The 101,967-nt window shown below is 30.2% G+C and overlaps 8 protein-coding genes across 22 annotated transcripts; 5 read left to right on the forward strand and 3 right to left on the reverse strand.

Annotated features, from left to right (window-relative positions):
• The first annotated feature begins 8,913 nt into the window (after positions 1 to 8,913).
• Positions 8,914 to 10,251, forward strand: LOC110636343 (uncharacterized). The gene has a single exon (XM_058129681.1). It carries the CDS (start codon positions 9,187 to 9,189, stop codon positions 9,814 to 9,816), a length of 630 nt encoding a protein of 209 aa, XP_057985664.1. The 5' UTR covers positions 8,914 to 9,186; the 3' UTR covers positions 9,817 to 10,251.
• Positions 10,252 to 13,216: 2,965 nt separating this feature from the next.
• LOC110636372 (golgin candidate 1) lies at positions 13,217 to 22,308 on the forward strand. 6 transcript variants are annotated; one of them, XM_058129686.1, is made up of 20 exons: positions 13,219 to 13,486; positions 14,182 to 14,262; positions 14,912 to 14,961; positions 15,080 to 15,724; positions 15,838 to 15,900; positions 16,327 to 16,404; positions 16,537 to 16,740; positions 17,230 to 17,286; positions 17,404 to 17,478; positions 17,568 to 17,639; positions 17,923 to 17,985; positions 18,973 to 19,071; positions 19,507 to 19,584; positions 19,778 to 19,846; positions 20,718 to 20,765; positions 20,860 to 20,955; positions 21,081 to 21,157; positions 21,349 to 21,493; positions 21,597 to 21,641; positions 21,828 to 22,308. In XM_058129686.1, the coding sequence occupies exons 1-20, from the start codon at positions 13,459 to 13,461 to the stop codon at positions 21,897 to 21,899; spliced, it is 2,145 nt and encodes a 714-aa protein (XP_057985669.1). In that variant the 5' UTR covers positions 13,219 to 13,458; the 3' UTR covers positions 21,900 to 22,308. The 6 variants fall into 6 exon arrangements, with proteins under 6 accessions (XP_057985667.1, XP_057985666.1, XP_057985665.1 ...); XM_058129685.1 differs by having other exon boundaries at positions 13,220 to 13,486; positions 14,909 to 14,961; XM_058129684.1 differs by having other exon boundaries at positions 13,217 to 13,486; positions 14,909 to 14,961; positions 19,522 to 19,584; positions 21,597 to 22,308.
• A 7,052-nt stretch (positions 22,309 to 29,360) lies between these two features.
• On the forward strand, positions 29,361 to 30,221 carry LOC131170619 (uncharacterized mitochondrial protein AtMg00810-like). Its single transcript, XM_058130091.1, has one exon. The coding sequence runs from the start codon at positions 29,361 to 29,363 to the stop codon at positions 30,219 to 30,221; it is 861 nt and encodes a 286-aa protein (XP_057986074.1).
• Positions 30,222 to 38,779: 8,558 nt separating this feature from the next.
• On the forward strand, positions 38,780 to 56,353 carry LOC110636355 (probable RNA-dependent RNA polymerase 5). Of its 6 annotated transcripts, XM_058129688.1 has the most exons (20): positions 38,780 to 39,295; positions 39,394 to 39,544; positions 40,719 to 40,869; positions 41,128 to 41,202; positions 41,661 to 41,853; positions 43,325 to 43,520; positions 43,628 to 43,715; positions 43,843 to 43,986; positions 44,767 to 44,841; positions 44,922 to 44,993; positions 46,180 to 46,283; positions 46,688 to 46,836; positions 47,074 to 47,296; positions 47,643 to 47,868; positions 49,643 to 49,788; positions 50,330 to 50,495; positions 55,246 to 55,390; positions 55,547 to 55,710; positions 55,802 to 56,056; positions 56,221 to 56,353. In XM_058129688.1, exons 1-19 carry the CDS (start codon positions 38,983 to 38,985, stop codon positions 56,051 to 56,053), a joined length of 3,033 nt encoding a protein of 1,010 aa, XP_057985671.1. In that variant the 5' UTR covers positions 38,780 to 38,982; the 3' UTR covers positions 56,054 to 56,056; positions 56,221 to 56,353. The 6 variants fall into 6 exon arrangements, with proteins under 6 accessions (XP_057985671.1, XP_021641704.2, XP_021641706.2 ...); XM_021786012.2 differs by having other exon boundaries at positions 55,802 to 56,353; XM_021786014.2 differs by having other exon boundaries at positions 55,550 to 55,710; positions 55,802 to 56,353.
• A 4,602-nt stretch (positions 56,354 to 60,955) lies between these two features.
• LOC110636357 (NADP-dependent malic enzyme) lies at positions 60,956 to 65,823 on the forward strand. The gene is made up of 18 exons (XM_021786017.2): positions 60,956 to 61,261; positions 61,693 to 61,888; positions 62,003 to 62,154; positions 62,239 to 62,344; positions 62,455 to 62,520; positions 62,821 to 62,916; positions 63,005 to 63,076; positions 63,165 to 63,248; positions 63,331 to 63,429; positions 63,685 to 63,732; positions 63,859 to 63,912; positions 64,029 to 64,127; positions 64,209 to 64,298; positions 64,407 to 64,484; positions 64,638 to 64,712; positions 64,805 to 64,895; positions 65,309 to 65,437; positions 65,516 to 65,823. The coding sequence occupies exons 1-18, from the start codon at positions 61,110 to 61,112 to the stop codon at positions 65,602 to 65,604; spliced, it is 1,776 nt and encodes a 591-aa protein (XP_021641709.2). The 5' UTR covers positions 60,956 to 61,109; the 3' UTR covers positions 65,605 to 65,823.
• Positions 65,824 to 68,546: 2,723 nt separating this feature from the next.
• LOC110636341 (2-oxoglutarate-Fe(II) type oxidoreductase-like) lies at positions 68,547 to 72,054 on the reverse strand. 2 transcript variants are annotated; one of them, XM_058129691.1, is made up of 6 exons: positions 71,730 to 72,054; positions 71,471 to 71,572; positions 71,301 to 71,352; positions 71,069 to 71,190; positions 68,921 to 70,950; positions 68,547 to 68,751 (listed from the first exon to the last, which is right to left on the reverse strand). In XM_058129691.1, exons 1-5 carry the CDS (start codon positions 71,962 to 71,964, stop codon positions 70,943 to 70,945), a joined length of 519 nt encoding a protein of 172 aa, XP_057985674.1. In that variant the 5' UTR covers positions 71,965 to 72,054; the 3' UTR covers positions 68,547 to 68,751; positions 68,921 to 70,942. The 2 variants fall into 2 exon arrangements, with proteins under 2 accessions (XP_057985674.1, XP_057985673.1); XM_058129690.1 differs by having other exon boundaries at positions 68,921 to 70,955; positions 71,730 to 72,053.
• A 4,253-nt stretch (positions 72,055 to 76,307) lies between these two features.
• Positions 76,308 to 79,613, reverse strand: LOC110636358 (G-type lectin S-receptor-like serine/threonine-protein kinase SD2-5). Of its 4 annotated transcripts, none has more exons than XM_058129692.1 (3): positions 79,373 to 79,613; positions 76,936 to 79,255; positions 76,308 to 76,578 (listed from the first exon to the last, which is right to left on the reverse strand). In XM_058129692.1, the coding sequence occupies exons 1-2, from the start codon at positions 79,521 to 79,523 to the stop codon at positions 76,947 to 76,949; spliced, it is 2,460 nt and encodes an 819-aa protein (XP_057985675.1). In that variant the 5' UTR covers positions 79,524 to 79,613; the 3' UTR covers positions 76,308 to 76,578; positions 76,936 to 76,946. The 4 variants fall into 4 exon arrangements, with proteins under 4 accessions (XP_057985675.1, XP_021641714.2, XP_021641712.2 ...); XM_021786022.2 differs by having other exon boundaries at positions 76,936 to 78,964; positions 79,115 to 79,613; XM_021786020.2 differs by having other exon boundaries at positions 76,936 to 79,613.
• Positions 79,614 to 84,482: 4,869 nt separating this feature from the next.
• Positions 84,483 to 84,794, reverse strand: LOC110636342 (uncharacterized). The gene has a single exon (XM_021786000.2). It carries the CDS (start codon positions 84,792 to 84,794, stop codon positions 84,483 to 84,485), a length of 312 nt encoding a protein of 103 aa, XP_021641692.2.
• Between the last annotated feature and the right edge of the window lie 17,173 nt (positions 84,795 to 101,967).

A 101,967-nucleotide genomic window follows, 5' to 3' on the forward strand; every position in this document is an offset into this window, starting at 1 on the left:
GTGGATATATGGATTGTGGATATAGAAGTGTGTTTTGAGCCCTTTTGCTGGTTGGGTAGGTCCTAGGTATAGGGAGACTGATTTTCCGACTTAGGGCGTATTGGTCTTTTACTTTATTTGTATTGAGTCAAATTTATTAAATGATTGTAATAAAAATTGTCAGTGAGCTGATGACCTTCTTCCTTCGTAGCCTCGGTGACCAAATCAAGTCTGTGAGTAGAATATTAATTTTAATTGTAATTTCGATATTATTATATGTTCAAGCATGCCCATGCATCACTTATATGCATATATTTATGTAGTTAAACTCTAGGCATGATTTATGTTGCATTCATAACTGTTGATGTGCCATGGATGTTGTTGTGGTAATTTGGAGCAGTGTGCGTGCGTTGGCGTGCGTGTGATGTGGTGTGGACTATGGATAGGACGGGGTAGTCACGGCTTGAGTAATTCGCTAGGACCCGATCCTTCGAGGGGTAGTCACGGCTTGAGTAATTGGGACCCTCGATTTGGTTATTAAGTGGAAGTCCGAGCTTGAGTAATTCGGCACGGGTTGGATTTAAGAGAGTCAGTATAGGGATCACCCCATATGTTATGATTGATACTATAGGGTGTGTGAGTGCTCCAAATTACCTTTTTGATGCTATGATGTGAAAATGTTGTTGATGTTGCATTTCACTCTACAGGGTGCATTAGTTTTAGATAGTTATAGGGATTATGGTTAAAATTGATATTTTACTCTCTCGAGTCGAACGCTCACTCTGTTCAAAAATTTTTACAGCCACGGGAGGATATTTTTGAGGTTAACTCGCTTTCTCCTCGCAGTCAATTATTACCGTTTGTATAAACTTGTTAAATCTTAGAATTTCCGCATGTGTTAGAAATGTTTATTTGATTTGGGTCGTAAACTAAATTATTATTTTGGGACAAACTTAATATGCTATGCATGTTTGATGGATTGGATGAGGAGCCGAGCTCCCATTTATTTTATGTTGATGAGTATGTGGAGGGTGGTGAGCTCCCAAATGACTATATATTGTGTTTACAGTCGGGTGAGTCAAAACTCCCGTTGGAAAGTGCATTTTTATGGCGGACTGCATGCATTTGTTTTCTTGAAATTGGGCCCAAATGGGCCTTAGAGTTGGGTTAATGAACAGTTAGGCTTACTACGGGCCTCGGGGGCTTTAGGCTGGCCCAGGTCCTAGTGCCGGTCCGGCCCATAGGTTGGGTCGTGACAAGTTTATTTAAAATTATTTTGAGTGCATTCATCGTGATATGATTTTTTAAGTTTATTGAATTTTTTCTAAATTTTTTTATTTGATTCTAATTGCTTTCATTCCATAATTCTAGTTAGTAGGAGGATTAATTAAATTAGAAATTTCTAATTAATGTGTTGAAAAATATGAAATGCAATCAGTGAAAATTAAGTCATAATTGTTAAGTCATCACATAAAAATAACTTATCTACAAATTGTTATATCAACATTCCATTAACAAATGTAAAGACAAAGTATTATATATTAATAATTAGATTGATTATAACATATAAATTTTCATAAAAATATAATAATTTCTAAAATAATACATTTTTATTTTTAATTAAAAAAATTAACGTTAAAATTAATATTTTAATTAAATTATTTTATATAAATTACTCACGTATTATATAAACCTAAGACATAAACATATAAATCCGCCTATTTTACATTTAGGACTCACTGTGTCTTGAGTTTACGATATACCAGTCTATCAAAGAATTTTTTATTTATATAATTTTAATCCTTAAATTTAAAGTGATTGGCTGAGATTTTATTAAAAATTAAACTTATTGTTTAACAAATATATAATTATATATGAGAATGTAAAATCTCAACCATTCATCTTGAATTCAGAGATGGGGATTGTACAAATACCATAAATCATGTTTGCACAAATATGAGTGGATACTTTTATGTGTATATTGATAATCATTCAATTGCATTAATTATATAATTTAAATAATTATTACTAGATGTTAAATTATAAGTAAGTGTATTATTTACTATATTTTTTAAAAAATAATAAAATTTGAATTATAGCTTCCACTCTTAAATAATTTTCCTTTTATCACAATTAAATTTACTATATCTTCTCTCCAGTAATTAGAATCTCACGGCTAATTATAGCAGGCCCGCAGGCTGCACCACATATACTAACAACCCAATACCTAACTGGGCTTGATGCCTTGATCCCTCTTTGAAGCCCATGGCTAGTTTTATTTATTATTATTTTTTTAACATACAAATAGTTTTATCTCCTTTAAATTTTTATTTGATACAATCATCGTACATACAATAATTTAATCACAGTTATTCATTATGCAGAACCCACATAATACCTACCACAATCAATAATTGTACAGTAATTTTATTATATAATTTTTCATCCTATTTATGACGGATTTACTCTAACATTCCTATAGCTATCACCCAAAACCTGATAAATTGATTTAATTGAAAAATCAAATTGAGCTACCTGAATCTTTTTTTTTTTTTTTTTATATTGATAAATTTTTTGAGTTGTGTATCATTTAATTTGTGTTGAATTATATTTTGAGCCTTTACATTTAATTTTTAAATAAATAACATTAAATTTTTAAATAAATAAATTTATTATTAATTTTATTTATATAAAATTTATATTTTTTTGTAATTTATTATTTTATATTTATATTATAAGTTTCCAATTATTCATAAATAAATTATTCATTCGTTTATTTTTAAAGTTAATAATATCTCAAATATTAATATTATATTACATTTAAAAAAAAATTAAGGTGAAATTGAAATTGAAACGGATCAAATTGTATTAAACTGAAGTCTAATCAGGACCGTAATCAGCAAAGTCCGAACCAAAATCGATTCATAACTGGATTGGAAGCAGATCGAGACCGTCAATGAACCAGAAACAGCTTGGACCCCAAACAATGCAATCAAATTATGGGTCAAACCACCAAGGGCTACTGAACCATCAGCTCAGCCCGGAACTGCGCCATTGCCAAGTCTACCAACATAACCCATCTTCAGACTTCACACAGATAGTTTCCCCTCCCTTCTCTTCTCCTCCTTTTTCTTCACTCGCTGTCCACTGTCCAGTCAGCCCAATTTCTATCAACTCCGGTAGCTAAATTTTGTATGAGTTGGTCTATTACTCGTATTCTGTTACAGCTGGGGACATAGTGCATGACGATGATTCAACTCCCAAAAAGCCTAGCTGCCTATGAGAATAACCTTATCTTTGTAGAGCTTGAATGTTGCTTTTTCTCCTCAGCCTAATCCTTGCTTTTATGATTTCTCAAATGGGTTTATTTAGTTATTACAATTTATTTATTTTTGAGAAGAAATGTTGTTGAATGTCTTAATTTGTATCTTCTGCTTGTGCTGTGTTTGTTGATGGAAATGAAACAGTAAAATCGGAGAATCAAACCGAATCGAAATTTTTAATTTGATTCGATTTAATTTTTTTTTATATTTTGATTCGATTATCATAATTTTAGATTTTACACTTGTAGTTGTAATTGGTCTCAATCATGATCATGATCGTGTTGTATAATTATATTTGAAGAAAGGATAGTGCAAGTGTATTATTGAAGTAGTGGAGATAAAAGAGTGTGCAAAGTGGCCAAGGTAGATATTATTGAAGTAGCCATTTGGAAATTGGAAAAGCCATAAAAGCAATAGTGCCCACCATGAAAAGGAAAATCAAGCTTGGAATTCCAAAAGTCTTTAAAGAGTGGCTACTTATTTATTAACCACAACAACAAGAAAATTGCCTTGCCAAGCAAAGCTTGCTAAAGAGAATACTAAGGAAAGCAAAGAAAATGACTTGAATATTGCTGCTTTAACTACATGTCTTTTAGACGGACCACCAATAATTTAGAGCTCAAATATCTCTAGTAATAATAATAATAATAATATCTGAGTTCTTTCACTTTTTAAAAATTATTTTGTTTAAAATTATTTATTGCTTTAAGAAATTAAAGAGCACTAATTTATTTTTTTAATTTTACTCTTATATCTATTAAATATAATAATTATTTTTATAACTTATATTATCACCCCCTTCTCTATTTCTTTCTTAATTAAGTGAGATAAATGATAATTTAGTTAAATTATAGAAAATTTCGTTATAACTTAAATGATTTAATTACATTTTTAATCATCATGCAGAAATTTTAAACGGCATGTAAAATTAAACGAAAGTAATAATACTAATAAATCTTTTTTTTTTCTTTTTCTACTCAAAATTCATCAAATTATGAATTTTAGATATTGAGTTGTTTTCTTATATAATTTTAATTAAAACTCAAATTAAAGATCTTATGACTATGAAAACGATTTTATTACTCATTAAATTAAAATTCATTGATATTTTGCTTTTAATTTTTTTGATTAACAATCTAAACATATTGTTAATATTGTAATTTTTTTTGAGGTTCTAATTCTACACATAATTTAGGTTGGCGTGCTGACCTCTTCAAATTGAAATAGTCTCTTATAGCTTGATATGCATAATGTCTTTTTCAATTATGGTTTCTGATCATTAATTTTGATACCCAATGTCTACGTCTATAAAGATAATTACTTATCATTAATGATCTTATTGATGAAAACCTCCTTTCAATTGTGAAGAGTTTAGTTCTCTTTGTAATTTCTAATTTTGCACTAATCATAGATTTTTTTTTTTCTCCTTTTAAATGAGCTACACGATTAAAATAACTCTTTTTTCTCGAAAAACCTTTTAATTTATATATAAAAAAATATTTTCTTTAAAATTTATTTTTTAAAAAAATATTTATATTATTTGATTACAATATCAAACCGATGATATATATTTATATAATATATATATAAATATTTTTATATTTTAATAAAATTATCAAAGATCAAAAAATTACTCATTCTTTTTTCCTCAAAGGTGCGTTGGTGCACCAAGAGATATGTGCTATGCATGGCTGGCGGCTTGGACTGAGTCAAAATCGTGAATTTCAATTTAATTATCAAAATCAATTGAGATTGGATAGAAGAATTCATTTTCATCTCCATTTTATTTGATTTAGTTTTAATTAATTTAATAATTGATTTTTTTATAAATAAAAATAATTTTAATTGAAAAACAAATTGTGCCGATTTATTTTTATCTAATTTATAATTAATTTTTTCTTAATATTTTAATTTTTAATTGCATCAATTCTATTTTAAATCGGACCGTATTCATGATATATTAATCCCACGTCCAAATTCAAGAAAATTTTTATAAGCTTTTAGGTATATACACTCATCTAATTAGAAATTAACATATAATTTAAAATAATAATGAATCATATCTAAAAATTTTAAATTTTATTATAAATATAAAATTCTAATTTTTGATTATTTATATATATAAATTAATTTATAGAGCTTATCGTAGGTAAGAAAGTTCCCCGGATTCCACTTTGGGAGAAGCAAGCTTTGTTACATGCAATAGCAAAGCCTAAAAAATTGATGCCTGTGATTTATTAAAAGAAGTAAGCATATAGTGCTCGTTTGATGTTGATGGAATTGCTTTAATTTCTTGTATTGCACTACACTTTTTCTTTTAATTTTTAAAAAGGGTATGGTTCATACAAATTTGTACACCATAGCTTCATTTCAATTTTTGTAAATAACTATAACTTAAATTAATGAAAACAATAATATTTAATTCAATTAATCATATTGATCACCACGCATAATTTAATTTCTTTTATGTATAATTAATAATTTACTTTTTTAATAATTAATTTAGAACCAATTCAATTTATCTTTTAATTTAAATTTTGTTTGGCAACAATTTTTAAGGTGACATTTAATATTTTAACTATAATCAAAATATTATTTTTTTTATTTATATTTTACAGTGACATAGTATTTATACTAATATTTAGAGGTTGAGAAAATAATTCATGAAAAATAACTTTTTTTAACTTTTAGAGGTTAAGAGAATATTTTGACTAGAGTTAACGAGATGATATTACTATTTTTTTTTAATAGCTAATTTAATAGTTATTTTTACTGAATGCTTATATTTTAAATTACTACATAAACAGCTAACTACTAATAATTAATAATCAGTAAAATAATTAACGATTGCTAAATCAACTAATAGTTATTAAAACAGTTGAATAAGAACTTAATTCACTATCATTCCTGCTCTAAGAAAAAGAAACCCTATAACTTTGCTTTATCTAGAAGAAAATTATGAACTTATTAAACCATGATATTAGCTATTAAATATATGGTTTTCTTTTTCACTTTGGATACTTCTTGTAGGACCTTGAAACAACCAAGAAGCAAAGAATCTATATGAGCTGCGAGGAATTTGACCATTTAAGCAAAGGGCTAGGGCAATTTTCATGCAAATCTTGGTATAAATTTCTTCTGAATGAAGCAACATTTTGGTTTTATAAACATATTTTTTTTTCATTATTATCACGTGGAAAACTAAGCTATTATGAAATTTGACTTTCATGCAGAGAGAACGGCAGGTTGCTGTCCATTTCTGTATGGCTAAGTAATTCATTATTTTTAGTGAATGATTATGATGTGACATTTTAATATCTATTCTTAGTTCAATTATTAGTGTATAGTTGATTTGAGTCACACGATGAAATAATTCATCGAATTTATATATTTTAAAGAGATTTGAATTTGTATAAGAGGGATATATATTATCTCAGCCGGACACGTTTTATGTATTTTTTATCAAGAAAATATAATTAATTTTATTCATTTGTTGCAAATTTTATCTTGCTCAAACCTAAATTCAATTAGTGCTCTTTTAATATTTAAAATTCAATTAAAATTTATCTTAAATTACTTGAATTCACTTTAAATTTTATTGTGATAAATTATAGAATAATGCTCGAAATCATTATATTTTATATTTAATTAATTATTTATTTATATAAATGATATTATATTTAAATATACAAAAATCTAAACTCAAAATAAATATTAATTTTTAAAATTTAAATTCATTCTAAATTTAATTAACGTCTAAAATGCCTCTAAATTTTAAAATTTTTTTAATAAAAATTTCATGTACTTATTTATAATTATAAGAAAGCAACTTAATGAGAATTAGTACTTTTCTTTAATAAGACTTAAATTTTAAATATCTTCTCTTTTTAAGTTTTATTTAAATAAAAAAATATTAATCATACTAATCCTTAATTTGTACGTACTTAATAATTTTATCAACTGGCTTGGAGTCTTAAAATTTTTGCAGGTATATATATATATATACACACTAAGGTCCCTGTGCCCTAGGATCCCTCATGGCTCACTGGCCCGCTAGAAGAAAAGATCCTTCAGGTAGAGAAATATATAAAAAATTAACACAAAATAAATAAATAAACAAACAAATCGATTCTGGGGCTAAAAACGAGAAATTATATAGTGAATAGATTATTTCATGTAGATAATCTTATATGAAATGATAAATTAATCATAGAATAATAATTAAGTTAAAATGAGTTTCATAAAATTTAATCTTATTCATATATTAAAAATCATTTCTTTTTTTTAAATGATAATTATCTTTTTATATTTAATTGTCCTTACTTGATTAGTTTATCATTTCAAATCAAATACAGGCATGAAATCACCATTTTACTATATAATATCTCCTCATAAATCTATGATTTTGTCTCGGACCTCTTGAACCTTGGGCAGAAACCACCTATTTAGGGCTGCCGATCGATTCTGGGCTGGAACCGAAAGTTTTGGTTCGCCCTTCAAGTCAAATCGGGATCAACCTTACAGGTTGAATTCCATCCAGGTTTTATCTTGAGCGAATCCGGTTTGGTTCAAAAGCCAATAATTTCAGTTTGATTTAAGATTTAAAGAATTCCAAGGGTCAGGAGTTCAATTCAGTTCATTCATTAATCGATTTTAATTAGTTCAACTTCAATTTACTTTTAATTTCAAACCGGATCAGGCCATCTCCACGTAACATATCCGTCATTTTACTCTAATAACTCGTTGCGATTTTTTTTTCTTCTTATTCCTGACTTTATAGGTTATACGGCAAGCAGAATCTCACCATCATTCTTTCCTCTTTTAAAATGAATGGTCAAGATGAGACTCCACAGAGGTGCATACCATCGTCGTATACGGCTCCAGATTCATCTATCCCCTCAGTCTGTGTTCCACGTGTCTACAGTAGGTACTGCTATTCATTCCTGTCAGCCTTGTTGGGCTGGCAAGTATATGACAGGTAAGGCGGAACAAACAAAACAATATTCACGCCCCTCTACTGCTGCGTGCAGAGTACGTAGCCGTCATTCTCCAAAATTAAATGGTAGGATTTTACAAGAGTGTGGCTGAAAAAGAAGGTATATTGGCTAATGACCAAGAAAAAGTTATAGTAATTAATCCAGATGAGCAAGATTATTATATAGCCATGTGAACGTCACTGTTGTTTCTCTGTCTATATTAATCAATATCGCAGTCTTATTAACTTCGCAATTGACTCAAGAATCATGATATTAATTTCATTAACAAAACTGTTAACTAAAGCTGCATTTCTCTTATTTCTAGTATTATTTCGATTTCAGACAGCAAAATTAAGCTTAGGCCCGACAAGTTCAAACAAGTTTAATCAAAGTAATTAGCAGCGAGCCGACAACTTAATGCAATTTGATTAAGCAAGAAGGGTGGAGAAAGGCTTTCACTTGTAGTAAATAATGTCTCTCGATAATAATTTTGGACGTACAAAAGTAGAAACAAACAAAAATATCAAAAGTAAAATGAATTTCAAACCACTATTTGATTGAAAATGCCAATTCTTTGTCCATTTGCAGAGCGTGGAAACTACATCACATTTCACTTTTAATTTGGAGTGCTACTTTACTTGCTTTGTGTACCCACACTGTCACAATTTGTCGTAACCCAAATGCACATTATTTTTCTTCATTTGTTTTCCATTCCCATTTCATTAGCTGTAATTTTTCTGCCCTTTAAATACCTCTCTCTCTCCCCTTTCTCGCACCCAAGCCAAAATCTTCTTCTCTTTAATCATCCTCCTCATCTCCCCACAAACACTCAGAATTAAAAAAATATATATATAGAAAAAGAAAAATCTCTTACGAGAACCAAAAAGAAAAAAAAAAAAAAAACTCTCATGGAGATGGAGCCAAGCACACCACAAGTGGCCAAAAAAATATGGCACATAATACGTGTGGTATTCTTCATGCTAAGAAAAGGCATATCAAAGAGCAGAATAATGGTGGATCTACATTTGATGCTCAAAAGGGGTAATAAGCTAGCAGGGAAGGCCATAGGCAACCTCATGTACCACCACCATAAGTCCTCCTTCAGTTGTCGTTCCAATGATGCTCTTTCCTTCATCTCCCCACGAGAATACGAATTCAGCTGCAGCAATAGCCCTGCAACTATCAACCCTTTCCTTGCCCACAAGCGCAAGCACCACCATCACCACTTCCATTTCGCCAAGTCTTACAAATACGACGATGTCACCACTGTGGCTGCGGTGCAGAAGATGCAGAAGATGCTTGAGATGTTGAACAGTGAGGTGGTGGAGGCTTCACCTATGGTGTTGCCTGGGTTTGGAAAGAGCCCAATGGTGAGGCAACTGAGAATAACTGATTCACCATTTCCTTTAAAGGATGAGGGAGACAGCCAAGTGGACAAGGCAGCTGAAGAGTTCATCAAGAAGTTCTATAAGGACTTAAAGCTGCAAAAGACTGGTACTGCTTTTGAGTCACCGTACCATGGCATGTGGGGTAGATGATGATGAAGATGTTATTTTTGCTACCCTTTTCGATTTCTGGCTAAGGTTGCATGCTCTCCGGCGGCCGGCAAAGAATTAATGCATCCTCCAAGGCAAGTTGGTGCAAGCTATTTGTCAAGATATTAGATGCAAGATCACATGATTAACAAAATAATAGCAATGCTTCAAGTGACATTTTTTTTGTATGACAACTAGCTTAGCTTCTGCTAGCTAAAACACTCGAGAGGATTAGGTGAAGGCGTGGTATCAAGAGATCAGCTATTTTCCGGCAATTAATAATGATCACTTTTCTTTACCATTTAATATTTACTATCTGTTTCTTTTTCTGTCTCTATCCACTTTGGTTCTTTCTCGTAAATATATCATGTAAACATGGAAGAAAATAAATAATAATGAGTAGAAAAGAAAAGTTGATACCTGGATGATATATATTAACCCCTTCTTTTAATGAAAATCTGGTATATACCTACTTCTACTCGTTGCATGGTAGAATGGCATTTTTCAGAGCTTAAATGCAGTCGTTTAAGGTTATCTTTGGATTCTGTGTGATACTGTTTGCAATCAATCACCAATTAATTACTTCTGTTTTGCCTAGCTATTTATTTCCGTACTTGTGTTCATACACTAGTTTAATTTATAAAACATGCATGGATTTTTTTTTTATTCATGGTTTAAATCAATATCTCGTAATTATTTTTATTAAAAGTTGTGTTTTTTTGTCCGTATATATATTCTTAATCAATTAAAAAAATTAATATTTTATATATTAAAAAAATAATTATTTTATTAATAAACATTTAAAATGAATAATCTGATACCCTTATCGCTTAAATAAAGTTAAATATTCAATTTTTTTGAATAAATAAAATACTTATTATAAGCGTATTAACTCTTAATAAATTGATTTAATTGCAAATAAAATTAGCCTCAATTCATTAAACTTGGACTAATAATAATCGTAAAATATATATAAAAAAAGGGGTTGTTTTGTGCTTAATCAAGAGCTGCTTGTATTTGATATATATTGCCCAACCTTCAATCATTTAATGAAATTAAAGTCTGATAATAACGACAGGTTGGTTGGGTAGGCCACATTAAAAAAAATACATATTTTTATTTATAAATTATTTAATTTTAATATAAAATTTATTTATTGAACTTAATTATAAATATAAATTTCTTAGTCCTAACGTATGTGTGTTATTGAATTGATGATGTAAATTTTGTTTTGCGTAAAAAGTGATCGGTAATTTTCTTTTAAAGTAAAATTTAGATAAAAGTAAAAGAAAATTTCCAGAGAATGAAACATGAATATAATTTTAGAGATTAAAGGAAAAAGAAAAAAGAAAAAAAAATAATTATTAACGGAACCTCTGCCACTCATCTCGTTGCAATCAGCGTTCCACAACTTAAAATTGTTATCACAATATCTTCTTAATTTCAAATTAATTAAAATTAATTAATAATTTTTCAAACTTAAATTTAAATCTTTACTCTCTTAATTGAAAATACATATATAAAAATAATATATAAATATATTTTTATTTATTTATTGATCATTTGATGTGGGATCGACCTACAAGAGTCGAACCTACTCCTTCTCCCCTATATTAAAGGAGCATGCATAAGTCCGGTTGACTCGTGCAACGCTCAAAAGGTCAAGGTGGGGGTTGTGCTGCTGCTTTTGTACAGGCTGTTGGATGGAATAGCTTGAAGAAAAATCAATGAAATTAATTATATTGTTGATATGAATGGTAAGAAATTTTATATTTTTAAAATAAAATTAAATATTTAATTTTTATAAACAAAAAAAAATCTTAATTAGGAGCATTTTAGCCTTGTAATGAACCCCATGCACAAATTTTGGTATATTTTTTTAATTATTTTCATTTATTAAAAAAGAACCTTCAAATTTTATTTAAATATCTAAAATTGATGGAAAAAAGGAAATTATTAAAATAATTATAAAGCTGTACGTTTAATAAGTTGAGTTGAGACAACAGTTGTCGGCTTTGGAATTTGAAGGCGGAAAGAGCAAGACTAGTAGGGTAAATTACATTGTGATCCTCATATTATATCAAAATTAATATATGTCCCTCGATTTTAAAAATTAATGATTTAATCTCTATATTTTAACTCCACCAAACTAAATTTTTATCCATATTTAAAAATAATTATTTATTAATTTGATATAATCAAAATATATGAACTGTATTATTGATTTTTCAAAAATCAAAAAATATGTGTTAATTTTATATAACCCAAAAATAAAAAGTAATTTATCTTTAAAGATATTTTGGTCATTTCTCATTTAATTAACGAAAATTTTGATAGAGAGGTCTTTAGTTTGATGGAGTTAAAATATATGGATTAAATTATTAATTTTTAAAAATTGAAAAACATATATTTTAATTTTAACATATATATAATTAGAATGAAAAAAAAAAAAAAAAAACTCAAACTAATATATAGAAGGAATTTCTTCAATTCTTTTTTTTTTTTTTAATTTTCTAAGAAAAAAGAATGAAGAAAGTGACTTGTAAAGGGTGGGTGATGGATTGTGATTAGTGTACTCCATAGAGAGAGGAGCCTCTCAAGCCCTCTAGAGGGACCTTTTCTACCCCTCGTACAAGGAATAAAGACATGATTGAAGCATTTCTTGGAAAAACCCTATCAATCATTAATGCCAATTCATACTGCTCTTGTTATTTTGTGACTTTCACTCTTTGTTATTACATTTTTTCATATTTCAAAATTTTAATACCTTAATTTTTTCATACTTATGACATCATATCACACAATGAGGTTTGATGTTGACATGTCTTAAAGCTAATCAAATCTTATTAATTAATTAACCCATTAAAATATCAGTTAAATTCTTGATTATAGCTTTTTTTTTATATAAAATTTAACAATATAAGTAAATATAATATATTCATAACAGAAAAAAATATAAATATAAACGAATAAATTTTTTTTTTTCAGAAATAATTTGCATATAATAAAATAATTTTCTGAGTAGTAAAAATTCAACATTTTAATAAAAATTAAAATTTGTTTATATTATTATTTTTAATTGGTGGTGACTTTGCACTTGCAGATGTATATAAACTTATGTGGATAAGCAATAATCCATTTCAATTTAAGGATTGGCTTTGCTTTTCGGAAAGCATGGGCACTCTGTGTTTGTAAGCCCAATGAGTCAAATTTTAATGGGATTTCGTGTTTATCAGAAGAAGGGGAAGGATCCATTGACTAATGGATCTTTGATTTTTGTAGCCCGTTCACGACAAGAACCTCTTGTTGGGCCAAATTGAAACTGCAAGCAAGTGCCAACCCAGAAGCCATCACTGAATTGGACCTGCTCAGGATTACAGTAACAGTCCCGCCAGCACCAGAACACGTCTCATTTTCTTCAGTTGTACTGCTGCTGATGCCTTACGTTATAAGGCATGTGGCCTTAACTAACTTCATTCTGGAAACGAATCCATTGCTTTTCTTCAAATATCCACTGATTCTAATCCATCTTGTACCAGCTAATCCAACTTATCTGATTCGCTAATAACAACGCTCATTAGTTCATTGAAGCTCCACCGATCCAAATTTAGGGCTTTATTTTATTGGAGGATTTTTTTTTTATCAATGGCTTCGTGGCTTAAAGCCGCAGAAGGTTTGGATCTCACAGACTCTAATGTGTTGTTTTCTTTCAATTTTATTTCCATGAGCATTCCTTCATGTGCTTGCATTTTTGAGGTCTAATCCAGATTTCTATTGGCATGAATGTTGTTGATGTAGCTGTGAATCGATTATTTTAGCTGGATTTGGACTGCAAGATAATCTGGTGCATTTGTTTTGTCTACCTTCTTGCATTATTATCTGATATTTACTTAGTGACTTGTACTTCAAACTTAAACATCGCTTGGACTTCGACTAGTGCTATGGGAAATGGATATAACGAATAGAATGAGGGAGTATTTATTGGGGTTGGGTTTACTCGGACTGGTTTTTGAGATGCATTTGAATGCTCAGTTGGAAAAGGAGAAATTCATTATTTTTTTTTGTGGGTTCTCAGCTTTTAATCTTGAACTAATTTACAACTATTACCAACTTGTTGCTCGAAAGAGGTGAACTGAAGGTAATATCCCAGAGGTTTATATTGGCCAATTACAATGAAACCCACATTGAAATGATGAAATCCCATACTTTCAATGTGGTATTTCAAGTTCCATGCCTTGTCTAACTAGGATCATAACACTATATTAATTTTATAGGAGCAATTGTTATTCATAAGAATACTGGTCATAATATTTTGTCCTTTCATTCTTTTAGTTCAAAAGGTATAATGTTCATTGCTTTTCTTGTCAGATTTATTTGAAGTTGTAGATCGAAGGGCAAAGTTGGTTGTCAGTGAATTGGCAGATGAGCATTCTGATTCTCAGTCACCAGGTATGGATCTTATATTGTTCATCCATCCCTTAGGTTTTTATTAATATTGAATATTTGATCTGATATTTGGATGGTTACATCACTTGATCCTATATTACTGGCTTTTATCAATTGATTGTCGGTCTCCTGAGAAGATTAGACATGATTAGTACTGGTATGCTGTCATTATTCAGCCTTAGAGGCAATTAGAATCATCGTTTCATGTTAGAGTTGTTGCTTGGTGAGAAATTCCATTTCGCCAATTTCAAATTCTTACAAGTTAGAATTGATGGGGTGTGATTTTAAATTTCTAGATCAGTTTTAATTGCAGCCAAACTTCTATTAATCTGAACTGTTCTAGCAAAATAATCTTATATTTGGCCATTTGAGTTCCTTTTTAGCCAAACTCAATATGATTAGAATGTTTCTTGAAAATGACCAAAAATGTAGTTGATTATTAACCAAGTATTTTAGTCAATCTAATCTTAATCTCTCAGAAATTGTTCTGCCCACCTTGAATTGCTAATATAAAGAAAACTTAGGTCATGACATTTAGATCAGGTATGGACAGCATTATAATATTCCTTGGAAAAGCAGATACTGTACCATTTTATGAGTGATGATATCTGTTGCTTACCATTGTGTCTTTCTTTCTTTCGTTTTTTTAAAGCTTCTAATGGGCAAGGATCTCAACCCAAGAGGGTGAAGTCTAAGACCAAGGTATGTACCAGTATACCTGTGCCCTTAGAGTGGCATTTTCATGTGTTAATTTCAAAGAAGTATATTCTTGTTACACAAAGCCATTGGATTATTTAAATTGCAAATTGTTTTTTTGCAGGCTCAAAAGAAGCTATCCACAAGTGAATCCTATCAAGCAAGTACCACTAAAGGGGAGTTGACTAGTACAGAAACTTCAAAATTAGATGTATTATCTGATAAAGATAGGGCTACTCTTTTTGTTGAAAATGTTGTTACCCCCTCTAGCAAGTTGATGCCCCAAACAATCACTGAACAGCAGCAGAATACTGACAAAGATATCTCTAGCAGTACATCATCAGAGAGAGTAGCAAATGAAGTTGTCAAAGATGATGCTAATCGTTTAGAAGTTGCTGTAACTGCTGCTGATGCAGATGCTGCAACATCAAGTTCAAATGGTGAGCTTCTCAATGAGAAGGCTTCTGATGATCCTGTAGAACATCCTCTTTCCCCATTAGCTGCCAAAGAAATAGAGGTTCTTAATGAAGACCATCAAGACCATCCAATTGGTTCTGACATCAAGCGAAGGGATGCTGATGTTCCTTCAAATATTGACCAAGAGAGATCTCTGTCAGCAATTACTGATCCTACTGTCAATGGCGAAACTTCAGTAAAAAATGCTGATCTTAGGGCTGAACCTCTGGTTGATCAACAGAACCAGCATCAGTTGCAGCAGCAGCGTAAAGCTGATACTTCACCCATGAAAATACAGGACCAACTTGATGAGGTAAATTGTTTATTATGGGGGAGAAAATCATGTACTACAATTGTTCATGAATATTGTAATCTTAAATGTTTGCTATTAAGTTTTTCTGATTAGTTCCCTTAGTTGGTTTTCAGGCTCAAGGACTGCTTAAGACTGCAATTTCCACTGGCCAGTCAAAAGAGGCAAGGTTGGCACGGGTAAGCACCTGCTGCTAGTGTGTCCTTCTATCATTTTCACTAGACAATGGTTAGGATTCATTGGCATACTACTGTTTGGTCAGCCATATGTTTAATCTTAATCCACTACCTATTATCAGTCCCTCTTTAAAAGGCCCTTGTGGAAATATTCTAAGCATGATTTTAAGTCCTAACCTGCAGTGATGTGATGTGAAATGACCTGTTTGACTAAAACAAAGTACAAGATATTCTACTATTTTGGTTTATGCAACTTCCTTCAACTAGGTCAGTCATGAGATCCATTCAAAGAAGTGTTTTTTACTGAAAAGATTTTCTTGGACTAGATAGTTTAATCTGTTCTACACAACTTTTCCCTTCCAATCATTTTCTGACCTGCCAGGTTCCTATTTTGTATGCCTTGTTAACTTTTCAGCTATCAATATTCAGGTTTGTGCTGGACTTTCAACCCGCCTTCAAGAATGCAAATCTGAAAATGCTCAGCTGGAGGAACTTCTCATTGCAGAGGTGAGATGACAACTGTTTGTTCTGTTATCCATCCTTATGTACTTCTGAGGATTTTCAAACTTATGCATATTTGCGCCTGATGTAATACTATTAAAGGGGTTATCTTTGACATTTGGGATTCTGCCTTAACAGAGAGAGCTGAGCAAATCATATGAGGCTCATATAAAGCAGCTACAACAAGATTTGTCTATATCTAAAAGTGAATTGAAAAGAGTAGAGTCAAATATGGCTGACGCTTTGGCTGCAAAAAATTCAGAAATTGAGGCCCTTGTCAATTCTATGGATGCACTCAAGAAACAGGCTGCTTTGTCTGAAGGAAATCTGGCTTCGCTGCAGGTTTGTTCCACTTTTCATGTTAGATAATGATGCATTCTTTTCTCCCCTGCCTTAAGCAATGTTTTTGTCCTATCTGTTGTAAAATGACTTTCTTCAGCCCAACCATCAACTCTCTGCACCCCTTGGAGTAGGTTTAAATAGAAATTTAACCTGTTTTTAATGTGAAAAAAATAAGCTTCAATCTATCTCTCAAGCCATTCCACATTTCCGCTATCTCATGTACAATATAGCCTGCTGCTGATAATATACCCTTACTTCTGAGCTATTGTTTCTTCCGTCATCTTTCTATCACTAAAAATTAGATACTTTAGCTTTATAGATAACGGCAAACATGTTAGGTAACTTGCTCTGTTTCTTTTAGTTTTCACAGACTCATTGGATATGTCATCATATTTAAATATCGTTCTTCCTTCTTCCCAGGGGATTGCATTTTTTCCTTGATTATATTGGTTTAATCCGAGGCTTTGCAACACATTGGTTGCTTTTCAGGCAAACATGGAGTCTATTATGAGAAACAGAGAACTAACAGAGACAAGGATGATGCAGGTAAACTGGTTGTTTCTTCCTTGCATTAAAATTCTGTTATTTTTTATTCTTTGTAAATCCTTAAAAATTCTATTTTATCATTAGATTCTCAAATAATGAAATATATACCTTTATCAGGCACTTAGGGAGGAGCTGGCCTCTGCAGAGCGAAGAGCTGAAGAAGAACGTGCAGCACATAATGCTACCAAAATGGTTTGCTACAGATCAACTCAATCATCTAAGTATTTATTTATTTATTTCTTGTTGTCTCTTGTGCTGATAATCTCCATTTGGTAAAATAGGCAGCTATGGAAAGGGAAGTGGAATTGGAACATAGAGCTGTTGAGGCATCCACAGCCCTTGCTAGAGTCCAGGTAATGCAATGGCTAGCAATAAATGTGATTTACTGCTAAAGTAACAAAGTCCTTATCTGAATTACTATGAAATGTGAGGACTGATCATGTATATAGTAACTACTATTTTTCAGCTACATATATCCTGCTGTTTATAAAATCCTAGACTTTTGTTTGATTATCAATGCATTATTTGTAACGGCCTAATTATGAGTGATGTTACTTATCTAGAGAATAGTTAGGAATTTTTTGATCTTAGTGTGTATTATTTCCATTGAATGTTGGTATTTGCCTCCATTTTCAGAGAATTGCTGATGAGAGAACAACAAAGGCTGTAGAACTTGAGCAGAAAGTGGCACTGCTTGAGGTAAATAGAGACAGCGCTAACTCTACTTGTCTTCTTCTTCTTCTTTTTTGCAATGAAAAGCTTATTTGGGGCCTATTTGATATAACTGTTAGATGCAGTTGATAGTTGTTGCTGTTAACTAATAACAAATAGCTAATTGTAGCTGATTTATATTAAGTGTTTGGTAAAACTATACCTAACCATTGCTCTTGATATTAAAATTGACTAATAAGGATATATCATATAATTTATTTTACTATTGAAATAAATATATAGTTATTAATTTATTATATCATATAATTTATTTTATTATTAAAATATACAAGCAAATAATAAATAATCTTAGAAAATTTATAATTCAATAACCTAAAAAGAAATTAAAAAAAAGTGACTCTATTTAGTATTGAGATTCTAAATTTAAAAAAAGGAAATATATATATATATATATATATATATATATATATATATATATATATTTATAAAATAATAATTTTAAAAACTGATTGATACTTTGGTGGATAATAATAATAATAATAATAATAGTAAAGACATACATATAAATGTAAAATAAAGAAGAAAAAAAAGGAAAACAAATGGGATTTCTCATATCTCGGTAGCCAATTCGTCTGCAAAGTCACTTTTACTAGAATAGTATTTTTTATTTAAGTTGTTGTGGTAGGCATGAAATTAGACCAATTGACATTTAAGGTTCTGAAGTTTCACGAGAGAGAATATAAATGTACAGTGTTGCCTCATACTATTAATATTGAAGTAATTTTTGTCAAATAATAAAAGAATGACCTAGCAATTCATGAAGAGCAGCTCTACAATTAGAGTATATCCAAAGGGCAGCTGATGAGTGTTCTATTAGCTATCAGCTGCCTTTTTAAAAGATTTTATTATTAGTAAACAAGCTGGTTCAGCTATTTGGATGCTCATTAGCTACATCTAACAGCTGAACTAAACGCTCCCTTAAAATTACTAATGTTTACCGCTATATGCAATCAGTTTGAGTGTGCATCATTAAATCAAGAGTTGCAAGATCTGGAAGCTCGCACTCGTCGTGAACAAAAGAAGTCCTCAGAAGAGGCAAATCAAGTGATTCAGGTACAATTACAAATCCAAACTGCTCAATCTCAGGACATGTTTTCAGACAACTGTTGTAGGCATCCTTTTAATTGGCCTTTCAATGAAGTAATTTCACTGATATGTATAATGTTTTGTGAAAAGACGATACTCCCCATTTATGATATGCAGAAATTTTAAACTAATATTGATCTGATGTATGCATATATATTTTATATATGTAAATTATCTAACTTTTCTTTTATCATGAGGTATGCAGTCTATTGTGGGTTGGCTGTCTCTTACCTCTAAGAGTTGTCTCAAGTTCAGAAATTAAACGTGTTTCCTGCTAATTACAAAACTTGATAAAATTTGATAATTCTGTCTTGTATTGTAGCACTACAGCAGTTAGTAATTACACCTCCTTATTAACTGTAAAATTGTCAACATAATGACTATAAATTGTAAAATGTAAAGATCCAGGCTTGGCAGGAAGAAGTGGAGCGTGCACGTCAAGGTCAGAGGGATGCTGAGAGCAAGCTTTCTTCTATGGAGGCAAGGGTTTTTTGCTCTTTGCTATAAGTATTATCATTTGTCATCTCCATTGCCAAAAAGAAAATGCTGTCAGATCGTATCTAATTTCATATAGATTTTGATGGATGAGATGAGCTTGGCTTCCTAATTATTGTAAGTTAAACAGTGCTGTTGATAATTTATTTGTATGGTATGATCTATTGTTTAATTGCAGGCTGAAGTGCAAAAGATGAGGGTTGAATTGGCTGCCATGAAGAGGGATGCTGAGCACTATTCACGGCAGGTAAATTGTGCAGTTTCTTATATTAAGGAATCCAACCTTTATTATTTTTCTTTTTTTTTTAATGAACAAATGTGTGTAGAAGTACAGCCTTAAATATGGCAGATTTAAGTACAGCCTTAACAGCTAGTGGCCATCTGACGTGGGTAGAAGTACAAAAGATTTTGTTATTTGGGATAGCAGATCTAAATCTTGCAAGAAGAATAGACAGGCTTGGTAAAACCTACTGTACAACAATTAGGGTTGTCTGAATGTACCCTTTATTGCCGTTAACTGTCAAAACACAAGCCTTTTTGTCATGTCACATAGCTTCTACTAACATTTCAGTGCAATTATTATTATTTTCTTTTGGATTTAGCAATGACTGTGTGAGATAGTGTTGCTCGAAATTATACTCCATGGTGTTGCTTGAAATTATACTCCCTAACTTGCCATCAAACTTTGATTTTAAAATGCAAGTGATTATTAAGCTAAATATTCCTGCAAGCTTTTGTTGAGGCTAATGGTTCACATGAGGCAGAGATAAGACACCAAATTAAATTATCTCATTGTAGATCTTATGTTGCTGTATTTGGAGAAATTGGTATCTGTTAAAAGAAATTTGATTGAAAGGAAATAAACTTTATGATGTGGAAATATTTTTTATCTGAAGAATATTTTGCCTTGGATAAGACACCAAGACTGCAAACTTCATGTTGCATATGATTAGTTCTATCATGGAACATGAATATTCATGCATCCTTCTATTGGCCCACATCATATGTCCCAAAAACAGTGTTGACATTGTATACCATTATTATAAATAATTGCATAATACAGCTGCACTTAGGATATACTCCGCCTGCATCTTATTTGTCAGAGCTGTCTTTTGCAGGAGCACATGGAGCTGGAGAAGCGCTACCGTGAATTAACTGATTTGTTGGTAATAAAAATGTGGAATAATTTATTCGTTTATACGCAGGTTTTTCATTGATTTGTACTGGTTTCTTATGTTATATTAATCATCAATGATGCAGTACTACAAGCAAACACAGTTAGAAGCCATGGCTAGTGAAAAAGCTGCAGCAGAGTTTCAGTTGGAGAAGGAGGTAAAGCGTCTTCAAGAAGCAGAGGTCTGTCCTCAAGTATTTAATGCTACTTGATAAATAGTATTGACTTGTACTCTTGCTGTCATTCTTCATATGATACGAAACCAGAATATCTTTATTTTGCATGTGCTACCATTGTTATTAAACAGGTTGAGGCAGAAAGGACTAGAGTCTATCGCCGTGCATCCTCATCTTGGGAAGAAGACTCCGAAATGAAGGCACTTGAGTATGTTGTTTCAATTCTGACTAATTAGATGTATTCACAATTCTGACTAATTAGATGTATTCACATGCTTCTGATGCTTTTGCATTTTATTGAGTACATTGATATAAGTTGGGTTCATTTTAGCTTCTTGTATGCAGCAAATGTTTATTTAAATGTACTAAAAATTTCTTGCAATATAATAATAATTGCAGGCCTCTTCCCTTGCATCACCGTCATATGGCAGCAGCAACCATGCAGTTGCAGAGGGCAGCAAAGCTATTGGATTCAGGGGCTGCCAGAGCCACAAGATTTTTATGGCGGTACCCAACGGCTCGGCTTATCCTTCTTTTCTATTTGGTAAGAAGAGCCATCTTGTATTGTTAAGCGTCTACTTAAAAATATGGATCACATACATGTAGATGCATTAAATTGTATGATGACCATGAGAAATCAAATGCAGGTGTTTGTACACCTCTTCTTGATGTATTTATTGCATCGGCTTCAGGTATGGATATTTGGACATGGTTCACTATTGATTTTATGTTCTCAATGTGACAATCTGCCTCGAGTAGAAAATTGTGTTGCTTTATTTAAATGGGAGTTTCTTTTTTTTCCAAACTGTGAATTGAGTACACTTGGTATTGCATTGATTTTTTTTTTAATTGTTGAAATTTTATTTTTCAATGTGAAGGAACAAGCGGATAATATTTCTGCTAGAGAAGTTGCAGAGTCCATGGGTCTTGCCAACCCAACTTTACCATGATTGAGGAAGTTGCTCCTAATCAAAAAGCAAATGCCACATTTTTGCCTGCAAAGGTTTCTTTATCATTCTTAAAGCAAACTATAGCTTGTGAATATCCAGGAAAAAACATAATCAAAAGGAAAGTGAAAACCGTCTTCAATGTTTGCTTTTTATACAAATCGTTTGAGGAAACAGTGGAAAAAGTAGCATATTACTTGATGTCAAGACAAATTCAAATGTGCATGCAAATATTCTGTCATTTCCATAGTCAGTTTGGTGTGGCTCAGGGACATTAAAATGATGTTACAGTGAGAGCTACCATGCTGTATATCCAGACGTTTCTTCATGAAATGGAATATTCTTTTATTTGTAATGGGCGACTTCCATCACTGAGATTGAGCAACAAGTTATGAATCGTGAGAAGTTTGTACGTCACAATAATGGTTTCCTTGTGTTGCATTCTTGTTCTTATCCTTTAAAGAAATTTCAATGATGACAATAGCAATGATCACTTTTTTTTTTTTGGAACAAATAACAATGATCACTTAGATTAAACTTATTTGATATAGGAGAGGGATGGGGAAAATTCCTTAGTTATATAATCTCATCCAGCTTATTATTATTATTATTAAACTCCATGATACTTAAATCTATTATCTATACATTAATGCTTTGTTTAGAACGAGGGAAATGAAGAGAAGAGAAGAGAAAAGAAATTTAATTTCTCTTCATTCTTTTGTTTGGACGTCAAGTAAAAGAAAGAAAGGAAGAAAAATAAGAAAAATGAGGAGATATAAAATTTCTCTTCTCCTTTGTAATTAACTCACATCATTTTTCTTCAAATAATGAGAAATGAAGAAAAATTTATAATAATATATTAAAATATCCTTCTATAATATAATAAGACCTAAGAAATAAAAGGATATAAAGTTATTTTCTCTTTATTCTTTTCAGAAAAAAATTACATTTCTCTTTAATTTTAATAATCTGTCCAAAGTAAGTTAATTTTTTTTTCTTTTCTTTTCTTTTTATTTCTCTTATTTAATTTCTCTTCAATTTCCTTTCACAATTAACTATCCAAACGTAAGGCAAAAGAGGACTTCTGTTAGTATAGCAGTTAACAGGTAAATTTGAGAATCTTCAAATTACAAATGTGTCCTTACTATTTGCTTACTGTATTTGGAGAGTTTGGTCTTTTAACTTTTGTCTCATCCGTTTTGAGTTTTCTTCTATTTTTCTGACGTTGCAATAGCCGTTGTGCACAAACACAATTTAAAACAATAATATACAAATATTCAATATTTATTTCAATTGAAAAATTCAAAAGCAATAGCCGTTGTGCACAAACACAATTTAAAACAATAATATACAAATAGTCAATATTTATTTCAATTGAAAATAATTCAAGAGAAATAGTTGTTGTGCACAAACACAATTTAAAACAATAATATACAAATATTCAATATTTATCTCAATTGAAAAATTCAAAAGCAATAGCCGTTGTGCACAAACACAATTTAAAACAATAATATACAAATATTTAATATTTATTTCAATTGAAAAATTCAAAAGCAATAGCTGTTGTGCACAAACCTCTGATATTTGTCTCCTGGTCTTGACTCAGTATTTCTTTCCCTTTTGCTGAGTCCTTGTTAACTGAGAAACACAATTTGAAGTGTTTCAGTACCAAATTAAACTGTCTCTATCGATGGTGTTTGGTAAATAATACACTGAACTCAATTATTCACTTAATCACCTAATATACCGACCCTCGTTGCGTTTTAGGTAAATTAGGTTTTAGTGTCGTTAATATGTCACATTTGATAGGGTTTTAGGTTTGGTACGTTTTACCAAAGTCATTTCCTTGTTTAGTGCATTTTAATGCAAATTGCTGGATCAAGTAAAACGACACGGTTTGCATTTCCTCTGTCCATGGCCTCAGAAGAACAGCGCCATTTTGCACACACACTTGAACCAAATCCATTGTCACTGTTCATAGCAACAGTGCCGAGAGGCTTTTGTTTTTCCTTTATATGTACCGTATCCAATGACACTGAGGCGTGTGTTCGTGCTAACGTAGTGCAGAAGATAAACATGGATGTAACTTGAATTTTTGTATTCCAGTTATATTATCAATTTAGGCCTATCATCATTATTTAATTTCCCTATTTATATTTGAGTTTTAAATATCAAAAACTAAAAATCAAAAGTTAATTTTTAAAATATTTAATGAAAATTTTTTACTAATTAACAAAATAAATTTCAAAATGGTAATTTAATGACAAAAAATTATCTAATATAAATACCTAAAGTTACAAAGTATATATTTTAAAAATTATCCCTTTTATAAAACATTGATTTATTTATTAAAAAAATTATGACATTTAGATTTTATGTCGACGCATTGAAAATTAACCAAGACTTTATTTTCTAATATATTATCAAGTAATAATACTATATAACAATAATAATTAATATATACTTTAAATATTATATTTAATAGAAGATGTTGAAGGTAGGGATGAATAAAAAAGAAATAAATATCAATATATGAAACATGTTTAAAAGAGAAAAAAAAAAATCTTGATAAGGATTACCAGTACAAGTAAACGTCCATGAAGAAAATTATATATATTTACATATACTATAATTAGACAATTGTTAATGTAATAATCTCAATAAAATATTTTTAAGTTATTTCTTCAATAAATAATTAAATAAATAAAACTTCAATATGAATCAAATTTTATTAAAATTATAGGGAAAAAGTTTTAATAGAAGCATTGAATAAAATTTAGTGGGCACATTAAAAAAATATACATATTTATAAAAAGTTTTAATAAAAGCTAACAATACTTTAGAAAATTTAGTGAGTTGAATTGACCTTACCAGTAAAGCCATAATTCTGCCATTGGATAAGGCTCAATCAACACTTTATTAGGTTAGGGGTTTAAGTTCTATCAATTAATTTTTTTAATAGATTATTTATAAATTTTACTATAATTTTTCAGTAATATTAGTGAATTAAAATAAAAAATTACTTTGATGTTAAATTTGAAAAATATATATATATATCCTTATTGGGTAGTGCAATCATTAACATTATTAATAAACTTTTTAAGTAATTCTCACTGATTTTAAATATTAATTTTTAAATTTTAATATATGCTATGAGATATTTATTTACTAATATTATTTATAATTAATTATGTTATTTTTTTATTTTTTATTATATTTTAGTTATATATAATTAAAATATCAATATTATTTTTATTTTAATAATTATAATATTTAATTATATATTTTTTTATAATTTTAATAAATTAAGCTTTTGTTTGGATATATGAAAAGGAGAAAGGAAAGAAAATAAGTAATAGAAAATAACGGGAGATTGTTACTTTTTTATGTTTGAAAATGGAAGGAAAATATAGAGAGTAAGGAAAATAATATTTATTTTATATTTATTATTTTTTCTTCAATTTAAAGAGAAAATAAATTAATCAAGAGAAAAAAAGGTATTTAATTAAAGAAAACTATCTATATATCCTTGTTTCTTATTTTAACTTCTTAAATAATTTATAAAATTGAGAATAAAATAATAAATTTAAAAAAAAATAATATTATTTTCTTTCCTCTCTTATCTCTTCTCAAACAAAAGAAAATAAACTCTATTTTCTATCTCTTTATTATTTTTCTTTCATTCCCAAATATGAAAAAAATAAATAAAAAGAAATAATTTATATTTTTTCTCTTTTATTTTTCTGTAGAGATTAGTTAGTTTATTTAACTCTACCAGCTGGCATGTATATTACTTGTATAAATACCCTTCTTAGTGCAGTTGATCAATACAAGAAAAACTTTATTCAGTTCATTTTCTCGTTTTCTCACATGGTATCAGAGCAGGAAAATAGATCTGGAGAACTCCCAGATCTATGACGGTTACTTCTATTTTTTTTTTCTTTTCTCTTTTTTTGAACTTCTAGAGAAGTGAACTTCTGTGATCATGGAGGTAGTTATTGATCAAGCTCTTGCTAGAAATCCGAGAAATGCAACTCTAGAACGAAATGGAATGGTGATTCAAAGTACTGGTTCTGATTCTATGAGTCTACAGAATTCAGAAAACCCAGGTATGATCCTGGTTACTGCTCCGTTGATAGGTAGCAATTATAGATCTTGGAGTAGGGCAATGAGAATTGCTCTAGGTGCTAAACAGAAATTGGGATTTATAGATGGAAGTGTTAGGGTTCCTGATGAAAATACGAATGAGTACGAGATTTGGAGGAAGTGTGATTTTATGGTGACTTCTTGGATATTGAATTCCTTATCCAAGGAGTTAGTTGAGGCATTTATATACACAACATCTGCCAAAGAGTTGTGGGATGAAATTGGGGAAAGATATGGAGAGAGAAATAGTCCTCTCATCTTTCAGATTCAGAAGAAAATTAGTTCTATGCTACAAGAGAATATGTCAGTTTCTGTCTATTTCACAAAATTGAAGAAGCTTTGGGATGAATTAGCTAGTGTAGAGCCACTTCCAGCATGTACATGTGGTGCTTCTAAAGAAATTGCCGAGATTGATAATAGAGGGAAGTTAATGCAGTTTTTGATGGGTTTGAATGATGATTTTGATCAAGCTAGAAACCGTATTTTACTATCGGATACTTTACCTTCAATCAACAAAGCATATTCTATGATATTGAAAGTAGAGACACATAAACAAGTTATGAGTTCTTACGTTGCGCCAATTGAATCTGTGGCTTTACAAGCACAATCAGAAGGTTTTAAGAAAGATCAGAGAAGAAATGATAGGAGGAAGGGTCATTGTGACTACTGTCAACAAGATGGACACGTTCGAGACACCTGTTTCAAACTAATTGGGTACCCTGATTGGTACAAAAACAAAAAGCATATAGGCATTTCTGCTAGTAATTTTCAGCAGTCAAAGCATCCCTATAACGCATCTGCTAAACATGCTACTGCTTATGTAGCTGAGACTCCTATTGACAGAGAAGTTTTCGTAATTCCTGATAACTCTGATAGGATTGGAGAGATAAGTGCCATGCTTGGTAATTTGCAGCAGGAAGTTCAAAGAATGATGAAGGGCAAAGCTCCAATAGTTGCTTCAGCTGTTTCTCAGCAGCATGTGAATCAATACACAAGGAATTATTCAGGGCATCATAATACTCACTTTGCTGGTAACTCTAGCTATTCTAGTAGACGTAATGCAAGTAAATATGTGGATTGTGTTTGGATCATTGACATAGGTGCCACTAATCATATGATACCACATCACACATTTTTTACAACCTTTACCTTCCTTGATTCCCCAATTTCAGTTCAATTACCTAATGGCAATTCATGTCAAGTTAACAAGTTTGGAACTGTTTGTGTTTCATCCTCTCTTACTTTATATGATACTTTGTTTGTTCCCAACTTTCATTATAATTTGTTATTTGTTCCAAAATTACTCTCCACAATAAAAATGACAATTTTATTTACCGATTCTTGTTGTATTTTTCAGGACCTGAGGACTGATAAGGTAGTAGCTGTGGGAAGAGTGACACAAGGCCTTTATACTTTGGATTCATCTAGTATTTTGTCTTCTACAATAAAACAGTGTTTGTCTAGTATTTCCCTTTTCAATACTATGATTCCTTTGAATAATGACAATCATGTTCAATCTCATTCTTGTCAATTTTCTCAAAGTGATTACTCTCTGTTACATGCCAGATTAGGGCATGCTTCTATCAATAAAATCAAACAAATTATTGGTTATCCTTTCTCTAAACATGACTGCTTGATTTGTCCACTAGTTAAGCACCATCGCATGCCTTTTCCAGATAGTCTTTCTTATGCAAAACATCTTTTTGATTTGTTGCATATTGATGTTTGGGGACCATATAGAACTACATCAGTAACAGGGGCCAATTATTTCCTAACTATTGTGGATGATCATAGCAAAGCAACCTGGACCTACATGTTACATTCCAAAAGTCAAACCTTTAGTACTCTCAAATAGTTTGTCTAATATGTTGAAACTCAATATAATACATCTGTTAAAGTCATTAGGACTGATAATGGGGGAGAGTTTGTCAATACTCAGTCTAAAGAATTTTTTGCTCTCAAAGGGATTGACCATCAACTTACTTGTCCATACACTCCTCAACAAAATGGAGTTGTAGAACATAAGCATAGGCATTTGTTGGATATTGCTAGAGCTATGAAACTTCAAGCTTATATTCCTAATAAGTTTTGGTCAGAGTGTATCTTAACTGCCACATACATTGTTAATAGACTTCCTGTCAAGAAGTTAGGAGGTAAAACACCTTATGAAATAATACACCATAAGACACCAGCATATGATTCCTTGAGAACCTTTGGTTGCTTGAGTTTTGCAACAAATTTGCCACCCTCTAAGAGTAAGTTTTCCCAAAGATCCATCAAAGCTTTGTTCATGGGTTATTCTTTGACCAATAAAGCTTATAAGTTGCATGATTTATAAGCTAATTCTTTTTTTGTCAGTAGAGATGTTTTGTTATATGAGAATGTTTTTCCTTTTCAGTTTTTTTTCTTCTGTCGATTCTCCTTCTCTTCCTATTCCTATATTAGAGTCTTCCTTGCCATCTCAGGACTTTGCACCTCTTGCAGATAACACTTCTAATTCTCCTGATGTGTCTCTTTCTACCACTATTCCTTCGTCTTCACATCCTTCTTCCCTTGTTGTTTCTCCACCTGTCATATCTTCTCTTCCTCGAAGGAAATCCACTAGACATATTACTAAACCTTATTGGCTAAATGATTTTGTGCATATGGTAGTGACACACTCCTCTTCTACTGTTACATCAGATCAGTCCACCTCAGGTATATTTTTTTTCACCCATTGCTTTTAACCCAGCTTATAAATCCTTTGTACATAATGTGTTAACTGTATTTGAACCAACCACATATTTTCAAGCATCTACTGATGCTAGGTGGGTAGAAGCTATGCAACAAGAATTGCAAGCCCTTGAAAAAAATGAGACTTGGGTGTTGACTGAGCTTCCTAAAGGAAAAAAACCAATTGAATCAAAGTGGGCGTACAAGGTTAAATTTAAGCCCTCTGGTGAAGTGGAAAGATTGAAAGCCAGGTTAGTAGTTGAGGGGTATAATCAAATTGAGGGTGTTGATTATAAGGACAGATTTTCTCCAGTTGCAAAAATGGGTACTATCAAAATTTTTATAGCTCTTGCTACTGCTAAGTGTTGGCCTATTTTTCAACTTGACATTAATAATGCATTTTTGCATGGTTTCTTGGATGAAGAGGTGTATATGTCACCACCTCCAGGCTATGATAAAGCCTTACCTGGTTAGGTTTGCTTACTCAAGCAATCTCTTTATGGTCTCAAGCAAGCATCTCGGCAATGAAACATTGAATTTACAGCTTTTCTTTATTCATTGGGATTTATTCAATCTCAACATGATCATTATTTATTTATAAGATCTATGGATGAAGAATTTTTGGCTTTACTCATATATGTTGATGATGTGATAGTTACAGGCACTTCCATAACTGCTATTACTTCTGTCAAAAAGGCACTTCATGATAAGTTCACAATTAAAGATCTTGGTCCCCTTAAGTATTTCCCTGGTCTTGAAGTGGCGCGTTCAGATTCGGGCATTATTGTCAGTCAAAGAAAATTTATTTTGGATCTAATTCAAGACACTGGTTTGTCTAATGCCAAAGCTGTTACTAGTCCTTTGCCTATTGCCTTGCATCTTTCTCCTGACACAGGGGATCTTTTGCCTAATCCGAATCAGTATAGAAGATTGGTGGGACGCCTATTGTATGTTAATCTTACCAGGCCAGATATCAGCTATGCGGTTCAACACCTTAGTCAGTTTATGTCTGCTCCTCGAATGCCTCATTGGATAGCAGCTCTTCATGTTGTCAAATACCTAAAGTCTTGTCCCTCTAAAGGTTTATTTTTTCCTGTCTCTAACGATATTCAATTGTCCGCTTTTTGTGATACGGATTGGGCTTCCAGCACATTTAGTAGAAAGTCATTAACTGGCTATTGTGTATTCTTTTGGGGTGCCTTTATTTATTGGAAAACTAAGAAGCAGGCCACTGTTTCCAAATCATCTGCTGAGGCGGAGTATCGTGCCATGGCTGCTACTGTGTGTGAGCTCTTGTGGATCACTTATGTGCTTCGTGATCTTCAAGTTTCTGTTATGCTTCCCATCCCTCTCTACTGTGACAATAAGGCAGCATTACACATTGCTAGTAATCCAGTCTTCCATGAGCGCACCAAGCATTTGGAGATAGATTGCCATAACGAGATCAATTACAAAAGGGCTTTGTGATTCCATCTTATGTTTCTTCAGTCACTCAGCTGGCTGATGTGTTTACTAAGCCTTTGTGTACTCCTACTCATTCTCGTTTAATTTCCAAGTTGTCTTTAGTGGACATCCTTTCACCAGATCCAACTTGAGGGGGGACTGTAGAGATTAGTTAGTTTATTTAACTCTACCAGCTGGCATGTATATTACTTATATAAATACTCTTCTTAGTGCAGTTGATCAATACAAAAAAAATTTATTCAGTTCATTTTATCATTTTCTCACATTTTCTTTCTCTCTTTCAAAATATCTAAACATAGTGTAAATTACTTTATTTATTTATTTTTACTTTATGTCATTGCAAATAAATTATTTATTAAAAAAATAAAAAAAAACTTTTAAATGATTTTATATAAATTTTATTTACTTTAAAATAATATTTTTCTAAATTAAAAAAATTGAAATCTTCAAATAAATTAGATTTTAGCAGAATTTTACTGTATAAATGGATAATCCCAACGCTCACTGTCCGTTTGCATAGATGATGGTGATGACGAGGCCTACTCATAATAGACTACCACTACTTCCGCACTAAGGCATCCATAATTCAATTGTTTTTTTCATGAAAAGCAGCATTCTCTCTGTTCTTACTTTTCTTTACCCAGGAACACCAATATCTTTCTTTGTCTTTTTATCACAATTTATTACTACTTTTTTAAAAATAAATAAATAAATAAATAAAAGTAAGGGAGACGTACATTTCTCTTTTTCAAAATGTTTAAATATTAAAAAGTTTATTTAAAAATGTTTTTAATTAATAATATTAAATAAGAGATTTATTAATTATTATTCATTTTATATATAATAATACATTATTATTATTATTATTAATGTTAATCATAAATGTACTACTCTATAAATAATAATTAAAATATAAAGATATATAATATAATTAATAATAGATAATTATGATTGCAACATATATAGACTATCACATAATAGGCTAAATTAGATTGAAATTAATCTATATTTTCTGTTTAAAATTTAAAACTTTATAGTAATTCAATTTAATTATTTTTAAGTTTAAAATGAAAGAATTTAATTTTTAAAAGTAAAAATCATATATTATTACGTGAAATTAAAAATTTTATTTATTTTTTTTTATAAATGATTTATTTTAAATAAAACTTTAAAATTTAGAGAATTTTAATGAAAAAGATTTCAATTTTAATTTTAACTTTGATCGATTTTAATTTGATAAAATTTAATAATTAAAAAAAATTATTCATAATTAAATTGATTAATTCTCATCAAATTTTAGTAATTTATTATTATTATTATTATTATTATTCACTAAATGATCCTTAGTGGGTGTCGTACTGGAACTTCGAGACGAAGGCATCCAAAATTCAATTACTTTTATTAAAAGTAGAAGTCAGTGTTGGTACTCAGGCTTGCTTCCCAGATAAACACCAATACTTTTCTTTGTCTTTTCCCCACAACTCATTACAATTTTTTTTTCTCTTTCTTTTTTTTTTTTAAATAAAAGTAAAATATTGTTAAAAAAAATTTTAAATTATTTTACTGTTTTAAAATTACCATAATTAAATTATTTTAATTTAAAGTAATGTTTTAAATAATAATAATAATATTAAATAAATTTAAAGTGAGTGGAGTTCTTTAATGGGTAAAAGTTCCATTTGAAATTGTAATTTAAATATTAAAAAGTTTATCTTAAAATGTTTTTAATTAATAATATTAAATAGGAGAATTATTAATTATAAAAATTTTATACATAATAATATAGACTATCACTTAATAGGCTAAATTAGATTGAAATTAACTTAGAAATAGTTTTAAATTAAAGTTAAGAGAATTAGAATTATAAAGATTTTAATTTTAATTTGATTTAATTTAATAATTAAATTGATTATTCCCAATCAAATTTTAATAATTTTATTTTATCTTTTTTTTTTTTAAACTAATTTCAGTATGGAATATCCTTGGCGGGCCTCCACCCGAACTTCCAGGCGAAGGCATCCGGAATTCAATTTGGGTGCGCTGTAATTTATGTTCTTTTTATAATGTAGATCTCATTAAATTAAAAAAAAATAAATTTAAAATTATAATTATTAAAAAATATATTAATTGTTTTAAAATTTTAAAAATGTTGACTAATTATAAAATTATTCATATATTTTATACATTAATCATTAAATATTATAATCATTTACAAATAAACTATTATAATTTGTAAAATTTTATTTATCATTATTATTTTAATAACATATAAATAATTATATATATTTGTTAATTTATAATATTTACATATATTATATTATAGTATATTTTATATATAAAACAATAAAAAATAAAGCATGAATTTAAATGTAAATTATTAATAAAATAAAATATCAAATAATAAATTATTTTTGTATTAAAAATAGAGATAAATATATTTTATTTATTTTTATTAAATTTAATAAAAAATTAATGATAATTCTAACGGTATGAATTAATTTATAAGTTATAGGTTTAATCAAATTTTAAAAATTAAATTATCTATAAATAAAATTTCATAGACTAAATCAATTTTATATTTTTTAAAATAAATTTAAAGACAGCTTAATTATTTTTTACTATAATAAATGATAAATTAATTAAAATTTTAATAGACTAACTTTAATTTTATTAAAATATTAATGTCTCAATTAAACAATTATAAAATTTAAAGTATAAATTTAATAAAAATTAAATTATCTTTTCTTTTATTAAAAGCAGCAGTAGGTACTCACACTTGCATCACAGAGAAAAACCAATACTTTTCTTTTTCTTTTCCTCAAAACTTATTACAATTTTTTTTTCTTTTTTAGCTTAGGAAATTAATTTTAATAATAATACTAAAAAAGCTCTTAAATATTCCCTAAAAAGTCTTAAATAATGTAAAAAAATTTAAAATTATTTTACTGTTTTAAAATTACCATAATTAAACTATTTAAAGCAATGTTTTAAATAATAATTGTCACGACCCAACCTATGGGCCGGACCGGCACTAGGACCTGGGCCAGCTTAAAGCCCCCGAGGCCCGTAGTAAGCCTAACTATTCCTCAAATCCATAACCAGGCCCACAATTTAGGCCCAATATGCATATAAAATAATTTAAATCAAACTGTTATAATTTCATTTCGGGCCAACTTAGCCCAGAAATTTTCAGAAACTAAAATCAGGGGAGCCCAGCTCAACCCTGTTACCTCACTTACAAACTGTTTAAATACCATACAAATATTCATTTATTAATCTTAAAAATTTAAATTAACACAACCTCTACCAAGGTCCACACTATTTCTAACACATGCGGAGTTCTAGATTTTAAATTTAGAAAAAGATAGTAAAACAATTAAATAATTGACGTTAAACCTGCGAGGAAGAAAACAGGTTGTTCTGTAAAATAACTCCTCCTGGCACGAAAAATATTGAACAGGAGTGAGCGTTCGACTCAGAGAGTAAAATATCAATTTTAACCATAATCTCTATAACTATCTAAAACTAATGCACCCTGTAGAGTGAAATGCAACATCAGCAATAAATTCACATCATAGCATCAAAAAGGTAATTTGGAGCACTCACACACCCTGTAGCATCAATCATAATATATTGGGAGCTGATCCCCTATACAGCTCTCTTAAATCCAACTCAGTGGTGCCAAGAACTCAAGCGGGACTTTCGCTTAATAAACCAAATCGAGGTCCCAAATAAGAACTTAAGCCGTGACTACCCCTCGAAGGCAGGTCCCAATGAAGAACTCAAGCCGTGACTATCCCATCCTATCCATAGTCCACACCACATCACACGCACGCCAACGCACGCACACTGCTCCAAATTACCACAACAACACTCATGGCACATTAACAGTTATGAATGCAACATAATTCGTGCCTAGAGTTTAACTACATAAATATATGCATATAAGTGATGCATGGGCATGCTGAACATATAATAATATCGAAATTACAATTAAAATTAATATTTTACTCACAAACTTGACGACAAATTACTGTGGCGGCTGGGCGGAGGAAGAAGGCTGTCCCGGCTCACCTGACAATTACATTATATCTATTTAATAAATTTGACTCAATACAAACAAAGAAAAAAATCAAGTACGTCCTAAGTCGTGCCGAAAATCCGGCAGAGTCTCCCCTATACCTAGGACCTACCCAACCTGCAAAAGGGCTAAAAACACACTTCTATATTCACAATCCATATATCAACAGTTCAATCATATCACACAGCCCCTCCTGGGCCCATCAAATCAATCATCCATCACAATACGCAAAATTTCAATTTAGTCCTTATTATTGATTATTTTTGCAAAAACTGCCCAAACAAGCTCTAAAAATTATAAAACTTTGCCCCGCGGTCCTTAGCAATATTACTAAGTTATTGCAAAAAGAATCGTAATTTTCTAAGCTACCACGAATATTTTATGGATTTTTAATCCTATTTAAGCACTAGAAAATTACGAAAAAGCAAGGTTCGGGTTTACCTTTGCCGATTCCGACTTCGGGAACGCGCTCAGAACGTCTGACAATGGGGGGCTAGCCAAAACCTCGGTCCAATTCGGAGACTTTTCGTGCAGTGCATGCGGCGAAATTTGCGAACCGGTCAACTGTCGAATTTCCGCGAATCGAGGATACCTACACGAAGCCCATAACACGGGGGTTAGTACATAAATTTTTCAGAATTTTCTAAGCTCATTTAATGGTCGAAAATACACTGCGAAGTTCCGTGGGACCCACCGAAAAACGGTGTCGGAAAAATTCGAAATTTATGTCGTTGCGAAGCTCTCGACGAATGGAGCGTGCTGGTGGCCTCGGTTTCCTCGTGGGATTCACGGTTTTCGAGAAATTTAGCCCAAAAGTCGAAATGAGCTAAAATCTTCCCGAGCAAAAATCGGACAATTCGCTCGATGGATTTCGGCGTTCTTGGTGTCTATGGAAAGCTCTCGCCGAGTAGATGATTTTGGACACAAGACCCGGTCCAATCGGTGGCCGGATCGACTGGATTTGGCCGGAGAAGTCGAAGCGGCGCGCGCGCGCGCAGGGACGCTTTCACGTGCGTTTTTCCGTCCGTTCGGGCGTGGCCCGGCATTGTTGGGTGGCCAGCGCTGGTCTTGGGCTGGGCGGCGGCTGGGCGGCGGTTTGGGGCGGAGAGGAGAGAGAAACGAGAGAGAAAAGGGAGAGAGTCATCGCGCGCGGGAGAAGAAAAAGGAAGAAGGAAAAGGGCCGGTCCGATTTGATCGGTCCGATCCGGTCCTGTTCGATTCGGCCGGTTCGATTCAAAATACAAAATTTTGAATTTTTACTCTGCCTCGGGACCGAAAACGAGGTCCAAAAATTTCGAAAAAAATTCCATAAAACTCAGAAAAATACGTAGACTCCAAATATATTTTTAGTTTTGCCACGTGGTCTTTAAATTAATTTTTAAAAATCATCAAAGTTTGTATTTTCGGAAAATCGAACCCGATTTTTAAAATCCGAAAAATCTCAAAAAAATTTCTAAAATTTAAATAAAATTAAAATACCAAAAATACTCATAAATAATAAAATTTTGGGGTGTTACAATAATAATATTAAATAAATTTGAAGTGAGGTGGAGAAAACTATAAAGGAATTCTTTATTTTTTATAATTTAATAAAACTAAGATTATATTTGTAAAATTAAAAAATGATTAAAAAATAATTAAATTAAATCAAAATAGGAGTTGTATCAAATTAAATAAAATAGGTTTATTTTTAAAGATTTTAATTCATTAATGAATTAATCTATTCATCTAAAAAGGTACAAATTTCTATTAAATAGAAAGTTAAAATAGGATAAATTAATATTTAATTCTTTAAATTTAATAAAATTAATAAGTTAGATCTTATTTTTTAAAAAATCTACAAATGTTTTTCCAAGGGATATAATTAAAAATTAATTGTAAAAAATTTAAAAAAGAAATAAAAAAGTTCTCAATTGCAATTTGTTCTTGAAAACTGTTTTTCTTTTTAATTTTTCTGTAGAAAATAATTTGTGATAAATAAATTTAAAAAAAGAAAAATATTTTTAATGAAAATATTTTAAATTTTAGAAAATTATTATTTAATTATTCTATGTTAATAAAATTAATTAATTAATTATTCTATTTGAAAAAATTAATTACTCCTCATATTTTTATTCAGTTTAATTTTTTATTTTTTTATCAATTTACGTATTAATTTAAATTTTATTTATTATCTATAATTTTAAAAATATAATTATATAATTTATATTTTTTTTTAAGTCTGAAACTATTTAGTGCTAAACAATAATTTCTTTATAATTTAAATAAATGGACTAAAAGAAACTTTAATTTAGATAAGATAAATAAAACAATGAAAACAGAATAAAATTTAGTGATTAATAAACGTATTTTTAAAATAAAAATTAAATAATTAATTTTATTAAAATAAAATAATTAAAAATAAATTAATTTTTAAAATTTTGAACTGTTTAACTATTGAAAATTATATAAAATAAATATATTTAATTATTAGGAGTAACAAAGTTAGTTTTAAAAATATATAAATTAAGTTATTAATTTTATTAAAATATAAAAATAAATAATAATTTATTTTTATAAAAAGTGATATATAATTAATAATTAAAATTAGACCTCTATATAGGCTAGCAGAGTAAGGCTGACATCATCTCTACGCCAGTGATTCGGAGCAACCTTCCATTTGATTGGCGCCACGGTACGCAACTTTCTTCGGCCTTTTCCAGTCAGCAATGAAGTGACTTGTTTTTAAATTTATTAATATTAAATTTTTTAACTAATATATATTTATTAAAAAATAAAAATTATTATTTAATTTTTTATTTTAATAAAATTAATTATTTAATTTTATAAAAATAAATAGACAAATTTATTACTATAACGCAAACTATTATTGAATAATCCTTGACATTGCAAAAAAGTAAAAATAATAAAAAAATAAAAAATAATCCTACACATGATAAAAATATTAAAGATAAATCATTTTAATATATATATATATAGTCGAACCTCTACTTTACGCTGATAGTTATTAAAATTTAATTGATATAAATATTTTAATAAAAATAATTTTTAAAATTTAAAAATACTTTATTTGATGTAATTATAATATAAAAATAAGAAAAAAATATTTTTCGAAATAGAATATAATTATGTAAAATAATTATAAAATTAATAACAATGTAAAATAATTTTGATTCTCAGATTTTCTATGTGATATTGCATTTTTTTAGGTAATATTATATATTTTATGTAACATTAATAATTTTGATATAAAATTAATAATAAACAAATATATTTAATGAAATATTGCACTAGTTAGAGAAATTATTTGCATATAATAAATTTTTATTAATAATATGGTTTATATTTTCAAAATTATAATTAATGATAAGATATATTAATTTATGAATTTTCTTCATGATATGATTTAGATTTTCAAAATTATAATTAATGATGAATAAATATTAATTTTTAAACTTAAAACAATCTTAATTGGTCCAATTAAAATGAAGAAATATAAAAAAAAATCTAAAAATTTATAAATAATAATAATAAAAAACTCTAAGCGATCAAAGGATCGCTTCCTTTGTATATATAGACACACACTAACAAAACCCTCTCTATAATAATTTGATGTCTCACTCACTAAATCTTCCAAGCATGTACGAATAAAATAATTAAAGACTTAAATAAAGATTAATCTCTGAATTCCTAAAAGTCACTGATTTTATCATTGAAATTTTATCCAAAGAGGATACTGTAATTCTCTTTTTATGTTTGTGGGTGCATGTCATTGTCAACCATGTTGATGTTGCTCACTCTTGACACTTATCACTTGTAGTTACTAAAATTTTAAATAAAAAAATAAATCTAAAGATATTATTGCAAATTAATAATTATTATTTTAAATATTTTAAAACTTTATTAATTATTTTAATCCTTTTATGAACGAGATAAAAATATAAAATAGATGATATTTTCTTAAGATTAAGATCTGATTTAATACTATACTTTTTAAGAAGTTTATTTTTAGAAAGTATAAATATAAATAAATTTTGTATATAAATTAATTTTATTTTTAAATTAGAAAAGTAAATAATATTTATAATATAATTTCAAGTATAATAAACTGGAAGACAAATTAATAATTTATATTACATTTAATTAAAAAACTACAATTTATCAAGTCTCTTATAAAAAAATTTATTTTAAAAATAGTTTAAAAAATCAATTTAATAATATAAATTAAATAAAAAATATTTTAACTTTTTTTTGAAAAGTTTTACTTTTTTTAATAAAATATTTACTTACCTAATCAAATAAGTTCTAAATAAAAGTAAGTAATAAGATAAAAAAAGAAAATAAAATATAGAAAATATTATAGAATGCCACGTGGTTTAATATTCTCTCCTTTAGACAAGTGAATCTTTTTATGATATAAAAAGTGAATTTCGCTCTATATATATATATATATACACACACACACACAGCAGACTACGAGGCTAGCTATATATTGTGTGATATGATTGATTAGCCAGCGCCATCTGACGCGGGAAAGAAAGAAACGGAACTGGGTGAAAAAATATAGCCGAAGCGAGAATTTGAAAACACTCTCTCTCTCTCTCTTTCTCTCTCTCTCTCTCTCTCTAAGGTCACCCAAACCAAACAATCTTTCTCTAGTCTCTACTGCATCACATACAATCCATGGCCGATGCTTGTCTGCTGCCTCCTTCTGTGGAGCAACTCATACAAAAGATATGTATTGAGCAGAAGCAACCACCGCTAGGACTACAGGCGCGGCTGGAGCTCGCTTCATTGGGGGAAGAAGCGGCTCTCGATATTCTACATGCAATCGCTGTCACAGGGGTTAAAAAAAGTTTTGACGGTTTTGTAATATATTTGGCTAAACAAAAGGCTGCCGATGGTTCCCCTATTAAACGCTTTTGTTTGTCTCAGACATCGACCCAACAGCCGAGTTGCAGCTCCACATCTACGCGGATGATGATGCACCAGCAATGTACTCTCGCTCTATATTTTTCTCTGGTTTTGTTTATTTTTTTCCGTGTGAACCAGAGCATTTGGGAGTCTTTTGATTATTCTTTGTGGTGATTATAGGTGAATCTATTATTCAGTCTTCAATGTCCCTGGCTACCAGCTCCAGTTCAGAGACAGCTAGCAGACTGGGAATTAGAATTAGTCCACAGTTGCAGGCCTTGGGTGAGCTCGAATTCAGAAAGGCATTTCTTATATTGAGTTACATAGGCGGGTGAGTTTATTTGCCACTTCGATTCTTGCGGTTTGCAGCATGTGAGTTTATATTTTTTATTTTGTTATTCTTTCATTTTATATTGTTCGTGAAAAGCCTTGAGTTTCTATGAAGTATTGGGTTTTTCTGGACATTGATTCCATTGGGTGGGTTTTCAATAATTGGAGTTTTGTCAGCTTTTTGCAGTGTTAAAATCTGGGTTTGGCTCTTTGTTTTGATAAAGGGTGGTTGGCTCATGAATTTGTGTTTAAAATTGGGTTTGTTTATGATGGATCCTTTTGTATGGCGTCGCTGATTTGTTTGGGTAGTGCTTATGTGTTGTAGTTGGATTAGGAGAGTCCTGAGTTCAGTTCGTTGAAATGCAAATGATTCATCAAGTTCTTCCTTTAAGGTTCTGTTCTCTCTTCCTGGTTGTTAGTCTTGCGCTGACCAACAAGCCAAGTAAATGTGGCAAACCATCCACTTATATTCACTTTTTAATTTTTTAATTTTTTTTTTACTTTCCCCATGTGGGATTTGTAATCCCTGCATGACCATCTCAAGAAATGTTTGCATTCAAGAAACACATACACAGGGCCTTGATGCTCATCTTAATGGTTGCTATTCTCATCTTCGGGCTATCTTGGAACCTTGAATCACGGTATTCTCCTTCACAAGTTGCTGTTTTCTTGTCTTTGCTAGATCTTTTGAGCATGGCATTGAAAATGGGCGTCCATCAAGCTTGATTAAGGCACTGTAGTATCTGCAAGGCTCCTAGTGGCATCAACTTGTTTGTTGCCTGAGTGGGAATGTGGTGGGATAGATTCTGAAATGTCAGAATTAGCAAATATTCAGACCTTAGAAGGGAAATAGATCTTGGTTTGTGCTTCAGAAAATGTTGTAGCTATTGAGATCACTGCTCTGGTCATGGTTCTACTGTGTTGATTTCCAAATTGGGATTGCTCTGTTTTTTCATAGGGAGGGTGTTGTTGTTTCAGATCTTTTCCTTCATGGCTCATGGGTTACTTGGTCATCTTTGTGGAATCTGTTTTGTGAGGGGCTCTTTATTTTTATTTTATTCTAGTTTTGTTTGCAGCATGTTGGATGGGGCTGGGGTTTGATGATAATGGATCTTTCTCTGCTCTCTTTTATTGATCTTCAATAAATTTTCTTTTGCCTATCAAAAAAACAACAGCTATAAGCTGGAGGAAGTGCTATTTGCGGATGAGATTCGACGGATGGAACATTTGCCAATGGCTAAATTTGAGGCTGAAATTTGGAAAGCTGTGGGCAGTAGATGTGGCTATATCAGGGAGCATGAACGTGTGAAGGTGTTAATTTTACTTGTAATCAAATGACTAGATTTTCCCTATTGTTTTCACCATGTTTTGTCTTGCATTTTGAGTTCATTTCTTTAGCAAACATTTAAAGTTAAATCTTCTTTTGTTTTCAGATTGCTAAAATTACTAGATAACTTTTCTTGTATGAATATTTGCCATGCATTGAAGAATTAAGATTACAATGTGATTTGATATATGTGAAACTAAAAATCTGTAATTGATTATTAATCTTTGCTTTTTGTCTTTTGGGTGTGTGTATTGCAGTATCTTGTCTGGGATTGTGGCTGGACACACATTTACCATTGCCATGTTAGTTCTGATGGAACTTATAGGTTCAAGGTTTGTATTTCTTCTTAGCCATTTGCATAACTGTATGAGCATATAGGTGCACATTCATGGATGTGTAGAGAAAGTCTTGTTTTGCGAGTATAAATTTGGCTTTAAATATGTCAATTCTTGCTCAAGTGAACCTTAACTTTTGTTGGAAAGAATGTTGAAGCCAGTGATGAAAACTGTCTTCTAATTTATCATTTCTTTCAACTGATTCCTCTGATTTAATCTCTGTTTTATTTATAGAGTTAAAATTCAGTGTTGTGAATTATGACACAAATTCTAAAGTCACTATCAAGATTCAGACCTCTTACTCCTCATTTTTTACAAGCAGAAAAAGCTTAATACTAACTTGCAATGGGAGTTTCCCTTCAATTGAAGGTTTTAAATTTGAATGCTTTTGTACTGGTAAAAGTGTAAGATTATATTATCATTCCATATATTTGCTGAGCTTGAGCTTATTTCAGGGCCCCTATTTAACTATGATGAGCAATTTCCTTCAAAGGACGTTAGGGGATGATAATGTTCTGATGGTCAAGTTTGCAGAAGAGGATGCTGACAAGAGTTGTTCAACAAGTAGTTCAATCGATTATTTTGCCAAGTATGGCAGGTTAGCTAGAGAAGGGATTCTTGTTGGTTTACGTCGGTACCGCTTTTTTGGTGAGCCTATAGATTTCAAATCATGAAATGCATATTGAACTTAGCACCTTAATACTCCTTTGTTGTTATTCATACTGTTAGTCTTGCTTTAAAAAATCCATTTTATAGTTATGGTGTGTGTCGATGGCATTTTATTTTAATGTCATACATCTATTATTTTATGCTTGAGCATACTTTTGTCCTTGATGTACCTATCTTTCTTATTGTGTACTGTGAGAGTGTGTAAACTGCAAAAAAAATAAAGCGAACACGTAAAACAAGAATATTTATGTGGTTCATTCTCTTAACATTAAGCTATATCTATGGTCCATAATCTTTAATAAATAAATAATCTATTATAAGTTACAAGCTATACTACCCATCATCCCAATACACCCAAGAGAATTCTCATAATAAAGTGCTCATAGTAAATATATTAGTTAATTATCTCAGTCTCCTCTAAATATAACTCAATATATTTACTATTTTAATTGTTACACTACAAAGCGTGTCTTTAACTACATGGCTAAGTCCCCTCTCACTAATGGACAAGAATTCTTTCATCTTGAATTCTATACCCTTTCTCTACCTTTGGCTGAAGCCCCTCTCCCTCAATGGGACTGCAATAGATAAGAGCCCCTTATCAATAAAAAGAGCCAAATTCTTAACAATTGACAAAGTCTCTCTCTACAATGAGCTACAGCCCTACTTTATGAGCTTAAAGCCACTTTCCATGGGCAAAGCCAAATAACTTTTTTCATCGTACTTCTATTTATAACGCTAATCTCTTAATTCTAATCTGATTAAAAGTTTTACTCAATTTAGGAATAACACTAAAATAATAGTTCTACTCTATATGAGAAATATTCTTATTGAGGAATATTTTTTTCACTCAAATTAGGAAAAGGTGTATCTCCAAATTCTACTAGAATTTTAATTCACAAATCTAACATTTCTTACCTACAAAAATTAAGAAATTTACTGATTTAGGGATCTGGTTCCTGGAAGAGATTGTGCTTTTAAAGTGCTTGTTTTGGATAGCTTATCTCCAACTTAACGATGTTGTTAATATTTATGCATTCCATCCTCTTGGTATAAAAGATACTAGTCCAACTGAGACTTTTATCCCCACTCTCTTCCGCATGTTAACCGGAAATCCATTATGTCATGTCTTTTGGTATGATAGTGTAGACCTTACAGTACAACAACCATCCATTTCAGCCCTTTATACTACTATGGGGTTGATGCTTTACATATTTATGCATTCATGATTGCAAAATCTTTTACTGCTGTTTTAGACCAAAAAAAAAAAAAAAGAACGTAAAATTATGCAACCTGGAGCCAATAAATGGACATTGCTTGTCTTTTTTATGTGAGGCTATCGCTATAGCATGTAGATATCCCTTTGCGTGCTTTCAATGTTTATTATTATTTTTTCCCCTTACTCTTCTTGCTTACTAATTTTTCATAACTCAATGTGGTTGTTGACCAGTGTTTAAAGATGGAGGGAAAGAAGAAAAGAAGAAAAACCCAACCACTTCACCGGTTAAGTGCTTCTTTGTTCGCACACAGTCTGATGCTTCTAGGGACCATCCAAATCACATTTTGGATGGGAAAACAATCAGACAAGCTAGATCTACATTTATGAATGTAGATAAATTGCCTAGTTTGTCCAACTATATGGCTAGGTTGGTAAAACTAACATCCCCCTGCTTCCCCGCCCATGAGCCAAGTTTAGGCATGCTTTATCAATAGCTTGAAATTTCCTTTTTTTCCCCCCTGTTTTGAAATGCAGATTCTCTCTCATTTTGTCGAAGACTGTGAACTTTGAAGTTGACTTATCAGCTGTGAAGATTGAAAAAATAAATGATATACCATGCCGGGTATGATTTATAATTTTTCAATTTTGCCTCCTTACCATAGGGCTTTATAAATTATAATTTGTTTGTTTACTTGATAACCTAGCTTTAAAAATTTGTTGCTTTCTATCCTTGTATGTTTCAATTGCAGGATAATGATGGTAATGTTGTCAAAGGTAACGATGGGAAATATTTAATACATACAGATGGAACTGGTTTTATATCAGAGGATTTGGCTTTAAAATGCCCGAAGAAAGTGCACAAGGGGAAGTGCATCAATGGTAATGAAATGGAGGTTTGTAAATTTTGACTTCGCTACTTATCAATTTAAATGTAAGGCATTGGTAAGCAAAAATATTTTTACTGATTTATTTTTTTTCATAAACATTTGATGATTGTGCATCTTTAGGTTTAATGTTTTAAATATATGAATTTGTGCATGAAACTCTGCTTCAATCTGGACAATGATTTACCAATGATCTGTCTTTTTTCTAAGATGCAATGCCCTTAACTGGGATAAAAGAAATTAGAAAGAAATGGGTGATTCGAAGGAAATAAATATATTTCTTGTTTATATTTCCATATATTATTCACTTTACCAGCTTTTTTCTATTAATTGAAAAAAAAATCATTTTGTTATCCTATCCCTTGAAATTGTGCATGCACACGCAGTTTGTGCTGCATTGTCAAAGTGTCTTGAACTAGTGCAAGGGTGGAAAGTGGAGCTGTCATTTTGCTGTAATTAACCTTTAGTAAAAATCAGCTTATTTCTTCTTCTGTGTAACAGATCACCAGAGGAGGGAACGATTCATTGGATGTGTTGGTTGTTAACATACTTGCTCATTGTGCTAATATAAAAATGTGCAAGTGCTATATCATTCTCAAATGTACAGTTTTGCATATGCCTCATTGTTGTATATCATCTGTGTATTGTTTTCTCTGCTTTTAAACTGATTTTTTTTACTCTTTAATAAGTTTGGAATTTATGGCGTGAATGTTCTACTTTTTCATTGCCTTCTTTTTATAGGAAGTAATATGACTCATTCCCTGATTGATTGCTTTTCAATGTTGATAGAGATTACTTGATTGTAATGGGCTCATTGGGAAATCTTCAGAAATCAAATTTTCAGAATCTAATTTTGGGGAACCGGTATATGTTATCTGACAGTTTGTTTATTTGATAACTTAAGTATCAATCTTCTTACCATTTCTTTTTTTTTTTTCCCCAAGCCTTTGCTGATTCAGTTCCGCCTTTTCCACAATGGTGGTGCTGTCAAAGGAACTCTCCTTGTCAATAAGAAGGTATAATCTTTGTCATTTTCCATTGTAGAGGAAGAATAATGTGAGCATTCTTATCCTAGTTTTTATGTTCAGTGTAGCTAATTTGGTCCAAATAATGTTTTAAACCATTTATATTATATTCATGTATTATTGTGGTTGATGCTTTTTTCCATTGGACCTCTTGATCTTGTCAAGACTTGCAACAGTTTATAGATTATTTGTCTCTTTAGTTTGAAAGCCAAGCAGATATATTGGAGTTTCAATTATGAGAAATCATAAATGACCTTTCCTATTTACGTTTCCTCTTCTTTTTTTTAAGAAGGGAACTTGAACCAAACTTTTAATTTTGGGTTAAGATTGTTAGAAGCAGCCAAAATATGTAACCCATCAAATTGCTGGCTATCTCATTGACCCCTTTTGTTAGTCATTACCTTTGGTTGGATTAATGTTGGAATGCAATGGAGTAGAGTGGATAACATTGCAAAAATTTTGGAATGAATTGATATCTCACAACTACATTTTCATTTTAGGTTCTCTTCTTGTTGAGGGTGGGGATTGGTGGTGGGTGGGCTTTTTATTCTGAAGCTTCTAATGGTTTTAATTTAATATCATGGCTGCTGCTATGTTTCTTTGTTCCTCTTTTGCATCTTTCAATTGTTTTTTCTTCTTTCTTTTGGATCTCTGTTCTCTCTTATGTGGAAACTTATTGGAAATGTATAGACTCTTCAACTTGCATTTGTAATTTAGCCATTGACATTACTTATGAAGCATGGCTACTTTTATTTTAACCTAAAATATCTGCTAGGTAAGAGTACTTGGACATGCATTTGCCTATTTGACACTTCAAATTAATGGGAATATCTATGAAAATTTTGGAAAAAAAAGGCATGTCTGGCTCCTGGACAGATCCCTTTATTTTATACTCTTACCTGAGTGCAAGTAACAGAGATCTGAAAGTGATTGGCATACCTTGACTTGATGACAGGCTCATCTCTATTACAAATTTTTAGCAAGATCTTTTATAATGTAATGGCGTATTATTAAGTCAACACAATAGTTCAAGACAAAAAATTCTAATATGCAATGTGTTTGTTAAGATGTCAATATCAAAATTGTGGGCTACCAGGTTCCCAGTTTGCTAATTTCTTTCTTCATCCTATGTGTTTTTAATATTTCTGTTGTTCATTGTGGGTTCCACATTTATCAGCTCTGCCCTGGAACCATTCAAGTTCGGCCCTCAATGATCAAAGTTGAGGCAGATTCAATGCAAAATGCTTGCACAAAAAGTTCATTTGAGATAGTTGGAACAAGGTAGATGCTGCTGTTAGATTTATTTGCACTTCAGCCTTGTGCTTTTTCTACTATTAATGTGAGATGAAATTAGAAATCTCTACAAACCTGTGTTTTATCTATGCCCTTCTAAATGCACCAAATGTTTTGTGGACTAGACCTTTGTAAGTGAACTGATATAATTATGGTAACATATTCTGTGGGAGATCTAGAATCCTATTTCAGTATTTACATTTGAGAGGAAGCTGCCTAAAACTTGGGATTTCATGGAATTCTCCAAAAATAGTATCAATATTGACATTTGATTCGCTTCCCTGTGATCAATTTGGTTCTAGTTGGGCAAATTCATGAAGAGAAAATCCAATGCTCTATTTATTTAAGTTTTTCTATGGTTCTTATAACATTTCTGCCTTTTCATTATCCAGCAATCGGCCAAAGAGAGCATATCTCTCAAGGAACCTAATTGCACTTCTTAGCTATGGTGGGGTTCCACAAGAGTTTTTTATGGATTTATTGAATAATGCTTTGGAAGATGCAAAAGGTGCCCTGTCCAAAAAGCATGCAGCTCTGCAAGGTAGTTTTCTTGATAATGTGTCATTTTTCATGGTTTTACTTTTTAATATCCTCAAATGGTGGTCCCAGATCAACCCCTAACCTGTCCAAGATAATTTAATAATCAATTTGTTTGTGTTTGTGTGTGTGTATATATATATATATATATTTATATATTCTTTTTTTGTTTATTTGTGCCTTTTCTAGTGTTTTCAACCCCAATGATGTAAGTTTTCCAAAATTGTTTTCCTTCACACAGTGGCCATTATCAATGGTGAGATGGATGATTATATGGTGGCAAGAATGCTATTTTCCGGAATTCCCTTGGAAGAATCATATATTCAGTACCATCAGCTTATATTAATGAGGGAGGAGAAGAAGTGTCTTAAAGGGGGACGCATTCCCATCCCTGAATCATATTATTTGATGGGGACTACTGATCCCACTGGAACCCTCGAGGGTGATGAAGTTTGCGTAATCTTGTAAGATGTTGGCATATTTTCCTTCTATCATACTCAGATTATTATTTATTAGCGGCAGTGACCTGTCAAATAGTACAAAATTTGAACTAAAGCTTCTGACATTTGTTTGTGGTACTGGTTCTACCTGAATCTTTGCAGAAAAGTGCACATTATGCGATGAACCTGAATTGTAACTTAGATTCATGTTAAAACCCCCCCCCCCCCCCCACAAAAAAAAAAAAAAAAAAATCTCTCAGCAATATACAAGCTTGCTATTTCCATGAATATAACTATTTAAATGGCAATGAAGGTGGTCTTCACTTTCATGCATATCCTTATGTGTGCTCTATTTATATTCAACATGTAGGGAAAATGGACAGGTTTCAGGGAAAGTAATGGTGTATCGCAATCCTGGTTTACATTTTGGAGATATACATATTCTGAAGGCGACATATGTGGAGGGTTTAAATGATTTTGTAGGAAATGCAAAGTATGCTATATTCTTCCCTTGTAAAGGACCACGGTCATTGGCAGATGAGATGGCAGGAGGTGACTACGATGGTGATTTGTATTTTGTGTCAAGAAATCCTGAGGTCAGCATTTATTTTCAATAATATAGTTGCATGATAATCAATACTTTTGCCGCCCTTATCATGTTTGTTATATGTTTGCTTGGGAGATCCTCCATTGCGAATCTCCTTATCCAGGGTCCTCCTTTAGGGCTTTAATTTGTTGAACACTAGCATTGTTATACAATTTTTTCAATTCCACTTTAACTGAGAGTAGATTTTACCTAATGAATTAAGTTCATCCATTTCTTTTGACTTTCCTTCTTTTCACCATTTGCACAATCATTGAAATGCTTTCAACCAATTGTTACTAGTGCAAGCCCTAGTCTTCATTGCAGATGTGCCAAGAAATTTTACAGCATTTTTACGGTCTGTGTTCTAATTAATATGATACCTTGTGAAAATGCTGCAGTGGAGCTTAGTTGTAGGGAAAATTAAGCATGAGCATAGAGTGTTTGTTGAAAGAAATATGCTATGTTTGCACATGGATATGGATATGGTGTAGGTTCCCATATTCTAGCAGGCATCCACATGTAAAAAAGGTTTTCCCAGAAAGTTATGGTTTTCACTATAAGCAATGCACCTCGGCAAAACCTACATTTTAGTGAAAAATAGCCAACAGTCATCTTGCGCCAGAATGGACTGGTGTGGAAGTGGGTTGGGGTTAGTTAATGAGAGTAGATATGTGTTGGCAAATGGATAATTAGAATGCTAAAAGGCTCCATAGTTGCAATTTCACCAGGTATGATGTACAGCAACAAATTTTGGCAATGAAAAAAATGCTTATAAAATCAGCATAGCAAAGATTAGGACATTAGAATGGTGTATGGAGACATAAGAATAAAAAAAAAAGATTCAATTCAAAACGAGTGCATTCATAAGAAGGTGGCCAGCACCATCCATTGAAAGTGTTTGAGGAAAGGAAACGAGATAATTTAGGCATGTCCAGGGTAGATGAAAAATGCATTGGTACAGAAGATGAACCATATCCAAGTTACAAGAGTGAAGACCACAATAGTTGGATTTGACATAAATTAGGGCCAATATTGAATAAGGATTCAGAAGCTTTTGATTTTTTTTTTTGTGAATGTAGTCTAAGCTGAGTGTAATGGAGGGAAAATGATTTATATGACCAATTTCATTGTGATTGTGCTAAGTGAATAAGAGTTTGAGATTAGCACATATAGAATCATTGATTGTTTAGGTTGCATGTCACGTGGTGTTGGGAGGGGAGGTAAATTGCAGGTATTATCTCTTACAAATAACAAACTTTTGAAAATCTTACGTTGAAATCTACTAAGCAACTAGGATTGGGAAAAAAAAAGCTACTAAAAATGCATATTACAAAATGAACATATGGATATTTTTTGTAGAGATCTGTGTTTCATATAATTACTCTACTCATATAAGTTTCTTGTGATTGAGTGTTTTCATATGCTATTGACTGCTGAATGCAATTTTTACCTTGACTCGTACAGGTCACGGTTTTTCAGTCTTTAGTTTCCCTTTCCCTTCCTTTTTCTCAAATTTTTTTAGAGGGGGAAGGGGCAGCATGAGGAAAAATTTTGGATTCTTGGTTGTCTAGAATATGTGCAATTGATTGCTTTTTCACACAACGGTACATCACCTTTTTATGCATATGTGTGTCTTTGCTTATGTTTGTTGATGCTTTACCAATTACCAGTGATGATGCATTGCATAATCTTCAAAGTTCAGAATTGAGTTAAATTCCAGTTTCCTTTCCTAATTTAGTAGCTCTAAATTTCAAATTAAGCACCTAAAATTGTTTTCCCTTCAGCTGGTAGACAAATTCAATCAGAGTGAACCATGGTGTCCTCCTTTTTCTAACAATAATGTGCCCAATAAGAAACCTGGTGATTTTTCTGATGAGGAATTAGAGGATGAGTTGTTCAGACTGTTTCTGATGACTAGGTTTCAACCAAGGTATGCACTTGATTGTGAATATAATACCATGTTGCTTCATAATGTTATGGCTACTGTTTACTGCCTTTGACATTATGTTGATAAAATAAATTGTCTTTCAATATCACAACGGATGTGTATTTGACTTAAAAATGTATAAGGGTTAATCATCCTTTCGAGCATGTTATGCCTAAAAAAGATTTTTTCACTAGGGTTTAAAAATTTGTGGCATGCTTGTTAGTTATTAGTAGATATATATATATATATATATATATATACACACACACACACCACTTTGCTACATCCGGAGTATTGCATCAAACAAATGAATGATTGCCATGAACCATGAGTGTTTTACACTTGGCTTAATGAATGAATGGTATATACCCCTAAATGTTCTACACTCTTGGTACGTGGTAGTCACTTATTTGGTGTAATGCTCTGGTGTAGCAAAGAATTTCCCCTTTTTCATTTTCACTGATAATTTCTTTATATGAATTCTGTGGCTTTTTCCTGTTGGAATCTACTAATGATATATGTCAACTCTTTTGTCTGCTCTCAGTTACACTGTTGGTGTGGCAGCTGATAGTTGGTTGGCAATGATGGATAGGCTTCTGATATTGGGAGATGACAGACATGATGAAAAAATTAATATGAAGAAGAATATGTCTGAGTTAATTGATAAATACTATGATGCTCTTGATGCACCAAAGAAAGGGGGGAAAAAGGTTAGTTTCTGAGCTTTTCTTGACCGTCGAAGTAATCATGAAAAGGTTCCAAGCTTATGGTTTTATTATTATTATTATTATTCTTAAGCTAGAATGCAGCTAAGAATGAATTTTGATCTATTCTGAGATATTATCTTCTGAAAATGCTCAGTCAGATTGAATTTCCTGGAGGTTTTCCCTCTGCATGAGTTTTGAGTGAACTTTGAAGTTCCAGCTATTACAGTTTGTCTGCTAATTGTCAGCCTTAATAGCTTATAGATGACAATGATTCTCAAAACTTTCTTTTATACAAAAATATTGTACTGAATTAAGTCACTAGAGTTTTAAAAACGATTGATTTTTAGTTCTTATATTACCTGATCTGTACATAATTTGGGTTTTGTTATTGATTAATTAGTTGTGTACAATTAAAGTGCAATTGGAGTCAAATAATATGAAAAGCGTGTACTGAGGCTTTTAGATTTCATGGAGACTTGTAATTGGATACAACTCAACTCAACTCAACTCAACTAAGTCTTTATCCCAAAAATTTGGGGTCGGCTATCCGGATTCGCTTTCTCCACTCTAAACGATTTTGGGTTAAATCCTCAGAAATTTGTAATGCCTTTAGGTCATATTGTACTACTCTCCTCTAAGTCAATTTAGGTCTACCTCTTTTTTTCTTTCTATCCTCTAACCTAATGTGCTCTACTTGTCTAACTGGAGCCTTTGTATGTCTACGCTTCACATGACCAAACCACCTCAATCTCCCTTTTCTCAACTTATCCTCAATTGGTACCACTCCTACCTTTTCTCTAATACTCTCATTACGGACTTTATCTAGTCTAGTATGGCTACTCATCCACTTTAATATTCTCATCTCTACAACTCTTATCTTAGACGCATACGACTCCTTCAATGCCCAACAGTCACTACCATATAACATAGCCGGTCGTATGGCTGTACGGTAAAATTTTCCTTTAAACTTACTAGGAATCTTACGATCACATAAAACTCTCATGGCACGTCTCCACTTCAACTATCCAGCTTTAATCCTATGACTAACATCCTCCTCACATCCCCATCTACTTGAAGGACTGAGCTGAGATATTTAAAATGATTACTTTGGGACAGTACCACTCCATCCAAACGAACTCTTTCCCTATCACCAGTTTGGCTTTCACTGAACTTGCAATGCATATATTCTGTCTTCGTTCTACTTAACTTAAAGCCCTTTGACTGTAGAGTACTTCTCTAAAGCTCTAGCTTTCTATTGACTCCTTCTCGCGTCTCATCTATCAAAACAATATTATTCGCAAACATCATGCAACAAGAAATACTCTCTTGTATATGTTTCGTCAATTCATCTAAAACTAATGTAAAAAGGTAAGGGCTTATAGTTGATCCTTGGTGTAATCCAATTGAGATCGGGAAATCTCTTGTATCCCCTCCCACTGTGCGCACAATAGTAGTTGCTCCTTCATACATATCTTTCAACACTTGTATGTACCTAATGGATATCCTCTTTTGTTCTAACACACTCCATAGGACATTTCTTGGAACACTATCATAAGCCTTCTCCAAATCAATAAAAATCATGTGTAGATCTTTCTTCACATCTCTATATTTCTCTATCAAGCTTCTAACGAGAAAGATCGCTTTTATAGTTGAACGACCGGGCATAAAGCCAAATTGATTGGGAGAGATAGAAGTATCATGACGTAGTCGATGCTTCACAACTCTCTCCCACAACTTCATAGTATGGCTCATGAGTTTAATTCCCCTATAGCTTGAGCAACTCTGTATGTCTCTTTTATTTTTAAAAATAGGTACTAAAATACTCCGCCTCCATTTATCAGGCATTTTCTTTGAGTTTAGAATCTTATTAAATAATTTAGTTAATCATGCCACTCCCATATCTCCCAAACATTTCCACACTTCAATTGGTATTCCATCAGATTCACAGGCTTTACCCACTTTCATTCTCTTAAGTGTTTCCTTTACTTCTAAAGATCTAATCCTTCTAGTATAATTCACATTCTTTTCTATTGTTCTATAGTCTATATTCACGCTATTACCATTTTGACTATTATTAAAGAGATCATTAAAATAATTTCTCCATCTTTTTTTAATATCCTCATCTTTCATCAATATTTTTCTTTCTTTATCATTAATGCACCTAACTTGATTGAGATCTTGAAATTTCCTCTCTCCTCCTTGCTAATCTATAAATATCTTTCTCTCGTTCTTTAGTTCCAATTTTCTCATATAACTTTTCAAAGGCCTGTACTCTTACTTGACTAACTGCCTTTTTTGCCTCTTTCTTTGCTATCTTGTACTGTTCATATGCCTCATTATTATCACATTTAGGTAATTTCTTATACCATTCCCTTTTTCTCTTCACTGTCTTTTGTACTTTCTCATTCCACCACCATCTCTCTTTTGAGGGTAGTCCATGTCCTTTAGACTCTCCAAGTACTTTTCTAGCTACTTCTCTAATCTTTGATGCTATCTGTATCCACATATCATCGGCCTCCATATTCAGCTTCCATGCTTCGGACTCGAGAAGCTCACTTTTGAACTTCACTTGCTTTACTCCTTTGAACTCCCACCACTTTGTTCGAGCTATACTATTTCTTATGACCTTACTTGAATTGTTCCTAAACTTGACATACAAGACCACTAAACGATGTTGACTTGTTAAAGCCTCTCGTGGAATGACCTTGCAATCGTTGCATAGAGCTTTATTTGTCTTCCTGGTTAAGAGGAAGTCGATTTGGCTTCTATTTTGCCCACTTTTGAAAGTCACTAAATGTGACTCTCTTTTTATAGAGTAGGTATTTGCTAGTATTAGGTCGTATACCATAGCAAAATCCAGAATGCTTTTTTCCTCCTCATTTCGACTGCCAAAACCAAAACCTCCATGAACATTCTCATAGCCTTGCCTATCACTTCCTACATGTCCATTCAAATCTCCACCAATGAAAATATTCTCTTCATTCGGTATGCTTTGCATTAAATCATCCATATCTTCCCAAAACATTTTTTTACTCTCACTATCTAGTCCTATTTGTGGGGCATAAGCACTAACTACATTTTTATTTTTCCTTCTAGTATTAGCTTTACTAGTATAATTCTATCTCCTACTCTTTTCACAGCTATTACAGCGTCTTTCAATGTCCTGTCTATGATTATGCCCACTCCGTTCTTATTTCTCTCCTTTCCGATAAACCACAGTTTGTATCATGAATTACCCACTTCTTTGCTTTTCTCTCCTACCCATTTAGTCTCCTGAATGCAAGCAATATTCACCCTTCTCTTACCCTTCTTTGCTCCATTAATTTTCCTGTAAGTGATCCAACATTCCAAGTACCAATCCTGATCCTCCTCTTATCTTGTTCCTTCCTAGTTGGTCTCTTTTTATGATATCTTCTATTGTTTTCTATGTCTATTTTGTATTCTGTTCCACTATCTGTTCTACCATCTATCCTATGGACTAACTTCTTTACCCACACCCGTCCATGATGTGGGAATCATTGCTGACTTAACACCACACCCGGGCGCCGGCATGGCGCGGTGCTTTCGGTGAACGCCCTATACCCTTGCATATTTCTCACTACACCCGGGCTCCAATGTAGCGCGTCGTTAGTAGAGGACGTCCCAACGTTTATATCATTTGAATCTATATCATAAGGTGTGACGAAATTTTTACGCTGGTTGTTACTTACCGCAATCCTCCTCTTTTATCCGGGCTTGGGACCGGCTAAGCGCAAGCTACTTAGGCGAAGTTAGACTTGTAATTGGATAAGCACAAAAAATTATATCTTAAATGCCACTTGTTTTGATTGTTTTTCACCCGCACGAAATTCGCAAGATGCATGGTTTATGACTTCTTAAATGCATTTCCATACTTCTGGAACTCCTGGAGTGTAAGTCCATTTGAGACCTCAAGATATTAAGCTTTTGCCTGCACTTGGGATCTGACGTTCTGCACCTTTTTAGGGCATCTAAGCCTCTCTGCATTGTCCTGCTATTTGGTTCTTTTTAGGTCTGTTGATTCTAGACCTTTAGAACATGATATGGTAAATGGATAAATTGTAACTGCATTAATATTAGGGTTAATGATCTAATGTGTTGTGAACATTACATGCCTTTTCATTTGTATTGTATCCTATGCTTTTAATTTTATCATATTGTTTCATAAGTTATTGATTTTGTTTCAATTGTATCCGTCATGTTTGGGGCATGTGCTTATGCTAACATTGGAAAGAAGCAAGCCCCTCCTAAATCCTTGGAGCCATCATATGTTGTCATTTTGCACAAATTTCCTCCCTATGAAGTGACTTAAAATGTTTTATTTGCAAAACACCATTGTTTTGTAGCTCTTAAAACTTGGGAGGAACCAACGAAAGTTGTTCATTTTTGCATACACCTTAAACCTATTGAATACGATTGAAATAAACAAACTTATGAACTATATTGATAAAATTGAAAGCATAAAATATGATTACAAAATGCATTGGTGTGGAAGAAGTCATAAGTTATTTAATGTATAACCTGATGAAAGAATAGTAGAACTAAATCTCAATTTATATTGAAATTTGAAACAACTGAACTTTTTGAAGTTATTTGTATTGGTGTGGAAGAAGTCTAAGTTTGTTCCTTGTGATTTAAGAAATAAATTTGCTGCTCGCAATATTCGATTTCAGAGTGATTTGACGTGATGGCTCCTACTTTGAAATGAACTAGACATTTCTTCTTCTTTAAACAGATTGAACTTCCAGATCAATTGAAGGCTGAATTATTCCCACATCATTTGGAAAGGAAAGAAGAGATTTCTTACAAGTCTACTTCTATCCTGGGATTAATATACGACAAAGTGAAATTATACATGGAAGAAGATACACCAAAAAATGGTAAGAAATTTATCTATCAAAATTGAAGCTTTTGAGCATCATCGGATGATAAAGTTACCCCAGCACCCAAACATTGTAGGCATACTTTGGATTTCCATGCATTTTTGCATTCATGTTTTGAAAGTTTAGTTATGTCTACTTTATATTTTGTTGTAGAAGTTTGGAAACTCCACTGTTTCAATGACGAAGTCTCTGAGTCATGCCTGATGAAATGGAAGGAACTCTATGATCAATATAGGCGAGACATGACAGATGCTCTAAAGTCAAATACAGAGACCAAAAATGAGGCTGCAAATGAAGTGATTAAAAGATATAAAGAGGTGATTCGGACATTATTTCTCAGTACTCTATTTTGTCCAGTTAAAAGTTGTCGTGTTAAAAATCTTTCTTCCACCATTTGCTTGGGAACAGATATTATACGAGGCAACAGAATTTGAGGAGAGCAAGAGGAGAGAAGAGGATATATTCGAAGAAGCTCTTGCCATCTATAACATCTCTTATGACTATGCCAAAGCCCGAGGAGATGCGAAATATTGTGGGTTTGCTTGGAAAGTAGCAGGACAGGCCCTGTGTAAACTTTACTCATTGAAACAGAGTAACGGCGAAAAAGCGATGAAGATATACACGACGCAGTCTACATTAAAAGAGTTATTTAACAAATGAAAGGTAGTACTGTATATTTTTGTATAGTTTATGAATTGTATTATAATGTTGCGTATATATTAATAATCTCAGTGGAGTAAAGCACATGGCTGCAAACTCATCTCAGGGAGAGAGTGCATGTTTCTAGTACTATTAGAATTAAGCATATGGGCGTCTTAGTGGACAAGGGCCCTCGTAGATGGAATAATTGAGCAAAAGTGCTCGATGTTTGCTGGCAATTTTTGACTTGTTACCAAGCACGGTCGGTGGATCACTAAACTAGAGAATAGCAAGTGGCCAATTTGCAGTATAATTTTGAAATGTCTCGTGATGGGTTACAAACATGGATGAAATATGTGCTTTTATTTATATGCTTTAGACTAGAAGGGTTATTTAAATATTGAATTATGATCCCTCAACCGATAATTATTTCATAAAAATAATTAAAAATCCATATCAGCAAGCGATTTTATTAATGAGATTTAAGCTTTATTATCCATTCTTAAATCATCCATCGTTGTGGGGTTGCGGTCCAATCAGCTCAGAGTCTTATCACTACCGGGGGTTGGACCACGTAAAAGAATGGATAGACAACTCTAAAATCTGGGCCTGATAGCTATACAACAACCAAATAAAAATCTAAAATTCCATTAGCGACGAGACGCCACCAGCCCACTCTTGTCGACCGATAATATTTATAATAATTATGTAGATTTAGATCTTATTATTATTATTATTATAATGCAAAACTGATATTTTGTCTTTTCTTCAAATTTTTAATTTTAATTCAATCTAAATTGAAACTTTTAATGTAATAACTAAAATGCTTTTTTAAAATATTGTTCTTGAAAATGAATTCAAAAGAATTTTTATAATTATTTATTTGTTAAAATATTACTAAAAATAATTTTTATATAAAATTTTTTAACTACTAAAAAAATATATTTTTAGTTAAAAAGTATTGAATAAGGGTCACCTGAGACAATTTGATATTAAATTTATTAGGATGAAATTTTAAAATGCCAAATATCAGTTAAGTCTTCACATTTCTCAAAAACTTTTTAATATAAAATAAATAATTAAAAATTTTTAACTATTTGAAAAGTATATTATTATGTTATTAATTGTTTTTAATATTTTTATATTTAAATAGTTATAATTATAAAATTTGTAAAATATATAATTATTTAAATATAAAATAAATAAACAATTAAATATGAGCTATTTTATTAATAAAGTCAAATTTTATTAACTAAAATTTTCTAATTGAAAAAAGTGAAGTGGTTAAGAAATAAGAAGTTAATCCACAATTTGAATAGCAGGAACTCATCTAATGCCATGTTTGGATGCTAAAATTTGAAAGAAAGGATTTAAATTTAATTTTAATATAAATTATTAATAAATTATGAATAAATTATACTGATAGTATCCAAACTTAGAAATATATAATAATAAAGTATCTCATCTTTATTTCATAACATAAAACCTCATAATCTTTAATTTTATTAATATAAAATTTCCTATAATCTGTAATAACTACTTTTCAAGTAATATTTACTCATGTGGTATTTATTTTATTAAAAAAATTATATTTTCTTTCTTAATTGATGCTAATTAAAACAATTTTAAATTAATTAAAAATATTATTTTATAATTAATTTCTCTCTACATTCTTTCTCTCTTGTTTTCTCTCTACCTTCTCCCTCACACTTATTCTTCTCATTCATCCCTCCTCTTCTGTGACAACTCGCTTTCATAGAAACTATCTCAAAGATGAACCCACACAAATCTGTTTTCACACAAAACATGATCCTCAAGCATGGCTCTTCAAGTGCCTCTTGGCACTCTCAATGATCCTAAGCACAAATGAAGAAAATCCCTCAAAGTTCTTCTTCAATCTCTCCATGCTTGGTAAAGAAAGACAAAAAGCCAAGAGCACAAAATGCAATTCGCATACGTCACATAGAGCCTAAAAGCACAGAATCACATTGTTAAGTTCTTCCTCCAAGAGCACTGAAAGCAATCCTGTAACATAATCAAACTTTCACTTTACACTTTTCCTCCTCTCTCTCCCAATCGCAAATTCAAGATTTTAATATCAAAACACTATTCTGATTGGGTCTCAGAAATGAAGAAGTTACTCCTCCTTATGCCATTTTTACACTCCTAATCTCAAGTCCAATTTCTTGCCTAAATACCCCAAACAACCTATGTACAAGCCATGTCTCCAGCCTCAGCAAGTTATTGTTTCGTAGATTATTTCATATTGGTATCACTATTGGTTGAATCAGTATTGAAGGGACTGGATGGGTGTAAGTTGGTGAGAGACATGTGAGGTGAAAGAGGTAGCGAGCTAGATTGAAGAAGAAGTTAGGTTGTGAAGGTTGGCCAAGGGTGATATTTGGTCTTGGCACAAGTTGGTGAGAGTGGTCAATGTTGAGGGTGTCGGGTGAGATTTGAAACGTGTAATGGGTTTTTGTGTTAGAGAAGAGGAGAAGCTGGGTGTAGCCAAAAAAGGAGCGGCGGTGGGGAGAAAGAGAATAAGGGAGGAGAGAGAGAAAGTGGAGAGAGATTAACTTTAAAATATATATTTTTTTTATTAATTAGTTTTTAGTATCAAATTTAGAAAGTATAATTTTTTAATAAAATAAATGCCATGTCAGCAAAAAATTATTGAAAAACAGGTTTTAATAGGTTATGAGGGAGTTTTAAGTTAATAAAATTAAAAATTTTTGGGTTTCTGTTAAAAATTAAAGATGAGATACCTTACTATTATAAATCTCTAAATTGAGGAACGATCGATATAAGTTACCCAATAAATTATAGATTATATATATTATCATTTTATTTATTAAAGTAATTTAAAATAATATTATTTTATAAATTATTTGAATATATATTATCATTTTATTTATTAAAGTAATTTAAAATAATATTATTTTATAAATTATTTTAAATTCATATTCAGATAAAATATTTACTAAATCCGTAAATTTGATACATATTTATAACTCTAATAAATAGAATAAAATATATACATTTCTCGAATATAAATATTATATTTAAAATTTCTCTATTATAGTGTCTAAATTGTTGCTCATTAAAAACAAAACTCAAGATTAATTTATATTTAGGAAAATTATAAAAAAGTATCATGTGGTTTCACCAATTTTGCTTTTCAGATTCTGTGATTTATTTTGTGACAAAATGGTACCTTGAGGTTTTACTCCGTTAACAAACCAAAACTTTCTGTTATCCTTGGCTAATTGTATACTGATGTGGATTAAAAAAGTAATATTATAATATTTTTAATTACTTTTCCTACCTCAAACCTTCCCTACATTCTCACTGTAAATCCAAAGTCTAATCATCTCATCTCCCTAAATACCCTATCCCAGGCATCCAACACCACACACTCTCTCTCTCTATATACACACACATGCACACATTCTTTTAGGACAGCATAAGGCATTTGGTAGGTGTCTCTGTTTGGAGCTCTTTGGAAAGCATAATTGTTGGTGTGCCTATGATTTGTTGTCCTTATTTTGTTACTTTATAAGCATTTCATAGGTTGCTACTCTCTTGGTTACTCTGCAACACAACATTCCAAAGACTAAATGATTTAATGAAATCCAAAGGTGGTAAGAAAGAGTTTAGCAGTAGTAAATCCTTATTCTATGAAGCTTTTCTTAATTACAACATTTAAGATGTTCAGGCCCACAGTGGAATAAAGAAGTTTTGATATGCTTCTTACTTTAAATGTGTGAAAAAGCCACCTTGAGATCTTCTAAGTATTGACCCTTGTAGCTCTTTCTTATATTTCTATTGCCTGTAGCCTACATTTCTTTTATACTTCGCTCGATCCCTCATTTTCATCCTCTAGAATTCTTATTTATTCCTTTGAGGTAAGATGGCCTTGCTTATCTTTGCTATTGGATTTGAAGGCTGTGAAAATAGGCTTGAAGTATCCTTTTCTGAGCTAAGCTTCTTTACTGATCTTGGAGGGATGGGCCTCCGATCTTTGTCCAAATCTCAAATAGATGAGATTCTCAAACCAAATAAATGAACCATTGTTGATTCACTTTCAAATGATCATGTTGATTCTTATGTTCTTTCTTAGTTGTTCTCTTTTTTTTTGTTAATTCATTATTCCATAAAATTAGTAGAAGTTCTATTAAGTACAAGAAAAAACTTGAACCTAAAGCCTACATGATTTACAAGGAGCACAATAGATCAAGATAAAAAGATAACGTGTTCACTTGTAGTGATGATGAATTTGGTTTTGAAAATGAGCCTCTTAGCCCCAGATATGATAGATTTGCAATGATGATAAGCTTGGAAAATCAAGGGTCATTAAAGGTTAAAGTAAGAAACAAAAAAAATCAAGGTGGTTTACTCGATGACTCAAGCCATCATTTTGGACTCTCTTCATCACCACTACCAGTAAGAAACAAAATATATATAGTTTTTAAGGTTTTTGCTTAGCTTCTTGATAAAAAGAAAGTTATCTATCAATAAACTAAAATTTTAGTATAATTTCACTTTAAAGCTTTAATTTAATTTCATTTTAGTTTAAAATTTTAGATTTTACCTTTAAAGATGAGGAGAGCGGGTGCCTGTGATGATGGGAGGAGGAGGAGGTGCATGCTATTTTTTTTTAAATTTCTTTTCAATTTTTAATTATTAAAAAGTATTTTAAAATAATATAATATTATTATTTTAATTCAATATGCGATTAATAAAGAATAACGAAAAGTCTTGATTCGCTAACGAACAAAAATATCTTGATACTATTTTATCATAAAATAAATTACATGATGTAAAGTGAAAATAAGTGAAACACATCATACTTTTTTTGTAATTCTTCCTTTATATTTTATGTTTATTAGTTTAATAATTGGAGAGACTTTTCCTTTTTGGGAAGCGAGCGATGGCACGATGATTTGTTATATAACAGGACCAAAGAAACCATCAAACACATCATTTCTCTTTTCTTCTCCTCTTTTTTTCTTGCTTACTATTTTGAGGTCGATAGCTACGATTGCTTTGGAGAGGATTAAGTCAACGCTTCAGTAGAATGGAGAGCACAATGAAGGATTTAAGGGGCGGTGCCACCGTCCTCGATATGGATCCCAAGTCCACTGTCGGTGGTGGCGTTGAGGACGTTTACGGCGAGGATTGCGCCACCGAGGATCAGCTCGTCACTCCTTGGACTGTCTCAGTTGCCAGGTTACTGTCGCTTACTTGCTTCACACTCGGATATTCTTTCTTTTCTTTTTAAATTTACTTTTGATACTGATTTTCGTGCTTATGCATATTCTTGTGTTATAAGTAACTGATCAGAATTTTTTTTTTCCTCTACCTTTTTAAGATTGATTTGAAGTCTTGATTAGGATTTTGACTTATCGTATTACCATTTTATTATCAATTTAAGTAGTTTCTAAGAGGTTTCTTTATTCTTTTTCTTCATTTAGTTGCTTTATCACTATTCAATGGGTGAGTTTATGTGTTAATTATTTTCCCAAAATTTGGTCTTGTATTTTAACTCTTTTTGATACATCTTTTGATCTGAGATCCAAGTTTATGTCTTGATCTCGGCTTCACCTGTGTTCACTGTTTCGCTGATATGATCACTAACTTTTTGATGTGGGTGCATGCAGTGGATACTCGTTGTTAAGGGATCCGCGTCATAACAAAGGGCTTGCCTTTACTGAGAAAGAGAGGGATGCCCACTACCTGCGTGGCCTTCTCCCCCCTGTGGTTGCAACCCAACAACTTCAGGAGAAGAAGTTGATGCACTCTATAAGAAAATATCAACTTCCTATTCAAAAATATATGGCCATGATGGAACTTGAGGTACCCTGTTTTACACCCCCCAGAACTTATATTACTTAAATCCTTGTTTTAGATCTCTTTGTGATATGGGAATAATTTGCTAGTTATTTATTAAAATTTTTCTTGGGTTTACAGGAGAGGAATGAAAGACTATTTTACAAGCTTCTCATTGACAATGTTGAAGAATTGCTTCCCATTGTATACACTCCAACAGTGGGTGAAGCTTGTCAGAAATATGGAAGCATCTTCAAGCGTCCTCAGGGACTATACATAAGTTTGAAGGAGAAGTAAAAATGCTTGTTTGTTCTTTAATTCTGTGATCTATGTGCATACTTTAGAGTTTATTTATTATGGATTGGTTGGCTTTGTAGGGGGAAGATTCTTGATGTATTGAAAAACTGGCCTGAAAGAAGTATTCAAGTTATTGTTGTGACTGATGGTGAGCGGATTTTGGGACTTGGGGATCTTGGCTGTCAGGTAAACATGTAAACAAATTCTGTCATAAACATAACAGATTAGAATTCCACAAGTACAATGAATCTATAAATTGGACTGTCGTGTGCATGATAAGTTTGAAAATGTTACAGGGAATGGGTATTCCTGTTGGGAAATTGGCTCTCTACACTGCACTTGGAGGAGTCCGTCCTTCTGCGGTAAGCAATGCTAAGATCATTAAAGATTGCTCTCTAATTGCCTCTGTTTTGAAAACCCAAAGTAAAGAAAGATTGCTCTCCTTGATTAATTCTATCACTTCTTGCACAGAGTGCTTACTTTCAGAATGGTGCTTCCTTGATTATCATTAAATTTATAATTTTATATTTCCAGAATAACATAGCATGACTGTGTTGGATAACAGAGTTTTAACTTCAAAGTTAAATCCCTGAACCCTGATTATTGATGCCATCATGTCCTTATCCTTTCTGATTAAGAATATTTCTTGCTTGCTCTTTTAGTGTTTGCCTATCACCATTGATGTGGGTACAAACAATGAGAAATTGCTCAAGGATGAATTCTACATTGGACTCAGACAAAGAAGGGCAACTGGCCAGGTTACACACTTTTGCAGCTTGATTAAGTTTAGCTGTTTTGTACTTGCAGATTGCCTAAATTCCTTTATTTTCACAAATTTATTCTCAGGAATACGCTGAACTTCTACATGAATTCATGACTGCTGTAAAGCAGAACTATGGAGAAAAAGTCCTAATACAGGTTAGCAACAAATTAAGAGTACATGAGTTTATTATAAGTTTCTCAAAATATGAGGTTCCTCACCTGTTTTTTATGCTGAATTGTGCAGTTTGAAGATTTTGCTAACCACAATGCTTTTGAGCTGCTTGCAAAGTATGGTACAACTCATCTAGTCTTCAATGATGATATACAGGTATGAGATTATGCAATTGTTAACCATGACCGGAGAGAAGTTTATATTCATCTCTGATGTATTACTTATCCTTTTGTCACAGGGGACGGCATCTGTTGTTCTCGCAGGGGTTATTGCAGCATTGAAGTTGCTTGGTGGTTCCCTGGCTGATCACACTTTCTTGTTCCTTGGTGCTGGGGAAGTAAGATTTGCCATTTAAACTCATTGTTTTCTGTCCTAAATGTATGGGGATATTAATAAATGAGTGGTTCAATTTGGTCTTGGAATGTCAACTGTGGAAATATAGCCTTTGGTTAATGTTTTAAATTACTTTATTCTCCTTTTTCCATTATAAATTATGTGTCTCATTTTTGGTGATGTGATCAATATTTGAAAGATTTATGTCCTTCCATTCCCTTCTAATATTTTAGGTAATATTAACTTTTTGATTTTGCAGGCTGGAACTGGAATAGCAGAGCTTATAGCTCTCGAGATGTCAAAACGGGTATGTATTATCATCATGTTCATGTCATCTTTGATTATTCTTAGAATCTAATGGGGATATGAAATGATGTTTATTTCTCTAATTCATCTCTCTTTCTTATTTCTCTAATTCATCTCTCTTTCTTAGAGCAATGCTCCTGTAGAAGAGACTCGCAAGAAGATCTGGTTGGTGGATTCAAAGGTAATACTGAAGTGGAAATCTTAATCAAGATACCTTGCAAAATATTTAAGTCTTGGGTTGAGAATTGTTTAGTTGTTTTAATTCGTGTCCTTAAACTGTGCATGATTTTCTGACAGGGATTGATTGTTAGCTCTCGAAAGGATTCACTTCAACACTTCAAGCAGCCCTGGGCTCATGAGCATGAACCTGTTAATAATCTCTTAGATGCTGTCAAGGTGTGTAAAATGTGTGTGTTTGATTTGAAATTGTTTTTCTACTGTTCGTTAGTCTCTCATTATATTTATTTGCTTGCTTAGGCAATCAAACCAACAGTTTTGATTGGATCATCTGGAGTGGGAAGAACATTTACAAAGGAAGTGGTTGAAGCCATGGCTTCCCTAAATGAGGTTCCCTCTCTCTTTCTTTCTCTGTGTTGTGGAATTTACTCTAATAATTGCATTCAATAACCCTAAATCGACCAGGGGAAAACTGACTATTATGTCACTGATGTGCAGAAACCTCTTATCTTGGCTCTCTCCAACCCAACATCACAATCAGAGTGTACAGCCGAAGAGGCTTATACTTGGACCAAGGTAAAACTAATTGTTGTCTTCTTGTCGTACTTTATGATTTAGCTGTGGAAGCAGCTGTGCAAGGGTTCAAATGTCTTAAGTTTGTTTAAATACCCTGTTTTGCAAGTAGACCTAACTCTTAATCTGTGCTTTTTGCTTTATTTTAAATTGAAGGGCAAGGCAATTTTCGCTAGTGGAAGTCCATTTGATCCTGTTGAATATGAGGGCAAAGTTTACGTTTCTGGCCAGGTTATATATGTGATTATTTAGTATTATTTGGTATTTGAGTTGAATGTCAATGATTGAGGTTTTTGAGATTTGTGCTTTCCTTGTCAACTCAGGCCAATAATGCATATATTTTCCCTGGATTTGGCTTGGGTTTGGTCATCTCTGGAGCAATCCGTGTTCATGATGATATGCTTCTGGCAGCCTGTAAGTTTAACACCTATGAAGAATAATAATTATTAACTCCACCCCCAAAGCGACTTCAAAGGGATTGAGAGAGATTGACATAACTAAGATAAAACTTAAGTCTCTGACTCTCTGTCACCAGTAGAATTGAACCATGAATTTTTGTAATTGTGTTTTTTGATGATTCTATGATATGACATTAAGCTTAATCATAGATAGGTAGTTGACTTTGAAGGGAATAAAATAACTAAAATAAATCTTGTAAGTTTCTGTCGACAGCAGAACTAATCACAAATTTCCAAAATTACATTTTTGGGATGATTTTCTGAACTGCTATGATGTTAAGGTTCAAAATAGGGGCATGTAGGCTTTAGATCTTCTATAACTGTTGAAAAATTAACTTACACATTTATGTTGTGTGCATCCTGTAACAGCGGAAGCCTTGGCTGGACAAGTTTCAGAGGAGAACTATGCCAATGGACTGACTTACCCACCCTTCTCTAACATCAGAAAAATTTCAGCACATATTGCTGCTAATGTAGCTGCTAAGGCATATGAACTTGGTAAGTGAGGCTCTTCTTGTGATGGTTTTTTTGACTTGGCAAATTCTGAATATTTTTATCTTCTTATCCTTTTTATAGGGCTGGCTACACGTCTCCCTCGTCCAGAGAACCTTGTGAAGTATGCTGAGAGTTGCATGTACAGTCCTGTCTATAGAAGTTATCGTTAATTTTGAGGTTTTCTTGGTGTGAAGCCACATGTAAAATGTATTAGCTCTGAGCAAAATAAGATTCTGATATGAATCATCAACATCGCCCGCTGTGTGTTGTAATTTTGTGTTTTCCTTTGATGTGAAGTTGCAATTTTTAGTCTATGTGCTTAAGAAGTTGTATCTCTAAACAAAATAAGAATTTTGATATGAATAATAAATTAGACTTCTTGTCAGCAAGTTCATTGGATTACTGAATAGAATTGTTCTTTTTTTAATCAGAACTATCAAATATTCATTGATAGCAACAAATTTACACTGTCTGAAGCTCATAAAAGGCCTACTAAACTACAAGCCTATACTCAAACTAAAATATCCAACTCTTAAACCTCAAAAGAAAACCTAAAACATTCAGGTAACAAACTCGATCCAACAACCCGTCAAACAAAGAAGGAAACCCATCACCAGCGCTGATGCTCTAAGCGTATTGATGCCACAGGACAAACACAATGGGAAAGTAGAAGAGGAAACTTAGCCAAACGAAGCGCATGCAGGCTAAACAACCAGCGTAAAACCAAAGAATTCCTCAAACACTATTAACATTAAGCATAGACGACTGGAGGAGCAAGTACAAAACGAACTGATAAGCTAGGACCATGCAAATGTCGACAGAATTGGGAATAGCTTGGCAGTGCTCAGGCGTCTCACTCTCATTAGCCAAAGAGAGTAGAACCAAGTAACCAGTTGATTGGCACCGGAGCTATCATTGAGATGCCAGTGAAGCAGGAAGGACCCTTGGAAACCATACACTGAACCTGCATATAAGCAGAACATAAATCTCAAAAGCATCACGATACCATGAGGCCCAACAAACCCCCATCCACACAAGGTTACTACACCTCCAAAAAACTCGAGACTAATAGGAAAATAACAAAAAGAAAACCCAAGAAAAACTAAAGAAAAAACGTAGTTCTAAAGAAATGGGGGAGGGGGTGGACGACCAAATGGTTTTCCCATGATTAGCAAGTCACCACACTAGCAAATGTAAGATTGCAATCTTACCCGTGTTGCATCAGGTATGACCAATAATAAGATGAAAAGACCCGTAACAACAACAATGACTTGCTTTCAAACTAAGTTGGAATCAATCGTGTGAATATTTTTGCGCCATTTATTTCTGTAAAAACCAAGTCTATTTAATATCCAAAACATGAAAAAGACTAGTAAATTTTAACTAAATGATATTGGAGAAGCTCAATGATGTGATTATGATTTCAGTTAATTTTAATGGAGGTGAAATGATCCAAAATAAAAAGATGAAAATATTAATAAAATAAATAATAAAACTATATATGATATTTAATTTTAAAAAATGTAAAAAAAAAGTTAAATTTTAAGAATATACATTATCAATAGTTGTAAAAACTCTTGTTCACTATCTTCATATACTTTTTTATTATAACCTTTCAAGATCTAATGATTTTATAGTGATATTAAATTTATATAGAATTTTTTTGCTACTAAAATTTAGTAGTATCAATAATAATTTTCATAGTATTTATTTTGTAACTTTGACTTTTTATATGCCATTGTTATGTTTATTAATTATTTTTTTTTTATTTTACTTGTCATTAGTCTATTTATCTTTCTATTATAATTCAGTTTTATGTTGTGGCATTATTTCATAACTTAAGTCTTGTAATATTTATATAGATATAGATTTATATAGATGCTATGTTAAGAACTAAAAAAACGAAAAGCTACATTAATAAGTGATTAGTGATAATAATATGAACATAAATTTAGTAAGGCAATAAATTTTATTTAATATATACATATTAATATTCAATAATTAATGATAAAATATTGCTAAAAAAATAAAAATAAGATGCATTTAAATTATATATAAATTCTATTTAAATTTTATATTAATAAATTAAAATTCACGTATTAATTAATAGTATTAATAAGACTAATAAACTATTTAATATACACATATTAATCATCATTAATGAGAAAAAAATGCATATTTATTATTATTATTATTATTATTATTATTATTATTATTATTATTACTGAATTTTATTTAATTGATTATATACATATTAGAAATTAATTATTGTTAATGATGATTTTTTTTCAATTATAATTCATTAATTTTAATCAAATTTATATGTTAAATATTAAAAAATTACAAAGTCGCATAATAACAAGGTTAATGATTTTATATATAAACTCATTAATTTTTTAGACAAAAATGTATATACATACAAAAATTAATTATTATTAATGATAAATTTTTTCCAATTATAATTGATAAAATATATATATATTTTAAATTTTTATGTTAAATATTAAGAAATCAAAATGCCTCATTAATTAATAGTAATAATAAGACTAATAAATTTTATTTAATATATACATATTAGTTATTATTAGTGATAAAAATAAATAAAAATATTTAGTATAAGGAAACCAAAAGGTCATACATTAAATAGTGGTAATAATAAGGATATAATTGATAAATGGAAAAATCTAATAGTAGGCCACTTGTCAACATTTGGTGAACCTATTTATTAAAAATTAATTATTTTTAATGGTGAATTTTTTTAATTATAATTCGTAAATATAAATATATATTAATTTTAATCAAATTTATATGTTAAGTATTAAGAAATTAAAAAGTAATATTAATTAGTAATAATAATAAGGTTAGTGATATATATATATATATATATATATATATTAATGATAATTTTTTTAAATTATAATTAATAAAATATAGATATATATTAATTTTATTTAAATTTTTATGCTAAATATTAAGAAATCAAAAAGTCAAAAATCTAATAGTGGGCCACTTGTCAACTTTTGGTAAACTTATTTTAGAGACTAGCTTTATCATATTTATATGGACATATAAATATATAGATAAATATAGATTATATAGATACAACAGAACATTCAAGGAAACTGCACCCTATGATTATCAACTCCTCATTTGTGGAGAGCTTTATCAATTATCACCACTAATCTTCAGAAGGATATGCCTTGCAAATCTTAATTCTTTGGCGTGCTCAAGTTTGAGGTTTTTGTTATCCATTTAAATCCGCACGAGTATCCTTGCAGCGTTGACTGCGGTAAGTCCCACATTTGATTGGAGGAAACCTGATGAAAGGAACACATGCAACAGTTCATTAGAATAGTTCATATAAAATTGTAATGAAAATTACACTTATATATAAAATTAACTCATCTAGATGCAATATACAACGATGAGTAGTTGCAGCATCAATAATTTCAGTAGAGTTAACAATAGATTGTGGTTTCTTCTTACTTGGGAGGATTTTTTTTCTGACTTGCAGGTGGGCAAGCATTCAACAAGACAATCATGACTAGGTTCCACGAAATATGCTTTCTGTCATGGAAGTATGTGAGAAAATACAGAACTTTCTCTAAGATATTATTCACAATAAAGGAATATAGAACATACTAACCAAGAAAATTATCTCATGGATATTTTTCTTGGCAATTAAGACACAAATGTTCTTCAACACTTAAATAAGAGAGAAATCCTTCTATTTTTATGAAAGAGAGGAAATTTTGGAAAACACAAGTTGATCAGTTTACCATCCTAATGCCCAGAACAAAGCATCCTAAGCCATTATTTCACATGCATAACAGAGACCCAACTAGATAAAATTTCGAAACAACTAAAATTTTAACTTACTGTTTTTGTACCACTGCACTCCAAGTGTTCACAAAACAAAAATGGTTAAATACCAAAATAGTAATCAAATCAGAAGGAGTTTGTTTGAGGGATCAACCATGAAAATATAATAACAGTACAGAAACATTGAAATTGCTATCATAGAAAATAAAAGGCTTGCAATTATAGAACTTTTGAGCTTAAAATGAAAAGAAAACCATATAGCGCACCCACAGAATATCCCTCTTGACCATTCCCTACAACTCTATGCAGTGTGGACCTGTATACCATTACAAACCATAAACAAAGGTTACATTGAGAAAAGAAACCCACGAGTTCATTTTCACAGAGTGATGAGGAGGTGCATATGAAAAATAACAAATGAATTAGGCTTGTATTCCCATTGGCATATGTTCAAGTCTTCTACTAGGCTCCATAATTAATGAAGAATTATTTTCCTTCTCAAATGCCAAATGTGCGAAACATCTCCTATAATCCAGCTTTGATGTTTTATTTTGGCATGAAATGAATTCAAATTATATACAATAAATAGATAAGAACCTGAAAATACAGTTGCTCCAGCGCTCCAGCATATCACCAAGACTCACTATAAATGCTCTGTTTTCAAGATGAACCAACAAGAAAATGTCACTTCTCCTGAATTAAGAAAGTCTTCCTTCGTTATATCATCCATGCAGCAATACAATCTGCTGCTATTCCTTACACCATGCAACTTCACAGCATGCTAACAGAGAGTACAGCTGAATAATGAACAGTTTGTAGTGGCATTAAGTTAGTGCTGGGTAATTGTGTTCTTTCCTTCCCCTTATGTCAAGTGGTGTAATAGGCTTCCTAAGTTAAAGTTCATTCCTAAAAACAATCGAAAATACATTAAAACTGAAGATTGAAGGCTCATATTCCTGCATAGCACTGAATCAAGGATTTCTTATGTAGTTTATATTCCTCACTATAGATTCAGCCCATGTCCTAATCGTGACCCAAGCCCATCTTGGAGAAGAGTTCTTCAAAATTATTATCCTCCCTCCAGTAATTTTATATTTGTGTAGGGTCTCCCAGTATTTTTATATTTTATGAGGATTGTTCAGTAATTTTCTGTTTATTTCTTCATATAAGGTTGTAACCTCTACAGGAGTATTTAGTTCTTGGTCGAATTAAAGTGGTTTAGGTGTAAGCACCTAGAGTTCTGTATCAATTTTCTTCTAAATTCTTGCGACAGAGAATGCTCTGATTTCCATTAAATCGTTCTTGAACAAATTAACATTTCAATAGCATGAGACCCAGTTTTCCTTGGCATACAGATGCAGAAATAAAAGAATAATGTACATCACACAACTTAAATAGATGTAGAAAATCTCAATCTCTAACTGTCTCACCCTTTTAATGGCGCTACGTATTCCCAAACTTGAGGTTGAGCATTCTTATCCTTGAATATCCGCAAGAAGATGACAAAAATTGCAAGGACCAATCAAACTGTGAATGAAAAAGGCAAATAAACTTTAATTTATATAACAAAAAAATTATTGCCAATATTTTTACTTGGAGGCCGAAGACTTCATCTATGGCTAAAAGGGTAATCAAACCATTGTCAGAGTGAGCTCCGGCTCCAAATATTCCCTTTAGGCTTAGGGATCAGAAATCTGAGCTGAACACAAAATGAGAAGGAAATAAAAACAAATGAGGAAGTATAAGTTTTATTGACTAGAAAATGGCACAAAGTCCAGAATGAAATTGCACGACTACAAATTAAAATTCCACCTCCATAGCGTAGCAAGCGCAGGATTGCAATTGGCTGGCCAAGCATTTCAGGCCTATCAAAAAAATCAGCTTCCAGATCAAGCCCAACTGCTATGATCCTTGCAACTGCTCTTGCAACCTCTCTGTATGAAGAAAATATTAAAATTTAAAAGGGCAATGAAATAAAACAAGCTATCCTTTATTAAACAGGTTTATGTATTCTACAAATCATATTAAGTTCGCGAAAGCTTACAATGCCTCTTTATGAAACCTCTCCATGGTTTGCCTCCAACCAGACAAAACATCTAACACACATCATAATTTTTTTTTTTCTTAAAAGGGCATGAATAACGAGCATTAAGTGTTCAAAAATCAATCATCAAATTCAAAATAAGCTTCTCCACTCTAATAAAGTTCAATTACCGGCTGCTGGCCAAACATTTGGCCCATAAAATGGCTTCTCTGCTTGAGGATCATCTTCAGGCACTTCAACTCCAATATAGTAGCCCTCCTTGTAATCTCCAGCTAATTTGTGATTAAAGTTTAATTATTGTTGTAATAATAATTACTTCCATTTTAAATAAAAAAATATTCAAATTAAAAAAATAAACTCTATTAAAGCAAAAATATAACAAATAGCAAATAATAGATACTCTCAGGTGAGATTCATTAAGTAACGAACCATGTACTTGACTACCGGGATCCGAAAGCTCGTCGAGGACAGGAGTGTAGCCTCGATGCTTCTCGTTCCTAAAAACCTTCATTTTTTCAGCTAATGGAAGCTCAAAAAACCTCTTACTCTCCGAGAAAACCTGGCCCATGAATTCTTGGCTTATTCCATGATTCACCACGTAAAAGAATTCACAATCCAAACACGCCTGAAACAAAGCCCAAATTTCACAGATGCAACTTAGCATCACAACCTCCAAATAAGAGAAATACACTAAAAAAAAAAAAAAGAAATAGAGAGAATTGAAACTGGAAAGCCACCTGGTTGAGCAAAGAAACAGTTTGCTGTTGGATTATTTATTTTGTATCTAGAGCGGATTAGTATTAATCAAATTAAATAATGATATCAAATAATAAATTTAGTAATTGACAATATTTAAATAAATTGGGTCATGTGATTGAGTAAGTCTATAATAGGTCAGCCCTGTAATAGGTCAGTATATATATATATATATATATATATATATATATATATATATATATATATATATATATATATATATATATATATATATATATATATAACCGAGAGTTGAGGCCTCTTTCTTAGTAGTAGGCTTATGGACAGTCTAGCTTGTTACAGGCTTGTCCAATCACATGACCCAATATGATAGTGTCAGTAGTGTACGGGAACACATCATGACACTTATAAGTTATTTCAACAAGCTCAAGTCTTTTGATCTTGATTCGGGAGAAAGTTTTTGTATAATCTATACCTTCCCTCTGATTATAACATTTTGCTACTAGTCTGGCCTTATACCTTTCTATTTCATGAATCATCAGAGCAACGAGCAGAGCCCGAGTCGACCTTTTTCCCCAGTGTCTACTAAAGATGACTTTCATGTGGTTATGGCTTTAGTTGCTCATTATGACTTAGAACTCCACCAAATGGATGTTAAAATAGCTTTCTTAAAGGGAGACTTGTATGAAGATGTGTATATGGTTCAACCTAATGGTTTCATAGAAGTTGGTAAAGAACACTTAGTGTGCAAGTTGAAAAGATCCATTTACGGGTTGAAACAGGCTTATAGACAATGGTATCTGAAGTTTGATCAAGTCTTGACTTCTCTTGTTTTTTAGGAGAATACTTCAGATGAATGCATCTTTCAGAAGGTAAGTGGGAGCCATTTCATTATTCTAGTGTTGTATGTTGATGACATTCTTCTTGTCAGTAATATCATCAATCTCTTGAACGAGACAAAATGCATGCTTTCTAGTCACTTTGATATGAATGATCTTGGTGAGGCCATTTATGTTCTGGGTATTCACATTCACCGTGACAGGTCTCGAGGCATATTGGGTTTGTCTCAAGGAATTTGTATTGATCGAGTTCTCAAGAGATCTAATATGCACACTTATTCATCTTCTATTGCACCGTGACAAGGAAAGGACTGAAATGAAAAAGATTCCAATAGTTCTACAGTTGGGATCTTAATGTATGCTCAAGTATGCACTCGTCCTGATATAGCATTTGCTATTAGTGTCCTTGGTAGATACTTGAGTAATCCTGGATGGAGTCACTGAAAAACTGCAAAGAAAGTTATAAGATATTTGCAGGGTACTAAGAATTATATGTTGACTTACAAAAGATTTGACAATCTGGAAGTCATTGGGTACTCTGATTCTGACTTTGCAGGCTGTGTAGATGATAGAAAATCTATTTCTGGTTACATTTTCATGATGTATGGAGGAGCTGTTTCTTGGAAAAGTGCCAAACATACACTTACCGCTACCTCCACTATGGAAGTAGAATATGTTGCTTGTTATGAGGCTACTTGTCAAGCTATTTGCTTAAAAAAATTGATTTCTAGTATGCTTGTTGTTGAGAGCATCTCAAGGCCCTTAACCATTTATTGCGATAATACTCCTGCTGTTTGCTTCTCTCAAAATCACAGGAATTCTAGTCGAACTAAATATTTTAATGTCTAATTCCTGTTTATTCAAGAGAAGATTCGTGAATCACAGATTCTGATTGAATATATTACTACGGACCGAATGATTGCGAATCCGTTAACCAAAGCTTATGAGTATGTTGCGCATATGGGTATAGTGAAAACTTTTGATGATGTTTTGGTTTAGTGGGAGTCTGTTTTATGTTACATTTAGGTTAGCATTTTTATGGAATGCTTAGACCATTGTTTTTAGACATATCTTGTCACATATTCCATTTAAATTCAGTTTTTGTTTTTGAGATTTTATTGGCACATATATATATATAATATTGTTTTCTCTATCGGATTCAATGTTATTTTGTTTGTCATTTCATTAACTAGATTTTATAGGTTAAATCGCTTACTTATTATTGGATATTGTTTTGTATTTTATTAATCTGTTCTTTTAGTTGAATAAATTAATTATCGCTATCCAAGTGGGAGATTGTTGGATTATTTATTTGTATCTGAATCTGAATTAGCATTAATCAATTATTAAGCTTATTGGCAGATTAAATAATGATATCAAATAATAAGTTTAGTAATCGGCAATATACAAATGAATTGGGTCAAGTGATTTGGCAAACCTTTAATGGGTCAGGCTGTCCATAAGCCCATTAAGGAAGAGGCCCCAACTCTCAGTCTATATATATATATATATATATATATATATATATATCAATTTAATATCAAATAGAATCTAGATAAAATTTGAATGCTGTGGAATGAAGTTGTGAAACTAACCTTTTGCTTTTATTTTTTATTATTCATAAAGAATCATTGATATAAATATATTTTTAGGTGCACATATTCTCTAATCATGTAATCTATAACGATTTAATTTATTTCTAACATTTGCTGGATATTAGGGCCGGAGAGATCGATACTATTAAAGACTGAGACTTTTCGGTTAGAAGCTGGAATTTCTACGGCACCATCTCTGAGCTGTTGCTTCTTCTCCATCCTCTTCGTAGATCGTGCGAACTTTCATGGCCCTCGGCTCAATTGTCAAATTCCTTGATTAGAAAAGAAGTGTATTGTACTACCTTCTACAAGGAACGCTTTTTCTCTCTCAATTATGTCAAAGTTAATATATTTTCTTTGGTTTTTAAAATTCAATGCCACCTTTACCACCTGCCATGCTCCGCTTCCTACCAGAACGAACTCTACTTCACTCAACCCTCTCTCTCTCTCTCTCTCTCTTTCCCTCTTCAAACAAGATTTATTGGCGGAACATTATACATACAGTTATTTGAGGTGTTAGAACGCTATGATCCGTATTAATGTTAAATTCAAAACATTAGTGAAGGAGGTAACTTTTCATGTGCAGGTTAGACTTGTCTCTGTACAAAAGCAGAGGCTTGTGGTCAAGAACTCACAGCCACCATTTGAACCATAATAGGGTGTGGGCAATGACTGGGTACCATGGGTCTCCTGCTACATGAATCTTCACCTATCCTTTATATAAATGATTAGGTTACGGTACAAGTTGTTTTGATATATAAAATAATTTAATTATATTTAAATTAAAATAAATTAATTATAATTTTTTCAACATTCCCTCCAAATTTAACATCTATACCTCCACGGCCGACTGCTTCCTTGTCAATGCCACCGCAGTTGTCAAAACCCTAGCTGTCTGGATTCAGTGTCTTGGTTCACCTTTCCAAATATGCGGTGTAGTCACGCTAGCAAATCCCTTCGTCGTCCTTTTACCCCAATTGGCCTGAGGGGAAGTGTTGCATAGGCCATTTTAATTTTGGTTCTAATTTATGTAAGGGTATGACTCAATTTAAAAAAAAAAAAAAAAGTACAATAAGTTGACTTGATTTCTATTATTATAATTTCTACTCTAAATTACATTAATTTTATATAAACCCGCCTGTTTTATATAAAATAATTAAATGATTCATTTTAGTGACTTAAATTTATTCTTTTTTTTTTTTCAAAAAAAGCCAATCGAAATATGTGTTTTTTTAGGAAAATAATCAAATATTGATATTAATTTTAAAAGAGACAATTATTTTAATTAATTTCATTTTATTTAATATTCTTATATAAAAATATTTAAAAGTATTTCTTTTCACAAAATTCAGGCTGAATAAAATAAAGTCGTTGATTTTAACCCCACATTTTAATTTTCATATTTAAACAGTTAATATATTTAAATTTAAATAATTATATATATTATTTATAAATTTAAAATAATATTTTATTTATATTATGAAATTTATTATGTTTGTTAATGTTGTGCAATATTAGAAAATAAAAATTAATATTTATTAATTTGATTAATATAGTATTTATTCATAAGATTCAACTATATATTACTTCTATCACACTTACAAATATTTAATGGGTCTATAAATTATGAATATATATATATATATATATATATATATATATATATATATATATATATATATATATATATTATATTTTAGATTTAAATATAAAATATAATTATTTAAATTAAAATATATTAACTAATTAAATATAAAATTTGAAGCTATAATTATTTAGGTAAGTCCAATGGATAGCACCAAAACAAACATTAAATCCTAATGAATTCAGTAAAAAAAAAAAATAAAAGGGCAAAGTATTAAAAAAAAAATCACATTAACACAACAAATTTTCTCCATCAAACTTTCAACAATCAAGTCAAGATCCAAACATTGCCTAAGAGATAAAATCATTCTCATTGAGACTGTTGTTGTCTAGAACCACACCGATACCTTGATCTGAAATCTTAAAAATCATCATGTCTACTTATTCTGATAGATGTTGCGATTGAATGATCAATCTAGGACTCAGAAATTAGGTTAAATGCCTCTTCAATGTGGTCACTTTATCCTTCAGCTATGAAACGTCCTGCATTTCAACTGAAATTTATGAGAGACCCTCAAGAACAATGACCAACTTGATTGCAAGGAAACAAAAGTTTATGTTAATGAAGTCGACCAAAAAGCACATCTTCATTGTCTTGGATCATTACATACCAAAAGCATGAATATTATAAGAGACGCCTAAAAAGGTTTCCTTTCTTCATTATCTTGAGATCCAAACAGAGAACAATCAAGAAAAACTATTATAGGCAATCAAGAAACAATCAAATACACAGTAGTGAGGTTAATTACAGTTTCTTGACATGAATTAGAAAAGCTAATGCAGTTGGCCTTTCTTGCTGCGACGATGTAAACACTCTAAATATAATGATTACCTATTTACCTTTTGTTGCTTCATCTTGGTCCCGAGAGTATTGATGCTGATTGTGGTTCTGAATGTATCACAACGACTTCAGCAGGAGCTTCCACCACAGTAGATGTCAAAAAGCCATAATCAGAAACAGGTTCCATAGTCTTCACACCCTCTAAAACCTTCACCACAATAGACATTGAAGGCCTTTTGGTGGGATCATTGTGCAAGCACCAAATGGCAATTCTTATCATCTCAACAGCTTCTTCTATGCATTGTTGCATGTTGGTGCACTTGTCAACCAAGTCAATTAATTGATTCTGTTCTGCCTTCTGTTTCACTATGGGCAGAAGTAAATAATCATCTTCCTCTGGCTGAGTGAGGTCCAAATTTTTTCTCCCACAAATAATTTCCAAGATGACAACACCAAAGCTATATACATCAACCTTTTCTGTGATTTTTCTGCTCAACCATTCAGGAGCCATATACCCGCGCGTTCCTCGCATTTGAGTGATTACATGGCTTTGGTTCCTATCAATCAGCCTTGCCAAACCAAAATCAGATAGTTTAGCATCAAATTTGTCATCAAGAAGAATATTTTGAGGTTTGATATCTAAATGGGCTATTCTCATTTTACATTCTTCATGAAGATAGGATAGCCCTTTGGCAATATTTAGGATGATATTCTTCCTAATTTTCCATTCAAGAGTGTTTTCTGGATTTCTATTGAAGATCCATTTGTCCAAGGATCCATTGCTCATATGTTCGTAGACTAAAAGTTTGTGTGAATTTTCAGCACAGAATCCTACAAGCCTCACAAGGTTGACATGGTGTATGCTACCTATTGTCTTCACTTCTGCTAAAAATTCTTTTCTTCCTTGGCCAAACCGATCTAAGCGCTTCACTGCAACTTTGGTACCATCACTCAAACTACCTTCAAAAACTGATCCAAATCCTCCTCCTCCAAGTTTTTTATTGAAGTTTTCTGTTGCAGACTTCAAATCTTGGTAAGTGAATCTTTTCGGCAAGTTTGTTACCTGAAGCAATGAATTCTCCCAATCCCTGTCTACATTGTTCTCGCTCCTTTCCTCTGTAGAACTTTGTTTAATATATCGTATGCATAACCGAATTAGGAAAACTGCCATTGTTGTAGAAACAAGCACAGATATCAAAATTATCATGATGATTCTTGACTTTTTTCGTGGAGGCTCAGGCATGGAATCGTTTGGGCTTGGTGCAATAAATGGTGGGCTTGGTGCACTAGATGGTGGTCTTTGTGCAACCAATGATCTTTGCACCTTAATGAATGCTGTTGAGTTGTAAGAAAATAGTCCTTGTGGAGTTCCCATCAGTGAGAAAATCTGTGATGGTAAGGAGCAATTGCCACTTGAATTGCTGAAATGGTATCGAAAAAGGGCTGCTTTGCAAGAGCAATTTTTCAGGCAAGCTCTTTTGCAACTTTCTATGTCAGTGCTGGAAAGAGCTGGGATAAAACTGAAATAAGAAACTTCATCAAGTTCTATCAAAGAGTGCAGATGGGAAGACCGGCAGGACAACTGATCTGCTTCCATACATCCAAGACTTGAATTCAACTTCGTGAAATAACGATTATCACCATCCTTTCCGACAGGACAGCTGCAACTTCCTCCATTTGAGCAGATACCATAGTTTCCACAAACTGTGGGGTAAGAACAATTCCCTAAGTTGTCGGTTAATATATCATCAACTATTGAGACTGACCCTTGAATCCATTGGTAGACTCTCAAATGCCCATCTGGATCTAGTCTCAAATATTGGAAATCCTCTGTGTCAGACTCAAAATTAATTGATATTTCATCAACACTTGTGAGAATCTTAAGACTCCCAGTTTTAAATTGCTTGGTTTCACTCCCTTGCTGGAAAATTTGATGGTACATCTGGGGAGGATTAGAATCTATAAAGGCATACAAATTGTCCTTCTCTATAGACAAAAAAAATGAACCTGGTGCCAAATTTGAAATTGAGATGCTGGATGTTAGTTTATGCAGCCCTGATTGTAATATTTGCCCTGGGAGCCATGTGTCTGCAGGGAGATCCCAAGATTGCCAAACGATATCACTATACGAGTTAAATTCATCCAAATTAACAAGCTGAAGAGTGCCATTGCCACTAACATTCATTTGATTAATAGTAATAGATGAGTTTGATGTATTAGAGGACCATACAAACGTACCATTGGCATCAGTGAGCACCAAGTCCCCCTCCTTGGTGAACTGTAAAGTGGCATTTTCTTTGACAGGATTGGCCCGGTTAGCTGTCCAAAGAACTTGCGGAAGAACTGTTGTAACAAATGTGGAATCACTTATCGCCTGCACTGCAAAGACAACAAAGAAGAAAGAGTCGGTAGTCCGATTGCCATAGAAGCCACAACCAATAGCAGGAAAATTCGAAGGGTTGCTATTGTTAAGTAGGACAGGTCTAATAATAGAACCATCAGCAAAGTTTGTTCTTCCTCTAGCAATGAAGTCATTGTTGATCCAGGTTGTTGATAGCTTAGCGAACGCATAATCAGTTTCTACAGCTAGATGAAGGTATGGATAGTTTATAACAAAGAGAAGTAGAATAACCCACTTCATATCCATGGCTTGTGTTTCTGCAAATTCATGTCTTAGTCATGGAAATGCAAAATTTTCAAGTTTCCAAGCAAAAAAAAGACCGTTTTGTGCAGTGATTGCGCGTAGAAAAAGTAGGATTGTTTGATAATATAAATACTAACAACTACTTTTGTCAATATTTCACTACAAGTCAAAATTAGCAATTAATGAGTCAAGAAATCTAATCCACACATATTCTTCCTTTTTCTTTTCTTAATTAATGTTTGGCAATACAAATTGTAGAATTTTGAGTTGAAATGCCTGTAACATAGCAGGAAGTGCAGTTTCGGCTTCGATTTGGGGTCTATTTAAAAATAAAAATTCAATTAAAATTTTCGTAAGATTTTAATTTCAATTTAATTCTTCATTATTTTAGTTTCGATTTAATGCATTTTAGTTCGATTATTGATTTTTGAAACAATTTATACCATTATTTCTATAAAAAATCATATTTGAATTAGTATTTAAATAATAAAGTATATTATTAATACATAATATATTATTTAATATATCTTTTAACTATTTTTAAATTATATAATCTTAACTATAAGATACATATATAATTTTAGATTAGACATATTATATAATATAGTAGTAAAAATATATTATATAATATATCTTTTAACTATTTATTCATTATGAAATATTTAATTATAAAATGAAAATATAATTATGAATTAGGCATATGAGCATGTGTCTGTGTGTGTGTATATATATTAAAAGTAGAAAAACACATTGATAACTTTGATTCTTGGTTTAGTTTTGATTCAACATGATTCTGGTTTAATTATTAATAAAAAATTAAAATCAAATTAAAACATTAAAATAAATTTAATTTAATATAATTTTTATCAATTTAATCCGATTTTATAATTTGGTTCAGGCCTGAGAACCGCGCAAAGCCATATATCATAGCATGAAAATGCTCAATCATCTCATGCATTTTCAAATTAGATCTGGACCCAGTAAAGACTTTTGACTTCTCCTGCACTTCGATATTATAATCCAGCTTTGTTGCAATGGACCATGTTTGTCAATTTATTCATCAATCAAGCCACAATTGTGAGAAAGGTGCAAAAACATAATTTTTTATTTAATAATATTAAAATTATATTTAATGCTGTGAAGTTCCAACATAAAATTATTAATTTTTTTATGTTTTAGACATTTTCAAGTAAATTGTCTTTTATAATTTCATCAATCATGTGCAAATTATTTCTAATTAATCTAAATAAAAATTTAAAAATTAGGTGAATTAATAGTGCATCAATAAGTTAGCTATCCGATCTATTTAATTCATTATAATTTTGTGATTAATTAATTATTATTATTTTTAAATTACTTGACAAATACAATAAAAGTATAAATAAAGTGAAAAAAAGATATATGCTACGTGCTATTTTTAAAGTATTATTATTAAAATTTTTAGAATAAATATTTAAATTTATAAATAATATTTATTGATTAATTATATAAATATATATTAATATAATTTTAAAAAAAAATTCACCTTTTTTCTAATTTAATCGAAAATTTAATTTAAAATAATTTTTTTTGAGATATATAATATGATAAGCATACACCTAGCTGCCGGGTCAATTCCAATTTCGGTTCACAAAAAAGGTTGAACCTGAACCCTACTCTAAGGTTCTAGTCTTGTCAAATCCAATGGTCTATTATTTTCAATTTTTTTATTTTTTTTAATTAAAAAATTCAGTTTAACCTAAAATTAAATCAAACAATTTTAGTTGAATTCTAGTTCAATCTATTCGCAATTCGAGCCAAATAAAAATTTAATTAGTTTCAATTTTAAATTGTAACATGACTAGATTTAGATAAATATAATTTTATAACGTCTGATATTATAAATTTAAGAATTTTAAAATTTTTAAAAAATATAATAAAATGAATTTTAAATAATTATTATTTTATATAAAATAAAATTTAAATAAAAATTAATATTTAATATATAAAAATAAAAAATTTTAAAAAAATTATATTACATGACAATTTTTTAAACATTTTTATATATATTTAAAATTCAATGAACCCTCAAATTGAGACCGATTCTCCTCCTTCCTAATTTAAACGGGAAAATGTAATTATCATATTATATAGTTTGAAAAAAATGGCTTTGACAAAGACAGGAATTTAATTAAGAATCCCTTCAATAACAGGTAAAATAATAAATAATTTATTTTATAATATTATTAAATCTATAAATAAGAAAAAAAATATTTTTTTTAGTATATTAATTAAAATATTAAAAAAATTAAAACTAAATTTAATATGGTTAAAGTAACTTTACGAGGGAGAGAAGACGAGGGAGATGGGCCCGTCGTGAAGTGCCGCGTGGACCCATTCGCGTCCCGACAAATATATTTCACTAATTATTGGGAAAAAGCAATTTAAAATTGACTTTGCAAACCGGAACTTTTATCAAAATATGAAAATAATGAGAAAATTAACAATATTTTTTGCACTTTCTTTTTAGATTTTTTTATAAATATTATAGTAAATACTGAAATTTTGGATTGAAATTATTACGGTTTGATTATTAATTAAATTATTATGCTTAATTTTATTAAAAATATATTATTTATTTAATAAAATTAAAATTTATTTTTTTTATTTAAATAAGAAAAACAAAAATTAACAAAATAGAAAGATTATTAAATATTTTTAATATTCCTATATTATTTCTTATAATCATATAAATTTCATTATTTATATTATAAAAATAATTTATTTTTCTATGGAAAATGTGCATAAAAAATATTCTAAAATCTTCTGACAAAGTACATACGTCCAACCCACTAACACCCCACAGGCACATGATCAAATAACAAAGAGGTCAAAATTTAAATAATCATATATTTATTATAAAAATTTTTAAATTATATTTTTTGATATAATTAATTTCCACTGAGTATTAAACTTAATATCTTACAATTTTTTAGATAACATAAAATCTTAAATATTAAGTGAGAAATTTTTGATGTAAAGAATTCAAAATATAAAATAGGATATAAGAAATTTTAAGAGACCTTTAAAAATATTGATAAAATTAACTGAAATATATAGTCTAATATTTAAAATTATTCAAAGAAACTTCAACATTAAAAATTTTCATATCTCAGTACTAAAAAAGATAAAATGAGTCTTATATTGAAAAAAAAATTATTTTAATATTTGGCACTTTCTAATTAAAATCATAATAATTTTAATACAGTAAATAATATTATTTCATTAAAACTATGGAGGCTTCTCGCTACCCTTCATGGGTTAAGCTTCCACAGTTTTTTAATTTAAGATTTATCTTGTTTGTTCACCCTCCTCAAGATTATCAACATCTCATATCCATGTTACTATGAAGATGGGTGATGCCTAAATGCATGTGTTCCTCCTTGAATGCCTCCATAGACGCATGCTCTGTCTCTGGTCTAACCGTCCCAATGGTGGTGAAGATGGAAAAGGCAAGTGCATCGGCTGTCGCAATGGCTCGTAGAGGACTGGGGCGGCCGTTTAGTTTACACTACTAGCTAGTGTAAGGTTTAGTGAATGGGATAGAATTATCTTATGATGGACTTTCTTTTAACCTTCTGTTAAGAGATCGTCGTTTTCATATTGTACTGTTTGTGATTGTGATCTGAAATGAAATCTCTTGTTTATATGGGGAAGAAACAAGAATATTTTCATATATTATTAATTTATTTGAAAAAGACTCGAATTTCATATCTTTAAATTAAAATTCATTAACACGTATTAAGTATATACGCATTCTTTTAATTAATTAATATTACCTTTTGATCTTTTTATATTGCAGGTCAACTCTGATCGTTTTCGGTGTTAATGGATAATTTAAGATAACGATATAGATGGCATACATCAAGCTATTCAAATTCCATTTCGTGTTCAAATGCAAATTTTCTTCCATTTTCAACCGTTAAAAGAGTGGAAAAGTAAGAATTTTTTTTATATATAAAATAAAGGAATTATTATGTATTATTAAAGTAAACGCTCTTTTTATATAATATCACGAGCCTCACTTGCTATTAATATGAAAAAAGTAAAATTTTATATCGAAAAAAACACTAAAATTTAATACTTTTGATGTATTGTAAATTTATCTACTTATATTTTTTAAAAATTTTGAATTAAGTTTAAAATGACTTTTCTTTATCGAATCAACTTACATATTTTAATTTAATATTAAAATAAGGCTGATTTAATTTAAATTAATTCAACTAAAAAAATCATTTTGAAGTTAATTCAATATAAAAAAAAAATACAGACGCAAATTTAAAATATCTTATATGCGTGGGAGACTGCAATTTAAGATTGAAAATTTTTCATTCACATGGAGATGGATTATTTTTTAACCCTGGAAATGGGTGAAGCACATGGCGACTGCATTAATATATTGGGTTGCTTTCTGTTTTCATTAACATCAGCTGCATTAATATAAACTAATCATGCATATATATTTTATTTTTCTAATAAAAAAAATATAAACTTTGTGAGAAATTTAGCTTAATTAAGATCAACAAGGATTTAATTACTCAAATAAAGGGATTTTTTTTTTCCAGTCCTTCCTCTAATATGTTCTTTGCAAAGGAATGCTAATAATTAAACAGTACTTAATAATGTCCTACTGTGAATTTCGACCAGCTATCACATGATGATCGATATCAAAACATACAAAACCTTAACTTGATATTTGATTTGAAATCCATAATTAAATGACTAAAATGGGCAGAACACACATAATCAAGAGGCTGGCAATCAAGAGGCTGGCTGGCATTGTCTAGTCTGATTAGATTTAGTCGAAGAAGAAGAAGAAGTCTGATTTGGGAAAAAATTATTAATCTCCTTGTGAAAATAATAAATCTTTCCGATCAAAAGAAAACCCAGAAATGAATGAAAGAGATATGAAAAAATTCCTACTCATTTTCCACTGGAGACGTTAGACCGGCACAGAGGGCAAGAGTTGCAGTTTGAGAGCCAGGAGGAGATACAACCTGCATGGTAGACGTGGCCACATGGGACTCGTTTCCCACCTACGCCTGACTGGAAACGCTCCATGCAAACGGAGCAAACATCATCCGAAACAACCGTAGGCATATCGGCGACCAAAAAGTGGGATTCGGAGATTTGATGGCCGAAATTTGGAGGCAAAGTGAGAGCCTCATCCATGTCAAAGCTTACATCGATTAGGCAGCTTGAGAAGGTGTTGGACTGCGTAGATACAGTAGCCATTTTCAAAGAGTAGTGAGAGAGAAGGCTAGAGAAAAGAGTGATATGAGATTAATTAGGAGATTGAGAGTTAGAAAGAGTAGAGATGGTGGAAAGCGATGTACCCATTGCCATGGTTTTATAGACGAATTTAGAACCCAAATTTGAAGGTTTCCTGAGTTTAATTTTTCACGTGCTGAGCTAAGGAAATTGTAGAGAAGGCGTTTTTGCTACTTTTTATTATGGTATTATGCCGCCTCCGTTGGCTTAAGACCAAGAGAATAATCTGTCTTTCCTAATGCTAAAGCTCGATTTATTATGGAGTTATGACATAAAATATTATTAAATATATAATTTTATTATATTATATACGTATAATTTAAAATTAATTATTTAATTATCTACAATCAGAGACAATATAATTCATTTTCCTTTTAATTATGTAAAAGAAAATTTAAGTTTTTATCTCAATCTGTTATAAGCTTTTATTAAATTTAAAAATTAATTATTTAATTATCAATAAATTTTAACTAAATATTAATAAATTATTTATAAAATCATTAAGTTATATTTGAATTTTAACTAAAATTTAATAAAAAATCTATACAAATAATTGAATATAAGAAAAAATTACATTAATTTTTAGCAATAAAAAGAACTGTGCGTTTCCACTTGCCACCAAATGTAATAATTGGGCCAACTCACTCTGCCGCTCACTTGGGCTTCGCCGGCCCTCTCTCTCTCTCTCTCTCTCGGCCGATATCAAATGGGCATTTGATGTTTTGAGAGTTCTGACTGTCTTACCACCACCTTATATTTTATAATTTATACGCACCTAACCTTTCTAAAACCCTAATTTTACGCAGATATATAAATATAATTATAATTATTAATGAAAAAAAATTGTTTGGTAATTATAATTTTGTAATTAGCGTATAGAGTATAATTTCTCGTCACTAAGGGATTGAATTTGTAAAGAAAATTGATGTGTACTGTGTTCAAATATGGTAATCTCACTTTGAAATTAATTAATTAGGAGCTGTTTAAAGTTTATAATTTTTTTTTAATTTATTTTTAAGAATTAATGCATATATATATATATAATAAAAATTTAATAGATCAAGTAATAATTGACGGACTATACGATATGAGTTAATTATCTTATTTTTTGTTAAAAAAATTAATTATCTTAAAATAAATAATTAAATATATTCAAATTTGAGACTTTCTGATTTCCTACATCTTAAAAATGATGAAAGAATATCAGATATATATAAATTTTTAATTTTTTATATATATTAATGATAAATTATGGTACTCACATTCTTTGGGAATAATACGAGAGGTAATAAATTAACGGTTTTTGAAACATGAAATGAAAAACAATACATTGAATATTGTTGTATGAAGATTCGCTGCAGCATGGGGCGATCACCATGGGTTAGTTGGGTGTATAATAATCTTTTATAATCAAGTCTTAATTAAAAAAAGATTTAAATTTCTGGTAGAACAACCAATAATTAATCACCAACTATTCGATCCCATTGCTAACTTGATACTTTAATTTGGCTTTCTAACCACCCCCCACTAACTTGGATATATATATTATAATTATCCCTCATAATTTAACTTTCAAAAAAAAAATTCCTGTGAATTTTTTTAAATAAAAAATAATTTTTATTCATAAATAATTACATAATATATATAATAAATTTTATCTTTTACATGTAACATATTATAATATTACGTAACTCGCTTTGGATTCTCGAATGGAAACTTGTCCCACGCCAAACCTGATAGGTTGTAGCCAAACAGATGATAAATTTTCAGAATCACAGGCTGGGCTTTTACCCTCAATATAAAGGCAGAGCCCTATGACCCAAGCTGGAAATCTCCATTTAGTAGTTTTATAATGGAATCAAAATCAATGCCAATAAATTTGGGCCTGGCGTTTAAAGGTTTCATCTCAATATTGGTTATTTATTAATTATACTATAAAAAATATAAAAAAAATAATAAAAATTAAATATTAATATAAATTTTTTATTTTCCATTACTATGGAATAAAATTTTCATGATAATGAAAAATATGTTAATATTCAATTTTTATTATTTTTTTATATTTTTTATAGTATAATTAATAAATAACTAATATTAGTATTAATCATATTATATTATTTTATTATTATTTAAAAAAATTATATATATATATATATATATATATGCACACCTGCCTCCATTTGAAGTTTTATTTTTTATTAATTAATTATATTATTTTTTTTAATTATGATTAAGTTATTAATTTTTTAATTATACATATATAAGTTACAAATTATTTGATTATTAGACTTTAATACTATAATAAATAGCTATTATTATTGTTATAAATACCTAAAAAGTTCAATTTAATTTATTAATTTTACCTAAAGAAAATATATACTCATTTTATATATGTTGCATTTTCACTTTCTGATAAAGAATTGGCCTATATTTTTATAAAACAAATTTAAGGTGAGGTAAGATTTTAAATCTATCATATTTATACCAACTGATAATTTTTAATTAAATTTATTGATTACTATTTTACTATATTTTCTGAAGTTGTAATATATAATTATTATATAATTTAAATTTCTAAATATAATCCACTTTTATATATATATATATATATATATATATATATATATATATATATATATATATATATATATATATATATATATAAAGTATGAATGTATTTATAGAGAAATGACATGTAACACTTTTATTTTAAATATTTTTATTATTACCATTATTATCATAATTTTTATTGTTAACTAATTAAAAATAGCAGATATATTTTAAAAATTTAGAAATTTCTTATTTAAAGATTTTTAAATTTTTAATTGTTTCATTTAATTGCAAAGATTTAAGAATTGTAAATATTTAAATTAATAAAATAATTTAGAAATATACTGTAAAAATTATCACATGAAGTTAAATATTTTGTCATCATATCATATAGAGTTAAATAATTTGACCTCTCTCTATTTTTTATATATTTAATAAATTTTAATTTACCTTGATTTTATTTTACTTTAACACATAGTTAATAAAAATATATTTTTAATTATATATTGAATGTTATATATATATAATAAATTATGAAAAAATGAAATAAAATTTTATTTTCATACTAATAAAAAATAAGAAATTTATGTTAATATTCAAATTTTTTTTTGATATTTTTTATAATATAATTACTAAATAACTAATATTAGTATTAATCATATTATATATATATATATATGCACACCTGCCCAATTGAAGTTTTCTTTTATTAATTAATTATATAATTTTTTTAAATTATGATTAAGTTATTAATTTTCTAATTATGTATTTATAAGTTATAAATTAATTTAATTATTACACTTTAATACTATAATAAATAGCTATTATTATTATTGTTATTATTATAAATACCCGAAAGTTTAAATTTAATGATAGAAAGAAAAAATTAAGAATTAATTAAACTAATTTATCAATTTTATCTAATAAAAATATATACTAATTTTATATATGTTGTATTTTCACTTTTCTGATAAAGAAGTGATTTATATTTTTATAAAACAAATTCAAGAGTATGTAAGATTTAAATCTATTATATTTATATCTATTGGTAATTTTTAATTAAATTTATTGATGGTTATTTTTTTATATTTTCTCAAAGTTGTAATATACAATTATTATATAATTAAAATTTCTAAATATAATCCTTTTGTATATATATATATATATATATATATATATAAAATAGGAATGCATTCACAGAAAAATGATAGGTAACAATTTTCTTAAAAAATTCGTCACGTATCACTTTTTATAAATATTATTCTTTATATTAATTACTATTTAATTTTTTATTTATTGCTTAATTATCATTATTATTTAAAATACTACATTAAAATTTATGATTTAAATTATTATTTTTTTAAAATTTAATTTTTTAAAAATTAAGATATTTTATAGTTTAATACAATATTTATAAATTATTTATATTATTCTATAAATAATAATTATTATTTATTTTTTAATTCTTTTTTTAATTATTATTATTTTTATAATACTACTTTAACATTTATTATTTAAAATATTATTTTCTTTAAAATCTAATTTTTAAAAAATTAAGATATTTTATAATTAAATATAATACTTAAAAATTATTTATATTATTTTTTATAAATTTATTTATATTAAATATTATTTATCATATGTTACTTTTAGTAGTAATAATAATAATAATTTTAATAATAATAATAATAATAAAAGTAATTGATCACCATTAATTTAAATAACAATGACTATTAATTTATAATATCATTATTAATTATAAATACTTTTTTTATATTAATTATTATTTATTTTTTTATTTCTCTTTTAATTATCATTATTACTTATAATATTACCTTATCATTTATGATTCAAATTACTATTTTTTAAAAAAATTTAAAATATTTAGTAATTAAATGTAATATTTATAAATTATTTATATTATTTTATAAATATTAATTATTATTTTTGTATTTCTTTTATAATTATTATTATTACTTACGATATTACTTTAATATTTATAATTTAAATTATTATTTTTTTTATTTTTATTTTTCAAAATTAAGATATTTTATGATTAAATATAATATTTAAAAATTATTTATATGATTTTTTTATAAATTCATTTTTGTAAAATCATTATTTATCAAATGTTACCCTCTATAATAATAATAATAATAATAATAATTATTATTATTATTATTATTATTATTATTAATTATTATTATTATTATTATTATTATTATGGATTATTGATGGTCATTAGTTTAAAAAAAATTAATTATTAATTTGTGATATAATAATCAACTATCATATAATTCAATTTTAAATTATTTCATATCTTTAACAAATATTTTTATTGCATTGTTATATTTTTTATTATAAAATATTTATTAAAAAATTTGAGAGATAAAAATGTATACAGAAAAGTTATAAAAATAAAATATAGAGATTAGACTTATATATAATTAGTATATATTATTTTTTATGTTAATAGTTTAATATTTTTTATTTTTTTAAAATTAATTAATGCTTATTATTATCATTATCATCATCATCATTATAACCAACTTATAGCCATTTAATTGATCATTATAACCAACTTATGGCCATTTAATTTAAATGACAAAGTAAATAAGAAACATTTTACTTTAAAAAAAATGGAATTTAAATGTTTTTTTTTATCATTTTTCAATTAAATAATATTTAGATATAAATTATTTTTTTATTTAAATAATTTTCATTTACTTGTGAATATATAGTATCATATGAGATTTTTGATACATATTAAGCACTATTATTTTACTAAATATTTTTATTTAACCTAAATATGCTCAAATATTTTTTTATATTTTATTATTTTTTTAAAGTTATTAGTTATCATTCTCAAAATGTATTTATTTAAATATATATAATTAATATTTATTTAATTATTAATTTTTTAAATTTTCTTATTTAATACTTCTTAAACTTTGATTATCTTATTTCATTATAATTATATATCGAATAAAATTATAATTAATATTTTGATTATCTATATTTTATTATAATTAATTTTCATCAAAATTATTTTTAAATTTTAATTAAATATCTATATCTTAGTGCATAAATTATCTCTTAACTATATTTTTATATAGAAGTAGAATTTTAAAAATAAATTGTAAATATAATAACATTGAAAATTTATCTACAAATAAAAATGATTAAGAACAATTAAAGTTACAATATTATAATCATGAAATCTGCCTTTTGAAAAATAGTATGTATTTATAGTATTTATTTTAATAATAAAAATTATGACATTTTAAAATTATAACTTTTATTAAATATATTTATTTTATATTACAAATTTATGTAAAGTTATAACTATTTTTGTCAAATAATTATTTTATAAAAAAAATTGAGATTAACAAAAAAAATACATTTAGATGTAGTAATTTTGAAAATAATATAATAGAATGTTATTTTTAATTTATAATAATATTATGTATTTTCATTATTACTGAAATTAAATAATTCAATTCATTATTGGCTTGATAATTTTTTATCATATTAATAACAAAAAATATTATATTTATACATTTTTAAAATAATATTATTTTCTCATTAATTTAATATATTTTTTATAATTTATAAAAAATAAATATCAATTTATATAAATTATGAGATAAAATATAAAAATTTTATGAAATTTAAATTTTTTTTAAATAAAGTACTTTAATACATTTTAAATAAAATAATTATGAAAATTATTCTTAATAAATGTATAAAAAGAATTAAATAGGTATTTTAATTAATTATAATATAAATTAATTAAAAATTTATTATTATGATAGGTAAAATTTTATTTAAATTAAATTAAATAAGAGATAAATTTTAATTTAAAATTAATTTAATAATAATAATTTATTTTATTTAAAATATAATTAAAAATTAAATTAAAAAATAAAAAATATAAATTACTCATGCTATGCATGGGCATTGTGCTAGTGAATATAGTATTTTGGGGTGTTTAATTTAAGTGAATCTTATTAGGATAAATTTAAATAGTATATAATTAAATTTATGATATATTTAGATTTAATAATTAATATTTATATTGAATTTGAGTCGAATTTGAATTTTATATATTAAATATCACATTTACTTAATAATTAAGTATTAAAAACTCTTATTATAATATTTTAAAATTTTTATATTTTATATAAATTATCAATTAAAATATATAAAAATTAAATACATCCAAATGCTATTCCAGTAATACTAATCGAATTTATAATTAATTCGGTTTGATTGATTTTTAAATATATTAAAACCTATTATAATTATAGGCAACAAAGGGCAACAATTTGAATAAAAATTCCAACTATGTATCCATGATAAATAGAGTTTTTTTTATCATAATTTTAATTTTTACAAATAAACTCTGCCATCAATTGATAAAATCTCTAATGGCTCAGATTGGTTGAAATTTGGGTGTGAATTTTCCATTGGTAACACTATAGTACAAAAATTTTACAAATTATCAACGAATTTTTTTCATTGATAATTTTATAATATTTGTTGATATTTGAAATTATTAATAGATACGATATGTTATAATGAACTCCCTGTTGATTTTTTTTTTAACAATGAATTTTGAAATTCATTGGTAAATTAAGAAAAAAAATATTATAAACCACTGATAATTTTAAAAAATAAAAAAATTAATTTCAATAAAAATAATAAATTTTTTATTATTAAATTAATTTTTTAAAAATTCTTTTATTATTATAAATATGTTTTATTTTATGATTAATAATTATTAGAGATACTAAATCTTAGCCATTCACTTCTCATGATCTTGAACATCCAAATCTACCTATATATTCTTAAGTTTCTTACAAACCCTATCCAAGCCAACAGTCGCCCTTTCCATGGTCTCCTCCCTACCTAATCATCATTTCTTCTTCTCTTCCTTTCTTTAGAATCTTTGTTTTGCTCTTGTTTCCTCTTGTTTTCTGTTGCATATTCTTTCTTAAGACCTCACATCTCCTCACCACACCATCACTGAAGAAAATCCCTCTCCTCTATTGAGTTCTCACCGTTCCTTTTTGTGTCTTAATTTATTTTTGTGATTTATGCAATTTACAACATTAAAGACAGTCATTAGAAAATTTAAGTCTTTAACATTTGGATTCCTCGGAGGTGATAGTCATTTACAAAATTTAGATTTTTTTTTTTTAAAGATTTGTTTGATGAAATTTGTAATATTGATTATGTTGCTCTTATTATTTGCAAGTTTCTTATTCTGGTTGAGTTATCTGTATTTTGAGTGATTTGTTTGGTTGATTTTGTTTATATTTTTGAGTGATATGTATTTCTCTCCCTCTTCTTCATTTCTTTTTTTTTTTTCTTTTTTTTTCCAGCTGAGTGGGAAATCAAAATTCCAAAGGAAATATAGATTTGTATTTCTGTTAAGCTAATATTGATAATAAAAGCAATTAAAATTGCCTGAAGAAATAAAAACATAAAAGTTCAAAACCGACAAAACAAGCTAAGTTGAATCTAATTATCTTGGTTCAATTCAATTCTATTTCACTTATTATTCGGTTCGATTCGTTCAGTTTAGATTTTGATAGGTTTCGGACCGAATTGGTTGATGCATGCTCCCAGGCAACCATTATTAAGTATTTTCATTAGTGGTTACTTCATCTCTATTTTCATTTATACATCTTTTTTTTTGTTTTTTTTTTCAATAATCTCTATATTTGCAGTCTTTTGAAGTACATCTATATTTGTCCTCCCTATTATTGTTAATAGATATGAGTTTTATCTTTTCTTTTGAAATTATTGTTAATAGATATGAGTTTTATCTTCTCTTTTGAAAAGATTTATTGTCTCCTCTTCTGTGAGGATTTGGTATTTCATTATTTACAAGTATTTGTTGTCTCCTCATTGTTATGTGATGTCCCAAAATATGTCCAAAAGAGAAATGAATTGGACTCTAAAAATAATTTTTCGTTTCTTGCTCAAAACCTTTGAAAAATTGCAGCTTGGTTCAACCTAATTTTCTAATGTAAAATATGAACAATACAGCTCAATTGATAAGTTGATTCAAAGTTGGATCATAAGCAATCAGTATACTGATCTAACAGAATTTATTGGCATTCAGTAAAAATTTCAGTAATTTGAATAAATTCACAACACAGCAAACAAAGTAGTACACCAGATATATTAGTTGACAACAAATAAAACAATAAGCAAATTAAATCAAATATCAGCAGATTCAGCAGTAAACCAATTTTCTCAGTTTGCAGTAAGGTAAACATTAAACAGTATCAATTTTCATATCAATAAAGACACTTTAATCATAAAGTTAAAATGCATAAATGTAAAGAGTAAGAGTTAAGAAAATTGAACACTGAATTTTTATAGTGGTTCGGCTCAACTAGCCTACATCCACTCTCTCAAAGATCCCACTTTGAGTCTTCACTCCACTAATCTTCTCTTTTAAAGGCAAAAGACAAAAGTCCTTTACAAATCTTTTCACCAAAGCTTTTACAAGTAGCTTCACACTTCTACCAAGCGTTATCCCAAACACTTTTCACAATCAAGCTTCAATAGGTGCTTGAATGACCTCTCATAAATGATAAGAAAGTGTTTAAAACTCAATTTCACTCAATACAACAGAATCTATAAAGAAGAGATGAGTAGGTAAGCCAATGATGAACAATAAAAGCAATTTTGAGCACTTTGAATGAAAGCTTTAATGATCTTAAATGGTTAGGAATAGTAGAAAGACTTTCATTAAGCGTAAAATAGCCAAGGATAGGTGTATTTATAGCTTTGGAACGTTTTTGACCGTTTGAGAACTCATTTGAACGTTATAATTTCAAATTTCAAGAAAATAGCCGTTATTTTGTCCTTTTCTGCAATGTTATGCAGAGTTGAGATAGTTAACATACCAAAAAAAGTAGCAAACCAGTTAGCATACCCAAAAAAGTAGCAAACCTGTTAGCATACCAGGAAAACTTTTCTGCATAACTTTGAAAACTTTAAAACTTTACACCAAATCATAATCAAATGCTTTTAGGCCATTGATGATATTCAAAAGAAAATAATTGAGGGATTAAAAATAAGTATCATTGGTTTCTACTCCTCAATTCTTTTCACAAGCAATTCTAAAAGTTTAAAACTAACTTCTATACTACATGTACCTTCAAATTTGATCTTCAATGCAGCTTTGGAAGGTAAAATTTTCTTTCTTTATCTCATTTGATTCGTCATGTGTTATCTTAAAATGTCATCATTTCTTTAAAAGTACAAATCCATCATGAATTCCTTGAGTATTTTTCTTTGTTTTTTGAGAAGCACAATGTTAGTTTGATTTTAGTTGGGTTTTGTTATCATCAAAATCTATGCTCCTTTGAGCTCATGGGGTCAACAATCTCCTCCTTTTTGATGATGACAAAACTCAATTGAATCACCATGTAAATATTGATAAGTGTGAGTATGTGTATGAATGTATATGTGGGAATAACTCCCCCTATGTATGTGCTTATATCAACATTTAGTCACAAATAACTCCCCCTTAATAATTTCAATGAAATATTCATAAGCATTTTCTGTCTCAAGGAGTTTTAGGCAAGTGTGACTAAAATACTAACTAAATATGCACAATATATTTTCATATCAACAATATATTAATCACAAGCTATATTAATCACAAGTTATACCAATAAGATCAATCATTTCTCCCTCTTTTTGTCAGCATCAAAAGAACATGGGATAAAACATGCACATGTGCATAAACCACAAATTCAGTTTAAGTGCGGTGAACAAAACAGTCAAAACAGTAGATAATATACAAACTAATTAAAGTCCAGAAAACTAAAAATAGCAAACGAAGTAGCAAACTAAGAGACAGACTGTCAGACAAAATTAAAATCAGTAAACATCCAGTATGGGAATTTATCCTTTTAGCCTAGAGCTTCTTCTGATTTGTCTTGGAGCAGCCATCTTCACCCTTTTTGGCTTGACAGGTTTATCACTCAAGGTTTGAAGGATTTCAGCAGCCATTGCAGTTCCAGGTGTTAAGGGAACAATAGGGCCAGCAACTAACTCAGATGCAGCAGTAGAACCGAATTCTGCAGTAGGCTTTTTGCCAGTTTTAGTCTTTTTGCCAGCTGGTTTACCAGTTTCTTCTTTCTGCTTGCTTCTTTGTTCCTCTTTAGCTGTTTTTGTTTTTCCTTTTGCAGGTGCAGCAGGAGCAGGAGTTTGTGGTTCGAGCTCAGAATCAAATTCACTCATGTCCTTTTCATTGCCTCCTTTTCCATTTCCATCATCGAAATCTTCTTCCTCTTTTTCTGTTTCTTCTTCTTCCTCTTCTTCTTCTTCCTCTTCTTCCTTTTCTTCCTCCTCTTTTTCTTCTTGTTCTGTTTCCTTTTCTTCCTCTTCTTTTTTAGTTTCTTCTTCTTCTTCCTCTTCTTCTTCTTTTTCCTCTTCTTCTTCCTCTTCTTCCTCTTCTTTTTCTGTTTGTGGAACAGAACCAGTAGCAGCAGCCTTACTGGTTTCTCCAGCTTCGGTGCTTAAAATACCCAAATGAACGTTGATTTTGAATAGTTCTTCCACAATTTTATACATCAGCATCAAAGTTCCATCAATCTTAGAATCAAGTGCATTCAACAGAACAGTTTGAAAAGATCGAAATTTATGTATTTCTTTAAATTCAATATGAACAAATTGCCTTAAATTATTCACTTCTTCTAGAATTTCTTCAACATTAAAAGCACCACTTGCACTATTCTTAGAACTAACACCTTGTTCAAACCTTAGTTTTCTGCCATCATCATCTTTCTGCAGACTTGTAATTGGGATCATATTTGTTCTAAGTTTCTCAGTTTCTAGGGGTATCCCAAAGTCTTTAAATAGGCCATTAAGAAGATGGGCATAGGGAAGTTTGTAAGGTGGTTTCCATTTTATAATTTGCTTTAGCATAAAGTAGGCAAGATTAAACTCAATTTCATTCACAATGTTTCAAATTATGCAGAGATCAAGTGTGCTTAAATAGTTTGGACTACCAATTCTAGGATTCAGCACATAGATGATAAAGCTATGAAGGAATTTGATGTGTTGGTGAGCATGGGTAATGCTAGTCTTATCTTTCACTTCTCCTTTAAACACTTCAGCCTCAAAATCTCTTTTATTAAACCCTCCAACAACAAATACTTCTTTGTGAGAACAGACTCTATTCCCACTGTTTGGGATGCCTAGGGCTTTGGCTAACTTTTCTACTGTCACCTCATAAACTTTTCCTTTTATTTTAACCTTAAAAGATTCATTTCTTTCAGCATCATCAACTCTTAAATTTCTATAAAATTCTTGAACTAAATCCACATATACTCCTTCAGTGTGAGAGCATAATCTGTCCTATTTTTTATATTCAAACAGAGACTGTAAAGGAATAGAGACTTCATTAAAAGCAGGCCAGTGAATGTACCTTGGTTCATGAATGGCCCTTTCCATAAGTGCAATTGGAGCTTTTGAAGTCTTCTTCTTCTTGGAACCTTTTTCTTGGACAGGCTCACTGGTCCTTTTCTTGGACTTTTCTTTTGATTTTCCAATTACCAGAGGAACTTCTCTCTGTGGAGGAAGTGATGCAGGGACACTCGCATCGGTAGAGTCTGAAGATGATGAGGGTGTGGTGATCTTTTCTTTGCCTTTTCCTTTTGACCGTGCCATGACCAAACCAGAAGAAAATTGGCAGTAGGGATAGAGAAAGCTGAGACTTGTAGAGAGAGAATACGAATCGATGATGACAGAAGAGAATGTGTCGAAAAATTTTAATCCAACGAGAATCACTTTGTGTAATTTCTTTCGACCGATTGAGAGAGATAACGAGGAATGAATAGGAAGGATTTAGGGATTTTCTAACTTAAAGAATGCGGAACAATCACTTTGATTTAGAGCCAATGGGTTTCGAAAATTTTAAAGAAAACGAAGGGAGATGATGGTTGAGAGGGTTGTGAGTGAAATGGGTTAACAATGGAGAAAGGATGCATTCGATCGAGTTTCGGGAGGTGATGCATCGGAAAAGAGAAGAAATTTTGAATTTTAAACTTGAAAAGACATAAATGGAGATTTTGCAGAGTGATGGATACCGTGTACCAGTGGAGAAGTAGAGAAGACTGATGGTTCTGCAAAAAAAATTTTGAGTCCCGCACTGGTTAATATGTAAAAGGTCTATTTTGCCCTCAAAACACATAATGATGCAATGCTTTAAATAAAGAGGTATTTAAGTAATGTTCCTTTTAAAAATATAGAATAGGCGCTCAGAAAAGAAGAATAATCTTAGATTTTTAGTACAATCAGACCTAACTACCAGTTTGCCAACGAAGAATTAGGAGTAGTGGTAAAGCACTTAGCAAACAAGCAAATTAGCAAACAAATTAGTATGCTACTGTAATCAAATTCTGCAGAATACTGTTCACATTAGATCAGACCCAGAATTTTTCAAATCGCACCAGAAATATTAGAACACATTTTTAACACTACAAACCAACATATATCACTTCATTTTCATATAGAAACATGAGAATGTATCAAAAGTTAAGCAAGAGCATCAGTCATACCAAATTCTTTCTTATTTTGCAAAAAGTTTCTTCATTAAGTGGCTTTGTAAAAATGTTAGCAAGCTGTTTTTCAGAAGGAACAAATTCAATTTGAATATCACCATTTTGAACATGATCCCTAATAAAATGATGTTTAATTTCAATATGCTTGCTTCTAGAGTTTTGACAAGTTTATAGCACTAGTGTTGTCACATCTTATGGGAATGTAATCAAATTTAACTTCAAAATCTTCAAGCTGTTGTTTCATCCACAAAATTTGTGCAACACAACTTCCAGTTGCAATATATTCAGCTTCTGCTGTAGAAAGTGCAATAAAAGTTTGCTTTTTACTGTGCCATGAAACTAATGCATGACCTAGAAATTGACAAGTTCCAGAAGTGCTTTTTCTGTCCAATCTACTACCAGTAAAATCTAAATCACTATAATCAATAAGATCAAATGATTCACATTTTAGATACCACAAGCCAATGTTGTGTGTGCCAATGAGATACTTAAAAATTCTTTTAACTGCTACAAGATGAGATTCTTTTGGATATGATTGAAATCTTGCACATAAACATACACTGAAATGAATGTCTGGTCTGGATGCTGTCAAGTAGAGTAAAGAACCAATCATACCTCTATAGAATTTATTATCTATCTCCTTACCTTTTTCATCTTTCTCTAATTTAACTATTGAGCTCATGGGGGTTACAATGCTTTTCATATCTTCCATTTTGAACTTCTTTAGCATATCCTTTATGTACTTGGACTGATTTATAAAAATTTCATCTTTCATTTGTTTGATTTGAAATCCAAGGTTCACCCATCATACTCATTTCAAATTCACTTTTCATCATATTGGAAAATTTCTTACAAAGGGAATGGTTAGTAGCACCAAAAATAATATCATCTACATAGATTTGCACAATAAGCATGTCTTTTTCTAGTTTCTTAATGAAAAGAGTAGTATCCACTTTTCCTCTTTTAAAATCATTTTGAAGCAAAAATTTAATAAGTCTCTCATACCATGCTCTAGGAGCTTGCTTTAAACCATAGAGAGCTTTAGTAAGCTTGTAAACATGATTTGGAAAATGAGGGCCTTCAAAACTAGGAGGTTGAGCCACATAAACTTCTTCATCAATATATCCATTTAAGAAAACACTTTTAACATCCATTTGATAAAGCATGAAATTCTTAAAACATGCAAATGCACACAACATTCTAATAGCTTCAATTCTAGTAACTAAAGCAAAGGTTTCATCAAAATCAATACCTTCCTCTTGGTTGTATCCTTGAGCTACTAGTCTAGCTTTATTTCTAATTACATGTCCTTTTTCATCCATCTTATTCCCAAATACCCATTTAGTTCCAATAATAGAATGCTTTTTAGGTTTAGGAACAAGTGTCCACACTTTATTTCTTTCAAATTGATTTAATTCCTCTTGCATAGCAAAAAGCCAATTTTCATCATTTTGAGCATCATCATATGTTTTGGGTTCAAATTGAGAAACAAAAGTAACATTACCAAAATATCTTCTAAGTTGAGCTCTAGTCATCATTCTTTGTGATGAACTATCAAGAATGTCATCTTTGGAATGATTTCTATGGTACCTCCATTCTTGTGGAATATCTTGATGTTGAGGTTCCTCAATTTGTAATTCTTCCACATTTGGCTGGGAGTCTACTTGAATTTCAACATTTGTGGAACAAGGAAGTTCTTCTTCTTTGTTATTTTGATCATCCTCTACTAATTGTTTTGAATCAAGCTCATCTTTATTTGAATTCTTTGAATTTATAATCTGCTCAATTTCATCATCACAAGAATTTTTCCTTTGCAAGAAAGTGTTAGTATCATCAAAAAGTATATGCATTGATTCTTCCATGGTCAAGGTTTTTCTATTGAAAATCCTATATGCTTTGCTATTTGTTGAGTAACTTAGAAATATTCCCTCACAAGATTTAGCATCAAATTTTTGAGATTGTTGTCTTTGTTATTCAAAATGTAACATTTGCAACCAAAGACATGAAAATATGCAATATTAGGTTTTCTTCCTTTCCAAAGTTCATAAGGAGTTTTCTTTAAAATAGCTATAATGGAAACTCTGTTCAAAATGTAGCATGCTATATTTACAGCTTCTGCCCATAAATATTTTAGTAAATTGTTTTCATTCAGCATTGTTCTTGCCATTTCTTGCAAAGATCTATTTTTCCTTTCAACAACTCCATTTTGTTGTGGAGTTCTAGGAGCTGAAAATATATGATAAATACCATTTTAAGAGTAGAAATTTTCAAACAAACTATTTTCAAATTCTTTTCCATGATCACTCCTTAAAAATGTAATGCAATAGCCATTTTCATTTTGAGTTCTTTTGCAAAAAGCTTCAAATATATCAAAGGTTTCATCTTTATGAGCAAGAAAGAAAGTCCATGTGAATCTTGAAAAATCACCAACAATTACAAATGTATATGCCTTGCCTCCTAGATTTCTAGGTGTGATTGGACCAAAAAGATCAAGATGTAATAACTCCAATGGTCTAGATGTAGTTATAATATTTTTTGATTTAAAAGATGATTTTGTATGCTTACCAAGTGCACATGCTTTGCATTGAAACTCTTTTTCAAATCTTAACTTTGGAAGCCCTCTAACAAGATTTCTTCTAGAAAGTTTAGCAAGTGTACTCATGCTAGCATGTCCGAATTTTCTATGCCACAGCCATGCACTATCATCTGAAGTCATAAAGCATGTTTAATAATTTTTTCAAGATTTGTTAAATCAAGTAGGTAAATATTATCTATTCTAGCACCAGCAAATATAACATTGTTTCCATGAATCTCACAATGTGTAGATGTAAAAATAACTTTAAAACCATTATCACACAGTTGACTAACACTTAAAAGATTATATTTTAATCCTTGTACTAATGCAACATTCTCAATGCAAGGATTTTTACCAATAGTTCCACATCCAATAATTTTAGCTTTACTTTTATCACCAAATTTGACATAACCTTCTTCTTTCAAAGTACGAGAGGAGAATTTGCCTTTATTTCCTGTCATCTGCCTAGAGCAGCCATTATCTATGTACCAGTGTTCTGTTTCCAGCATATTCCTTAGGCAGACCTGAAATCAGTTAACTGTCCTTAGGTACCCAAGCAACTTTGGGTCCTTGTATGTTAGTAATATTAGGTAGGGTTCTTTTTGGCACCCATACTTTCTTTGCCTTAAAGGTTCATTTCCTAATAGGACAAGCATTAATCGTATGACCTTTATGATTACAATAAAAACATGTAATATTTGGTTGAGAAGAAAATGAAGCTTTAACAAAATAATGTTTGTATTTTCCATATTTCATAAATCCATCATAGCCAATTCCAAAATTTTCATTTGTGGACCTTTGATTCCCAAGAAGTACATCAAGTGTTTCTTTTCCTTTTGTAAATTTAGTTAAATCTCTTGTCAAAGATTCAACTTTTGCTTCAAGAATTATGTTTTTCTCAAGAAGTTGTTCACACACTTCTTTTGATCTTTGAAGCTCATCATTAACTATCTTAAATAACTTCATTTGAGATTTGTAAAATTCATTTTCCTTTGAAACTATACTCAAAGAAATATTTTTTGATCTTAAAGCACAATTTTCATGAATCAAAATTTTGCATTTCTTTTTAAAAGATCTATATTTATCATATGTCTTTACAAATGCAAGTTCTAATTCATTAACATTAGAAAGTTTAAGATTTACCTCATTTTCACTATCTTCAATGTGCGAACCTTCACCTTTTTCTTCAATTGCCATCATACAAGCATTTGCAATATCTTTGTCACTTGTTTCATCATTTGATGAAGAGTCACTATCACTCCATGTTGTCGCCATTGCCTTTTTACTTTTATCCTTTCTAAATTTGTTTTTCTTCTTCAATGTAGGACACTTTGGCTTAATGTTGCCTGGTTTGTTACACTCATAACAAACTATTTCACTTGAATGATTTGGAGTTTTTGGAGCATATTTCTTTGTG

Source organism: Hevea brasiliensis, chromosome 11 (assembly GCF_030052815.1).
Source record: "Hevea brasiliensis isolate MT/VB/25A 57/8 chromosome 11, ASM3005281v1, whole genome shotgun sequence".
In the NCBI taxonomy this organism is placed as follows: domain Eukaryota; kingdom Viridiplantae; phylum Streptophyta; class Magnoliopsida; order Malpighiales; family Euphorbiaceae; genus Hevea; species Hevea brasiliensis.

Excerpts from the sequence above, each read along its gene's own strand:
- LOC110636342 (XM_021786000.2), bottom strand. The coding sequence starts at position 84,794 with ATGGCTACTGTATCTACGCAGTCCAACACCTTCTCAAGCTGCCTAATC.
- LOC110636355 (XM_021786012.2), top strand. The coding sequence starts at position 38,983 with ATGGCCGATGCTTGTCTGCTGCCTCCTTCTGTGGAGCAACTCATACAA. Across the intron at positions 43,521-43,627 it reads TTGTCCAACTATATGGCTAG|ATTCTCTCTCATTTTGTCGA; the intron begins GTTGGTAAAACT and ends TTTGAAATGCAG. Across the intron at positions 50,496-55,245 it reads CAAAGAAAGGGGGGAAAAAG|ATTGAACTTCCAGATCAATT; the intron begins GTTAGTTTCTGA and ends TTCTTTAAACAG.
- LOC110636372 (XM_058129682.1), top strand. The coding sequence starts at position 13,459 with ATGGCTTCGTGGCTTAAAGCCGCAGAAG. Across the intron at positions 16,405-16,536 it reads AGGAACTTCTCATTGCAGAG|AGAGAGCTGAGCAAATCATA; the intron begins GTGAGATGACAA and ends CTGCCTTAACAG. Across the intron at positions 20,956-21,080 it reads AGCGTCTTCAAGAAGCAGAG|GTTGAGGCAGAAAGGACTAG; the intron begins GTCTGTCCTCAA and ends GTTATTAAACAG.
- LOC110636341 (XM_058129690.1), bottom strand. The coding sequence starts at position 71,964 with ATGCTAAGTTGCATCTGTGAAATTTGGGCTTTGTTTCAGGCGTGTTTG. Across the intron at positions 71,573-71,729 it reads TCCCGGTAGTCAAGTACATG|CTGGAGATTACAAGGAGGGC; the intron begins GTTCGTTACTTA and ends ATCACAAATTAG. Across the intron at positions 71,353-71,470 it reads AAATGTTTGGCCAGCAGCCG|ATGTTTTGTCTGGTTGGAGG; the intron begins GTAATTGAACTT and ends GATGTGTGTTAG.
- LOC110636358 (XM_021786020.2), bottom strand. The coding sequence starts at position 79,523 with ATGGATATGAAGTGGGTTATTCTACTTCTCTTTGTTATAAACTATCCA.
- LOC131170619 (XM_058130091.1), top strand. The coding sequence starts at position 29,361 with ATGGATGAAGAATTTTTGGCTTTACTCATATATGTTGATGATGTGATA.
- LOC110636357 (XM_021786017.2), top strand. The coding sequence starts at position 61,110 with ATGGAGAGCACAATGAAGGATTTAAGGGGCGGTGCCACCGTCCTCGAT. Across the intron at positions 63,913-64,028 it reads TCTGGTTGGTGGATTCAAAG|GGATTGATTGTTAGCTCTCG; the intron begins GTAATACTGAAG and ends ATTTTCTGACAG. Across the intron at positions 64,713-64,804 it reads AAGTTTACGTTTCTGGCCAG|GCCAATAATGCATATATTTT; the intron begins GTTATATATGTG and ends TTGTCAACTCAG.
- LOC110636343 (XM_058129681.1), top strand. The coding sequence starts at position 9,187 with ATGGAGATGGAGCCAAGCACACCACAAGTGGCCAAAAAAATATGGCAC.